Source organism: Zea mays, chromosome 2, assembly GCF_902167145.1.
Source record: "Zea mays cultivar B73 chromosome 2, Zm-B73-REFERENCE-NAM-5.0, whole genome shotgun sequence".
In the NCBI taxonomy this organism is placed as follows: Eukaryota; Viridiplantae; Streptophyta; class Magnoliopsida; order Poales; family Poaceae; genus Zea; species Zea mays.
The window spans coordinates 236,305,804-236,449,982 of record NC_050097.1 but is presented as its reverse complement, the minus strand read 5'-3'; the positions used below and the strand labels follow the sequence as shown (position 1 = coordinate 236,449,982).

The window sequence follows — 144,179 nt, the reverse complement described above, 5'->3', positions numbered from 1 at the left end:
CTGTTGTCGAGTCGGCTCGACTGATCAGAGGGAGCATGGTGGCCAGGGACCATTGCTAGAGCGTATGGATCACGATGGTGGCTGCTGCGAATACGGGGAGCCATCGTGTGGTCGGGAATTGCTCGCCGGAGCGGGCTAACCGCTGCAGAGTCGCCCTTCAACGTGAGCAGGGGCCTCTTCACCATAATCTCTGGTGAGTAACATGTAATATTTCTCTCCATAATCTTCTCTTCAATTAGCACATTTGTACGGGTGATTGGGGCACTTGACGGTTGGGTGACGGGGCTCCGACGAGGTCTCCGCCGTCTGAGCATGTACGTTGTCGTGTGCACGTCCTAGCAGCGAGATAGGGGGTAAGGAGAAGATGGCCGAGTACTATTGATATGGGGTTCAATGCTGGAGATTAGAAGTGGATCTACCGATTCGCCACATTGAATCATGGGCGTTGATCTACAATCGTGCGATCCAGGGCTAAAGTAAGGAGTGGCGGATTCTTAGCCAAAGATCTGGGATCCGAGGGTTACCGTAGTGTTCTTGTTCTGATCTAATCTTGGACATTTGATAGTGGTCCAACGATTGAGATCCGAAGACACCCCTTTGACCATGGCCTTTTTCATAAGAGACCATGCAGTTAGTTATAATGAACCTGTCGTCCATACCTAGTTCAAAATATTTTAAATTAAGTCCTAAAATTTATAAATTAGACCTTGGAGTTTTGAGGAATAGTGGCCTCAATCCTCTAGCTAACTGTTTATACAAATAAAATACACGAAATATATTTTAAGTATAAAAATAATTCTAAAAACTTAGAAAATTCATATCTAATTCATTTTAACTCCGATTTTAGTGATTCCCGAACCTACGGTCTCATAACGATGTGTACAATTTTATTACACACTTTTTCTATGTATGGTATAATGTTATTTTGACCTATTCTTTGCCCATCTATATGTATTTCTACGATAGAAGCGAGGTTGTGAGGCACTTAGATCCTAGATTGGAGAAGTACCTGGAGTTGCACCAAAAAGGCAAGTTGTGCCCTTGATCACTTTTCTTTACCCAATAGTGTTTTCGATAATCAATGTGACATGCTCAAGTTAACTTGATGGGACCTAATAGGTTAGCCTAGTTTTGTTCATCCTAGACCTTACAAACAAATGAAGTATTGGGTAATCTTGCTATTGCTCTACCTAGTTTTGGGATTAATATTATATCTGAATAATGATCATGTTCCATTATTATTGTTTGTTTAATTATTGTTCATGATAAGATTATTATGTTAATTGGAACATGGAGCGAACAACCCCGTGGCAGATGGGTATAATGGCTTGTGGGTAAAGATGTGCAAACTTTGCAAAGTGTAAAACTGGTATATCAGCCTTGCTCATGATCACGAGCGGCTCGGACCCTCACATGAGTAATTTATGGAATTAAATTTAATCTGTCATTTGCATTGCATTGTGGGATTTATTATCAATTGTGATCAAATATTTATTTGGGTTGGTATCTACTTATATTTAATAATTAATAAAATTTTGACCAACTATTAAAAGCAATGCTCAACTTTAACCATTCTTCTTGGTAAGCCTTACACTTTACATAAGCCCCCACTGTAAGTGAGCTCACGCATATTATTCCCCACAACTTATTGAGCAATGAACGTATGTGAGCTCACTCTTGCTAAACTCACACTAGGTCAAGAACAGGTATCACAAAATGAGGAGAATGAAGGATGCTATGATGAGTTCGGAGAGGTCTAGGTCGTCGTCTCTCAGTCAACTATGGTTGTGGAGGATCGTTGTCGTAAAATGATGTAATTATTTAGCTATTTTGTACAGAACCCTTATTATGTAATAAATATGTGACATTGATTTATGTAGATCTATCATGTAACCACCCACCTCCCAGCCTATATAAATATATGCCACCATAATACCTTAAGCCATCAATCATAGACTCATCTCCTCCATAGCCTCGCGGCAGCACCGCTGCCATCCAAGCCACAGCAGCCCGCCACTAGCTAGATTCGCAGCCATAAGCTGCTATGACCATCTCGTCAAAGTTTGACTCCCACCCAAACTCTAGCGACAACTCTGGCGAGGAATTTCTCTCCGCCCATTCATCTTCTGGGGCAACCCAAAACATCGTCGTGACCAGCTCAGCGAGAGCTTCGTCATCGTGCTTCCATTTCGTCGACCAGATCTTTGGTTCATCGTCAAAAAAACCGAGATGACCAACATCAACGTGTGATTAAAGGTCTTGATTGGAAGGTAACTTGATGGTAGGTTAGGGGTCTTTCCCTCTTGATAAGTTTGACGCTTCCCACCTGATAGACAACAACCACCATATACCCTTTTACATACAAGATTTGCATAAAACACAAATTTAACGATAGGTACAATCATGATAAGTTGGCAACATCTAGATCATGCATTTGTAAACAAACTTTTCCCATCTTTAACAAACTTAACTAACGAATCAGATTGCGTCATATCATCTATTTTTGTGCAACCCTACTAATTTATTAAAAATGTGATATCTTCTAGATCAAATAATTTGTTTTAATCTGTTCAAGTTGTGTTAGGTTCATACTAATTTCTGTGTGCGTAGTAATAACATTGTTTTAATTATGCCACATGTTTTAATTAATTAATTAATTATTTAATTAATGTTAATTAACTTGATAATCTAGTTAATCTAATTTATAGTTCTAACCTACTCATTTTATAAATAATTGTTAATGATTAATACCAACTCAAATGTTTTAATTTAATACCTGCTTAGTTTAAATGCAATACATGTTAGATCCCATCTATTAGATTTATTACGCTTAAAATATCGTTTTATCCATAAATTCTTTGTTTTAGCTCCGATTTTAATGGTTCTCGAACCTACGATCTCGTAGCGACGCGTAGGATATTCTTATGTTGTTTGTTCATGTGCTTTGGTGTAATGTTACCATACCCATTATTTGTTTGATTATATGTATTGCTACGCATAGAAGTGAGGTCACGAGAAATCTGAAGACTAATTTGGTGAAGTACATAGGAATCTCGAGTTTAAAGCAAGTTGTGCCTTTGATCACTTTTCTTTACCCAATAATGTTTCTGTTAATCACTGTGACATGCTCAGGTTAATCTAATGGGACCTAATAGGCCTCCCTAGACTTGTTTATCACACACCTTGTTTACCACTGAACTTTTGGGTAGCTTTGCTATTGCTCTACCTGGTTTTGAGATTAATATTACATTATGATCATGTTCCAATTCTACTACTGTTTTAATTATTGTTCATGACAAGATCATTGTGTTAATTGGAACATGGAGCTTAACTTGAGAAACACGTGCTACCACAAGGGTGAAATGGGATGCCCTTGGCTGACTAATTAGGAAAGCTAGTGGAGGACTACCTTACCTGAAAGGGGCAAGGGCAGTAGGGGAGTTGCGTATAGGGAAGTTCTTGGGTCGATCATGCTACGATGGCTTTTCGGACGAGTGATTCCTATATTGCCCTTCCTAGAATGTAGCGGGTTTTCTGAAGCTAGTGGAACTTTGTAAAGGCCTCATAGTGGATCCCTAGCCATTCACCTCAGAAGTGTCTAAGGGTATAGTTAACCCTGGCTAGACGGGATACACGACCTGTGGGTAAAGGGCGCAACCTCTGTAGAGTGTAAAACTGGTATATCGGTTGTGCTCGCGGTCATGAGCAGCTCAGGACTCTCGCATGATTAACTTATGGAATTAATCTTAATCTGTCATATGCATTGCATTGTGGGTGTTGTTATTAATCTTGATCTCTTACTTAATTGGGTTGGTATCTACTTATACTTAGTAACTGCTAATAAAATTTTGACCAACTTTAAAAGCAATGCTCAGCTTTAACCATCTCCTTTGGTAAACCTTACACTTCACATGAGCTCCCACCTTTGGTGAGTTCATGCACATTATTCCCCACAACTTGTTGAGCGATGAACGTATGTGAGCTCACCCTTGTTGTACTCACATCCCCCTAGGTCAAGAAAAGGTACCCCTGGATGAGGCGTACGAAGGATGTTGTGATGAGTTCGTGAGTGGTCTAGGCCGTCGTCTCCCAGTCAACTTTGTGTTGCTGGATCGTTGTCTTCGCATGATGTAATTATTTAATATTTTATACAGAACTCAACTATATATTAAGGATGTGACATTCATTTCTGTACCATGAGTCATCATATGTGTGAGACTTAGTCCCAGCACACATTTGGCTTTTCGCGCCCGGGTCCCTAAAACCTGGGTGTGACATCTTTCATGTGTCGAAATTAAATCCGTTCACTCCATCATATACACCATTGTGCAATGATCTGCCTCAAATGGCTGATCTTACATGGCTGGATGTCCAGCATGTGCAAATTTTGGATTGTCCTTTAGTTTGGAAGGGAAGTCGTTCAGTGGTTCAACTTCCAATTCAATCGGCTACATGGGAGGATTATGAAGTCTTGAAGCCTAGATTTCCATCAGTTCTTGATTGTGGACAATTAAGCTCAGGCAGAGGGGAAGATGTCAGTACTGAAGCACATGCAGTAGCTCCGGGTGAGGCGTGACAGCGTGGTTGGCTGTAGGAGTGGAAGAAGCGAAGTTAGCAGGAAGAGAAATTGTGTTTGAAGTGTGCGTTCATGTCACACACGGATTTAAGGGATAAAGCCGGGTGCGTCTCATATGTGCGCCAAGTAAGAACAACACATATAATAACAAAGTGCATAGAGATAAACGTCATAAATATCATAAATGTACTTATTACATAGCGGAAGTCTTACAAAATAAATGATAAATATAAAACAAACTAAATATTATTTCTCTGGTGCCACAAAGCGGACTAGGAGACACCACCTAGATCAAGTCGAACTCCTCGTTGTGCGGCTCCTCTTCGACCACATGCTCTACACCTGTGGGGGTTTATATATCGCAAGAGTGGGCTCTCAAAAGATCATAGCTCAACAAATTGTGGGGAATAATGTGCATAAACTCACCAAAGGTGGGAGTTCATGTGAAGTGTAAGGCTAATCAACAAAATAATGGTTGAAACTGAGCATTGCTTTTAGAAGTTGGTCACAATTTTATTAGCAGTTACTAAGTGTAAGTAAATACCAAACCATAATAATAGTAAATAAAAGTAGTAATAAATAATCTCAATGCGATGCAAATGACAAATTGAATTTAATTCCATAAATTAATCATGTGAGAGTCCTGAGCTGCTCATGACCATGAGCATGACTAATATACCAGTTTTACACTCTGCAGAGGTTGTACCCTGTACCCACAAGTCATGTTACCCATCTGCCAAGGGGTCATGAATCCCATACACCTCTACCAAGGAAGCAAGGCAGGGTAACACTACGAGGCCTTTACCTAGTTCCATTAGCTTCAGAAAACCCGCTACAGTTTCTAGGAAGAGCATGCAGGAATCCCCCGTCTGACCGTCATCGCAGCAAAATCAACCCGGGAACCTCCCTACACGCCTACTCCCCAACTGCCCTTGCCCCTATCGGGTAAGGTAATCCTCCACTAGCTTTTCTAGTTAGTCAGCTAAGGGCGTCCCATTCCACCCTTGTGGTGGCACGTGTTTTTCAAGTTAAGCTCCAGGTTACAATTAAAAATAATGATCTTGACATGAACAATAAATAAAATAACAGAATAATTGGAACATGGACATAATGTAATATTAATCCCAAAACCATATAGAGCAATAACAAAACTACCCAAATGATTCAGGGGTAAACAAGGTAAAAGGATAACCAGTCTAGGGTGACCTATTGGGTAAAATTAAACCTATGCATTGATAAGTGATAATGATGAACATTATTGGGTAAAAAGTGGTCAAGGGCACAACTTGCCTTCAACGAGCTCCTGCTCAGCAACTTCTACCTGCTAAACACCGGGATCCTCAGCCACTGGCTCTTCTTCTACTCGCCACAATACAAACAAGCATAGTATAAAGAGGAAATTAACATCACACCAAACATGTATACAAAATACATATTAATAATCTACATATTAAAATAAGATCATAGGAAAAAGAATCATTAAATTTGGAGTTATGGATTTTAAGTTATGAATTTCTGAAGGTTCTATGTATGTGATACAAGATTAATTAAGAGATAAATTTTAATATGGTTTTAATGTCAAAACAGAGAGATTATGCGATAAACAACATTATTACAAAATTATAGAAACTGGAATGGATTAATTTGGACTAAGTATGAATTTTCTAGGAATTAAACAAGTTCTAACCATTATTTTTACATTAAAAATCATTTTGTATTAACTTTTCCTAGATTTTCTAATCTCCTGGACTGCGTGTATAATAAACAGAAACACAGGGACCCTGGCGTAAAAATCCCTAAGACCTAGAGCGATGCGCCGTGGACTGCGGGTTGATTTATAACAAGCTCGGGGTTTATTTTGCAAAACGTACACGGCGAAAGGGTACGGTGAGCTCTGGACCGCACAATTGAAGATGGACGGCTTGGATTAGATCCAAGCCACCCGAATTGGTACACGACCCCGCTCCCGTCCGATCAGATCGGGCGGTTTGAGTCTATCCCCCGCGAATCGTTATGCGCCCTAAATCACAGTCGTCCATCTAATCAGCCACGACTCGAATCAAATCTTCTAGCATCAGGTGGCTTCCTCACCATCGCGGCTATTGCTGAGTAGATCAACGGTCCATGCGCACTGCCCGAGCGATCCCCCTTTCCCCCCTTTTCTGGAACTCGATCCGCAGCGGAGATCGGCCTCCGCGGCGGCGCCATGGCCGGAGCCCACGACCCAGCGCCATAGTTCCCCAATCTCCCTTCGACTAGTCGATTCATGACAAGTGAACGACGGCGAATCCTAAAGGAGGGTTTAATTCCGCCGAGAGGAACGAGTTCAACATCAACCACGTTGAGGCGAATTCGACGATGAAATTGAATCTCCGATGAGAAATTGGTTCAAACCCCGCCTCACAATTCCTAATCTCGTTGAACGTATTCCAATCTATAGATGTATTAGAGGACTTGGGCCACTTACCCGAGGTGAAGGTGACCGCAGAGACGATCGTCCACGGCGAGTGCGGTCCATAGCCTTTACGGAGGCCGGGGAGGATTGTGCGACGACCTGGGGACGAATTCATTCCTCGCAGTCCGCCAAGGTGCCACCAATGACCCAGACCGGCTTGTGGAACAAGACCGACGACAAGTACCGTCGTTCATGTGTGGCGGCGAGCTTTCACCCGCACTCCCTTTCCTCTCTTTCTCACTGTGGGTTCCACGGTCAAGCACTAGCGACTATGGCGGAGTCCTCGAGGCTTATAGGCTTGCGCATTCATGGAATTTAGCGAGTTGGTGCACCCTCCCACGAGCTGCGCGATTGCACGTGCTCCGCCACGATCCCGCCATAAGCGGTGTTCGTTGGAGAGGAAGGTGCCGCGAACTCAGGTCCACCCGTCAACCAAACGCGCGTGAGCTAAGCGGAGGAAAGCAGAGGCCCACACGTCAGTGAGGGGGTGAGGGCGGACACGAGGGAGAGACTGCCCGGTGGTCCCCCCATGTCGGCGCCTTCTTCCGCCCACGACCGCGTGGACACGAAGCCAAATGGGCCGAAAACAAGTTACCGGCCCAATTAGTGTTCCTTCACTTTTCTTTTTCTTTTTCTGTTTTCTGTTTTATTTCCCCTTTTTTGTTATTTCTATTTTCAAATTCATAATTTGAATTCCCATTCAAACCCAAACTTTGTGGTAAATTTGTTTTCTCATTAAATATACAACTTAAACATGGCATGGTAAATTTTATTTATTTTATTTTATTATATTTATTTTGTGATAACTAGTGCTCTCCTTCTCAGATTTTAAAATTTCAATTTAAGTCTTGATTCCAATTTGAACATTAAGGTGTTTCTATAAAATTTTATTACTAACATATGCACACATAAATAAAATCCTCAGCATGATGCACATATTGTTTTAGGTGTCATTAGTTAATTAATGACTTTTGAAGTGTTGATTCACATGTTATAATAAACAGAGGAATAAACATGTATATAAATCAACTATGTTTTCATTTTACATTTTTGGGTATTACAGTTCATAATTTTTGATGGGCCGTGTGGGCACTGTGTTGGCTATAGGCTGGAACCCTTATATTCTCCTGTGATGTAGCAGACAGAGTATGCAAAAATACAGAAAGAACTCCACCTTCTTTTGTCCACGTCTCGACTCTCGCTGTGCACAGCGATCGACGGTAGCTCACGTCGTGGCAACATCGCGCCTCCGGCTAGCGGCATCACAATGCATAGCTTCAAAAATTGTAATGTAACTTATTTTTGGAAGGGAAATAGGGTTAACCTTTTTCCTACAATTAATTTTGGTGGTTGAATGACCAACACAAATATATGGACTAACTAGTTTGCTCTAGAATACTGTTCTACATGTGCATAAGGTTCAACACAAACCAATAAATATTCAAGTTAGGGACCCAATTCAAAAGGAGCAAAAAAGGACTTGAGTGTGTTGTGGTCTGGCGCACCGGACTGTCTGGTGTGCCACCGGACAGTGTCCGGTGTGCCAGGACCGTACAGGGTCTAACCAGCTACTCTCGGGAAAGTGCGGCCGGGCTCCGCTATAATTCACCAGACTGTCCGGTGTGCCACCGTAATGTCCGGTGTGCCAGCGGGCAACAGTTATCCAGCGCGCAACGATCGACTCTGACAGGAGCTACAGTGAGCAACAGTGCCACGCAGAAGTCAGAGCAGTGAAGTTAGAGGGGCACCGGACTATCCGGTGTGGCACCGGACTATCCAATGCTGCAAGAGGACAAAGCTCCAATGGTCGCCCGAGCTCCAAACCCTAACGATTGGGTGACGTGGCGTCACATCGGATAGCCTACAGTGCCTGCCCGGTGGCGCACCGGACTGTCCGGTGCGCCCATCGCCAGGAGCCTCCCCAACGGCTACTTTGGTGGTTGAGGGCTATAAATACCCCCAACCACCACAACTCCAAGCATCCAAGTTTTCTGAACATCACATTCAATACAAGAGCTCTAGCATTCACTCCAAGACACAATACAAAAGATCAAATCCTATCTGAGTCCCAAATTCACTTAGTGGCTTGTGAGAGAGAGATTTTTGTGTTCATTTGAGTTCTTGTCACTTGGATTGGCTTTCTTCTTTTCCCATTCTTATTCTCAAGAGCTTTGTAAGCGAGGCAAGAGACACCAAGTGTGTGGTGGTCCTTGTGGGGTCTTAGTGACCCGTGAGATTAAGGAAGAAGGCTCACTCGGTCTAAGTGACCGTTTGAGAGAGGGAAAGGGTTGGAATAGACCCGGTCTTTGTGACCTCCTCAACGGGGACTAGGTTCTTTGGAACCGAACCTCGGTAAAACAAATCACCGTGTTCATCCACTTGATTTTCATTTGATTTGTTTTCCCCCTCTCTCCCGGACTTGTTATTTGTTCTAACGCTAACCTCGGCTTGTAGTGTGTGATTAAAGTTGTAAATTTCAGATTACGCCTATTCACCCCCTCTAGGCGACTTTCAATTGGTATCAGAGCTTGGTGCTTCATTAGAGTCTAACAACTTGAAGTGATGTCAGGAGAACACGCCAAGAGGGAGATCGTGACCGGCAACAAGCCCGCAAGCTCATGGAGAACCCTTTCGAGGGAGTCTGGCAACAAGCACAAGGAGGAATCATCTTCCTCCATCAAGTCGCATCTGAGAGGTGACAAGAAGAAGATGAAGAAAGTGGTCTACTACGAGACCGACTCTTTGTCACCCTCCACATCATCAAGCTCTGACTCGTCCGTCGCTTCTAAGTGCCATGAGCGCAAGAAGTATAGTAAGATGCCCCTATGTTATCCTCGCATTTCTAAACGCGTTCCATTACTTTTCGTTCCTTTAGGCAAACCACCATATTTTGATGGTGAAGATTATTGTATGTGGAGTGATAAAATGAGGCATCACCTAACCTCACTCCACGAAAACATATGGGACATAGTTGAATTTGGAGCGCATGTACCATAGGTGGGGGACAAAGATTATGACTCGGACAAAGTTGCCCAAATTAGGCACTTTAACTCCCAAGCCACGTCTATACTCCTCGCCTCCTTGTGTCGAGAGGAGTATAACAAGGTGCAAGGGTTAAAGAGCGCCAAAGAAATTTGGGACGTGCTCAAGACCACGCACGAAGGAGATGAGGTGACCAAAATCACCAAACGCGAGACAATCGAGGGCGAAATCGGTCGATTCGTCCTCAACAAAGGAGAAGAGCCGCAAGCAATGTACAACCAGCTAAAGACCATGGTCAATCAAGTGCGCAATCTCAGGAGCACCAAATGGGATGACCATGAGATGGTCAAGGTTATTCTTAGATCCCTCGTATTTCGTAATCCTACTCAAGTTCAATTAATACGTGGGGATCTTAGATATAAACTAATGTCTCCTGAGGAAGTGATTGGGAAGTTTGTGAGCTTTGAACTAATGACCAAAGACTCCAAACACATCATCAACTTGGAGCAAGGCGACACCTCCACACCCGAGGTGCAACCCGTCGCATTCAAAGCGACGGAAGAAGAGAAGAGGGAGTCTACACCAAGTAGGCTTCCAAACGACGCCTCCAAACTCGACAACGAGGAGATGGCGCTCATCATCAAGAGCTTCCGCCAAATCCTCAAGCAAAGGAGGGGGAAGGACTACAAACCCCGCTCCAAGAGGTTGTGCTACAAATGTGGTAAACCCGGTCATTTTATTGCAAAATGTCCAATGTGAAGTGAAAGTGATAGGGACGATGATAAGAAGGGGAAGAAGAAAGAAAAGATGAGGTACTACAAGAAGAAGGGTGGTGATGCTCACATATGTCGAGAATGGGACTCCGACGAGAGCTCCACCGACTCCTCCTCCGACGAGGACACCGCCAATATCGCCGTCAACAAAGGCCTCCTCTTCCCCAACGTCGGCCACAAATGTTTCATGGCTAAGGACGGCAAGAAAAAGAAGGTACACTCTAGATCCACCCCCAAATATACAACATCTAGTGATGAGGGTAGCTCTAGTGATAATGAAGATGATTTACTTAACTCTTTTTGCCAACCTTAGCTTGGAAAAAAGGAAAAATTAAATGAATTGATAGAATCTATTCATGAGAAGGATGAACTCTTGGATAGCCAAGAGGACTTCCTTATTAAAGAAAACAAAAAACATGTTAAATTGAAAAATGCTTATGCTTAGGAAGTAGAAAAATGTGAAAATTTATCTAAGGAGCTTAGCATTTGTCATGATTCAATTTCTAGCCTTAGAATTGAAAATGCTAGCTTAGCTTCTAAGGTCAAAGATTTAAATGTTTGTAATGATTCTATCTCCTGTCTTAGAGATGAAAATGCTATTTTAAATGCTAAGATAGAAAAATTAAATGCTTGCAAACCCTCTACATCTACTGTCGAGCATGTTTCCATTTGCACTAGATGTAGAGATATTAATGTTGAAGCTATTGATGATCACATTACCATGATTAAACAACAAAATGATCACATAGCTAATTTGACTGCTAAAATTAATGAGCATGAACTTGAAAATGAAAAGTTTAAATTTGCTAGAAGCATGCTCTATAATAGGAGACGCCCTAGCATTAAGGATGGCATTGGTTTCCAATAGGGAAGCAATGTCAAGCTTAATGCCCCTAAAAGATTGTCTAATTTTGTGAAAGGCAAAGCTCCCATGGTTCAGGATAGTGAGGGTTACATTTTATATCCTGCAAACTATCCCGAACATAAGATTAGGAGAATTCATGCTAGAAAACCTCACATTGTTTCTCATCATGCATATATGTATAAAATGAGGCTTCTAGCTCTAGGTAATCAACTCATGAAAAATTGCCTAAAAATAAAAATCCTACTACATCAAATGAGCACAACATTTCATTTAAGACTTTTGATGCTTCCTATGTGCTTACTAACAAATCAGGCAAAATAGTTGCCAAATATGTTGGGGGCAAACACAAGAGTCCAAAGACCTGTGTTTGGGTACCCAAGGTGCTTGTTTCTAATGTGAAAGGACCCAAGACCGTTTGGGTACCTAAGAACAAGGCCTATATTTGTTTTGTAGGTTTATGCATCCGGTGGTTCAAGTTGGATAATCGATAGCGGGTGCACAAACCACATGACAGGGGAGAAAATGATGTTCTCCTCCTATGAGAAAAATGAAGATCCCCAACGAGCTATCACATTCGGGGATGGAAATCAAGGTTTGGTCAAAGGACTTGGTAAAATTGCAATATCACCTGACCATTCTATTTCCAATGTTTTTCTTGTAGACTCTTTAGATTACAATTTGCTTTCTGTTTCTCAATTATGTAAAATGGGCTACAACTGTCTTTTTACTGATATAGGTGTTACTGTCTTTAGAAGAAGTGATGATTCAATAGCTTTTAAGGGAGTGCTAGAGGGTTAGCTATACTTAGTTGATTTTAATCAAGTTGAACTAGACACTTGCTTAATTGCTAAGACTAACATGGGTTGGCTCTGGCATCGCCGACTAGCCCATGTCGAGATGAAGAATCTTCACAAACTTCTAAAGGGAGAGCACATTTTAGGACTAACCAATGTTCATTTTGAGAAAGACAGGGTTTGTAGCGCATGTCAAGCAGGAAAGCAGGTTGGTGCTCATCATCCACACAAGAACATCATGACGACTGACAGGCCGCTCGAGCTACTCCACATGGATCTATTCGGCCTAATAGCTTACATAAGCATCAGCGGGAGTAAGTATTGTCTTATTATTGTGGATGATTATTCTCGCTTTACTTGGGTATTCTTTTTGCAGGAAAAATCTCAAACCCAAGAGACCTTAAAAGGATTCTTAAGATAGGCTCAAAACAAGTTTGGATTAAGGATAAAAAAGATAAGAAGCGACAATGGGACGGAGTTCAAAAATTCTCAAATCGAAGGCTTTCTTCAGGATGAGGGCATCAAGCATGAGTTCTCTTCTCCCTACACACCTCAACAAAATGGTGTAGTAGAGAGGAAGAATAGAACTCTATTGGACATGGCAAGGACCATGCTTGATGAGTACAAGACACCGACCGGTTTTGGGCCGAGGCGATTAACACCGCCTACTACTCCATCAATCGGCTCTACCTTCACTGAATCCTCAAGAAGACATCATATGAACTCCTCACCGGTAAAAAGCCCAATGTTTCATATTTTAGAGTCTTTGGAAGCAAATGTTTTATTCTTATTAAAAAAGGTAGAAAATCTAAATTTACTCCTAAGGCTGTAGAAGGCTTTTTACTTGGTTATGACTCAAATACAAGGGCATATAGAGTCTTCAACAAATCCACTAGATTAGTTGAGGTTTCTTCTGACATTGTGTTTGATGAGACTAACAGCTCCCAAGTGGAGCAAGTTGATCTTGATGAGCTAGATGATGAAGAGGCTCCATGCATCGCGCTAAGGAACATGTCCATTGGGGATGTGTGTCCTAAGGAATCCGAAGAGCCTCCACAAGCACAAGATCAACTGTCATCTTCCAACCAAGCATCTCCATCAACCCAAGATAAGGATCAGGCTCAAGATGATGAAGGTAATGATCAAGAGATTGAGCCACCTCAAGAGGAGGACAATGATCAAGGGGGAGATGAAGATAATGAAGACAAGGAAGATGATCAAGAAATACAGGGTCAAAGACCACCATACCAAAGAGTCCACCAAGCAATTCAAAGAGATCACCCCGTCAACTCCATCCTCGGTGACATTCATAAGGGGGTAACCACTAGATATCGAGTAGCACATTTTTGTGAGCATTACTCTTTTGTTTCCTCTATTGAGCCATACAGGGTAGAGGATGCACTAAGAGATCCGGATTGGGTGCTGCCTATGTAAGAGGAACTCAACAACTTCACGAGGAATGAGGTATGGCATTTAGTTCCACGTCCTAATCAAAATGTTGTAGGTACCAAATGGGTATTCCGCAACAAGCAAGTTGAGCATGGTGTGGTGACAAGAAACAAAGCCCGATTTGTGGCCAAGGGTTATTCACAAGTCGAAGGTTTGGACTTTGATGAAACTTAAGCACCCGTAGCTAGGCTTAAGTCAATTCGTATATTACTTGCCCATGCTACTTACCATGGCTTTAAGCTCTATCAAATGGACGTGAAAAGTGCCTTCCTCAATGGATCAATCAAGGAAGAGGTCTACGTTGAGCAACCTCCCGGCTTTGAAGATAGTGAGTACCCTAACCATGTGTACAAACTCTCAAAGGCGCTTTATGGGCTCAAACAAGCCCTAAGAGCATGGTATGAATGCCTGCGAGATTTTCTTATCACTAATGGCTTCAAAGTCAGAAAAGCCGATCCTACTCTCTTTACTAAAACTGTTGCAAAAGATTTGTTTGTATGCCAAATTTATGTTGGCGATATTATATTTGGGTCTACTAACTAAAAGGGAAATAGGGTTAACCTTTTCCCAGTATTAATTTTGGTGGTTTAAATGCCCAACACAAATATTGGACTAACTAGTTTGCTCTAGATTATATATTCTACAGGTGCATAAAGGTTCAACACAAACCAATAAAAGAACAAAGTTAGGGTTCAAAATCAAAGGAGCAAAGGAACTAAGGGTGCCCTGATCTGGCGCACCGGACAATGTCCGGTGCACCAGGACCGTACAACTCCAAACTCACCACCCTTAGGTTTTTCTGGGCGTGCTCCGCTATAATTCACTGGACCGTCCGGTGTGCCACCGGACTGTCCGGTGCACCAGCGGAGCAACGGCTACTTCGCGCAATGGTCGCCTGCAAAAGTTGAATTCCAGATGAACAGTGCGCGGCAGAGCAGAGCAGTCGCCAGAGGCGCACCGAAGAATGAACAGTATCTGTCCGATGCGGCACCGGACTGTCCGGTGCCACTAGAAGACAAAGCCTCCAACGGTCGTCTGCGCCCGAACCCTAACGGTTGGGTGACGTGGCTGGCGCACCGGACTGTCCGGTGTGCCCATCGGCAGCAGCCCCTCCCCAACGGTTGTTTGGTGGTTGAGGGCTATAAATACCCCTCAACCACCTCCACTCCAACCATCCAAGCATTCACCACACTTCATTCAATACAAGAGCAAAGTGCAACACTCCAAGACACAAATCAAAGCCACCGATCCAATCAAAGTCTCCAATTCAATTCTAGTGCTTTAGGACTTGAGAGAGGATCGTTCTTGTGTTTCTTTGTTGCTTGGTTGGCTTTCTTCTTTCTCTCATTCTTATTCTCAAAGCCTTGTAAGCGAAGCAAGAGACACCAATCGTGTGGTCGTCCTTGAGGGGTCTAAGTGACCCAAGAAATCAAGGAAGAAAGCTCATTCGGTCTAAGTGACCGTTTGGGAGAGGGAAAGGGTTGAAAGAGACCCGGTCTTTGTGACCACATCAACGGGGACTAGGTTCTTTAGAACCGAACCTCGGTAAAACAAATCACCGTGTCCATTCTTTTTATTTTTTGGTTGATTTGTTTTCCCCTCTCTCCCGGACTTGATATTTGTTCTAACGCTAACCCCAGCTTGTAGTGTGTTTAAAGTTGTAAATTTCAGTTTCCGCCTATCCACCCCCCTCTAGGCGACTTTCAATTGGTATCAGAGCCCGGTACTTCATTTAGAGTCTAACCACTCGAAGTGATGTCGGGAGGATCCGCCAAGAGGGAGATGGAAACCGGCGAGAAGGCCACAAGCCACCGGAAGGCTCCATCAAGGGAGTCCGGCGCCAAAGGAAGGGAGGAATCACCTCCCCGCGTCAAGTCGCATCGGAGTGGCGACAAGAAGAAAAAGATGAAGAAAGTGGTCTACTACGAGACCGACTCTTCGTCGCCCTTCGGCTCCGATGCGGCGTCCGTCACTTCTAGGCGCCATGAGTGCAAGAAGTTTAGTAAGATCCCCCTATGATATCCCCGCATTTCTAAACGCGCTCCTTTACTTTCCATTCCATTAGGCAAACCACCGTATTTTGATGGTGAAGATTATTGTATGTGGAGTGATAAAATGAGGCATCACCTAACCTCACTCCACGCAAGCATATGTGACATTGTTGAGTTTGGAGCGCAGGTACCCACGGTGGGAGACAAGGGCTACGACTCGGACGAGGTCGCCCAAATCTGGCACTTTAAGGTGGTAAGGGTTAAAAAGCGCCAAGGAGATTTGGGATGTCCTAAAGACCGCACACGAAGGAGATGAGGTGACCAAGATCACCAAGCGGGAGACGATCGAGGGGGAGCTCGGTCGATTCGTCCTCAACCAAGGAGAGGAGCCACAGGCGACGTACAACCGGCTCAAAACCTTGGTCAACCAAGTGCGCAACCTCGGGAGTACAAAAAGGGATGACCATGAAATGGTCAAGGTTATTCTTAGATCCCTCGTATTTCGTAATCCTACTCAAGTTCAATTAATACGTGGTGATCCTAGATATAAGATAATGTCTCTCGAGGAGGTAATTGGGAAGTTTGTGAGCTTTGAACTAATGATCAAAGGCTCCAAACAAATTGTCAACTTTGAGCAAGGCGGCACCTCCACACCCGAGGTGCGACCCGTCGCATTCAAAGCGACGGAAGAGAAGAAAGAGGAGTCTACATCAAGTAGGCTTCCCATCGACGCCTCCAAGCTCGACAACGAGGAAATGGCGCTCATCATCAAGAGCTTCTGCCAAATCCTCAAGCAAAGGAGGGGGAAGGACTACAAACCCCGCTCCAAGAGGGTGTGCTACAAATGTGGTAAGCCCGGTCATTTTATCGCTAAATTCTCTATGTCTAGTGATAGTGACAGGGACAACGACAAGAGGGGGAAGAAGAAGGAGAAGCAAAGATACTACAAGAAGAAGGGCGGTGATGCCCACGTATGTTGGGAATGGGACTCCGACGAGAGCTCCACCGACTCCTCCTCCGACGAGGACGCCGCTAACATCGCTGTCAATAAGGGCCTCCTCTTCCCCAACGTCGGCCACAAGTGCCTCATGGCAAAGGACGACAAAAAGAAAAAGGTACAATCTAAAACCACCCCAAGTATACTACATCTAGTGATGAGAGTAGTTCTAGTGATGATGAAGATGATATACTTACCCTTTTGCCAACCTTAACATGCACCAAAAGGGAAAATTAAATGAATTGATAGGTGCCATCCATGAGAAGGATGAACTCTTGGATAGCCAAGAGGAATTCCTTATTAAGGAAAATAAAAAGCATATTAAAGTGAAGAATGTGTATGCTCAGGAAGTAGAGAAAAATGAAAACTTGACTAAGGAGCTAGGCATTTGCCATGATTCAATTACCAATCTTAGAAATAAAAATGCTAGTTTAATTGTTAAGATTGATAAATTGAATGAATCAATTTCTAGCCTTAGGATCGAAAATGATAGTTTAATTTCCAAGGCTAAGGATTTAAATGTTTGCAATGATTCTATTTCCCGGCTTAGAGATGAGAATGCAATCTTAAATGCTAAGATAGAAGAAATAAAATCTTGCAAATCCTCTACATCTACTGTTGATCATGTTACTATTTGTACGAGATGTAGAGATGTTAATGTTAATGCTATTCATGATCACCTTGCTTTAATTAAACAACAAAATGGTCATATAGCTCAATTAACTACTAAAATCAATGAACATGAAATTGAAAATGAAAAATTTAAATTTGCTAGAAGCATGCTCTATAGTGGGAGACCCCCTGGCATCAAGGATGGCATTGGTTTCCAACAGGGAAGCAATGTCAAACTTAATGCCCCTAAGAAATTGTCTAACTTTGTTAAGGGCAAAGCTCCCATGGTTCAGGATAATGAGGAATATATTTTATATCATGCTAATTACCCCGAACACAAAATTAGGAGAATTCATGCTAAGAAATCTCATTTTGTTTCTCACCATGCTTTTATGTATAAGAATGAGGCTTCTAGCTCTAGGCATTCTTGTCATGTTAAAATGCCTAAAAAGAAAACCCCTACTGCATCAAATGATCACAATATTTCATTTAAGACTTTTGATGCATCATATGTTTTAACTAACAAATCAGGCAAAGTAGTTGCCAAATATGTTGGGGGCAAACACAAGGGCTCTAAGACTTGTGTTTGGTTACCCAAGGTGCTTGTTTCTAACGTGAAAGGACCTAAGACTGATTGGGTACCTAAGAACAAGGCTTAAAACTATTTTTCAGGTTTATGCATCCCGGGGCTCATGTTGGATAATTGATAGCGGATGCACAAACCACATGAGAGGGGAGAAAAGAATGTTCTTCCTCCTACGAGAAAAACGAAGATCCCTAACGAGCTATCACATTCGGGGATGGAAATCAAGGTTTGGTCAAAGGACTTTGTAAAATTGCTATATCACCTGACCATTCTATTTCCAATATTTTTCTTGTAGATTCTTTAGATTATAACTTGCTTTCAGTTTCTCAATTATGCAAAATGGGTTACAACTGTCTTTTTACGGATATAGGTGTTACTGTCTTTAGAAGAAGTGATGATTCAATAGCATTTAAGGAAGTATTAGAGGGTCAGCTATACTTAGTTCATTTTAACAAAGCTGAACTCGATACTTGCTTAATTGCTAAGACTAATATGGGTTGGCTCTGGCATCGCCGACTAGCCCATGTTGGAATGAAGAATCTTCACAAGCTTCTAAAGGGAGAACACATTTTGGGACTAACAAATGTTCATTTTGAGAAAGACAGGGTTTGTAGCGCATGTCAGGCAGGAAAGCAAGTTGGCTCCCACCATCCACACAAAAACATAATGACAACAGACAGACCACTGGAGTTACTCCACATGGATCTATTCGGCCCGATAGCTTATATAAGCATCGGCGGGAGTAAGTACTATCTAGTAATTGTGGATGATTATTCTTGCTTCACTTGGATACTCTTTTTGCAGGAAAAATCACAAACCCAAGAGACTTTAAAGGGATTCTTGAGATGGGCTCAAAATGAGTTCGGATTGAGAATCAAAAAGATTAGAAGTGATAATGGAACGGAGTTCAAGAACTCTCAAATCGAAGGCTTTCTTGAGGACGAGGGCATCAAGCATGAGTTCTCTTGTAGTGGAGAGGAAGAATAGAACTCTACTAGACATGGCAAGGACCATGCTTGATGAGTACAAGACTCCGGACCGGTTTTGGGCTAAGGCGATTAACACCGCATGCTACTCCATCAACAGGTTATATCTTCACCGAATCCTCAAGAAGACATCATATGAACTCCTCACTGGTAAAAAGCCCAATGTTTCATATTTTAGAGTCTTTGGTAGCAAATGTTTTATTCTTATTAAAAGAGGTAGAAAATCTAAATTTACTCTGAAGGCTGTAGAAGGCTTTTTACTTGGTTATGACTCAAACACAAGGGCATATATAGAGTCTTCAACAAATCCACTGGATTAGTTGAAGTTTCTTGTGACATTGTGTTTGATGAGACTAATGGCTCCCAAGTGGAGCAAGTTGATCTTGATGAATTAGATGATGAAGAGGCTCCGTGCATCGCGCTAAGGAACATGTCCATTGGGGATGTGTGTCCTAATGAATCCTAAGAGCCCACACAAGCACAAGATCAACCGTCATCTTCCATGCAAGCATCTCCACCAACTCAAGATGAGGAACAGGCTCAAGACAATGAAGATCAGGAGGATGAGCCACCTCAAGAGGAGGACAATGATCAAGGGGGAGATGAAGACAAGGAAGATGAGCAGGAGATACAGGGTCAACGACCGCCACACCCAAGAGTCCACCAAGGGATTTAAAGAGATCACCCCGTGAACTCAATTCTCGGTGACATTCATAAGGGGTAACTACTCGATCTCGAGTCGCTCATTTTTGTGAACAATACTCTTTTGTGTCCTCTATTGAGCCATACAGGGTGGAGGATGCATTAAAAGATTTGGATTGGGTGTTAGCAATGCAAGAGGAGCTCAACAACTTCACGAGGAATGAGGTATGGCATTTAGTTCCACGTCCTAATCAAAATGTTGTAGGTACCAAATGGGTATTCCGCAACAAGCAAGATGAGCATGGTGTGGTGACAAGGAACAAAGCCCGACTTGTGGCCAAGGGTTATTCACAAGTCGTAGGTTTGGATTTCGGTAAAACCTATGCACCCGTAGCTAGGCTTGAGTCAATTCGTATATTACTTGCCTATGCTACTTACCATGGCTTCAAGCTTTATCAAATGGATGTGAAAAGTGCCTTCCTCAATGGACCAATCAAGGAAGAGGTCTATGTTGAGCAACCTCCCAGCTTTGAAGATAGTGAGTACCCTAACCATGTTTATAAACTCTCAAAGGCGCTTTATGGGCTCAAGCAAGCCCCGAGAGCATGGTATGAATGCCTTCGAGATTTTCTTATCACTAATGGCTTCAAAGTCGGAAAAGCCGATCCTACACTCTTTACTAAAACTATTGCAAAAGATTTGTTTGTATGCCAAATTTATGTTGATGATATCATATTTGGGTCTACTAACAAATCTACTTGTGAAGAGTTTAGTAGGATCATGATACAGAAATTCGAGATGTCTATGATGGGGGAGTTGAAGTATTTCCTAGGATTTCAAGTCAAGCAACTCCAAGATGGCACCTTCATCAGCCAAACAAAATACATACAAGACATACTTACCAAGTTTGGAATGAAGGATGCCAAGCCCATCAAGACACCCATGGGAACAAATGGGCATCTCGACCTCGACACGAGAGGTAAATCCGTAGATCAAAATGTATATCGGTCGATGATAGGATCTTTACTCTATTTGTGTGCATCTCGACCAGATATTATGCTTTCTGTATGCATGTGTGCAAGGTTCCAAGCCGATCCTAAGGAAGTTCACCTTAGGGTCGTAAAAAGAATCATGAGATATTTAGTTTACACTCCTAAGTTTGTACTTTGGTACCCCAAGGGATCCACTTTTGATTTAATAGGGTATTCAAATGCTGATTGGGCGGGTTGTAAAATTGATAGGAAGAGCACATCAGGGACTTGTCAGTTTCTGCGAAGATCCCTGGTGTCTTGGGCTTCAAAGAAACAAAACTCCATAGCTCTTTCTACCGCCGAAGCCGAGTATATTGTCGCAGGCCATTGTTGTGCGCAATTACTTTGGATGAGGCAAACCCTCAGGGACTATGGCTACAAATTGAGCAAAGTCCCTCTCCTATGTGACAATGAGAGTGCAATTCGCATGGCGGATAATCCCGTTGAACACAACCGCACTAAGCACATAGACATTCGGTATCACTTTTTGAGGTATCACCAACAAAGGGGGATATCGATATAGCTTATGTTAGCACCAAAGAACAATTAGCTGATATCTTTACCAAGCCATTAGATGAGAAAACCTTTAGCAAACTTAGGAATGAGCTAAATTTACTTGATTCTCGGATTTTTGATTGAAACTTTGCACACATAGCTCATTGATATACCTTTGATTTGCTACGACTAATGTATTTTCAAGTATATTCTTACAATAAGTCATAGATTGAAAGGGAAATGGAGTTCTTCGGCGAAGACAAGGCTTCAACTCCACTCTACTGATATCACTTACCCTTCGCCGTCACTCCACATAACTCTCCAAATTGGTATAATCTTTCACTCGTATCTACTTGTACCAATGGGGAGAAAGTAAACAGGGCTCACAAAAGTCTCCGTTTTTGGCGATTAATGCCAAAGGGGGAGAAAGTATTAGCCCAAAAGCAAAAGGACCGCATCACCACCTTTCGAAAAATTTTAATTGATATATTTCAAATTGGTATGTTTACCTTCAATTGGTATATTTTCAAAACTAACATCTCAATATATTTCCAATTGATATCTATTAAAACTCTCTTGAAAGCTAAGAGGAGAATTTCATTAGGGGGAGTTTTGTTTAGTCAAAGGAAAAGCATTTGAAACAGGGGGAGAAATTTGAAATCTTGAAAATGCTTCTTACAATCTTATTCATATACCTTTGACTAAAAACATTTTCCAAAAGAATTTTTAAAAACGAAACAAGTGGTGCAAGTGTGGTCCAAAATGTTAAATAAAAGAAAGCAAACCATGCATATCTAGTGAAAGTATAATTTGGTTTAATTCTAAGTAACCTATGCACTCACCTTATGCAAACTAGTTCAATTCTGCACTTATATATATTTGCTTTGGGGCATTCTATTCTTAGGTCTTAATTGCTGAATGCATTCTCATTTATGGAAAATACGGCCGTGCATTTGTAGGGCCCAGAGATCACAGCATCACAACTTAAAACTGGTAAAACTGTGTATCTTAACCGTTGTTTGAAGTTTCTTTCTTCAAATTGATAATAATGTTTTTTGTGCTTCTCATCTAAAGCTATTTGTAACAGTGTTTTCTCGTGCAATTTCTAGGTTGAACATCCGGAAAGCTAAGCTTGCTCGCATTGCAAAAGAAAGGGCGGAGAATGCTGATAAACCATCTACTCCCCATCCCGGTGAGTCTTCAGAAAGTGCCGGGGAGGACAACTATCTACCCCCTGCAGGTGTGATGACTGCTCTATCCAAAGGTGGTGGCCTGTTGAGCCCGGACAGCACTGAGCAAACGTCGCAGGCAGAGCTATCCCCGAACACGACGATGATGGTACGTCCATTCACGAGATCCTTCTCGCTGGAGCCCGGTCGCCTCGTATCATTAGTCGACAACGATGGGAAGGAGGTTGGCAGGGGCAAGATCTTCCAAGCGCCAGTGAAGAGCACAACGAAGAGCTGCGTTTGCGTGGTTGATGTCACTGAGCTCAGGACCGAGAAGTGGAGGGAGCTCCCCCACCCTTCGGAGGCATTTGGGTGGACGTTCCAGGAGGCGGAGGCGAGGAATGGTGGCATCATAAGGGTCTCTTGGGACGCCGTCAGGTTGTTCCCTGTAGCGTAGCAAGGCCGATTGTATAACAAGATGAGTAGAGGGAAACTGTGGCCTAAGTAACATTATGTTAAAAGTTGTGGTTAACTGTGTTGTATTCATGAACTAATTGTTTTGAGCAATTCAGGTGGTTACTGATTTTACATTTTTACTACTGGTGTTAGTGTCACCTGCAATGTGCTGTGAGAAACCAATGCTGAGCATTCACCCATCCTTTGTATATCAATGGGTAAGTGGCCAGGATCGTAGCATGAACAGAAAGGGCATGTTTATTGTGGTGTTTATGTGTGGAGAAAGATAAATGAGTTCATAGGGTTTGGAATCTAGAAATCCGGTTTAGAATCTAGAAAGTATTACTAATTTTGCTAGTAGTGTTAGTGTCACCTGCTTTGTGCGTCAAAGGCTATCATTGAAAAAAGTGTTATATGCAAATTCTGGCGAGGGTGATATATAATACTATAATCCTAAGTCCGACAGCCTAAATAACCTGGTTCTAAGCTCCTGTTTGATCTTTTTTTTCTATACCTTTTATGCAAATCTGAACTGTTGTTTTTTATACAACTGAACACCTTTTTAATGTGAGATATTGAGCATTATAATTGTTAGTATATTAGATTAGAGTAAATTAGTTACCAAGCTAGGCAGCCCCGCTCCAGCATTTATCTCCACGGATGAAAAGGGGACGCAGCTATGTCATTACATTCTATAGATGCTGAAGCATTTATTTTCATGATTGAATTTTTTTGGCAGAGCACAGTTCTGTACTAATTTTTAATTCGCTTAACTTTTTTTTTACTAAATATATAAATAGATAGATATACATAGACGGTTACAAGCGTAATGAATAAATCAACCATGATTATAGAAGCAAATTAAACCTATCTACTAACTATAATTGTTTGGGGCGCAGCCCACAATCATTTTAATCTATAAAATATACCCTATACTAACACCTATCTAACCCATTTGGATAGCTAAAAGAGTATATTATAATCTAGAGTTGACTATGCTGTAATCACCGTTCAAAGATGCTACCAGTGTATACCATCGAGTAGACCTACAAGTATATCACCACCGTCGCGATACAGGATGCGTCTCCTCATAATGGTGCAGATGAAGCAAGCGATGTGGCTCTTCCGCCCGGCAAGGAAGGGCAACTCCGGGAAGTCCCACCGCATGCCAAGGGTGGCGGCCATGCGCCTCAGACCTAGACCACCTAAGTCCGTTCGCTCGCAGTGCTCCGCCATGTATTTGGCGTCGAACACCCGGCCGCCGCCGAGAAGAGCATGGGTCTGGGCCATGAACTCGTGCCATGTCTCCGGCAGCGGCTGGCCGCCCGTGAGAATCTTCAGCATATATGCGAAGTCGTATGCTCCACCAAACGCCGCCCAGGTGAGCTCGTTGGGCCGCGGCGTCGCCGACAGTATGGCGGCCAGCTTGGCCGCGAACGCCGCGGAGCTCACGCCGCGCGCTCGGGCCTTGTCCAAGCAGACGCCCTGTGAGCGCAGGAACGTGACGGACTCCGGGGCGTGGCGGTCGCGCCGGGGGTCGAAGTCCGAGAACGTCACCTCCCACGCGAGCTGGAACAGACGTCCTTCTCCGTCCGCTGTGAGCGGGAGGTTCCCGTACTCGTTGGAGAGCGTGATGCCGAGCATCACGATGGGCACCGCATCAACGTTTTTCTTCACGAGGGCGTACTGCTTGCTCGGGGCGATTCGCGTCGCAGCGGACGAGCGGTGCAGTGTGCCCGCGTACTCGACGTCGAAGGTGATGCAGGGGAACAACGGGAGCAAGGAGCCTATCATGTTTAGCTCCGAGTTCATGTTCTCCGCCATGACGGTCCTGATTTGGAGACCCAGCATTTTGTGGCGAACGGCTGAGAAACAGGCGGCGCAGACGGCTGAGATACACGCGACGGCGCTCGGTTCTTGGCGGGTTACTTCTAGATTTGATGGACGAGGGGGCTGTGCCTCGGCCCGCATATATAGTCTGTCGATCGAGTTCTTCGGACTTTGGACAGGAAGTCCATGGCGGACTCAAGGAGAACTGACCGGAGCCCCACAGGACAGAGATGCTAACTGATCGGCTGGGCAAGTTGGGCCGGCAGGTGCCCCACACGCTCGAGGAGATGGGGAGAGAAGCTGGGCCGCAGCCAGGGAAACGGCCCTTTCTTCTTTTCCATTTTTCAGTTTTAGGTTTCAAATCCCAATCAAATTTCAAATTCAAACAATCGAATGATTGGAGGATTTATTTACTCTGGGGCTGTTTGGAATGTAATGAAGCTCCTTTGTTGTCATTAGACTGGTAGACTTTGTCCAACTGAGCCAGCCTGTTTAGTATTTGGATTTTATCTTGTGGTTGATTTAATTTAATTTGATTTATCTTCTAGTTTATTTACTCCGAGAAGGGCCTTCAGTATTCTTACTCCTATGATTTGGGATTTTACATGCGTATGTTGCTTGGTGGTGGGTAAATTCCTGTGGCTGTTTCAATGGCATACCAACTTGTTGTTACTTCCTCCGTTTCGTTTTAGTTGTCGCTGGATAGTGCAAAATTGAACTATTCAGCGACAACTAAAAAGAAACGGAGGGAGTACTTAAGATTTCTCTGTTTTTTTCTAGAATTTATGAATGTGGGGCAGGGTGCACTTGCAGCAAATTTTACAAGTTATTCTCTGTTCACTGGTGCGCTTATGTATTTTTACCATCTCACTCAGCCTAGTATTAGGGACTGAAAGCTAAACTTATTATGTTCAAAATCTTCCACTAAACTGGGACTTTTGAGTACTGCGTGATTTATGTTTCCAACTACTCCAATGCTCTAGACTGTTATTGGCATAATAAACTTTGCCATGTTTGTCCAGGCACTTGACACAATAAAGAAACCTGCATCCAGTTTGTCCAAGGCTGATGTAAAGAGGATTGGCTTTTCAGAACTATTTTTCTTTTAGTCTACATGTGTACTGAAGCACCTGTGCTGTAGCGGACATAATATGCAAAAAAAAAGAACTCCACCCACGTCTTGACTCTCGTCGTGCACGACGATCAAAGGTAGCTCACGTCGGGGCAACATCTCACCTCCGGTTAGGGGCATCACAATGCATAGCTTCAAAAATTATAATGTAACTTATTTTTATTATGCATATAAACAATTTATCATTCTGGTAAATCATTCTATTTGTATCGTATCAGTCATGTGACCTGAAAGAAACAAAAGCAAGTGAAATGACGGAATGGAAAAGAAGCCACTTGAACTATTGTTAATGAGTACAAATATTGCAGGAATAAATGAGTCAGGGGTGTTTGTTTTTTGGGTCTAATTTTTAGTTCCACTATTTTATTCTATTTTAGTCCCTAAATTGTTAAATATGAAAACTAAAATCTATACTACTATATTAAGACTGTAAGGGGTAGCCTGCCACGCCTAGTTCTGCCTCGCGTGAATCTCGACCGTCCATGTGTACCCATCAAATTAGCACCGTCCATCGGTTGGCCCCGTGCCTCTCGCGTCGTCCTCATCCATCCGCCTGCCCCACCCGGCCGCCATCCATCCGCCTCTCTCGCGACGCCTCGCCCTCCAGTCGTCTCCACTCCGCTTCCCCAGCAGCCTATGCGCTAGCCGCTGTCGATAAGGATGGATAGTACCCCTCCGAGGCCGGTGACGCTGCTTAATGGGTCTTCGAGGCTGTGCGTCAACGTTGAAGGTGGTGGGAGCGGAGCGACCACACGCCGTGCTAGGCTGCTAGCCAACCAGCGCTTCCGTCCCCTTGCTTCCACCTGAGTCTCCACGTCATCGCTATCCCGAGTACTCTTGTTTGCGCATGAGCGAGCTTTCTTTGCACGCCAAATTCACCGCGATCGACGGTGCCCAAACCAAATCGTCTCGTGAAATTCAGCGTCGCCGCTGCTGCTTGAGATGCCAATGCCAAACTGCCAAGCCAGACGATCCGGCCGGATGTGGCATCGCTGGTGTCGGTGGACATCTACATACCGTCGAGCCACTCCCTATCGCCGACATCGCGGAGGAGCTCAGGCTCCTGCCAGAGCACTGTCATCACTACTGCAAATACAAGGCCAAGATGTTTCTCCATTTTTCGTGAGTAAGCTCTCGCCTCTCCGCAGAACTCCTTAATTGCTGCATGATCTGAAAACGTCAGATCTTGACCGAAAAAGAGAGAAAACAGTCATCAGGCGTCAGGTTTTTGGATTTCGATCAGTGATGAAAATAGACAAACTGTGCTCGTGAGGTGTTAGATTTCAGTTCAGCACGTTTCGTTCACTTTTCTTGGGGATCTACTTAAGCTGCTGTAAAACCCACTTTGTGAAGAAAGTAAAGAAAAGGATATCATAATTTGGGTTGCCATCTCATTATTATAACATGGGATTAACCCTAATCAAAAGGACAAGATATCTAATAAAAATATTTAATGCATCATGTTGGAATTTTGTTTGTTGTACATTAAGTAATGGTCATAAATATATTAATAAAAATATAATAATAACTTGAGATGTGGATTGAACCCCAAATTAAAATTTAGGTTTGAAAATAGGGAAGGAAAGAAAAGAGAAAGAATATAAAATATAAAGAAAATTTATATATCTCCAAAATTGGTACTTTTAATTTAGCAATATAATTTGGGGATAAATTTGGCACAAGATTTGAATTTAAAGTTGAATTTAAAGTGGAATTTGGGAATAGAGAAAAGAAAATAAGAAAAGAAAAAGAAAACATCACGTTGGGCTAACCACCTCCCATTTCGGCCCATCTCCATATTCCCTCCTTCACGGCCCAGTATTTCGCGGTCATGACCGGCGCCGACATGTGGCCCCGCTTGGCCAGTGAAGCCGCGTCGACCACTGGCCAGTGGGCCCCAACTCCTAACTCACTCGCGTGTGCTCGTGGACGCAGCCTGTTTCGCTGACTCGTGGGGCCGGATCGTCAGGACCTTCCTTCTCGCGCGGACTCCGTTAGAACAGAATGCAGAGCTTGCGCAACAACCCCCGTGCCGTCAGCCTCACTTTCTTCGCGCGTGCGCTTGGGCTGATCGCAAGTGTTGATCATCTATCCATGGCTGGTGGCCCCCATTGCATCAGCTGCGTCTCCTCAACTAGAACGGACTGACGGGGTACAACCTCTCCGGAGATCGCGGTGTTCATTGCAACCAAGCTTGGACCTAACACCTGGATGCTTCCCTTTACCTCCGTATAAGTATCGTAGCTGCATTCCCTCGACCATCTAGCCAATGACCAAACATGGGAGGTGGGGGAAAAAGTTAGAGTCGTTGCTGGGTGAGATATTGGCCGCCGCGTGGGTCATGGAAGCCGTTGCCGTCGACCCGGGTTTGCGTCACCGATGAGGCCTCGAATCTGGGCCTAGGAGCTTTGGAGAGTCGCACTAGTGGTGCACATGGTCGTTCCGGGCGCGATTGTGGGCAGGCGACGCCGCAATTCCTCGCCATGGTCCGACGCCGCCGCGGACCCACCCTCCTCCGTGGGCAGCAGATCCCACTGCGTGATTGTAGGTAAGGAAACCCCCTGCGTGTTCGTTTAAGTCTCCACATCATTTTCGTAGGGCTCCATGGAGTTTGATGCGCCTGCGCCGGCCATGGCGCCGCCGCACACTAGGTTGGGGGAAAGCGAAAGGACGTGCGTCGTTTGATCTTATCAGACGACTGTGATTAAGTCGTGGATACCCCTTCGCGCTAATGGATAGGAGCCGTGGATCTGCGGATGTGTGGGTGAGCGGGAGCGCTAGTGTCGTTAGATCCCGACCCTTGGATGGTAATCTGATGGTCCGTATCCGATACCAGTTCGGGTCTTATTAAGATCTAATCGCAACCGTAGCATATAGATCCAACGGCCCACAGTTGCCGATACCCCTTCGGCCGTGCGATGTTGCAGAAAGGCCCCTCGGCTTTTCCTAAACTAACCCGTCGTCCAAGTCAGGGTTAAGACCATTACCGTTTAGTCCTGGAATTTATGCAGAGCCCCCTAGAGTTTGTTAAAATTGTGTCCGCAGTCCAGAAGCATGAGGAAATTCATAATTTATTTTAGAAAATGATTTTTAATACAAAAACAATACTAGAAACTTGTGAAATTCATATTTAATTCATTTTAGCTCCAAATTGATTCATTCCAGTTGCAATAATTTTGTTTTAATATCATATATCACCTAGTATCTCTGTTTAGCCATGAAAATTAGATTAAAATTGTTCATCTGAATTAGTCTATATCAAGCATTAAATAACTCCAGAAATTCATAACTCAATAATTGTAGCTCCGTTTTGATCCATCCTAGTTGCATTAGTCTCACAATAATATTATTATCATCTGGTAACTTTCTTTGTCATGAAATATAGGTTAAAATGTTGCACTTAGTCTATTCTATACTTAACCACGTGGATCTTCAGAAAACCATAACTTCATAACCGTAACCCCGAATTTAGCGGTTCTCGATCCCACGATCTCGTAGCAACGCGTAGATTATTATTATACAGTTTATTCTTATGTTTGGTGTGATGTTAATTTTGCCTATACCATGTTTGTTTGTATTGCTACGACTAGCGCGAGGTCACGAGTCATCTGAAAAGCAAGTTGGTACCTGGAATCTCAAGTCCCAGGCAAGTTGTGCCCTTTATCACTTCTTTTTACCCAATCATGTTCTTATTAATCATAATGATCTGCATAGGTTAATTTTAATGGGACCCAATAGGTTACCCTAGTTTGACTATCTTTATACCTTGTTTACCACTGATTTTTTGGGTAGTACCTGCTATTGCTTTATGTGATTTTGGGTATAGAGATACACACTATTCATGATTATACTTTTATTATCAGTTGTTATTTACTGTTCATGTTAAGATCATTATGTTAATTGGAACATGAAGAACCACCCGAGAAAACAGTGCTACCACAAGGGTGGTATGGGACGCCCTTGGCTGATTATTTAGGAAAGCTAGTAGATGACTACCTTACCCAAAAGGGGCAAGGACAGTAGGGGAGTTGTCAGTGTAGGGAGGTCCTTGGGTTGATTTTTGCTGTGATGGCGGCAGGCGAGGGATCCCTGCATTGGAGCTTCCTAGAAACCGTAGCGGGTTTTCTAAAGCTAGTGGAATTTTGTAAAGGCCTCGTAGTGGTACCCTGCCTCGCTTCCTCGGTAGAGGTGTATGACGTCCAATCAACCCCATGGAAAATGGGTAACATGACTTGTGGGTAAAGATGCGCAACCTCTACAGAGTGTAAAACTGGTATATCAGTCGTGCTCATGGTCATGAGCAACTCGGACCCTCACATGATTAATTTATGGAACTAAATTCGATTTGTCATATGCATTGCATTGAGGGTGTTGTTATCACTTTTGTTCTACTACTTAACTGGGTTGGTATTTACTTATACTTAGTAATTGCTAATAAAATTTTGACCAACTTTAAAAGCAATGCTCATCTTCACCCATCCTCTTTGGTAAGCCTTACACTTCACATGAGCTCCCACCTTTGACGAATTCATGCACATTATTTCCCACAACTTGTTGAGCGATGAACGTATGTGAGCTCACTCTTGCTGTCACACACCCCCATAGGTCAAGAACAGGTACCGCGGGATAAGGCGCATGGAGGATGTTGTGGCGAGTTCGTGAGAAGTTTAGGCCGTCGTCTCCCAGTCAACTTTGGGTTGTTGGATCGTTGTCTCCTTGTGATGTAATTATTTATTTATTTTGTAGAGAACTCCTATTATATAGTAAAGATGTGACATTTGTTTTTGTACCATTATTCATCATATGTGTGAGGCTTGGTCCCAGCACACCTGGTGATTATTTCGCGCCCGGGTTTTGGACCCGTAAAACCCGAGTGTGACAACTGCTCAGTTGAGACTGTTTTTCCCCTCACATATGGTGGTCTGGTCATCTTTTACATAAATAGGTCGGTGGCAATTTTGGTTGTCGAAATGGACGTTCAGTATGAATTTTCAATTGTAGATTATCCACTGCTGTGTTGGGCATCTGGGTGGGTTTTGCACCTTTTGATGTAGTCAGGAGGTTTTGTTTCAATTCTGTACTTATGTGATTATAACTGTAGAGTCAGGAGGTTTTGTTTCAATTCTGTAGTATGAGGAAGTAACAATGTACTTATCTGTTACATTTCGGATGTTGTTTCATTCCTAAAAATAGAGACGCCGAAAGATTGTTCAGAACATCAGTCGTCTACTTGTGAGCCATATTATCATATTGCTGCAGGAAAACACAGATATGAGCATATTGCAGCAAGACAATGTAATGTGTAAGTATCAGCCAACCATCGCTTCCATCCCCTTGCTTCCACCCGAGTCTCCACGTCATCGCTATCAGACGAGACCAGCGCCTCCATCCCCCTCTCTCCCTTCACCCGCTCTCCACAGCCACAGAGAGAGAGAGAGAGAGAGGCGGCGCGAGTGCTATTGGCGACGTGGACACTGATCGCATCCCATGGAGGACCAGCCTCCAATGGATCCATGGCTTGAAGGTGTCATTAGCTCTCGAGGATCCAAGATGTGAGGCACCAAATTGGTGGAGAGGTCAGTGGCGCCGGATCTAGTTGTTTCCTGTCCCTCTCTCTCACACACACACACAATATGTGGCTCTTCCCCTACCCCTCTCTCTCCCGAGCTGCCTTCAGGGTGCAAGATTACTGGCAGCAAGATAAGTGGAGTGGACAGTTCTATGTGAAGTGGCACATAATTTAGGATGTACCGAACAGCCTTATGCGACACATCATTCTTGAGAACAATGACAATAAACCTGTCACAAATAGCAGTGACACCTAGGAGGTAAAATTTACATAATTCTTTTTGCTGAATGTTTAAGTAACCAATATCAATGGCACTTCTGAATAAATTCACTAACTCTTAGCATATAGGTGAATCTGGAACAGGGCCTCCAGATGCTAACAATCTTCAAGAGCCATGAGGCTGGGACAACAATCCTGGAAGATTTCGACTTCTATGAGTAGCGGGAGAAAGCTTTGCAGGAGAACAGACGTCAACAGCAGGCTGCCAGCACCGATCCTCGGAAGCTGGTGGATACCAAGCTCAAGTTCATGTGGTTGATATATCAGATGCATTTGCCAAGGCTGTTGGCCCAAATCAAACCTACTTATTAACTAACGAGAAAAAATTGTGATACTGGAAATTTTAGAGGTTGATGGTTCAGAGATGTACAATAGGATCATAATAGGTGTTAATGCACATGATGCACTAAAAGTACTAGGAGTTGAAGCTACAGGTGTGAATTGTTCTACATAGATTCAACAATAGTAAACTTGCAGGTATTGTTGCTGCCTTTTGATCACTTATTCTGTTCTGTCAAGAATATACCATTGTCTTTTGCTATATATGTGGTGCAATGCATGCTATTTTTAGAAGGATTGCAGCATCCAAGTATCATTCTAAAACCTAAAAGGACTTACCTTTTGTTTTCATTGAGTAGTCGCATTACTAACATGACATTTTCTTTTTTCATATAGTATCTCTCGCTATGTTGGATCACTGCCGGTGCGCGCAGATGTACTAGGGCGAGAAGATCTGCCTCAACATGCACTTCTAGCTGTTGTGGGTCAAGAACTGTTCGAGGTGCGGCCTCACGCACATGTTGTGCCTTGGCCTCACGCAGTGGCTGGCGTAGGAGGTCCGATTCTGGTGGACTTGGGCATGGAGAAACACAACTACACAAGGATGAAGAGGTGACTTCGACCGAGGCTTTTGCCTCTACTGCTCCTGATTTGTATGGTAAGCCAAGAACCTGCGCTTTTTGTAACCACAATCCTCGATTATACTACATGGAAAGCTAGATGAGCAACCAAATATTAAAAAAGTTGAGGCTGCAACAACCAAATATTGAAAAAGACGAGGCCGCACAAGAGATGAGGCGCCAAACAAAACTGCTAAACTGTGTGACCAAGCTGTACAGAGGATGGCCCCAAGATAAAAATGTAGTGGGAATCATTTAGCTTGTAAGGTTTAGGGTGCTATGGTTGTTAAGCTGTTTTCCTTGGAAGACTCCTGTTGAAGCATAACCTATTGTAGTCATATGGGTGTAATCAGTTCAAGTGTGGTTCTAAACTTATAATGTATGGTGTACTTTTTTTAATATAAATGGAGATCAATGTTCTTGCGTGTCATTATGTTTAAATTTTGCATCAATGTTCATTTTTGGATGTGTACAGGTGTCTGGTTTGTATCAATGTTCCTATGATGTGTACCAGATAGTGCACAGATTGTGTTCAGTCTGCCTTCAGCATTCTCGATTGTGAACTAGTGTATGTCTTCTGCATGAAAACTGCATAGTCCTTACTGTATTCATTTATTAAATGAAGTGTAGAGAGCTAATGAGCTATTGGTTTCAGTCCATTCAAAGCATTACATGCCAATTAACAGAGTAACAATTTATTATATACAGACTCTGTTATGGATGCAGCAGTTGCTATTAAGAAATCAGATGAAGTGACCAAGGGCAATTTGACTATATAATAATTATAAAATTAACAGAAGAGGTACATACGGTTTCACTTTGATTTTGAAATGCAGCAGCAACTTATGTTTCTATTGAACTCTAGAAAACAACTAGAGGAGAAAATACTCTTCCACCAAGAATAGGGTTCTCATTTGTGCTAGCAGAATCAGAGCTAATTGCATCATTAGTTCTAGGAACCTGCTGGGGTTGAACTTTACCACCCAGAAGAGGCATAACCAACTTCTTAGAAAGACAACCGCTGTTAATCTTGTCATCAATGTTTCAATATATTTCTTTTGGACAAGTCATTTATTACTATAGGAAGTGCTCCTCCTGCTGATTGGCATCTCTGTCATCCGGGTCGTGTACGGGCTCGGGTTTATGCGCTATTGATAATGTTTGTTTGACATCAGTTCAATCATTTTGGGTCGACGTATTTATAATAATATTATATATTTATATCATCAAAAATTTAATATTAGTGTTACAGTGATATTTTGCCATACGAATTTTTCATATCATAGTAATATTTGTCGGTTCATATCTATGTTTCATACTGTTTTTCACTCTCGTGGCAACGCACGGGCATGGACCTAGTAGAGTTTTAATTTCCATATTTGCAATTTATGGACTAAGGGGATGTTTGTGATGGCTTTAGGTTCCAGTTTCAGCGTGGAGCTGTAGTTTATAATATAATTTAAACATTTTTAAAGATATTTTTAGTTTAAATAATAAATGAAATGACTTATTTAAATGTTATCTAAAGGCTTATAGCTCCAGCTCCATGATTTTCTAAAGCACCTAATGACCTGCTTCAGCAACTCCACCAAATTTTCTGGAGCTGCAGTTGTCTCAAATAAGATCTAAAATAGAATAAAATGGAAGGACTAAAAATTAGTTACTAGAAACCAAACACCCTCATTTCTGAAAAGTTTTAGGCATAGACCTCGTCTCGATAGAAAAGGTAGTAGTGCAATTTTACAAAGCAGCAACAACAATGTCCGTCGTGACGCCATGACTACGAAACTAGACATGTTCAACCGTCAGGTCGGATCGTGGGCCATTTAGCATTGTCTGTACCTGAATCGTGTCTAGTGTCGGGTCGGATTGGTCTGTGCCTCCCTGTAAGATGTGTCAGGTCGGATTTTTTCGTGTTGGGACGGATTTTTATGAGTTAGGTTAGGTTTTAGATAAAACTATGGTCTATATTCAGTACGTGAATTATTATGGGTCAAAAATTATAACCCATACCCATCTTTTATTACATTAGTTGGGATAGGTTCAGTCGATTTTTTTGGACGGCTGGTTGGTTGGATCAGGTGGCCGGTCTAGACGAAACAAGCGATCGAGAGGAAGCACCTGGACGCCTCTGTCCCGACCGGAGATTGACCCGCACCCTCCACATGCCCACATCGGACTAGGAACAACCGAACAGGAACCCATTCCCAATTCCCCTCTCCGGCCTTCGCCGCCGCCAAGGCACGAAGCCAGAGCGCGACGACATAAATCGTGGGAGCGCCCGCCTTTGAATCGGTTTCCCCCACGCCACGTCCTCCCCCTGCGTCTCGCACCAACAGCAGGTCCGTCTCCGTCTCCGCGCTGCCAGCCGCCTTCCCGCCCCAGACACGGCCTCGTTCGCGCCGCCCGCGCCCCGGCAGCTTCGGATGGCGCACGCGGCGATGAGCGCCAAGGCGCCCCTCGGCGTGGCGCCGACGGAGGAGGGGGCCGGGACGCCGGGGCAGCAGGCCGTGCTGGGGTAGATGGTGGAGGATGCCGCCGTGTGGTGCGCCGTCCACGGGCTCGTCGTCGAAGATCGCGCCAACCAGGTACGCCACACGAGTCACCCCTCCCGGTCTTGGATCGACTGGCTGCTAGTGTTCGTCAGTGTGTTAGCAAAAGCTTGCATTTTGGGCGGTCTCACTTTGTCAGAGAATTTCCTCTAGCTCCATGATTGGAATTTCTAATAGTTCGTTGTTGCCTCGGCTTGGAGGATGGAATAATGGAGTACCCACCCTGCCAAATTGCAGTAATGTTGTTCGCTGTTTAAAAGGACAAATGTTCAACTTGTCTTAACAGTTGCAGTAATGTAGTTCACTGTTAAAAAAGGAACAATTTTCAACATGTCTTGACTGTTGCCACTCTGCACTCTGGCGGGTTTTGATATAACCAGAAAAGAAGAAGAAGAAGAAGCAAACAGCATGCCCCAATTTCCTGTAACTGTAAGCTATAATTACCACTGAATTATCTGATCTGCATTTATATTGTCACTTGCAGAGATCGGGAACGATCCCTGCGGTTGGCCTGGTTCACGCTCCATTCTCGCTGCTTCCAGCGCGTTTTCCGGCATCGTTCTTCAATCAAGCATGCGAGCTGGCTCCTATCTTCAATGAGCTCGTGGATCGTGTCAGCTTGGATGGGGAGTTCTTCCAAGCTGCTTTGTCTAGGCAAGTTCTGAATTCTATCCACTGGATTCTTTTGGTACCAATGTGGTATATATCTTTGTTCGGAGCATACAGTGAGTAGACGAGATTGTTAGCTGATTTTTTTTCATCACAAGATTGTCGCCTTGAATTTTGAGGAGAATATAACTCTCTGTTAGTCAGGTCATAGAAGGCAGAGCTATTTTTCACATTTTTAGCTATATAATGGTTTCAGGTTAACAGCGGATTATCATTTTCTAATTTCAGAACAAAGCAGGTTGATGAATTTACTTCAAGGCTGCTAGAAATTCATGATAAGATGATGTCTATAAATAAGAAAGAGGTGAGTAAACTGTTTTTATCGGCCTCTATGTCTCAGTTTTGACCTTTAGGAAATGCTTCTTTCAAACTTTCTCTTGTTTTTTAGCCAGCCACTGATATGTGCTTGATACACTTTTAGGATATACACTTAGGATTGCACCGGTCTGACTATATGCTGGATTCCGAAACCAATTCACTACTTCAAATTGAGCTCAACACTATCCCATCATCCTTTCCTGGCCTTGGCTCCCTTGTCAGTGAACTTCAAAGGTCAATTTACTATCCATTCTATGGCAGAATTTTCATGTTTTCTTTCAAACTTTCTCTTATTTTTTCAATTGTAGTATGACCTCATTATGAAATGTTTAAGGTTGTACAAAATGATATTCCACCAGAAAGCATGGATGCCATGCGCCCGGTGCAGCAGCACTTGCCAACACGGACAAGCACTCCAGCCTCCAAAATGAATAACCTTCCAAAGGTAAATACTTAGATGAGTGGGTCAATAAAACTTGACTGGTGATTGGGTTTGGGTCCACGGTGAATTGGATTCTAATCGGAAGCTGATGCAACAGGATGCACAGAACATGGAAGTGTCTACACCAGTACCCCCAATAAATCCGGAAGGAAATGATGAGGACGAGACTCCAAAGAACACTGTCTCTAGAAATGGTGGTTTCCTGCAGAATGCAGTTGGGCAAGACCTAGTCCATCTTGGCGTTGCAAGAACAGCAAGTGGTTGCCCTTCGGATGTCGCTTCCGGTGTTAGCACCAGACACCAGCACAACAGAATGGATCTTGATCCAGCATCCAGCAGCGTGGATAATTTCAAAACACCAGAACTTACAAAAGAAAACGGTCTCGAGGAGGATGGGAAAGGAGAGAGTAGTATGTATGATGAGAGGCAACCTAAGAGAAGGAAGCGTACCCTTATGAATAATGAGCAAATAGATGAATTAGAGAAGGCTCTAGTAGATGAGCCTGAGATGCACAAAAACCCTGTTCTATTGCAGAGTTGGTCAGAGAAGTTAAGTCTGCAGGTAATTTTTTTTCACTTTGGGGCATTCAATTCTTAGGTCTTAATTGTTGAATGCATTCTCATTTATGGAAAATATGGCCGTGCTCTTGTAGGGCCCAGAGATCACAACATCACAACTTAAAAACTGGTAAAACTGTGTATCTTAACCGTTGTTTGAAGTTTCTTCCTTCAAATTGATAATAATGTTTTTTGTGCTTCTCATCTAAAGCAATTTGTAACCGTGTTTTCTCGTGCAATTTCCAGGTTGAAAAAAAGTGTTGTATGCAAATTCTGACGAGGGTGATATATAATACTATAATCCTAAGTCTGACAGCCTAAATAACCTGGTTCTAAGCTCCTGTTTGATCTTTTTTTTCTATACCTTTTATGCAAATCTGAACAGTTGTTTTTACACAACTGAACACCTTTTTAATGTGAGATATTGAGCATTATAATTGTTAGTATATTAGGTTAGAGTAAATTAGTTACCAAGCTAGGCAGCCCCGCTCCGGTATTTATCTCCACGGATGAAAAGGGGACACAGCTATGTCATTACATTCTATAGATGCTGAAGCATTTATTTTCATGATTGAATTTTTTTGGGAGAGCATAGTTCCGTCCTAATTTTTAATTCGCTTAACTTTTTTTACTAAATATGTAAATAGATGGATAGATATACATAGACGGTTACAAGCGTAATGAATAAATCAACCATGATTATAGAAGCAAATTAAACCTATCTACTAACTATGATTGTTTGGGGCGCAGCCCAACAATCATTTTAATCTATAAAATATACCCTATACTAACACCTATCTAACCCATTTGGATAGCTAAAAGAGTTTATTATAATCTAGAGTTGACTATGCTGTAATCACCATTCAAAAATGCTACCAGTGTATACCATCGAGTAGACCTACAAGTATATCACCACCGTCGCGATACAGAATGCGTCTCCTCATAATGGTGCAGATGAAGCAAGCGATGTGGCTCTTCCGCCCGGCAAGGAAGGGCAACTCCGGGAAGTCCCACCGCATGCCAAGGGTGGCGGCCATGCGCCTCAGACCTAGACCACCTAAGTCCGTTCGCTCGCAGTGCTCCGCCATGTATTTGGCGTCGAACACCCGGCCGCCGCCGAGAAGAGCATGGGTCTGGGCCATGAACTCGTGCCATGTCTCCGGCAGCGGCTGGCCGCCCGTGAGAATCTTCAGCATATATGCGAAGTCGTATGCTCCACCAAACGCCGCCCAGGTGAGCTCGTTGGGCCGCGGCGTCGCCGACAGTATGGCGGCCAGCTTGGCCGCGAACGCCGCGGAGCTCACGCCGCGCGCTCGGGCCTTGTCCAAGCAGACGCCCTGTGAGCGCAGGAACGTGACGGACTCCGGGGCGTGGCGGTCGCGCCGGGGGTCGAAGTCCGAGAACGTCACCTCCCACGCGAGCTGGAACAGACGTCCTTCTCCGTCCGCTGTGAGCGGGAGGTTCCCGTACTCGTTGGAGAGCGTGATGCCGAGCATCACGATGGGCACCGCATCAACGTTTTTCTTCACGAGGGCGTACTGCTTGCTCGGGGCGATTCGCGTCGCAGCGGACGAGCGGTGCAGTGTGCCCGCGTACTCGACGTCGAAGGTGATGCAGGGGAACAACGGGAGCAAGGAGCCTATCATGTTTAGCTCCGAGTTCATGTTCTCCGCCATGACGGTCCTGATTTGGAGACCCAGCATTTTGTGGCGAACGGCTGAGAAACAGGCGGCGCAGACGGCTGAGATACACGCGACGGCGCTCGGTTCTTGGCGGGTTACTTCTAGATTTGATGGACGAGGGGGCTGTGCCTCGGCCCGCATATATAGTCTGTCGATCGAGTTCTTCGGACTTTGGACAGGAAGTCCATGGCGGACTCAAGGGAAACGGCCCTTTCTTCTTTTCCATTTTTCAGTTTTAGGTTTCAAATCCCAATCACATTTCAAATTCAAACTGGTAGACTTTGTTGTCATTAGACTGGTAGACTTTGTCCAACTGAGCCCAGCCTGTTTAGTATTTGGATTTTATCTTGTGGTTGATTTAATTTAATTTGATTTATCTTCTAGTTTATTTACTCCGAGAAGAGCCTTCAGTATTCTTACTCCTATGATTTGGGATTTTACATGCGTATGTTGCTTGGTGGTGGGTAAATTCCTGTGGCTGTTTCAATGGCATACCAACTTGTTGTTACTCCCTCCGTTTCGTTTTAGTTGTCGCTGGATAGTGCAAAATTGAACTATTCAGCGACAACTAAAAAGAAACGGAGGGAGTACTTAAGATTTCTCTGTTTTTTTCTACAATTTATGAATGTGGGGGCAGGGTGCACTTGCAGCAAATTTTACAAGTTATTCTTTGTTCACTGGTGCGCTTATGTATTTTACCATCTCACTCAGCCTAGTATTAAGGACTGAAAGCTAAACTTATTATGTTCAAAATCTTCCACTAAACTGGGACTTTTGAGTACTGCGTGATTTATGTTTCTAACTACTCCAATGCTCTAGACTGTTATTGGCATAATAAACTTTGCCATGTTTGTCCAGGCACTTGACACAATAAAGAAATCTGCATCCAGTTTGTCCAAGGCTGATGTAAAGAGGATTGGCGTTTCAGAACTATTTTTCTTTTAGTCTACATGTGTACTGAAGCACCTGCAGTAGCTCCAGGTGAGGCGTGACAGAGCGGTTTGTAATTGTTGGCGGGAAGAGAAATTGTGTTTGAAGTACGCGTTTGTTCGTAATTGTTGATAGGCCATGTGTTGACTATAGGCTTATATTCTGCTGTGCTGTAGCGGACATAATATGCAAAAAAAAAAGAACTCCACCTTCGTGTCGTCCACGTCTCGACTCTCGCCGATAGCCCACATCGGGGTAGCATCGCGCCTCCGGCTTAGGGCGTCACAGTGCCTAGCTTCAAAAAAAATGTAATGTAACTTATTTTCACTGTGCATATAAACAATTTATCATTCTGGTGAATCAATCTATTTATATCGTATCAGTCGTGGGAACTGAAAGAAATAAAAGCAAGTGAAAGGTGGCTGGGAGGAACAACGCTAGATCGCCAGCAACGCCAGGATAACTAGCAGGAGAGACCGGAGTTCAATACCTAAGATGTCTTTTCCAAAGTTTGGGGCGATGATCCAGTGGTGTGGTTGGATAATTGTAAGAATTATTTCAACATTTGCAATGTCCCCGAGGCGATCTAGGTCTCAGCTGCTACCATGCACTTGGATTCGAATGCGTCTAGATGGTGGCAATCGTATAAGATTCGAAATGGGTTGGGATCCTGTCAGGAGTTTTCTGCTGCTGTGCTAGCGAAATTTGGTACTGAATCTTACCCAAAGGCTTTGAGAACAATTATGAAGTTAATATAGTCATACACTTTGGAAGTGTACGTAGCAGAATTTGAACAGGCTCGTTATGTGGCCGAGGTGCATAATCCAAAGTTGGACGAAATGTTTTTTTTGTCGCCAAGTTCATTTATGGCATGAAATCAGAGATTCAGAATGTGGTTCAGCTTCAGTTGCCCAGTACCATGGATAGAGCCACTGTGCTGGCTCAACTACTGTAGGAGATACTGGATAGCAGTAGAAGTAAGGTTCAGAGACAAGGGAGCCTTCCAAGACCACCATACCTGCAGAATAAGCCAGAGAACAAAGTACTACAAGCTATACATGTCCAACGGCCGGCCCGGCACGGCTGGGCCTGGCACGAGGGGCGTCAGTCCAAGCCCGGCATGGTTTAGTGTCGTGCTGGGCCGGGCTGGCCCGCGGGCTGGCTGACGCAGCCCAGGCCCGGCACGATTATTCTTATACGGGCCGTGCCGGGCCGAAGGCACGACGGGACTGTCGTGCCGGGTCGGGCCCGGACCCGTAAACAAAAAAAACACTCTAAAATTCAGAATTTAAGGATAATATTCAAATTTAGTTTAGATTCAATTAATTATATTTATAATTTTAGATACATAATTAGACAAAGAATTTTAGATACACATATAAACACATATAACAATTCAGAATACTCTTATATAATAACATATTATCAGTATTATAGCTAAAAACAGAATGACAGTTACAAAATAAGTTCCTAAAATGGGCCGTTATCGTGCCTACTAATTAACCGTGTCGGGCCCGTGCCTGCACCGCGGGCCAGACGGCCAGCCCAAGCCCGGCACAGCTATCGGACCGGGCCGGCCCGGGCACGGTTCTAGTCGGGCCGGGTCGTGCTCGTGCCGGGCCACGACCGTGCCGGGTCACGGGTCCACTGCCGGGCCGGCCCATTTGGACATGTCTACTACAAGCCACAATGGAGTTGTCCAGGAAGAGGCAACTCAGGGAATTCAGGAAGTTGAATGGGCTTTGTTACGCTTGTGGTGAGAAAATTGAGTCGGGGCATCTTGCTAAGTGTTCAAGGAGAGGACCGGCTCAGCTTAATGTGGTGGAGAGTGAAGATACAACCATGGAGATTGAGGTTATCTGTACAGTCGTGCTCAGTAGTGCAAGTGAAAGTGTAGTGGGGATGTGATGAGGACTTCAACAATGGTGAAAGAGTTTGAATGGTGGGCTAGTGGTCATTTTTTCAAACTGATATGAGAATTTTTCCCCTGAGTGCATTTGACGTTATTGAAAGTCGCCTAGAGGGGAGTGAATAGGCGAAACCTAAAAATTATAAACTTTGAACACAAACTTCACTCGAGGTTAGCGTTAAAATGAGTAGTAATAAAATCAGAGTGCAGAAGATAGTTCTTCTTACTACGAGTTGCTCAATCAATGTGGATAACTTTGGGAGCTAACTCAAAACGATTGAAAGCAAGAAAACTTAGAGAAAGGGGAGAGGAAGAACCAAATCGTAATACAAGATTAACACAAAGACACGGACGAATTGTTTCCTAAGGTTTGCTTCCAAAGAACCACACAATTAGGTGTCTTTAAATCCTTACCCTCTCTCAAATGGTCACTTAGATCGGCTGAATGCTTCTCCTTAATCTCGTGGGTGACCCAGACCCCGCAAGGATCACCACACAATTAGGTGTCTCTTGCTACCTTTACAAGTCATTTGAGGGTTTAGAAGGAGATGAAGAAAGCACGATCAAGAAACCAAGCCAAAGAGCAACAAAAGATCAAAATGTCACACTCTCTTGGGTCTCTCCAATGCACTACTCACTAATAATTCTCGAACACAATTATAGCACTTGGAGATGGATTTGATGCTTTCAGTGTGGATGGAGTGAAGTCTTTGCTCCTTGCAATGAATGTGAGTTTGTGGAAGCTTGGGGGTACCTTGAATGGAGGTGGTTGGGGTTGTATTTATAACCCTCAACCACCACATAGTCTTTGCCAAATTTCTGCCACACGCGGACGATCCATGCCCCTAGGCCGGACGGTCCGCCCCTGCACATCAACGAATGAAATCCCAACGATCAGCAGTAATGGCTATATCAACGGCTATAAGTGCATTAAATGTTTCATCGGATGTCAGATAAAGCAGTCGCGGACGGTCTGGTCGTGCATGTAACCACTACACGACGGTTCACTTACAGCGACCTACGGTTGGTTGCTAAAGCGGCTTTTAGCGACCTACGGTTGGTCGCTAAAAACCTTTAGCGACCCATAAGGATGGTCGCTGTAGGTGCCGTCGCTAAAGGCTTTAGCGACCGACCGTCCGTTGCTAATATTGTATATTTAGCGACCAATCGTGGGTTGCTGTACTATAGATTTAGCAACCAACCGTAAGTCGTCATACTATATATTTAGCAACCAACAGAAAGTCGCCCTTGTTACAGTTGTTGTTAATAATAATATACATTTAATTAAGCACCACAAATCACAAATTTTTATACACAAATCATAAAGACATACACATTTAATCAGTATCACAGTCATAGATCCATCACATAAACACAAAAGCACCACAATTATATGATCACAAAAGCATCACAATTATAATATTATTCACAATTAGATCATTTACAAATAGCTAGATCATTCACAAAAGCTCCAGAGATGATCAGTCACAAAAGCACCACAGCGACATCACTCCAGCTTGAAGCAGTTCAAAAGCCCACAACTACATCACTAATGTTTCATATCACTCCAGCTATTGTTCAAAAGCCCACAACTACATCACTCTAGCTGCTCCAGAGCTGATCAGTCACAAAAGCACCAAACAGTCGTGTAGTGAACACCTTAAAATCCTATTTTGGGGAATCTAGTAAAACTCTCTACAGGCTTTGAAGCGAAATACCTTTTAATCATAATTTTCTTACCTTTGGAGTTACATCTCATAAAAAATGTTTCTAATAAAATATTAAATGAAAAGAACCCCCATGTCAAATAAGTCATTCCTTTATTAAAATTATATAATTATAAGTACTCTCTAAGAAATTATTTTAAATCATCTCTTAATAAAGGATATACACTAGGAATTTTTCCTTAAATAAATATTTTTGAAGTGTATGAATTATCTATTTAAGAGCATTTGCATGCATGAGAAGATTAATAAATACTTACTATAAAAAATAAATATAGTGCATTCATGCCGGAGATTTTGATTATACATTTAATTTGAATTTGAAACTCTAGCTCATATTTGAATTTATAATTTATATTAAAACTAGAAAATAAAATAATATATAAAATTAAAACAGGAAAAAAAAAGAAAAAGAGATGCTTACTTATGACATGGGCCGAATGCGCCCAGCCAGCCCATCCATGTTTCCTCCTTACCTGAACGTGCGCGCCTGTGGACCCGCTTTGTCAGCACAATAAACTATGGTGGGCTTCTTTGTCTCACTGGCGCGTGGGGTCTATTGTTAATCGGCCCACATGTCACGCCCATACACATGGGGGTGGGAATCGATCACTGCCCGATGGACCCCGAACCTAGAGCCTTCTTCTCAATCGTTTTTAGATAGGATTCGTTCCCTGAATCATAAGGAGATGCCTCCACCACGGATCCTTGTACAGTGAATCCCGCCTGGGTTCCTGCCCTGATCATGACCATAGCTATATATGAATTACCTCGTGCAGCCCTCAACACATTAGACCACCTCGACGTTGGAAGCCAGGGCCACCATGACCAAGAGCGGATGAACTACCAGAGCACCGTGAAACTCCATCGCGTGGGAACAGGGTAGCCGCATGGAAAACTCCAGTACATTGTCGTTGAGTCCTCGGATAAAGGCCAAGGAGGTTCACCGGAGGGCACCGAATGTTGTTGCAGTGCTATTGGGTAAGGAGATCGAGCGGATCGCTATGCCAAGCGGGTAGATTGTGATGCACATTGCGTCGCCGCTGTTGTCGAGTCGACTCGACTGATCAGAGGGAGCATGGTGGCCAGGGACCATTGCTAGAGCGTATGGATCACGATGGTGGCTGTTGCGAATACGGGGAGCCATCGTGTGGTCGGGAATTGCTCGCCGGAGCGGGCTAACCGCTGCAGAGTCGCCCTTCAACGTGAGCAGGGGCCTCTTCGCCATAATCTCTGGTGAGTAACATGTAATATTTCTCTCCATAATCTTCTCTTCAATTAGCACATTTGTACGGGTGATTGGGGCACTTGACGGTTGGGTGACGGGGCTCCGACGAGGTCTCCGCCGTCTGAGCATGTGCACGTCCTAGCAGCGAGATAGGGGGTAAGGAGAAGATGGCCGAGTACTGTTGATATGGGGTTCAATGCTGGAGATTAGAAGTGGATCTACCGATTCGCCACATTGAATCATGGGCGTTGATCTACAATCGTGCGATCCAGGGCTAAAGTAAGGCGTGGCGGATTCTTAGCCAAAGATCTGGGATCCGAGGGTTACCGTAGTGTTCTTGTTCTGATCTAATCTTGGACATTTGATAGTGGTCCAACGATTGAGATCCGAAGACACCCCTTTGACCATGGCCTTTTTCATAAGAGACCATGCAGTTAGTTATAATGAACCTGTCGTCCATACCTAGTTCAAAATATTTTAAATTAAGTCCTAAAATTTATAAATTAGACCTTGGAGTTTTGAGGAATAGTGGCCTCAATCCTCTAGCTAACTGTTTATACAAATAAAATACACGAAATATATTTTAAGTATAAAAATAATTCTAAAAACTTAGAAAATTCATATCTAATTCATTTTAACTCCGATTTTAGTGATTCCCGAACCTACGGTCTCATAATGATGTGTACAATTTTATTGGTATAATGTTATTTTGACCTATTCTTTGCCCATCTATATGTATTTCTACGATAGAAGCGAGGTTGTGAGGCACTTAGATCCTAGATTGGAGAAGTACCTGGAGTTGCACCAAAAAGGCAAGTTGTGCCCTTGATCACTTTTCTTTACCCAATAGTGTTTTCGATAATCAATGTGACATGCTCAAGTTAACTTGATGGGACCTAATAGGTTAGCCTAGTTTTGTTCATCCTAGACCTTACAAACAAATGAAGTATTGGGTAATCTTGCTATTGCTCTACCTAGTTTTGGGATTAATATTATATCTGAATAATGATCATGTTCCATTATTATTGTTTGTTTAATTATTGTTCATGATAAGATTATTATGTTAATTGGAACATGGAGCGAACAACGCCGTGGCAGATGGGTATAATGGCTTGTGGGTAAAGATGTGCAAACTTTGCAAAGTGTAAAACTGGTATATCAGCCTTGCTCATGATCACGAGCGGCTCGGACCCTCACATGAGTAATTTATGGAATTAAATTTAATCTGTCATTTGCATTGCATTGTGGGATTTATTATCAATTGTGATCAAATATTTATTTGGGTTGGTATCTACTTATATTTAATAATTAATAAAATTTTGACCAACTATTAAAAGCAATGCTCAACTTTAACCATTCTTCTTGGTAAGCCTTACACTTTACATAAGCCCCCACTGTAAGTGAGCTCACGCACATTATTCCCCACAACTTATTGAGCAATGAACGTATGTGAGCTCACTCTTGCTAAACTCACACTAGGTCAAGAACAGGTATCACAAAATGAGGAGAATGAAGGATGCTATGATGAGTTCGGAGAGGTCTAGGTCGTCGTCTCTCAGTCAACTATGGGTGTGGAGGATCGTTGTCGTAAAATGATGTAATTATTTAGCTATTTTGTACAGAACCCTTATTATGTAATAAATATGTGACATTGATTTATGTAGATCTATCATGTAACCACCCACCTCCCAGCCTATATAAATATATGCCACCATAACACCTTAAGCCATCAATCATAGACTCATCTCCTCCATAGCCTCGCGGCAGCACCGCTGCCATCCAAGCCACAGCAGCCCGCCACTAGCTAGACTCGCAGCCATAAGCTGCTATGACCATCTCGTCAAAGTTTGACTCCCACCCAAACTCTAGCGACAACTCTGGCGAGGAATTTCTCTCCGCCCATTCATCTTCTGGGGCAACCCAAAACATCGCCGTGACCAGCTCAGCGAGAGCTTCGTCATCGTGCTTCCATTTCGTCGACCAGATCTTTGGTTCATCGTCAAAAAAACCGAGATGACCAACATCAACGCGTGATTGAAGGTCTTGATTGGAAGGTAACTTGATGGTAGGTTAGGGGTCTTTCCCTCTTGATAAGTTTGACGCTTCCCACCTGATAGACAACAACCACCATATACCCTTTTACATGCAAGATTTGCATAAACACAAATTTAACGATAGGTACAATCATGATAAGTTGGCAACATCTAGATCATGCATTTGTAAACAAACTTTTCCCATCTTTAACAAACTTAACTAACCAATCAGATTGCGTCATATCATCTATTTTTGTGCAACCCTACTAATTTATTAAAAATGTGATATCTTCTAGATCAAATAATTTGTTTTAATCTGTTCAAGTTGTGTTAGGTTCATACTAATTTCTGTGTGCGTAGTAATAACATTGTTTTAATTATGCCACATGTTTTAATTAATTAATTATTTATTTATTTATTTAATTAATGTTAATTAACTTGATAATCTAGTTAATCTAATTTATAGTTCTAACCTACTCATTTTATAAATAATTGTTAATGATTAATACCAACTCAAATGTTTTAATTTAATACCTGCTTAGTTTAAATGCAATACATGTTAGATCCCATCTATTAGATTTATTACGCTTAAAATATCGTTTTATCCATAAATTCTTTGTTTTAGCTCCGATTTTAATGGTTCTCGAACCTACGATCTCGTAGCGACGCGTAGGATATTCTTATGTTGTTTGTTCATGTGCTTTGGTGTAATGTTACCATACCTATTATTTGTTTGATTATATGTATTGCTAAGCATAGAAGTGAGGTCACGAGAAATCTGAAGACTAATTTGGTGAAGTACATAGGAATCTCGAGTTTAAAGCAAGTTGTGCCTTTGATCACTTTTCTTTACCCAATAATGTTTCTGTTAATCACTGTGACATGCTCAGGTTAATCTAATGGGACCTAATAGGCCTCCCTAGACTTGTTTATCACACACCTTGTTTACCACTGAACTTTTGGGTAGCTTTGCTATTGCTCTACCTGGTTTTGAGATTAATATTACATTATGATCATGTTCCAATTCTACTACTGTTTTAATTATTGTTCATGACAAGATCATTGTGTTAATTGGAACATGGAGCTTAACTTGAGAAACACGTGCTACCACAAGGGTGAAATGGGATGCCCTTGGCTGACTAATTAGGAAAGCTAGTGGAGGACTACCTTACCTGAAAGGGGCAATGGCAGTAGGGGAGTTGCGTATAGGGAAGTTCTTGGGTCGATCATGCTACGATGGCTTTTCGGACGAGTGATTCCTATATTGCCCTTCCTAGAATGTAGCGGGTTTTCTGAAGCTAGTGGAACTTTGTAAAGGCCTCATAGTGGATCCCTAGCCATTCACCTCAGAAGTGTCTAAGGGTATAGTTAACCCTGGCTAGACGGGATACACGACCTGTGGGTAAAGGGCGCAACCTCTGTAGAGTGTAAAACTGGTATATCGGTTGTGCTCGCGGTCATGAGCAGCTCAGGACTCTCGCATGATTAACTTATGGAATTAATCTTAATCTGTCATATGCATTGCATTGTGGGTGTTGTTATTAATCTTGATCTCTTACTTAATTGGGATGGTATCTACTTATACTTAGTAACTGCTAATAAAATTTTGACCAACTTTAAAAGCAATGCTCAGCTTTAACCATCTCCTTTGGTAAACCTTACACTTCACATGAGCTCCCACCTTTGGTGAGTTTATGCACATTATTCCCCACAACTTGTTGAGCGATGAACGTATGTGAGCTCACCCTTGTTGTACTCACATCCCCCTAGGTCAAGAAAAGGTACCCCTGGATGAGGCGTACGAAGGATGTTGTGATGAGTTCGTGAGTGGTCTAGGCCGTCGTCTCCCAGTCAACTTTGTGTTGCTGGATCGTTGTCTTCGCATGATGTAATTATTTAATATTTTATACAGAACTCAACTATATATTAAGGATGTGACATTCGTTTCTGTACCATGAGTCATCATATGTGTGAGACTTAGTCCCAGCACACATTTGGCTTTTCGCGCCCGGGTCCCTAAAACCTGGGTGTGACATCTTTCATGTGTCGAAATTAAATCCGTTCACTCCATCATATACACCATTGTGCAATGATCTGCCTCAAATGGCTGATCTTACATGGCTGGATGTCCAGCCTGTGCAAATTTTGGATTGTCCTTTAGTTTGGAAGGGAAGTCGTTCAGTGGTTCAACTTCCAATTCAATCGGCTACATGGGAGGATTATGAAGTCTTGAAGCCTAGATTTCCATCAGTTCTTGATTGTGGACAATTAAGCTCAGGCAGAGGGGAAGATGTCAGTACTGAAGCACATGCAGTAGCTCCGGGTGAGGCGTGACAGCGTGGTTGGCTGTAGGAGTGGAAGAAGCGAAGTTAGCAGGAAGAGAAATTGTGTTTGAAGTGTGCGTTCATGTCACACACGGATTTAAGGGATAAAGCCGGGTGCGTCTCATATGTGCGCCAAGTAAGAACAACACATATAATAACAGAGTGCATAGAGATAAACGTCATAAATATCATAAATGTACTTATTACATAGCGGAAGTCTTACAAAATAAATGATAAATATAAAACAAACTAAATATTATTTCTCTGGTGCCACAAAGCGGACTAGGAGACACCACCTAGATCAAGTCGAACTCCTCGTTGTGCGGCTCCTCTTCGACCACATGCTCTACACCTGTGGGGGTTTATATATCGCAAGAGTGGGCTCTCAAAAGATCATAGCTCAACAAGTTGTGGGGAATAATGTGCATAAACTCACCAAAGGTGGGAGTTCATGTGAAGTGTAAGGCTAATCAACAAAATAATGGTTGAAACTGAGCATTGCTTTTAGAAGTTGGTCACAATTTTATTAGCAGTTACTAAGTGTAAGTAAATACCAAACCATAATAATAGTAAATAAAAGTAGTAATAAATAATCTCAATGCGATGCAAATGACAAATTGAATTTAATTCCATAAATTAATCATGTGAGAGTCCTGAGCTGCTCATGACCATGAGCATGACTAATATACCAGTTTTACACTCTGCAGAGGTTGTACCATGTACCCACAAGTCATGTTACCCATCTGCCAAGGGGTCATGAATCCCATACACCTCTACCAAGGAAGCAAGACATGGTAACACTACGAGGCCTTTACCTAGTTCCATTAGCTTCAGAAAACCCGCTACAGTTTCTAGGAAGAGCATGCAGGAATCCCCCGTCTGACCGTCATCGCAGCAAAATCAACCCGGGAACCTCCCTACACGCCTACTCCCCAACTGCCCTTGCCCCTATCGGGTAAGGTAATCCTCCACTAGCTTTTCTAGTTAGTCAGCTAAGGGCGTCCCATTCCACCCTTGTGGTGGCACGTGTTTTTCAAGTTAAGCTCCAGGTTACAATTAAAAATAATGATCTTGACATGAACAATAAATAAAATAACAGAATAATTGGAACATGGACATAATGTAATATTAATCCCAAAACCATATAGAGCAATAACAAAACTACCCAAACGATTCAGGGGTAAACAAGGTAAAAGGATAACCAGTCTAGGGTGACCTATTGGGTAAAATTAAACCTATGCATTGATAAGTGATAATAATGAACATTATTGGGTAAAAAGTGGTCAAGGGCACAACTTGCCTTCAACGAGCTCCTGCTCAGCAACTTCTACCTGCTAAACACCGGGATCCTCAGCCACTGGCTCTTCTTCTACTCGCCACAATACAAACAAGCATAGTATAAAGAGGAAATTAACATCACACCAAACATGTATACAAAATACATATTAATAATCTACATATTAAAATAAGATCATAGAAAAAAGAATCATTAAATTTGGAGTTATGGATTTTAAGTTATGAATTTCTGAAGGTTCTATGTATGTGATACAAGATTAATTAAGAGATAAATTTTAATATGGTTTTAATGTCAAAACAGAGAGATTATGCGATAAACAACATTATTACAAAATTATAGAAACTGGAATGGATTAATTTGGACTAAGTATGAATTTTCTAGGAATTAAACAAGTTCTAACCATTATTTTTACATTAAAAATCATTTTCTATTAACTTTTCCTAGATTTTCTAATCTCCTGGACTGCGTGTATAATAAACAGAAACAAAGGGACCCTGGCGTAAAAATCCCTAAGACCTAGAGCGCTGCGCCGTGGACTGCGGGTTGATTTATAACAAGCTCGGGGTTTATTTTGCAAAACGTACACGACGAAAGGGTACGGTGAGCTCTGGACCGCACAATTGAAGATGGACGGCTTGGATTAGATCTAAGCCACCCGAATTGGTACACGACCCCGCTCCCGTCCGATCAGATCGGGCGGTTCGAGTCTATCCCCCGCAAATCGTTATGCGCCCTAAATCACAGTCGTCCATCTAATCAGCCACGACTCGAATCAAATCTTCTAGCATCAGGTGGCTTCCTCACCATCGCGGTTATTGCTGAGTAGATCAACGGTCCATGCGCACTGCCCGAGCGATCCCCCTTTCCCCCTTTTCTGGAACTCGATCCGCAGCGGAGATCGGCCTCCGCGGCGGCGCCATGGCCGGAGCCCACGACCCAGCGCCATAGTTCCCCAATCTCCCTTCGACTAGTCGATTCATGACAAGTGAACGACGGCGAATCCTAAAGGAGGGTTTAATTCCGCCGAGAGGAACGAGTTCAACATCAACCACGTTGAGGCAAATTCGACGATGAAATTGAATCTCCGATGAGAAATTGGTTCAAACCCCGCCTCACAATTCCTAATCTCGTTGAACGTATTCCAATCCGTAGATGTATTAGAGGACTTGGGCCACTTACCCGAGGTGAAGGTGACCGCAGAGACGATCGTCCACGGCGAGTGCGGTCCATAGCCTTTACGGAGGCCGGGGAGGATTGTGCGACGACCTGGGGACGAATTCATTCCTCGCAGTCCGCCAAGGTGCCACCAATGACCCAGACCGGCTTGTGGAACAAGACCGACGACAAGTACCGTCGTTCATGTGTGGCGGCGAGCTTTCCCCCGCACTCCCTTTCCTCTCTTTCTCACTGTGGGTTCCACGGTCAAGCACTAGCGACTATGGCGGAGTCCTCGAGGCTTATAGGCTTGCGCATTCATGGAATTCAGCGAGTTGGTGCACCCTCCCACGAGCTGCGCGATTGCACGTGCTCCGCCACGATCCCGCCATAAGCGGTGTTCGTTGGAGAGGAAGGTGCCGCCAACTCAGGTCCACCCGTCAACCAAACGCGCGTGAGCTAAGCGGAGGAAAGCAGAGGCCCACACGTCAGTGAGGGGGTGAGGGCGGACACGAGGGAGAGACTGCCCGGTGGTCCCCCCATGTCGGCGCCTTCTACCGCCCAGGACCGCGTGGACACGAAGCCAAATGGGCCGAAAACAAGTTACCGGCCCAATTAGTGTTCCTTCACTTTTCTTTTTCTTTTTCTGATTTCTGTTTTATTTCCCCTTTTTTGTTATTTCTATTTTCAAATTCATAATTTGAATTCCCATTCAAACCCAAACTTCGTGGTAAATTTGTTTTCTCATTAAATATACAACTTAAACATGGCATGGTAAATTTTATTTATTTTATTTTATTATATTTATTTTGTGATAACTAGTGCTCTCCTTCTCAAATTTTAAAATTTCAATTTAAGTCTTGATTCCAATTTGAACATTAAGGTGTTTCTATAAAATTTTATTACTAACATATGCACACATAAATAAAATCCTCAGCATGATGCACATATTGTTTTAGGTGTCATTAGTTAATTAATGACTTTTGAAGTGTTGATTCACATGTTATAATAAACAGAGGAATAAACATGTATATAAATCAACTATGTTTTCATTTTACATTTTTGGGTATTACAGTTCATAATTGTTGATGGGCTGTGTGGGCACTGTGTTGGCTATAGGCTGGAACCCTTATATTCTCCTGTGATGTAGCAGACAGAGTATGCAAAAATACAGAAAGAACTCCACCTTCTTTTGTCCACGTCTCGACTCTCGCCGTGCACAGCGATCGACGGTAGCTCACGTCGTGGCAACATCGCGCCTCCGGCTAGCGGCATCACAATGCATAGCTTCAAAAATTGTAATGTAACTTATTTTTGGAAGGGAAATAGGGTTAACCTTTTTCCTACAATTAATTTTGGTGGTTGAATGACCAACACAAATATATGGACTAACTAGTTTGCTCTAGAATACATGTTCTACATGTGCATAAGGTTCAACACAAACCAATAAATATTCAAGTTAGGGACCCAATTCAAAAGGAGCAAAAAAAGGACTTGAGTGTGTTGTGGTCTGGCGCACCGGACTGTCTGGTGTGCCACCGGACAGTGTCCGGTGTGCCAGGACAGTACAGGGTCTAACCAGCTACTCTCGGGAAAGTGCGGCCGGGCTCCGCTATAATTCACCAGACTGTCCGGTGTGCCACCGTACTGTCCGGTGTGCCAGCGGGCAACAGTTATCCAGCGCGCAACGATCGACTCTGACAGGAGCTACAGTGAGCAACAGTGCCACGCAGAAGTCAGAGCAGTGAAGTTAGAGGGGCACCGGACTATCCGGTGTGGCACCGGACTGTCCGGTGTGGCACCGGACTGTCCGGTGTGGCACCAGACTGTCCAATGCTGCAAGAGGACAAAGCTCCAATGGTCGCCCGAGCTCCAAACCCTAACGATTGGGTGACGTGGCGTCACACCGGATAGCCTACAGTGCCTGCCCGGTGGCGCACCGGACTGTCCGGTGCGCCCATCGCCAGGAGCCTCCCCAACGGCTACTTTGGTGGTTGAGGGCTATAAATACCCCCAACCACCACAACTCCAAGCATCCAAGTTTTCTGAACATCACATTCAATACAAGAGCTCTAGAATTCACTCCAAGACACAATACAAAAGATCAAATCCTATCTGAGTCCCAAATTCACTTAGTGGCTTGTGAGAGAGAGATTTTTGTGTTCATTTGAGTTCTTGTCACTTGGATTGGCTTTCTTCTTTTCCCATTCTTATTCTCAAGAGCTTTGTAAGCGAGGCAAGAGACACCAAGTGTGTGGTGGTCCTTGTGGGGTCTTAGTGACCCGTGAGATTAAGGAAGAAGGCTCACTCGGTCTAAGTGACCGTTTGAGAGAGGGAAAGGGTTGGAATAGACCCGGTCTTTGTGACCTCCTCAACGGGGACTAGGTTCTTTGGAACCGAACCTCGGTAAAACAAATCACCGTGTTCATCCACTTGATTTTCAATTGATTTGTTTTCCCCCTCTCTCCCGGACTTGTTATTTGTTCTAACGCTAACCTCGGCTTGTAGTGTGTGATTAAAGTTGTAAATTTCAGATTACGCCTATTCACCCCCTCTAGGCGACTTTCAATTGGTATCAGAGCTTGGTGCTTCATTAGAGTCTAACAACTCGAAGTGATGTCAGGAGAACACGCCAAGAGGGAGATCGTGACCGGCGACAAGCCCGCAAGCTCATGGAGAACCCTTTCGAGGGAGTCTGGCAACAAGCACAAGGAGGAATCATCTTCCTCCATCAAGTCGCATCTGAGAGGTGACAAGAAGAAGATGAAGAAAGTGGTCTACTACGAGACCGACTCTTTGTCACCCTCCACATCATCAAGCTCTGACTCGTCCGTCGCTTCTAAGTGCCATGAGCGCAAGAAGTATAGTAAGATGCCCCTATGTTATCCTCGCATTTCTAAACGCGTTCCATTACTTTTCGTTCCTTTAGGCAAACCACCATATTTTGCTGGTGAAGATTATTGTATGTGGAGTGATAAAATGAGGCATCACCTAACCTCACTCCACGAAAACATATGGGACATAGTTGAATTTGGAGCGCATGTACCATAGGTGGGGGACAAAGATTATGACTCGGACGAAGTTGCCCAAATTAGGCACTTTAACTCCCAAGCCACGTCTATACTCCTCGCCTCCTTGTGTCGAGAGGAGTATAACAAGGTGCAAGGGTTAAAGAGCGCCAAAGAAATTTGGGACGTGCTCAAGACCACACACGAAGGAGATGAGGTGACCAAAATCACCAAACGCGAGACAATCGAGGGCGAAATCGGTCGATTTGTCCTCAACAAAGGAGAAGAGCCGCAAGCAATGTACAACCAGCTAAAGACCATGGTCAATCAAGTGCGCAACCTCAGGAGCACCAAATGGGATGACCATGAGATGGTCAAGGTTATTCTTAGATCCCTCGTATTTCGTAATCCTACTCAAGTTCAATTAATACGTGGGGATCTTAGATATAAACTAATGTCTCCTGAGGAAGTGATTGGGAAGTTTGTGAGCTTTGAACTAATGACCAAAGACTCCAAACACATCATCAACTTGGAGCAAGGCGACACCTCCACACCCGAGGTGCAACCCGTCGCATTCAAAGCGACGGAAGAAGAGAAGAGGGAGTCTACACCAAGTAGGCTTCCAAACGACGCCTCCAAACTCGACAACGAGGAGATGGCGCTCATCATCAAGAGCTTCCACCAAATCCTCAAGCAAAGGAGGGGGAGGGACTACAAACCCCGCTCCAAGAGGTTGTGCTACAAATGTGGTAAACCCGGTCATTTTATTGCAAAATGTCCAATGTGAAGTGAAAGTGATAGGGACGATGATAAGAAGGGGAAGAAGAAAGAAAAGATGAGGTACTACAAGAAGAAGGGTGGTGATGCTCACATATGTCGGGAATGGGACTCCGACGAGAGCTCCACCGACTCCTCCTCCGACGAGGACACCGCCAATATCGCCGTCAACAAAGGCCTCCTCTTCCCCAACGTCGGCCACAAATGTTTCATGGCTAAGGACGGCAAGAAAAAGAAGGTACACTCTAGATCCACCCCCAAATATACAACATCTAGTGATGAGGGTAGCTCTAGTGAAAATGAAGATGATTTACTTAACTCTTTTTGCCAACCTTAGCTTGGAAAAAAGGAAAAATTAAATGAATTGATAGAATCTATTCATGAGAAGGATGAACTCTTGGATAGCCAAGAGGACTTCCTTATTAAAGAAAACAAAAAACATGTTAAATTGAAAAATGCTTATGCTTAGGAAGTAGAAAAATGTGAAAATTTATCTAAGGAGCTTAGCATTTGTCATGATTCAATTTCTAGCCTTAGAATTGAAAATGCTAGCTTAGCTTCTAAGGTCAAAGATTTAAATGTTTGTAATGATTCTATCTCCTGTCTTAGAGATGAAAATGCTATTTTAAATGCTAAGATAGAAAAATTAAATGCTTGCAAACTGTCACACCCGGTTTTTAGAAGGCAAAGCGAATGCGAACCATGTACGTGACAGGATCAGTTATTCACGTACACAGCAGTTACATAACATGGACATCATCACACAATGCTCAAAATAGTATTAATAAGGGAAATAGTAATCGATTACATCATACGTCTGAGACGTCCATATAGTCCTTACAATAAATCAAAGTGCGGAAAAGAAACGTAGATAATCGCGGCCTTCACAGGCAGCCGACTGGGGGTTGCCGCTAACCCACATCTAGAACTCGTCGTAGTCTTGGAACTCCTAGAAGTCTCCTTCCACGGCTTCATCTTCGCCTGAGCAGTGGTTGCAATGCTGACAACCTGGGGATGGGGGGGGGTTGGTGTGTAGAGCAAGGGTGAGTACACATCAACATACTCAGCAAGTATCCTGTTTGGCTGTAGTGGACTAGCTTTATGTGGGGGATAAGTCAAGCAGTTGCTTTTAGTTGGTCAGATTATTACTTACTAGTAGAAAGCCAAGTTTTAGCATTAACCCAAGTTATTAACCCAAACGTACTCCTTTCCAAACGGAAAGAGTACCACTTACCAGCACCATAAGCATAATCATAACCATCCTCATCATCATCTGTAAACCAACCATCTCTGATCAAGTTTCACTAATCACTGGAGCTCCCTTGGCCGCTCATAACCGCGAGCACGGCTGATATATCAGTTTTCAAACACTCTGCAGAGGTTGTGCACTTTACCCACAAGTCGTGATTCCCATTCTGCCCGGAGATCATGACTCTCCATTGATCACTACCAAGGTGACCCAGCAGGGCATCACTACGTAGCCTTTACAAAGATTCCCCGGGGCTGTAGCCACCCGTTAGGTTTCCTAAATGCACCGCACTCCTCCCCAAGGGGCGAACCCAAACTTGGCAGAGCGAGCCGCATACACCGAGCCCCATTGACGGCACGACAGCTAAGTGATCTACACCCCGGATCCTCTAATTATTCAGCTAAGGGCATCCCATTCCACCCTCATGGTTGCACTGTTTTCCCGGGCGGTCATCCATAGAACAGGTCCTTACGGAGAGGCACTCGAGAAACCGCTCGAGCCCCCTTGATGACCACAAGTACAACATCATAATAAGAGAAGGGAAAACAGTGTATCATAGATAATCTCATCATGTTCATTGATTAGAGTTTGAGCAATAGCATAAAGCTAAACAATAATAATCCAACCCAAATAGGTGAACAAGGACATGGATCACAAAAGCTAGTCAATCCTTAGGCATAAATGTGTAAAGCGGGAGGTGAATTAAATAATGAATAGGACAGAGATAGGTCAAGGGACACTTGCCTCCACCAACCGACTGCTGCTCAGGGGCTTCTCCTGCGAGTTCCTCGGGCTCTTCAACCGGATCGTTCTCTATGCAAGCGCAAACATACATACATCCACACATTTAATACAAAAGAACAGTACACCATACAATAGAATGCAATAAGTAAACAGACGTTCCACACGGGCTCGCGAGTACGGTTAAGAGAGAAAGAGGAAAAGACAGTCGAGAAACGATCACGTTACATGATTATAAATTAACCACTCGCTTAATGGAAGGAAATTTAATGTAGATACTATGTTTAGCGTAAAGTAAAGTCATGTTTCATGTCTAATTATTATGAGCAGGTGGAGATAAATAAAAAGGATGGTCGCGCGGCGAGACGCGCGACAAAGCTCTCTAAAACAAATTAAGAAGTTAACGACTCGTCGCGCGACCGAGCACGCAACGAGACACTTCGCCTTAGTTAAGAGGAGACGTTAAGCGTCGCGCGACGAAGCGCACGACGGCATACGTCGACTAAACTGAGTCCAAAGTGGAACGTCGCGTGAATACACACGCGGCGTTACACCTTAAACAACCTGAAACAAAAATGGATCGTCGCGCGACGAAGCGCACGACGCAACACAAGATAGAATCTGAATTTAGACAAATCCGTCGCGCGGCGAAGCGCGCGACGCAACACGCTAATTAACAAATAATCACCGCGAGCGCGGGCGAGCGAAGATACGGTCGGGCGAGGCCGGGACGGGGGAACGGGCGGCCGAGCCGGGGCCGGGGCGGTTGAACCGGCCAGGGGCGGCCGAGCGGGGGGCGGGGGCGCGCGGGCGAGCGGGGAGAGGGAGGGCGCGCGCGGGGGGGAGAAGAGGAGGGAGAGGGAGAGAGAGAGAGGAGAAGGGGAGGGGAGCTCACCTCGGGGTCCAAAATCCGGTGATCGCCGTCTCCAAATCCTAGGGCACCACGGGGAGAGAGAGGTGGAAGAAGGAGAGGAGAGGTTGTTTGCGCGGGAGATCCAAATGAGAGAGGGAGGAGAGGAGGGGGGCGCATGGGGGGGGGTTGGGCGCCAGGGGCGCGCAAGCCGGGGCGGGCCGGGCCGGCTGGGCTGGCCTAGGTTGGGACGTGCCACTTCGCGGATCGAAAACCCACGACGTGCACGACCACTAAACGGAAATTAAATCGCGAACCGAAATCCGGAACGGAACGAGATGAACTTTCAACATCAGACAAAGAAATGTGCTTCGGCATGATGCAACACCCATGGCACTTAGGTTTTGGTTTATACATGACACGGACACCTGCCGCTATACTGGTTTGAAATTGGGAAGAAGGAGTAAACGGGGAAAGAGAAAAGAGAGTAACGCCCGAATTTGGTGAGAGAAAAGAAGAAAAAATTCTACCCCCAAATTCAGGGCGTTACAAACCTATCCCCCTTAAAAGAATCTCGCCCTCGAGATTCAGGGTTGGCTAGCAAAGAGCTCAGGGTATTTAGCCATCAGATCATCTTCACGCTCCCAGGTTGCTTCCTCCTCAGAGTGATGATTCCATCTGACTTTGCACATTCTGATGGTCTTCCTTCGGGTGACTCTGTCTGCAACCTCAAGGATTTGCACTCGCTTCTCAACGTAGGTCAAGTCCTCTTGGACTTCAAGACCTTCCACTGGCAACTGCTCTTCTGGCACACGCAAGCACTTCTTCAACTGAGACACATGAAAGACATCATGCACAGCAGACAAATTCTCTGGCAAACTGAGCTGATAGGCCACTTCTCCACGTCTTGCAAGAATCTGATACAGACCAATGTAGCGGGGTGCTAGCTTGCCTTTCACTCCGAATCTTCTGACTCCTCTGATCGGTGACACTTTCAGATAGACAAAGTCTCCGACTTCGAAACTCAGCTCTCTTCTTCTTGTGTCTGCATAGCTTCGCTGCCTCGATTGCGCTATCTTCAGATTTTCTCGGACCATCTTGATGTTCTCTTCGGCTTCAAGCAAAATGTCTGGCCCAAACACTTGCTTTTCTCCAGGCTGATCCCATTGCAACGGAGTTCTGCAACTCCTTCCATAAAGCGCCTGAAATGGTGACATCTTCAAACTGGCCTGGTAACTGTTGTTATAGGAAAACTTTGCATAAGGCAATCTCTTATCCCATCCGGACTGATCTTGCAACGCACAGGCTCTCAACATATCTTCAAGAATTTGATTGGTTCTTTCGGTCTGACCATCTGTCTGCGGATGATAAGCTGAACTGAAATTCAGATGCGTGCCCAAAGCTTCATGCAACTGCTGCCAGAAATGAGAGGTGAACTGCGTTCCTCTATCTGATACTATCTTCTTTGGCACACCATGAAGACAAACGATCCGAGACATATACAACTCTGCCAATACTGCACTGTTGTAGTTGGTCTTGACAGGTATGAAGTGGGCTGACTTGGTCAAGTGGTCCACCACTACCCAAATGGAATCGTAGCCGGCTCGAGTGCGAGGCAATCCGACTATGAAATCCATACCAATTTCATCCCATTTCCACTTAGGGATCTGCAACGGTTGCAACAATCCAGCAGGTCTCTGGTGCTCTGCCTTAATTCTTCGGCAACTATCGCACATAGCCACATGCTCTGCGATTTCCCTCTTCATTCCGTACCACCAGAATTTCTTCTTCAGATCCTGATACATCTTCTCACTGCCAGGGTGAATCGAATAGGCTGTCTCATGAGCTTCCTTGAGAATCAACTCCCGAATAGACTGGACATTGGGAACACATAAGCGGTCTTTGAACCATATCACGCCTTCTGCATCTTCTCGAAAATCTTTGCCTTTGCCTTCTAGAATCAGTCGCCGGATCTCACTGATCTTCTCATCATTCTTCTGCGCTTCTTTGATTTCGCGCTCCAAGGTAGGTTCCAATTCAACTGTGACTCCTCGCGAATTGTTCAGAAATCCGAGACTCAACCTGTCAAACTCTTTGGCCAACTCATAAGGCATCGGACGAGCGACCATCAGATTGACTTGACCCTTTCTGCTCAAAGCATCTGCCACTACGTTTGCTTTGCCTGGATGGTAATGGATCTCCAACTCATAGTCTTTGATCAACTCTAACCATCTTCGTTGCCTCATGTTCAACTCTGACTGAGTGAATATGTACTTCAGACACTTGTGGTATGTGTAAACATCGCATTTCTGTCCATACAGATAGTGCCTCCATGTCTTCAGTGCGTGAACCACTGCTGCCTACTCTAGATCATGGATTGGGTAATTCTTCTCATGAACCTTCAGCTGTCGGGACGAGTAAGCCACAACTCTTCCCTCTTGCATCAACACGCATCCCAAACCTGTGTAACAAGCATCACAATACACCGAGAAGGGCTTGTGCACATCAGGCAAGACTAGGACGGGCGCTGTAGTCAACTTCTCTTTCAGCGCTTCAAAGGCCTCTTGACATTTCTGGGTCCACTTGAACTCAACTTTGTTGCCTAGCAACGCTGTCATTGGTTTCGCAACCTTCGAAAACCCTTCAATGAATCGCCGATAATATCCGGCCATTCCAATGAAGCTCTTGATTCCTCTAGCATCTGTTGGCGCTTTCTAGTTCAAAATGTCTGCCACTTTCTTCGGATCCACAGCCAATCCTTCTTTGTTGATTATGTGACCCAAGAACAGGACTTCATTGATCCAGAACTCACACTTGCTCAACTTTGCATACAACTGGTGCTCTCGCAATCTCTGCAATACCATCCTCAAATGATCTGCATGTTCTTCTTCGCTTTGAGAATAAACCAGAATGTCATCAATGAAGACCACCACAAACTTATCAAGGTAATCCATGAACACACTGTTCATCAAGTTCATGAAGAACGCTGGCGCATTGGTCAAACCAAAAGACATCACTGTGAACTCATACAAACCATACTTGGAAATGAATGCCGTCTTCGGAATGTCCGAAGGTCGGATCCTGAGCTGATGATAACCTGACCTCAGATCAATCTTGGAGAACACACTGGCTCCTCTCAACTGGTCGAACAGATCTTCAATTCTGGGCAAGGGATACTTGTTCTTGATCGTGACCTCATTCAAAGCTCGATAATCGATACACATCCTTTTGGTGCCATCTTTCTTCTCCACAAATAGGACAGGGGCGGCCCAAGGCGAGGTGCTTGGCCGAATGTAACCTTTCTCTGACAGCTCATCAATTTGCTTCTTAAGTTCAACCAACTCTGGTCCGGATATTCTGTAAGCTCTCTTAAAGATGGGGGCAGTTCCGGGAAGAAGCTCTATGGCAAACTCAACTTTCCGCTCTGGTGGCATACCCGGTAAGTCCTTTGGAAACACATCTAGGAACTCGGACAGAACCTTGATCCTCTCAATCGGGTCTGCTTCACTGCTGTCCACAGCTATCTGATAACAACTTCCTTTCTTTGGCTCAGGCGGGACTAACTCGGTCACCACTTCCTCTCCTAGTAGGGACACCAACTTGATGGTCCTTTTATCACAACTGATAACTGCCTGATACTTATCTAGCCAATTCATCCCTAGGATGACATCTATTCCCTGAGTACCCATTACTATAAGGTTGGCGGGAAACGCTATCCCCCTTATTTCCACACTTATATTCAAACAAATGCTATCGGCTCGAATTCTACCACCGGCTGAGTCAATTTGAATGGGGGTTGACATGGTAGTAATTGGAAGATTATGTGCTTCTACCCATGATGCAGGAATGAAGGAATGTGTTGCTCCAGTATCAAATAACACTTCTGTAATATGGGAGTCGACTGGGAACATACCTACTATCATGCCGGGGGTCTCCTGAACTGCTTCAGCCTCCAAGTGGTTCAGCCTTCCATGATTATAGCGCGGCTGAGAGTGGTTGCCTGCTCCAGGCTGAGGCACATTCTGCTTTGCTGGGGCACTGGGGCCTGACTGCTGCTGGGCTGCCTTCTTCGGACATTGCATCACCCAGTGGCCTTGCTCTCCACAGTGGAAACATGCCCTGTTTCCAAACTGAGCTGGTGCTGCCTGACTGTTCTGCTGGGTTGCTGGGGCAGGAAGACGAGGTGCTTGCTGATTCTGCCTCTGAAACTGACCTCCTGACTGATTGCTCTGACGGTTCTGGTACTGGTGCTGAGGATACTGCCTTTGGAACTGTTGATGCTGCTGAGGTGGACGCTGGTTCTGCCTGAACTGCTGAGGTTGATTGCCTGAGAAACGAGGACGATTGCTGCTTCCAGGCTGGGGTCCACTGATCTTGCGCTTACGATCTTCCATCTCTTTACGCTTCCTCTCTGTCATGATTGCTCTGTCAATCAGGTGCTGGAATGTCGGGAAGGTGTGATTCATCAGTTGGTACTGCAGAGGGTCAACCAAGCCTCTCAGGAAACGGTACTGTCGCTTGGCGTCGGTGTTGACATCTTCAGGAGCATAGCGAGACAACTGCAGAAACCTGTCTCAGTACTCACTGACAGACGATGGCCCTTGCTTGAGGGCCAGGAACTCCTCCTTCTTCACTGTCATCAGACCTGCAGGAACATGGTACTGACGAAAGCTTCCTCTGAACTCTTCCCAGGTGATGGCGTCAGGGTGGGCATGGGTGGCGAGGTAAGACTCCCACCATGATTGGGCTGCTCCTCTCAACAGACGGGGACCATACAGGACTTTCTCCCTGTCATCGCACTGAGCGGTATGCAACTCCCGCTCCACAGTGCGCAGCCAGTCTTCAGCATCCATGGGGTCAGAAGAATGAGCGAACGTTGGTGGATGACCTCTCATGAATTCAGCACGCTTGTCTCTAGGCATCTGAGGCATCTGAGGCTGAGGTGGGGCCTACTGCTGTTGCTGCTGCTGCTGCTGAATGGCGGCCAAAGTCTGACCGATGGCTTGAACCGCCTGAGTCTGCATCAGAAACATCTGCTCGATCGACATCGGGGGCGGGGGCGGCAGGTGCTGCTGCTGGGGCACCTCCTCCTGTTGAGCGGCTCGCTCCTGCTGAGCACGCCTTCCTCCTCTGCGCCTGTTCTCTGACATCTGCAGAATGCAACCACACATCATAACTGATCTGGCAAATCTTGCAGCATAAGAAAAGAGTATAGAATCCTTCAACAGCACTGAACAGATGAGCATCTTCACTGATCTCCAACACAGACCACACAGCTTCTCAGATAAAGAGGAAAGTGGAATGAGAAGGTTTCCCAACTATATAACTAACTCCTTTAACATAATAGGTAAACCAAAATGCAGGGGATACCCACACTGGTGACAGTCATTACAAAGATCCAAATCAAACATAGTTCATCATGACAAACATAAATGCACAGGATATAGCAAACTACCCTGTCTAACTAAGACTAACTAAGACCGAGACCAACGCTAAGACTGAAGCTTCTATGTATATATATTTCATATTAATTACAAGATCCAACTCTGACGATCTATGGTTCTAGAGTTATCTTGGTCTTGCAGTCGGGATTGCCATAAGACTGGTGTCCATGCTGAGGTGAGCGGTACGGGTGCTGAGTCCCGACGGGAGCGGGGGAACCACCATCCAGGTGACGACGTTCCGCGCGCTCAGCCCACAGCAGGGCGATCTCAGCACGAGCCCTACTCAGCTCATCTAATGCATGGTCCAGCTCCGTGTTTAGCACGGCGGTTAGGTTGACTGTGCTGCTCAACCTAGGATTGCCCTCACCGACAGGTGAGACAATCACGCCTCCTGTGCTGCCAGATGGACGGCGGGGGTAATACTTCAGGTCAAGACCGTCAGCTGCCCCACCGAAAACCGAGCAGTAGTGCGAAAGCGCACGCCGTGCAGCATCTTGCATGGCTGCCTCAGCTGAGTCCCGCTCAGAGATAGAATAGTGCTCTGAGCAGGCCTCTGCACCCTGGAGACTGTTCTCCGGACAGCGCACCAAGCAGGTTGCCTCCCAGCGGTCCGGGTAGACCCCGCGACTGTGCTGGTAGACCACACAGCGATACTCGATGGACCAAGTATGCCGGTTAAATACCCGACGTAGCAGGGTGTCGAGCGCATCGTGGAAGTGACACCCGCGAGCAGCGTCGCGAGTGATGGGTCGAGCAACCCATCCTTCCGGCTCAAGGTTAGCAGAGAAGTCGGTGTCGTGGCTCGAGCTGTCGTCGCCACCTCCGTCGTCTGGGTCTCCTCCAGCAGCTACTCCAGAAGCTGGGGCGCCCATTGGTGGTGCAGGGGGCACCTCCAGAGGAAGCACAGGGGAGCAGCTCCTCACAGACTCTATCTCCTGTTGGAGCGAGAAAGAAGAGCCCTGCTGCTCCTGTCGTCGACGTTCCTGCTCCTCATGCAGGCGGTGGTGCAGTCTCTCCAAGTGGCTGGACTGTCCGGCCACGGGACGGCGAAGCGGACGCTCAGCAAGGCGGGAGGGTAAGAAGGGGATGACTGACTTTCGTGCAGTGTGTCTAAGTCGAGCCATCTATAAAAGACATCGCAAGCAAAAGGGTGAGAACAGAATCAATATGACCAGCAAGTAATAGACCATAAATAAATGAAGGATTAGGATAAAACATGATTTTCAGCAAGGTATAATATATAGTAGAACATAGGTTTGGTAGGTATGACCAACTTTTCAAGGGATATCAAAGTCAAGGCAGAGACAGAGGTCTATAGTCCTTAGAACGACCATTCTACTCTAGGTTAGCGGTCCTACAGTCAGCACGGGCTTCGATACCACTTATGTCACACCCGGTTTTTAGAAGGCAAACCGAATGCGAACCATGTACGTGCCAGGATCAGTTATTCACGTACACAGCAGTTACATAACATGGACATCATCACACAGTGCTCAAAATAGTATTAATAAGGGAAATAGTAGTCGATTACATCATACGTCTGAGACGTCCATATAGTCCTTACAATAAATCAAAGTGCGGAAAAGAAACGTAGATAACCGTGGCCTTCACAGGCAGCCGACTGGGGGTTGCCGCTAACCCACACCTAGAACTCGTCGTAGTCTTGGAACTCCTGGAAGTCTCCTTCCACGGCTTCATCTTCGCCTGAGCAGTGGTTGCAATGCTGACAACCTGGGGATGGGGGGGTTTGGTGTGTAGAGCAAGGGTGAGTACACATCAACATACTCAGCAAGTATCCTGTTTGGCTGTAGTGGACTAGCTTTATGTGGGGGATAAGTCAAGCAGTTGCTTTTAGTTGGTCAGATTATTACTTACTAGTAGAAAGCCAAGTTTTAGCATTAACCCAAGTTATTAACCCAAACGTACTCCTTTCCAAACGGAAAGAGTACCACTTACAAGCACCATAAGCATAATCATAACCATCCTCATCATCATCTGTAAACCAACCATCTCTGATCAAGTTTCACTAATCACTGGAGCTCCCTTGGCCGCTCATAACCGCGAGCACGGCTGATATATCAGTTTTCAAACACTCTGCAGAGGTTGTGCACTTTACCCACAAGCCGTGATTCCCATTCTGCCCGGAGATCATGACTCTCCATTGATCACTACCAAGGTGACCCAGCAGGGCATCACTACGTAGCCTTTACAAAGATTCCCCGGGGCTGTAGCCACCCGTTAGGTTTCCTAAATGCACCGCACTCCTCCCCAAGGGGCGAACCCAAACTTGGCAGAGCGAGCCGCATACACCGAGCCCCATTGACGGCACGACGGCTAAGTGATCTACACCCCGGATCCTCTAATTATTCAGCTAAGGGCATCCCATTCCACCCTCATGGTTGCACTGTTTTCCCGGGCGGTCATCCATAGAACAGGTCCTTACGGAGAGGCACTCGAGAAACCGCTCGAGCCCCCTTGATGACCACAAGTACAACATCATAATAAGAGAAGGGAAAACAGCGTATCATAGATAATCTCATCATGTTCATTGATTAGAGTTTGAGCAATAGCATAAAGCTAAACAATAATAATCCAACCCAAATAGGTGAACAAGGACATGGATCACAAAAGCTAGTCAATCCTTAGGCATAAATGTGTAAAGAGGGAGGTGAATTAAATAATGAATAGGACAGAGATAGGTCAAGGGACACTTGCCTCCACCAACCGACTGCTGCTCAGGGGCTTCTCCTGCGAGTTCCTCGGGCTCTTCAACCGGATCGTTCTCTATGCGAGCGCAAACATACATACATCCACACATTTAATACAAAAGAACAGTACACCATACAATAGAATGCAATAAGTAAACAGACGTTCCACACGGGCTCGCGAGTACGGTTAAGAGAGAAAGAGGAAAAGACAGTCGAGAAACGATCACGTTACATGATTATAAATTAACCACTCGCTTAATGGAAGGAAATTTAATGTAGATACTATGTTTAGCGTAAAGTAAAGTCATGTTTCATGTCTAATTATTATAAGCAGGTGGAGATAAATAAAAAGGATGGTCGCGCGGCGAGACGCGCGACAAAGCTCTCTAAAACAAATTAAGAAGTTAACGACTCGTCGCGCGACCGAGCACGCAATGAGACACTTCGCCTTAGTTAAGAGGAGACGTTAAGCGTCGCGCGACGAAGCGCACGACGGCATACGTCGACTAAACTGAGTCCAAAGTGGAACGTCGCATGAATACACACGCGGCGTTACACCTTAAACAACCTGAAACAAAAATGGATCGTCGCGCGACGAAGCGCACGACGCAACACAAGATAGAATCTGAATTTAGACAAATCCGTCGCGCGGCGAAGCGCGCGACGCAACACGCTAATTAACAAATAATCACCGCGAGCGCGGGCGAGCGAAGATACGGTCGGGCGAGGCCGGGACGGGGGAACGGGCGGCCGAGCCGGGGCCGGGGCGGTTGAACCGGCCAGGGGGGCGGTTGAACCGGCCAGGGGCGGCCGAGCGGGGGGCGGGGGCGCGCGGGCGAGCGGGGAGAGGGAGGGCGCGCGCGGGGGGGGGGGGGGGGGAGAAGAGGAGGGAGAGGTTGAGAGAGAGGAGAAGGGGAGGGGAGCTCACCTCGGGGTCCAAAATCCGGTGATCGTCGTCTCCAAATCCTAGGGCACCACGGGGAGAGAGAGGTGGAAGAAGGAGAGGAGAGGTTGTTTGCGCGGGAGATCCAAATGAGAGAGGGAGGAGAGGAGGGGGCGCATGGGGGGGTTGGCCTAGGTTGGGCCGAGCCACTTCGCGGATCGAAAACCCACGACGTGCACGACCACTAAACGGAAATTAAATCGCGAACCGAAATCCGGAACGGAACGAGACGAACTTTCAACATCAGACAAAGAAATGTGCTTCGGCATGATGCAACACCCATGGCACTTAGGTTTTGGTTTATACATGACACGGACACCTGCCGCTATACTGGTTTGGAATTGGGAAGAAGGAGTAAACGGGGAAAGAGAAAAGAGAGTAACGCCCGAATTTGGTGAGAGAAAAGAAGAAAAAATTCTACCCCCAAATTCAGGGTGTTACACAAACCCTCTACATCTACTGTCGAGCATGTTTCCATTTGCACTAGATGTAGAGATATTAATGTTGAAGCTATTGACGATCACATTAACATGATTAAACAACAAAATGATCACATAGCTAATTTGACTGCTAAAATTAATGAGCATGAACTTGAAAATGAAAAGTTTAAATTTGCTAGAAGCATGCTCTATAATAGGAGACGCCCTAGCATTAAGGATGGCATTGGTTTCCAATAGGGAAGCAATGTCAAGCTTAATGCCCCTAAAAGATTGTCTAATTTTGTGAAAGGCAAAGCTCCCATGGTTCAGGATAGTGAGGGTTACATTTTATATCCTGCAAACTATCCCAAACATAAGATTAGGAGAATTCATGCTAGAAAACCTCACATTGTTTCTCATCATGCATATATGTATAAAATGAGGCTTCTAGCTCTAGGTAATCAACTCATGAAAAATTGCCTAAAAATAAAAATCCTACTACATCAAATGAGCACAACATTTCATTTAAGACTTTTAATGCTTCCTATGTGCTTACTAACAAATCAGGCAAAATAGTTGCCAAATATGTTGGGGGCAAACACAAGAGTCCAAAGACCTGTGTTTGGGTACCCAAGGTGCTTGTTTCTAATGTGAAAGGACCCAAGACCGTTTGGGTACCTAAGAACAAGGCCTATATTTGTTTTGTAGGTTTATGCATCCGGTGGTTCAAGTTGGATAATCGATAGCGGGTGCACAAACCACATGACAGGGGAGAAAATGATGTTCTCCTCCTATGAGAAAAATGAAGATCCCCAACGAGCTATCACATTCGGGGATGGAAATCAAGGTTTGGTCAAAGGACTTGGTAAAATTGCAATATCACCTGACCATTCTATTTCCAATGTTTTTCTTGTAGACTCTTTAGATTACAATTTGCTTTCTGTTTCTCAATTATGTAAAATGGGCTACAACTGTCTTTTTACTGATATAGGTGTTACTGTCTTTAGAAGAAGTGATGATTCAATAGCTTTTAAGGGAGTGCTAGAGGGTTAGCTATACTTAGTTGATTTTAATCAAGTTGAACTAGACACTTGCTTAATTGCTAAGACTAACATGGGTTGGCTCTGGCATCGCCGACTAGCCCATGTCGAGATGAAGAATCTTCACAAACTTCTAAAGGGAGAGCACATTTTAGGACTAACCAATGTTCATTTTGAGAAAGACAGGGTTTGTAGCGCATGTCAAGCAGGAAAGCAGGTTGGTGCTCATCATCCACACAAGAACATCATGACGACTGACAGGTCGCTCGAGCTACTCCACATGGATCTATTCGGCCTGATAGCTTACATAAGCATCGGCGGGAGTAAGTATTGTCTTATTATTGTGGATGATTATTCTCGCTTTACTTGGGTATTCTTTTTGCAGGAAAAATCTCAAACCCAAGAGACCTTAAAAGGATTCTTAAGATAGGCTCAAAACAAGTTTGGATTAAGGATAAAAAAGATAAGAAGCGACAATGGGACGGAGTTCAAAAATTCTCAAATCGAAGGCTTTCTTCAGGATGAGGGCATCAAGCATGAGTTCTCTTCTCCCTACACACCTCAACAAAATGGTGTAGTAGAGAGGAAGAATAGAACTCTATTGGACATGGCAAGGACCATGCTTGATGAGTACAAGACACCGACCGGTTTTGGGCCGAGGCGATTAACACCGCCTACTATTCCATCAATCGGCTCTACCTTCACTGAATCCTCAAGAAGACATCATATGAACTCCTCACCGGTAAAAAGCCCAATGTTTCATATTTTAGAGTCTTTGGAAGCAAATGTTTTATTCTTATTAAAAGAGGTAGAAAATCTAAATTTACTCCTAAGGCTGTAGAAGGCTTTTTACTTGGTTATGACTCAAATACAAGGGCATATAGAGTCTTCAACAAATCCACTAGATTAGTTGAGGTTTCTTCTGACATTGTGTTTGATGAGACTAACGGCTCCCAAGTGGAGCAAGTTGATCTTGATGAGCTAGATGATGAAGAGGCTCCATGCATCGCGCTAAGGAACATGTCCATTGGGGATGTGTGTCCTAAGGAATCCGAAGAGCCTCCACAAGCACAAGATCAACTGTCATCTTCCAACCAAGCATCTCCATCAACCCAAGATAAGGATCAGGCTCAAGATGATGAAGGTAATGATCAAGAGATTGAGCCACCTCAAGAGGAGGACAATGATCAAGGGGGAGATGAAGATAATGAAGACAAGGAAGATGATCAAGAAATACAGGGTCAAAGACCACCATACCAAAGAGTCCACCAAGCAATTCAAAGAGATCACCCCGTCAACTCCATCCTCGGTGACATTCATAAGGGGGTAACCACTAGATATCGAGTAGCACATTTCTGTGAGCATTACTCTTTTGTTTCCTCTATTGAGCCATACAGGGTAGAGGATGCACTAAGAGATCCGGATTGGGTGCTGCCTATGTAAGAGGAACTCAACAACTTCACGAGGAATGAGGTATGGCATTTAGTTCCACGTCCTAATCAAAATGTTGTAGGTACCAAATGGGTATTCCGCAACAAGCAAGTTGAGCATGGTGTGGTGACAAGAAACAAAGCCCGATTTGTGGCCAAGGGTTATTCACAAGTCGAAGGTTTGGACTTTGATGAAACTTAAGCACCCGTAGCTAGGCTTAAGTCAATTCGTATATTACTTGCCTATGCTACTTACCATGGCTTTAAGCTCTATCAAATGGACGTGAAAAGTGCCTTCCTCAATGGATCAATCAAGGAAGAGGTCTACGTTGAGCAACCTCCCGGCTTTGAAGATAGTGAGTACCCTAACCATGTGTACAAACTCTCAAAGGCGCTTTATGGGCTCAAACAAGCCCTAAGAGCATGGTATGAATGCCTGCGAGATTTTCTTATCACTAATGGCTTCAAAGTCAGAAAAGCCGATCCTACTCTCTTTACTAAAACTGTTGCAAAAGATTTGTTTGTATGCCAAATTTATGTTGGCGATATTATATTTGGGTCTACTAACTGAAAGGGAAATAGGGTTAACCTTTTCCCAGTATTAATTTTGGTGGTTTAAATGCCTAACATAAATATTGGACTAACTAGTTTGCTCTAGATTATATATTCTACAGGTGCATAAAGTTTCAACACAAACCAATAAAAGAACAAAGTTAGTGTTCAAAATCAAAGGAGCAAAGGAACTAAGGGTGCCCTGATCTGGCGCACCGGACAATGTCCGGTGCACCAGGACCGTACAACTCCAAACTCACCACCCTTAGGTTTTTCTGGGCGTGCTCCGCTATAATTCACTGGACCGTCCGGTGTGCCACCGGACTGTCCGGTGCACCAGCGGAGCAACGGCTACTTCGCGCAATGGTCGCCTGCAAAAGTTGAATTCCAGATGAACAGTGCGCGGCAGAGCAGAGCAGTCGCCAGAGGCGCACCGAAGAATGAACAGTATATGTTCGATGCGGCACCGGACTGTCTGGTGCCACTAGAAGACAAAGCCTCCAACGGTCGTCTGCGCCCGAACCCTAACGGTTGGGTGACGTGGCTGGCGCACCGGACTGTCCGGTGCGCCCATCGGCAGCAGCCCCTCCCCAACGGTTGTTTGGTGGTTGAGGGCTATAAATACCCCTCAACCACCTCCACTCCAACCATCCAAGCATTCACCACACTTCATTCAATACAAGAGCAAAGTGCAACACTCCAAGACACAAATCAAAGCCACCGATCCAATCAAAGTCTCCAATTCAATTCTAGTGCTTTAGGACTTGAGAGAGGATCGTTCTTGTGTTTCTTTGTTGCTTGGTTGGCTTTCTTCTTTCTCTCATTCTTATTCTCAAAGCCTTGTAAGCGAAGCAAGAGACACCAATCGTGTGGTCGTCCTTGAGGGGTCTAAGTGACCCGAGAAATCAAGGAAGAAAGCTCATTCGGTCTAAGTGACCGTTTGGGAGAGGGAAAGGGTTGAAAGAGACCCGGTCTTTGTGACCACCTCAACGGGGACTAGGTTCTTTAGAACCGAACCTCGGTAAAACAAATCACCGTGTCCATTCTTTTTATTTTTTGGTTGATTTGTTTTCCCCTCTCTCCCGGACTTGATATTTGTTCTAACGCTAACCCCAGCTTGTAGTGTGTTTAAAGTTGTAAATTTCAGTTTCCGCCTATCCACCCCCCTCTAGGCGACTTTCAATTGGTATCAGAGCCCGGTACTTCATTTAGAGTCTAACCACTCGAAGTGATGTCGGGAGGATCCGCCAAGAGGGAGATGGAAACCGGCGAGAAGGCCACAAGCCACCGGAAGGCTCCATCAAGGGAGTCCGACGCCAAAGGAAGGGAGGAATCACCTCCCCGCTTCAAGTCGCATCGGAGTGGCGACAAGAAGAAAAAGATGAAGAAAGTGGTCTACTACGAGACCGACTCTTCGTCGCCCTCCGGCTCCGATGCGGCGTCCGTCACTTCTAGGCGCCATGAGTGCAAGAAGTTTAGTAAGATCCCCCTATGATATCCCCGCATTTCTAAACGCGCTCCTTTACTTTCCATTCCATTAGGCAAACCACTGTATTTTGATGGTGAAGATTATTGTATGTGGAGTGATAAAATGAGGCATCACCTAACCTCACTCCACGCAAGCATATGTGACATTGTTGAGTTTGGAGCGCATGTACCCACGGTGGGAGACAAGGGCTACGACTCGGACGAGGTCGCCCAAATCTGGCACTTTAAGGTGGTAAGGGTTAAAAAGCGCCAAGGAGATTTGGGATGTCCTAAAGACCGCACACGAAGGAGATGAGGTGACCAAGATCACCAAGCGGGAGACGATCGAGGGGGAGCTCGGTCGATTCGTCCTCAACCAAGGAGAGGAGCCACAGGCGACGTACAACCGGCTCAAAACCTTGGTCAACCAAGTGCGCAACCTCGGGAGTACAAAAAGGGATGACCATGAAATGGTCAAGGTTATTCTTAGATCCCTCGTATTTCGTAATCCTACTCAAGTTCAATTAATACGTGGTGATCCTAGATATAAGATAATGTCTCTCGAGGAGGTAATTGGGAAGTTTGTGAGCTTTGAACTAATGATCAAAGGCTCCAAACAAATTGTCAACTTTGAGCAAGGCGGCACCTCCACACCCGAGGTGCGACCCGTCGCATTCAAAGCGACGGAAGAGAAGAAAGAGGAGTATACATCAAGTAGGCTTCCCATCGACGCCTCCAAGCTCGACAACGAGGAAATGGCGCTCATCATCAAGAGCTTCTGCCAAATCCTCAAGCAAAGGAGGGGGAAGGACTACAAACCCCGCTCCAAGAGGGTGTGCTACAAATGTGGTAAGCCCGGTCATTTTATCGCTAAATTCCCTATGTCTAGTGATAGTGACAGGGACAACGACAAGAGGGGGAAGAAGAAGGAGAAGCAAAGATACTACAAGAAGAAGGGCGGTGATGCCCACGTATGTTGGGAATGGGACTCCGACGAGAGCTCCACCGACTCCTCCTCCGACGAGGACGCCGCTAACATCGCTGTCAACAAGGGCCTCCTCTTCCCCAACGTCGGCCACAAGTGCCTCATGGCAAAGGACGACAAAAAGAAAAAGGTACAATCTAAAACCACCCCAAGTATACTACATCTAGTGATGAGAGTAGTTCTAGTGATGATGAAGATGATATACTTACCCTTTTGCCAACCTTAACATGCACCAAAAGGGAAAATTAAATGAATTGATAGGTGCCATCCATGAGAAGGATGAACTCTTGGATAGCCAAGAGGAATTCCTTATTAAGGAAAATAAAAAGCATATTAAAGTGAAGAATGTGTATGCTCAGGAAGTAGAGAAAAATGAAAACTTGACTAAGGAGCTAGGCATTTGCCATGATTCAATTACCAATCTTAGAAATAAAAATGCTAGTTTAATTGTTAAGATTTATAAATTGAATGAATCAATTTCTAGCCTTAGGATCAAAAATGATAGTTTAATTTCCAAGGCTAAGGATTTAAATGTTTGCAATGATTCTATTTCCCGGCTTAGAGATGAGAATGCAATCTTAAATGCTAAGATAGAAGAAATAAAATCTTGCAAATCCTCTACATCTACTGTTGATCATGTTACTATTTGTACGAGATGTAGAGATGTTAATGTTAATGCTATTCATGATCACCTTGCTTTAATTAAACAACAAAATGGTCATATAGCTCAATTAACTACTAAAATCAATGAACATGAAATTGAAAATGAAAAATTTAAATTTGCTAGAAGCATGCTCTATAGTGGGAGACCCCCTGGCATCAAGGATGGCATTGGTTTCCAACAGGGAAGCAATGTCAAACTTAATGCCCCTAAGAAATTGTCTAACTTTGTTAAGGGCAAAGCTCCCATGGTTCAGGATAATGAGGAATATATTTTATATCATGCTAATTACCCTGAACACAAAATTAGGAGAATTCATGCTAAGAAATCTCATTTTGTTGCTCACCATGCTTTTATGTATAAGAATGAGGCTTCTAGCTCTAGGCATTCTTCTCATGTTAAAATGCCTAAAAAGAAAACCCCTACTGCATCAAATGATCACAATATTTCATTTAAGACTTTTGATGCATCATATGTTTTAACTAACAAATCAGGCAAAGTAGTTGCCAAATATGTTGGGGGCAAACACAAGGGCTCTAAGACTTGTGTTTGGTTACCCAAGGTGCTTGTTTCTAACGTGAAAGGACCTAAGACTGATTGGGTACCTAAGAACAAGGCTTAAAACTATTTTTCAGGTTTATGCATCCCGGGGCTCATGTTGGATAATTGATAGCGGATGCACAAACCACATGAGAGGGGAGAAAAGAATGTTCTTCCTCCTATGAGAAAAACGAAGATCCCTAACGAGCTATCACATTCGGGGATGGAAATCAAGGTTTGGTCAAAGGACTTTGTAAAATTGCTATATCACCTGACCATTCTATTTCCAATATTTTTCTTGTAGATTCTTTAGATTATAACTTGCTTTCAGTTTCTCAATTATGCAAAATGGGTTACAACTGTCTTTTTACGGATATAGGTGTTACTGTCTTTAGAAGAAGTGATGATTCAATAGCATTTAAGGAAGTATTAGAGGGTCAGCTATACTTAGTTCATTTTAACAAAGCTAAACTCGATACTTGCTTAATTGCTAAGACTAATATGGGTTGGCTCTGGCATCGCCGACTAGCCCATGTTGGAATGAAGAATCTTCACAAGCTTCTAAAGGGAGAACACATTTTGGGACTAACAAATGTTCATTTTGAGAAAGACAGGGTTTGTAGCGCATGTCAGGCAGGAAAGCAAGTTGGCTCCCACCATCCACACAAAAACATAATGACAACAGACAGACCACTGGAGTTACTCCACATGGATCTATTCGGCCCGATAGCTTATATAAGCATCGGCGGGAGTAAGTACTATCTAGTAATTGTGGATGATTATTCTCGCTTCACTTGGATACTCTTTTTGCAGGAAAAATCACAAACCCAAGAGACTTTAAAGGGATTCTTGAGATGGGCTCAAAATGAGTTCGGATTGAGAATCAAAAAGATTAGAAGTGATAATGGAACGGAGTTCAAGAACTCTCAAATCGAAGGCTTTCTTGAGGACGAGGGCATCAAGCATGAGTTCTCTTGTAGTGGAGAGGAAGAATAGAACTCTACTAGACATGGCAAGGACCATGCTTGATGAGTACAAGACTCCGGACCGGTTTTGGGCTAAGGCGATTAACACCGCCTGCTACTCCATCAACAGGTTATATCTTCACCGAATCCTCAAGAAGACATCATATGAACTCCTCACTGGTAAAAAGCCCAATGTTTCATATTTTAGAGTCTTTGGTAGCAAATGTTTTATTCTTATTAAAAGAGGTAGAAAATCTAAATTTACTCTGAAGGCTGTAGAAGGCTTTTTACTTGGTTATGACTCAAACACAAGGGCATATATAGAGTCTTCAACAAATCCACTGGATTAGTTGAAGTTTCTTGTGACATTGTGTTTGATGAGACTAATGGCTCCCAAGTGGAGCAAGTTGATCTTGATGAATTAGATGATGAAGAGGCTCCGTGCATCGCGCTAAGGAACATGTCCATTGGGGATGTGTGTCCTAAGGAATCCGAAGAGCCCACACAAGCACAAGATCAACCGTCATCTTCCATGCAAGCATCTCCACCAACTCAAGATGAGGAACAGGCTCAAGACAATGAAGATCAGGAGGATGAGCCACCTCAAGAGGAGGACAATGATCAAGGGGGGAGATGAAGACAAGGAAGATGAGCAGGAGATACAGGGTCAACGACCGCCACACCCAAGAGTCCACCAAGGGATTTAAAGAGATCACCCCGTGAACTCAATTCTCGGTGACATTCATAAGGGGTAACTACTCGATCTCGAGTTGCTCATTTTTGTGAACAATACTCTTTTGTGTCCTCTATTGAGCCATACAGGGTGGAGGATGCATTAAAAGATTTGGATTGGGTGTTAGCAATGCAAGAGGAGCTCAACAAATTCACGAGGAATGAGGTATGGCATTTAGTTCCACGTCCTAATCAAAATGTTGTAGGTACCAAATGGGTATTCCGCAACAAGCAAGATGAGCATGGTGTGGTGACAAGGAACAAAGCCCGACTTGTGGCCAAGGGTTATTCACAAGTCGTAGGTTTGGATTTCGGTAAAACCTATGCACCCGTAGCTAGGCTTGAGTCAATTCGTATATTACTTGCCTATGCTACTTACCATGGCTTCAAGCTTTATCAAATGGATGTGAAAAGTGCCTTCCTCAATGGACCAATCAAGGAAGAGGTCTATGTTGAGCAACCTCCCAGCTTTGAAGATAGTGAGTACCCTAACCATGTTTATAAACTCTCAAAGGCGCTTTATGGGCTCAAGCAAGCCCCGAGAGCATGGTATGAATGCCTTCGAGATTTTCTTATCACTAATGGCTTCAAAGTCGGAAAAGCCGATCCTACACTCTTTACTAAAACTATTGCAAAAGATTTGTTTGTATGCCAAATTTATGTTGATGATATCATATTTGGGTCTACTAACAAATCTACTTGTGAAGAGTTTAGTAGGATCATGATACAGAAATTCGAGATGTCTATGATGGGGGAGTTGAAGTATTTCCTAGGATTTCAAGTCAAGCAACTCCAAGATGGCACCTTCATCAGCCAAACAAAATACATACAAGACATACTTACCAAGTTTGGAATGAAGGATGCCAAGCCCATCAAGACACCCATGGGAACAAATGGGCATCTCGACCTCGACACGAGAGGTAAATCCGTAGATCAAAATGTATATCGGTCGATGATAGGATCTTTACTCTATTTGTGTGCATCTCGACCAGATATTATGCTTTCTGTATGCATGTGTGCAAGGTTCCAAGCCGATCCTAAGGAAGTTCACCTTAGGGTCGTAAAAAGAATCATGAGATATTTAGTTTACACTCCTAAGTTTGTACTTTGGTACCCCAAGGGATCCACTTTTGATTTAATAGGATATTCAAATGCTGATTGGGCGGGTTGTAAAATTGATAGGAAGAGCACATCAGGGACTTGTCAGTTTCTGCGAAGATCCCTGGTGTCTTGGGCTTCAAAGAAACAAAACTCCATAGCTCTTTCTACCGCCGAAGCCGAGTCTATTGTCGCAGGCCATTGTTGTGCGCAATTACTTTAGATGAGGCAAACCCTCAGGGACTATGGCTACAAATTGAGCAAAGTCCCTCTCCTATGTGACAATGAGAGTGCAATTCGCATGGCGGATAATCCCGTTGAACACAGCCGCACTAAGCACATAGACATTCGGTGTCACTTTTTGAGGTATCACCAACAAAGGGGGATATCGAGATAGCTTATGTTAGCACCAAAGAACAATTAGCTGATATCTTTACCAAGCCATTAGATGAGAAAACCTTTAGCAAACTTAGGAATGAGCTAAATATACTTGATTCTCGGATTTTTGATTGAAACTTTGCACACATAGCTCATTGATATACCTTTGATTTGCTACGACTAATGTATTTTCAAGTATATTCTTATAATAAGTCATAGATTGAAAGGGAAATGGAGTTCTTCGGCGAAGACAAGGCTTCAACTCCACTCTACTGATATCACTTACCCTTCGCCGTCACTCCACATAACTCTCCAAATTGGTATAATCTTTCACTCGTATCTACTTGTACCAATGGGGAGAAAGTAAACAGGGCTCACAAAAGTCTCCGTTTTTGGCGATTAATGCCAAAGGGGGAGAAAGTATTAGCCCAAAAGCAAAAGGACCGCATCACCACCTTTCGAAAAATTTTAATTGATATATTTCAAATTGGTATGTTTACCTTCAATTGGTATATTTTCAAAACTAACATCTCAATATATTTCCAATTGATATCTATTAAAACTCTCTTGAAAGCTAAGAGGAGAATTTCATTAGGGGGAGTTTTGTTTAGTCAAAGGAAAAGCATTTGAAACAGGGGGAGAAATTTGAAATCTTGAAAATGCTTCTTACAATCTTATTCATATACCTTTGACTAAAAACATTTTCCAAAAGAATTTTCAAAAACGAAACAAGTGGTGCAAGTGTGGTCCAAAATGTTAAATAAAAGAAAGCAAACCATGCATATCTAGTGAAAGTATAATTTGGTTTAATTCTAAGTAACCTATGCACTCACCTTATGCAAACTAGTTCAATTCTGCACTTATATATATTTGCTTTAGTTTGTGTTGGCATCAATCACCAAAAAGGGGGAGATTGAAAGGGAAATAGGGTTAACCTTTTCCTAGTATTAATTTTGGTGGTTGAAATGCCCAACACAAATATTGGACTAACTAGTTTGCTCTAGATTATATATTCTACAGGTGCATAAAGGTTGAACACAAACCAATAAAAGAACAAAGTTAGAGTTCAAAATTAAAGGAGCAAAGGAACCAAGGGTGCCCTGGTGCACCAGGACCGTACAACTCCAAACTCGCCACCCTCGGGTTTTTCTGGGCGTGCTCCGCTATAATTCACCGGACTGTCCGGTGCACCAGCGGAGCAACGGCTACTTCGCGGAACGGTCGCCTGCAAAAGCTGAATTCAAGATGAACAGTGCGCAAACAGTGCGCGGCAGAGCAGAGCAGCCGTCAGAGGCGCACCGGACAATGAACAGTACCTGTCCGGTGCCACTAGAAGACAAAGCCTCCAACGGTCGTCTGCGCCCGAACCCTAACGGTTAGTTGGGTGACGTGGCTAGCGCACCCGACAGTGTCTGGTGGCGCACCGGACTGTCCGGTGCGCCCATCGACAGCAGCCCCTCCCCAACGGTTGTTTGGTGGTTGAGGGCTATAAATACCCATCAACTACCTCCACTCCAACCATCCAAGCATTCACCACACTTCATTCAATACAAGAGCAAAGTGCAACACTCCAAGACACAAATCAAAGCCACCGATCCAATCAAAGTCTCCAATTCAATTCTAGTGCTTTAGGACTTAAGAGAGGATCGTTCTTGTGTTTCTTTGTTGCTCTTGTTGCTTGGTTGGCTTTCTTCTTTCTCTCATTCTTATTCTCAAAGCCTTGTAAGCGAAGCAAGAGACACCAATCGTGTGGTGGTCCTTGCGGGGTCTAAGTGACCCGAGAAATCAAGGAAGAAAGCTCACTCAGTCTAAGTGACCGTTTGAGATAGGGAAAGGGTTGAAAGAGACCCGGTCTTTGTGACCACCTCAACGGGTACTAGGTTCTTTAGAATCAAACCTCGGTAAAACAAATCACCGTGTCCATCCGTTTTATTTCTTAGTTGATTTGTTTTCCCCTCTCTCCTGGACTTGATATTTGTTCTAACGCTAACCCCGGCTTTTAGTGTGTTTAAAGTTATAAATTTCAGTTTCTGCCTATCCACCCCCCTCTAGGTGACTTTCACTAACAAATCAACTTGTGAAGAGTTTAGTAGGATCATGATACAAAAATTTGAGATGTCTATGATGGGGGAGTTGAAGTATTTCCTTGGATTTCAAATCAAGCAACTCCAAGAGGGCACCTTCATCAGCCAAACAAAGTACATTCAAGACATGCTTAAGAAGTTTGGGATGAAGGATGGCAAACCCATCAAGACACCCATGGGAACCAATGGGCATCTCAACCTCGACACGAGAGGTAAATCCGTAGATCAAAAGGTATACTGGTCGATGATATGATCTTTACTCTATTTATGTGCATCTCGACCAGATATTATGCTTTCCGTATGCATGTGTGCAAGATTTTAGGCCGATCCTAAGGAACTTCACCTTAGGGTCGTGAAAAGAATCATGAGATACTTAGTTTACACTCCTAAGTTTGGGCTTTGGTACCCCAAGGGATCCACCTTTGATTTAATAGGATATTCCGGTGCCGATTGGGCAGGGTGTAAGATTCATAGGAAGAGCACATCAGGGACTTGTCAGTTTCTAGGGAGATCCCTGGTGTCATGGGCTTCAAAGAAACAAAACTCAGTAGCTCTTTCCACCACCGAGGCTGAGTATATTGCCACAGGCCATTGTTGTGCGCAATTACTTTAGATAAGGCAAACCCTCAGGGACTATGGCTACAATTGAGCAAAGTCCCTCTCCTATGTGATAATGAGAGTGCAATCCGCATGGCGGATAATCCCGTTGAACACAGCCGCACTAAGCACATAGACATTCGGTATCACTTTCTGAGGGATCACCAACAAAGGGGGATATCAAAATAGCTTATGTAAACACCAAGAATCAATTAGCTGATATCTTTACCAAACCATTAGATGAGAAAACCTTTAGCAAACTTTGGAATGAGCTAAATATACTTGATTCTCGGAATTTTGAATGAAACATTGCACACATAGCTCATTTATATACCTTTGATCATGTCTCTTTCATTTAGTACAAATGCATATTTCTTATTATTTATGTACCAAGGCTACGACTAATGTGTTTTCAAGTATATTTCTATACTAAGTCGTAGATTGAAAGGGAAATGGAGTATTTGGCGAAGACAAGGCTTCCACTCTAACGGTATCATTAATCCTTCGTCGCTACTCCGCACACTGCAAATTTGTATAATCCTTTACTCTTATTTACTTGTACCAATGGGGAGAAAATATTAAAAGGCTCTCAACATCTCCGTTTTTGGCGATTAATACCAAACGGGGAGAAATATTAAGCCCAAAGCAAAAGGACCGCACCACCATGATTTCAAAATTTTCAAAATAAAGCTTTAATTGATATTTGGCAATTTCTCAATTGGTATCCATGCTTCACTTATCTTGAGAAAGCAAAATTTCAATTGGTATAAAGTTTTAAATTGGTATTTTTCACATTGGTATCTATGATGAAAACCCCTTCAATTGGTATCTTTAGAAGTTCATCTTTAAATTGGTATCTATTTTAAAACCCTCTTGAAAGCTAAGAGGAGAATTTCATTCAGGGGAGTTTTGTTTAGTCAAAGGAAAAGCATTTGAAATAGGGGAGAAATTTCAAATCTTGAAAATGCTTCTTGCAATCTTATTCATATACCTTTGACTATTTGCAAAAAGACTTTGAAAAGATTTTCCAAAAGAATTTGCAAAAACAAAACAGGTGGTGCAAATGTGGTCCAAAATGTTAAAGAAAAGAAAAGCAATTCATTCATATCTAGTAAGATTATCAATTGGTTTAATTCCAAGTAACCTATGCACTTACCTTATGCAAACTAGTTCATTTCTGCACTTTATCTATTTGCTTTGGTTTGTGTTGGCATCAATCACCAAAAAGGGGGAGATTGAAAGGGAAATAGGGTTAACCTTTTCCTACAATTAATTTTGGTGGTTGAATGTCCAACACAAATATATGGACTAACTAGTTTTCTCTAGAATACATGTTCTACAGGTGCATAAGGTTCAACACAAACCAATAAATATTCAAGTTAGGGACCCAATCCAAAAGGAGCAAAAAAGGACTTGAGTGTGCTGTGGTCTGGCGCACAGGACTGTCTGGTGTGCCACCGAACAGTGTACGGTGCACCAGGACCGTACAGGGTCTAACCAGCTACTCTCAGAAAAACGCGGGCGCGCTCCCCTATAAGTCACCGGACTGTCTGGTGTGCCACCGGGAAACGACTATCCAGCACGCAACAGTCGACTCTGACAAGAGCTACAATGAGCAACAGTGTCACACCGAAGTCAGAGCAGCGAAGTTAGAGGGGCACCGGACTGTCCCGTGTGGCACCGGACTGTCCGGTGCCGCAAGAGGACAAAGCTCCAACGGTCGCCCGAGCTCCGAACCCTAACGGTTGGGTGACGTGGCGGCGCACCGGACAGCCTACAGTGCTTGTCCGGTGGCGCACCGGACTGTCCGGTGTGCCCATCGCCAGCAGCCTCCCCAATAGCTACGTTGGTCGTTGAGGGTTATAAATACCCCCAACCACCACAACTCCAAGCATCCAAGTTGTCTGAACATCACATTCAATACAAGAGCTCTAGCATTCACTCCAAGACACAATACAAAATGTCAAATCCTCTTCGAGTCCCAAATTCACTGCAAACACTTGGTGGCTTGTGTGACAGAGATTTTTGTGTTCATTTGAGTTCTTGTCGCTTGGATTGGCTTTCTTCTTTTCCCATTCTTATTCTCAAGAGCTTTGTAAGCGAGGCAAGAGACACCAAGTGTGTGGTGGTCCTTGCGGGGTCTTAGTGACCCGTGAGATTAAGGAAGAAGGCTCACTCGGTCTAAGTGACCGTTTGAGAGAGGAAAGGGTTGGAATAGACCCGGTCTTTGTGACCTCCTCAATGGGGACTAGGTTCTTTGGAACCAAACCTCGGTAAAACAAATCATTGTGTTCATCCGCTTGATTTTCATTTGATTTGCTTTCCCCCTCTCTCTCCCGGACTTGTTATTTGTTCTAACACTAACCCTGGCTTGTAGTGTGTGATTAAAGTTGTAAATTTCAGATTACGCCTATTCACCCCCCCCCCCTCTAGGCGACTTTCAATTTTCACTATGCATATAAACAATTTATCATTATGGTCAATCAATCTATTTGTATCGTATTAGTCATATGAACTGAAAGAAAGAAAAGCAAGTGAAATGACGGAATGGAAATGAAGCCACTTGAACTATTCTTAATGAGTACAAACATTGCAGGAATAAATGAGTCGGGGTGTTTGGTTTCTAGGGACTAATTTTTAGTCCCACTATTTTATTTTATTTTAGTCACTAAATTGCCAAAGTTTCCATATTTGCAATTTATGGAATAAGGGGATGTTTGGGATGGCTTCAGGTTCCAGCTCCAGCGTGGAGTTGTAGTTTATAATATAATTTAAATAGTTTTAAAGATATTTTTAGTCTAAATAATAAATAAAATGGCTTACCTAACTATCATTTAAAGGCTTCTAGTCGGTTACCCGTGCGTTGCGACGGCTCACAACAATACCCACATAAATTATCCACCAAAAAGATCTCAAGATTTTTTATTGATTATCTCCGCTCTTCATATAATATTTTTTATGAACGCACGGGTACCATAGGTAGCAAATCAGAGACCCCCATCCCTCGCCTCCCCACTTGCAAGGTTTCGTAGAGCAGGAGGGGAAGGGAAGAGGCAGACATACCTGAGGGGAAGGGAAGAGGCAGACATACCTGTTCGTTGCTAGAGAAAGACACGACGAAGACATGGGCATTTGGATGCGACATAGGTAGTACACCGCTAGATATATAGGGAGAGAGCACGCAAGCGGAGAAAGAAGCCCAGCCGGAGCAGCTCCAAACCGAGAGGCACCCGCACTAGGCGTCAATCCGAAAAGGGCGAGAGAATGCGAGTGTCTTTCCAGCCCTGGACCCACCGAAGCGACACAACAACACCACCAACTATGTAGCATATGCTGACTGCTGCCACGCTACGGGCCTTGGTTGTCCAATATCTCAGACCTGGACTCCTCATCGCCAAGATAACCTAAGCGTGGCAGGCGCCACTATGTCCTCCTTGACGGCACGCACAGAGAAAGGCCAGAAGCATGACTGACTCGCCCCGTACCTGCGTCGGCGAGCGTCGGTCGGCTCGCGGCTACGACCGTGGGCGAGGGCAGCAGGTTGGGGAAGAAGAACCGGGCGAAGTCCAGGAAGATGAACGGGATGTCCGACGACGACGAAAACGATATGATGGTGCGCGCATGATGTGAAACGTCCTCGTGGACGTGCAATAGCCACTGCGCGAGTCGGTGTCGAGGCTAGTGTCGGACGAATACGGGTAGGAGGCGCATGCTCCTACGCCCTCTGCCGAGAATGGGGTGGCGCAGAGGTGGAGGCATGAGGGGAGAGAGAAATTAAGTAGAATGGCGAATGAGGTGGTGACAACTGAGGCGAGGACCATCATTATCGTGTGGAGGTATAGATGGCCAACTGGGTTGTGTCTGGCGAGCCGGCCCGAGGCACGACCCATTTAATAGTGCCTGGGCCAACTCGGCGCGAGCGCCGTGCTGTGCTTGGGTTGTAGCCTCGGCCCGACACGATTATTTTTTTATTACAAAAAATCATATATACATATGTACAATTTATATTCAATATTATAAATACCTAAGCATGATGTTTTACTGGTTAGACAGCTTCGTCCAGTGTCTCACACCATTCTTCCATCAAGGTGTGGGTTCAAACACCACCTCCTACATCCCTTTTTAACATAACCCACCTCCCGCACCGCTTTTTGACATTTTACGCTGAGTTAATTTAGAAGAAATGTAGAGACTTTTTTGTAAAAAGTTGACGCAGGACGACCGTTGAAACTGTTGCTTTAAGTATAGTAGAGATAACTCGATCTCCATGATTTTCTAAAGCACCTAATGACCTGCTCCAGGAACTCCACTAAATTTTCTAGAGCTGCAGTTATCCAAACAAGACCTAAAATAGAACAAAATGGAGGGACTAAAAATTAGTTACTAAACCAAACACCCCTTAGTTCTGAGAAGTTTTAGGTGTAGGTCTCGTTTTGATAGAAAAGGTAGTAGTACAATTTTACAAAGCAGCAACAATGTCTGTCCTAACGCCGCGACTACAAAACTAAACATGTTCAACCGTCGGATCGAGTTAAGGTTGGATCATGGGTCATTTAACATGGCCCGTATTCGACCCGTGTCTAGTATCGGGTCAAGTTGGTTCGTGTCTTCTTGTTTGACGTGCCAAGTCGAGTTTTTCTATGTTGGGTCAGATTTTAAGTAATAACCATGGCCTATACCCAGCCGTAAATTATTGTTGGTGAAGAATTATTACCCGTGATCATTTATTATATTAGTTTGGATCAGATGCAGCCAAGTTTTTTTCGAATCGGTTGAGTCTGGTTGGTTGGATCATGTGGCCAGGTCTAGCCGAAACAAGCCGGAGATTGATCCGCCACATGCCCACATCGGACTAGGACCAGCCGAACAACCATTCCCAATTTCTCCGCCGCCAAGGCACGAAGCCGGAGCACGATGGCAGCCACCACGAATCGGTTTCCCCCACGCCATGTCCTCCCCCTGCATCTCGCACCAGTGCACCACCAGCAGGTCCGTCTCCGTCTCCGAGCTGCCGGACGCCTTCCCGCCCCAGACACGGCCTCGTTCTGAATTATATCCACTGGATTCTTTTGGTACCAATGTGGTATATATCTTTGTTCAGAGCATACAGTGAGTAGATGAGATTGTCAGCTGATTTTTATCATCACAAGATTGTCGCCTTGAATTTTGAGGAGAATATAACTCTCTGTTAGTCAGGTCATCGAAGGCCGAGCTATTTTTCACATTCTCAGTTATATAATAGTTTCAGGTTAATAGCGGATTATCATTTTCTAATTTCAGAACAAAGCAGTTTGATGAATTTACCTCAAGGCTGCTAGAAATTCATGATAAGATGATGTCTATAAATACGAAAGAGGTGAGTAAACTGTTTCTTATCGGCCTCTGTGTCTCAGTTTTGACCTTTAGTAAATGCTTCTTTCAAACTTTCTCTTGTTTTTAGCCAGCCACTAATATGTGCTTGATACACTTTTAGGATATACACTTAGGATTGCACCGGTCTGACTATATGCTGGATTCTTAAACCAATTCACTACTTCAAATTGAGCTCAACACTATCCCATCATCCTTTCCTGGCCTTGGCTCCTTTGTCAGTGAACTTCAAAGGTCAATTTAATATCCATTCTATGGCAGAATTTTCATGTTTTCATGTTTTCTTTCAAATTTTCTCTTATTTTTTCAATTGTTGTATGGCGTCATTATGAAATGTTTCAGGTTGTACAAAATGATATTCCACCAGAAAGCATGGAGGCCATGCGCCCGGTGCAGTAGCTCCTACCAACACGGACAAGCACTCCAGCGTCCAAAATGAATAATCTTTCAAAGGTGAATACTTAGATGAGTGGGTCAATGAAACATGACTGGTGATTGGGTTTGGGTCCACAGTGAATTGTATTCTAATCGAAAGCTGATGCAATAGGATGCACATAACATGGAAGTGTCTACACCAGTACCCACAATAAATCCGGAAGGAAATGATGAGGACGAGACTCCAAAGAACACTGTCTCTAGAAATGGTGGTTTCCTGCAGAATGCAGTTGGCCAAGACCTAGTCCATCTTGGCGTTGCAAGAACAGCAAGTGGTGGCCCTTCGGCTGTCGCTTCCGGTGTTAGGACTGGACACCAGCACAACAGAATGGATCTTGATTCAGCATCCAGCAACGTGGATAATTTCAAAACATCAGAATTTACAAAAGAAAACGATCTCCAGGAGTAGGGGAAAGGAGAGAGTAGTATGTATGATGAGAGGCAACCTAAGAGAAGGAAGCGGCCCCTTATGAATAATGAGAAAATAGATGAATTAGAGAAGGCTCTAGTAGATGAGCCTGAGATGCACAAAAACCCTGTTCTATTGCAGAGTTGGTCAGAGAAGTTAAGTTTGTCGGTAATTTTTTCACTTTGGGGCATTCTATTCTTAGGTCTTAATTGCTGAATGCATTCTCATTTATGGAAAATACGGCCGTGCTTTTGTAGGGCCCAGAGATCACAGCATCACAACTTAAAACTGGTAAAACTGTGTATCTTAACCGTTGTTTGAAGTTTCTTTCTTCAAATTGATAATAATGTTTTTTGTGCTTCTCATCTAAAGCTATTTGTAACAGTGTTTTCGCGTGCAATTTCTAGGTTGAACATCCGGAAAGCTAAGCTTGCTCGCATTGCAAAAGAAAGGGCGGAGAATGCTGATAAACCATCTACTCCCCATCTCGGTGAGTCTTCAGAAAGTGCCGGGGAGGACAACTATCTACCCCCTGCAGGTGTGATGACTGCTCTATCCAAAGGTGGTAGCCTGTTGAGCCCGGACAGCACTGAGCAAACGTCGCAGACAGAGCTATCCCCGAACACGACGATGATGGTACGTCCATTCACGAGATCCTTCTCGCTGGAGCCCGGCCGCCTCGTATCATTAGTCGACAACGATGGGAAGGAGGTTGGCAGGGGCAAGATCTTCCAAGCGCCAGGGAAGAGCACAACGAAGAGCTGCGTTTGCGTGGTTGATGTCACTGAGCTCAGGACCGAGAAGTGGAGGGAGCTCCCCCACCCTTCGGAGGCATTTGGGTGGACGTTCCAGGAGGCGGAGGCGAGGAATGGTGGCATCATAAGGGTCTCTTGGGACGCCGTCAGGTTGTTCCCTGTAGCGTAGCAAGGCCGATTGTATAACAAGATGAGTAGAGGGAAACTGTGGCCTAAGTAACATTATGTTAAAAGTTGTGGTTAACTGTGTTGTATTCATGAACTAATTGTTTTGAGCAATTCAGGTGGTTACTGATTTTACATTTTTACTACTGGTGTTAGTGTCACCTGCAATGTGCTGTGAGAAACCAATGCTGAGCATTCACCCATCCTTTGTATATCAATGGGTAAGTGGCCAGGATCGTAGCATGAACAGAAAGGGCATGTTTATTGTGGTGTTTATGTGTGGAGAAAGATAAATGAGTTCATAGGGTTTGGAATCTAGAAATCCGGTTTAGAATCTAGAAAGTATTACTAATTTTGCTAGTAGTGTTAGTGTCACCTGCTTTGTGCGTCAAAGGCTATCATTGAAAAAAGTGTTATATGCAAATTCTGGCGAGGGTGATATATAATACTATAATCCTAAGTCCGACAGCCTAAATAACCTGGTTCTAAGCTCCTGTTTGATCTTTTTTTTCTATACCTTTTATGCAAATCTGAACTGTTGTTTTTTATACAACTGAACACCTTTTTAATGTGAGATATTGAGCATTATAATTGTTAGTATATTAGATTAGAGTAAATTAGTTACCAAGCTAGGCAGCCCCGCTCCAGCATTTATCTCCACGGATGAAAAGGGGACGCAGCTATGTCATTACATTCTATAGATGCTGAAGCATTTATTTTCATGATTGAATTTTTTTGGCAGAGCACAGTTCTGTACTAATTTTTAATTCGCTTAACTTTTTTTTACTAAATATATAAATAGATAGATATACATAGACGGTTACAAGCGTAATGAATAAATCAACCATGATTATAGAAGCAAATTAAACCTATCTACTAACTATAATTGTTTGGGGCGCAGCCCACAATCATTTTAATCTATAAAATATACCCTATACTAACACCTATCTAACCCATTTGGATAGCTAAAAGAGTATATTATAATCTAGAGTTGACTATGCTGTAATCACCGTTCAAAGATGCTACCAGTGTATACCATCGAGTAGACCTACAAGTATATCACCACCGTCGCGATACAGGATGCGTCTCCTCATAATGGTGCAGATGAAGCAAGCGATGTGGCTCTTCCGCCCGGCAAGGAAGGGCAACTCCGGGAAGTCCCACCGCATGCCAAGGGTGGCGGCCATGCGCCTCAGACCTAGACCACCTAAGTCCGTTCGCTCGCAGTGCTCCGCCATGTATTTGGCGTCGAACACCCGGCCGCCGCCGAGAAGAGCATGGGTCTGGGCCATGAACTCGTGCCATGTCTCCGGCAGCGGCTGGCCGCCCGTGAGAATCTTCAGCATATATGCGAAGTCGTATGCTCCACCAAACGCCGCCCAGGTGAGCTCGTTGGGCCGCGGCGTCGCCGACAGTATGGCGGCCAGCTTGGCCGCGAACGCCGCGGAGCTCACGCCGCGCGCTCGGGCCTTGTCCAAGCAGACGCCCTGTGAGCGCAGGAACGTGACGGACTCCGGGGCGTGGCGGTCGCGCCGGGGGTCGAAGTCCGAGAACGTCACCTCCCACGCGAGCTGGAACAGACGTCCTTCTCCGTCCGCTGTGAGCGGGAGGTTCCCGTACTCGTTGGAGAGCGTGATGCCGAGCATCACGATGGGCACCGCATCAACGTTTTTCTTCACGAGGGCGTACTGCTTGCTCGGGGCGATTCGCGTCGCAGCGGACGAGCGGTGCAGTGTGCCCGCGTACTCGACGTCGAAGGTGATGCAGGGGAACAACGGGAGCAAGGAGCCTATCATGTTTAGCTCCGAGTTCATGTTCTCCGCCATGACGGTCCTGATTTGGAGACCCAGCATTTTGTGGCGAACGGCTGAGAAACAGGCGGCGCAGACGGCTGAGATACACGCGACGGCGCTCGGTTCTTGGCGGGTTACTTCTAGATTTGATGGACGAGGGGGCTGTGCCTCGCCCCGCATATATAGTCTGTCGATCGAGTTCTTCGGACTTTGGACAGGAAGTCCATGGCGGACTCAAGGAGAACTGACCGGAGCCCCACAGGACAGAGATGCTAACTGATCGGCTGGGCAAGTTGGGCCGGCAGGTGCCCCACACGCTCGAGGAGATGGGGAGAGAAGCTGGGCCGCAGCCAGGGAAACGGCCCTTTCTTCTTTTCCATTTTTCAGTTTTAGGTTTCAAATCCCAATCAAATTTCAAATTCAAACAATCGAATGATTGGAGGATTTATTTACTCTGGGGCTGTTTGGAATGTAATGAAGCTCCTTCTACCTCGTGTGAATCTCGACCGTCCATATGTACCGATCAAATTAGCACCGTCCGTCGATGCGCCCCGCGCCTCTCGCGTCGTCCTCATCCATCCGCCTGCCCCACTCGGCCGCCATCCATCCGCCTCTCTCGCGACGCCTCGCCCTCCAGTCGTCTCCACTCCGCTTCCCCAGCAGCCTCTGCGCTAGCCGCTGTCGATAAGGATGGATAGTACCCCTCCTCGGCCGGTGACGCTGCTCAATGGGTCTACGAGGTTGTGCGTCAACGTTGAAGGTGGTGGTGGGTAAATTCCTGTGGCTGTTTCAATGGCATACCAACTTGTTGTTACTCCATCCGTTTCATTTTAGTTGTCGCTGGATAGTGCAAAATTGAACTATTCAGCGACAACTAAAAAGAAACGGAGGGAGTACTTAAGATTTCTCTGTTTTTTTCTAGAATTTATGAATGTGGGGGCAGGGTGCACTTGCAGCAAATTTTACAAGTTATTCTCTGTTCACTGGTGCGCTTATGTATTTTTACCATCTCACTCAGCCTAGTATTAGGGACTGAAAGCTAAACTTATTATGTTCAAAATCTTCCACTAAACTGGGACTTTTGAGTACTGCGTGATTTATGTTTCCAACTACTCCAATGCTCTAGACTGTTATTGGCATAATAAACTTTGCCATGTTTGTCCAGGCACTTGACACAATAAAGAAACCTGCATCCAGTTTGTCCAAGGCTGATGTAAAGAGGATTGGCTTTTCAGAACTATTTTTCTTTTAGTCTACATGTGTACTGAAGCACCTGTGCTGTAGCGGACATAATATGCAAAAAAAAGAACTCCACCCACGTCTTGACTCTCGTCGTGCACGACGATCAAAGGTAGCTCACGTCGGGGCAACATCTCACCTCCGGTTAGGGGCATCACAATGCATAGCTTCAAAAATTATAATGTAACTTATTTTTATTATGCATATAAACAATTTATCATTCTGGTAAATCATTCTATTTGTATCGTATCAGTCATGTGACCTGAAAGAAACAAAAGCAAGTGAAATGACGGAATGGAAAAGAAGCCACTTGAACTATTGTTAATGAGTACAAATATTGCAGGAATAAATGAGTCAGGGGTGTTTGTTTTTAGGGACTAATTTTTAGTTCCACTATTTTATTCTATTTTAGTCCCTAAATTGTTAAATATGAAAACTAAAATCTATACTACTATATTAAGACTGTAAGGGGTAGCCTGCCACGCCTAGTTCTGCCTCGCGTGAATCTCGACCGTCCATGTGTACCCATCAAATTAGCACCGTCCATCGGTTGGCCCCGTGCCTCTCGCGTCGTCCTCATCCATCCGCCTGCCCCACCCGGCCGCCATCCATCCGCCTCTCTCGCGACGCCTCGCCCTCCAGTCGTCTCCACTCCGCTTCCCCAGCAGCCTATGCGCTAGCCGCTGTCGATAAGGATGGATAGTACCCCTCCGAGGCCGGTGACGCTGCTTAATGGGTCTTCGAGGCTGTGCGTCAACGTTGAAGGTGGTGGGAGCGGAGCGACCACACGCCGTGCTAGGCTGCTAGCCAACCAGCGCTTCCGTCCCCTTGCTTCCACCTGAGTCTCCACGTCATCGCTATCCCGAGTACTCTTGTTTGCGCATGAGCGAGCTTTCTTTGCGCGCCAAATTCACCGCGATCGACGGTGCCCAAACCAAATCGTCTCGTGAAATTCAGCGTCGCCGCTGCTGCTTGAGATGCCGATGCCAAACTGCCAAGCCAGACGATCCGGCCGGATGTGGCATCGCTGGTGTCGGCGGACATCTACATACCGTCGAGCCACTCCCTATCGCCGACATCGCGGAGGAGCTCAGGCTCCTGCCAGAGCACTGTCATCACTACTGCAAATACAAGGCCAAGATGTTTCTCCATTTTCGTGAGTAAGCTCTCGCCTCTCCGCAGAACTCCTTAATTGCTGCATGATCTGAAAACGTCAGATCTTGACCGAAAAAGAGAGAAAACAGTCATCAGGCGTCAGGTTTTTGGATTTCGATCAGTGATGAAAATAGACAACTGTGATCGTGAGGTGTTAGATTTCAGTTCAGCACGTTTCGTTCACTTTTCTTGGGGATCTACTTAAGCTGCTATAATACCCACTTTGTGAATAAAGTAAATAAAAGGATATCATCATTTGGGTTGCCATCTCATTATTATAACATGGGATTGACCCTAATTAAAAGGACAAGATATCTAATAAAAATATTTAATGCATCATGTTGGAATTTTGTTTGTTGTACATTAAGTAATGTTCATAAATATATTAATAAAAATATAATAATAACTTGAGATGTGGATTGAACCCCAAATTAAATTTTAGGTTTGAAAATAGAGAAGGAAAGAAAAGACAAAGAGAAAGAATATAAAATATAAAGAAAATTTATATATCTCCAAAGTTGGTACTTTTAATTTAGCAATATAATTTGGGGATAAATTTGGCACAAGATTTGAATTTAAAAGATTTGAATTTAAAGTGGAATTTGGGAATAGAGAAAAGAAAATAAGAAAAGAAAAAGAAAACATCACGTTAGGCTAACCACCTCCCATTTCGGCCCATCTCCATACTCCCTCCTTCACGGCCCAGTATTCCGCAGTCATGACCGACGCCGACATGTGGCCCCACTTGGCCAGTCAAGCCACGTCGACCACTGGCTAGTGGGCCCCAACTCCTAACTCACTCGCGTGTGCTCGTGGACGCAGCCTGTTTCGCTGACTCGTGGGGCCGGATCGTCAGGACCTTCCTTCTCGCGCGGACTCCGTTAGAACAGAATGCGGAGCTTGCGCAACAACCCCCGTGTCGTCAGCCTCACTTTCTTCGCACGTGCGCAGGGGCTGATCGCAGGTGTTGACCATCTATCCTTGGCTGGTGGCCCCCATTGCATCAGCTGCGTCTCCTCGACCAGAACGGACTCACGGGCAACAACCTCTCCGGAGATCGCGGCGTTCGTTGCAACCAAGCTTGGGACCTAACACCTGGATGCTTCCCTTTACCTGCGTATAAGTATCGTAGCCGCATTCCCTCGACCATCTAGCCAATGACCAAACATGGGAGGTGGGGGGGAGTTAGCGTCGTTGTTGGGCGAGATACTGGCCGCCGCGCGGGTCATGGAAGCAGTTGCCGTCGACCCGGGTTTGCGTCACCGATGAGGCCTCGGATCTGGGCCTAGGAGCTTTGGGGAGTCGCACTGGTGGTGCACATGGTCGTTCCGGGCGCGATTGTGGGCAGGCGACGCCGCAATTCCTCGCCGTGGTCCGCTGTCGCCGCGGACCCGCCCTCCTCCGTGGGCAGCAGATCCCACTGCGGGATTGTAGGTAAGGAAACACCCTGCGTGTTCGTTAAGTCTCCACATCATTTTCTTGGCTTCCACGGAGTTTGATGCGCCTGCGTGCCGAATCATGGTGCGCCGGCCATGGTGCCGCCGCTCGGCCTGGGGGCGACGCCGCCGCACACTGGGTTGGGGGGAAGAGAAAGGACGTGCGTCGTTTGATCTTATCAGACGACTGTGAGTAAGTCGTGGATACCCCTTCGCGCTAATGGATAGGAGTCGTGGATCTACGGATGTGTGAGTGAGCGGGAGCGCTAGTGTCGTTAGATCCCGACCCTTGGATGGTAATCTGATGGTCCGTATCCGATACCGGTTCGGGTCTTATTAAGATCTAACCGCAACCATAGCATATAGATCCAACGGCCCACAGTTGTCGATACCCTTCGGCCGTGCGATGTTGCAAAAGGCCCTCAGCTTTTCCTAAACTAACCCGTCGTCCAAGTTAGGGTTAAGACCATTACCGTTTAGTCCTAGAATTTATGCAAAGCCCCCTAGGCTTTGTTACAATTGTGTCCGCAGTCCAGAAGCATGAGGAAATTCATAATTTATTTTATAAAATGATTTTTAATACAAAAACAATACTAGAAACTTGTGAAATTCATATTTAATTCATTTTAGCTCCAAATTGATTCATTCCAATTGCAATAATTTTTGTTTTAATATTATATATCACCTAGTATCTCTTTTTAGCCTTGAAACTTAGATTAAAATTGTTCATTTGAATTAATCTATACCAAGCATTAAATAACTCCAGAAATTCATAACTCAATAACCATAACTCCGTTTTGATCCATTCTAGTTGCATTAGTCTCACAATAATATTTATTATCATCTGGTAACTTTGTTTTGTCATGAAATATAGGTTAAATGTTGCACTTAGTCTATTCTATACTTAACCATGTGGATCTTCGGAAAACCAAAACTTCATAACTGTAACCCCGAATTTAGCGGTTCTCGATCCCACGATCTCGTAGCGACGCGTAGATTATTACTACGTAGTTTAATCTTATGTTTGGTGTGATATTAATTTTGCCTATACCATGTTTGTTTGTATTGCTACGACTAGCGCGAGGTCATGAGTCATCTGAAAAGCAAGTTGGTACCTGGAATCTCAAGTCCCAGGCAAGTTGTGCCCTTGGTCACTTATTTTTACCCAATCATGTTCTTATTAATCATAATGATCTGCAAAGATTGTTCAGAACATCAGTCATCTACTTGTGAGCCATAGTATCATATTGCTGCAGGAAAACACAGATATGAGCATATTGCAGCAAGACAATGTAATGTGTAAGTATCAGCCAACCAGCGCTTCCGTCCCCTTGCTTCCACCTGAGTCTCCATGTCATCGCTATCAGATGAGACCAGCGCCTCCATCCCCCTCTCTCCCTTCACCCGCTCTCCACAGCCGCAGAGAGAGAGGCGACGCGGGTGCTATTGGCGACGTGGACACCGATCGCATCCCATGGAGGACTAGCCTCCAATGGTTCCATGGCTTGAAGGTGTCATTAGCTCTCGAGGATCCAAGATGTGAGGCACCAAATCGGTGGGGAGGTCAGTGGCGTCGAATCTAGTTGTTTCCTGCCTCTCCTTTGTCTTTCACACACACACAATCTGTGGCTCTTCCCTTACCCCTCTCTCTCCCGAGCTACCTTCAGGGTGCAAGATTACTGGCAGCAGGATAAGTGGAATGGGCAGTTCTATGCGAAGTGGCACATAATTTAGGATGTACTGAACAGCCTTATGCGACACATCATTCTTGAGAACAATGACAATAAACCTGTCACAAATAGCAGTGACACCCAGAAGGTAAAATTTACATAATTCTTTTTGCTAAATTTTAAGTAACCAATATCAATGGCACTTCTGAATAAATTCACTAACTCTTAGCATATAGGTGAATCTGGAACAGGGCCTCCAGATGTTAACAATCTTCAAGAGCCATGAGGCTGGGACAACAATCCTGGAAGATTTCGACTTCTATGAGCAGCGGGAGAAAGCTTTGCAGGAGAACAGACATCAACAGCAGGCTGCCAGCACCGATCCTCGGAAGCTGGTGGATACCAAGCTCAAGTTCATGTGGCTGATATATCAGATGCATTTGCCAAGGCTGTTGGACCAAATCAAACCTACTTATTAACTGACGAGAAAAAAATTGTGATACTAGAAATTTTAGAAGTTGATGGTTCAGAGATGTACAATAGGATCATAATAGGTGTTAATGCACATGATGCGCTAAAAGTACTAGGAGCTGAAGCTACACGTGTGAATTGTTCTACATAGATTCAACAATAGTAAACTTGGAGGTACTGCTGCTGCCTTTTGATCGCTTATTCTATTCTGTCAAGAATATACCATTGTCTTTTGCTATATATGTGGTGCAATGGATGCTATTTTTAGAAGGATTGCAGCATCCAAGTATCATTACTTACCTTTTGTTTTCATTGAGTAGTCGCATTACTAACATGACATTTTCTTTTTTCATATAGTATCTCTCGCTATGCTGGATCACTCCTGGTGCGTGCAGATGTACCAGGGTGAGAAGATCGGCCTCAACATGCACTTCTAGCTGTTGTGGGTCAAGAACTGTCCGAGGTGTGGCCTCACGCACACGTTGTGCCTTGCCCTCACACAGTGGCTGGCGTAGGAGGTCCGATTCTGGTGGACTTGGGCATGGAGAAACACAAATGCACAAGGATGAAGAGGTGGCTCCGACCGAGGCTTCTGCCTCTACTACTCCTGATTTGTATGGTAAACCAAGAACCTGCACTTTTTGCAACCACAATCCTCGATTATACTACATGGAAAGCTAGATGAGCGACCAAATACTGAAAAAGTTGAGGCTGCAACGACCAAATATTGAAAAAGACGAGGCCGCACAAGAGATGAGGCGCCAAACAAAACTGCTAAATTGTGTGACTAAGCTGTACAGAGGATGGCCCCAAGATAAAAAATGTAGTGGATATCATTTAGCTTGTAAGGTTTAGGGTGTTATGGTTGTTAAGCTATTTTCCTTGGAAGACTCCTGTTGAAGCGTAACCTATTGTAGTCATATGGGTGTAATCAGTACAAGTGTGCTTCTAAACTTATAATGTATGGTGTACTTTTTTTAGTATAAATGGAGATCAGTGTTCTTGCGTGTCATTATGTTTAAATTTTGCATCAATGTTCATTTTTGGATGTGTACCAGTGTCTGGTTTGCATCAATGTTCCTATGATGTGTACCAGATAGTGCACAAATTGTGTCCAGTCTGCCTTCTGCATTCTCGATTGTGAACCAGTGTATGTCTTCTGCATGAAAACTGCATAGTCCTTACTGTATTCATTTATTAAATGAAGTGTAGAGAGCTAATGAGCTATTGGTTTCAGTCTGTTCAAAGCATTACATGCCAATTAATAGAGTAACAATTTATTATCTGTGGACCATGTTATGGATGCAGCAGTTGCTATTAAGAGATCAGATGAAGTGACCAAGGGCAATTTGACTATATAATAATAATAAAATTAACAGAAGAGATACATACAGTTTCACTTTGATTTTGAAATGCAACAGCAGCTTGATGTCTCTATTGAACCCTAGAAACAACTGTAGGAGAAAATACTCTTCCACCAAGAATAGGGTTCTCATTTGTGCTAGCAGAATCAGAGCTAATTGCATCATTAGTTCTAGGAACCTGTTGGGGGTTGAACTTTACCACCCAGAAGAGACATAACCAACTTCTTAGAAAGACAACCGCTGTTAATCTTGTCATCAATGTTTCAATATATTTCTTTTGGACAAGTCATTTATTATTATAGGAAGTGCTCCCCCTGCTGATGGTCTCTGTCATCCGGGTCGTGTATGGGCTCAGGTTTATGCGCTATTGATAATGTTTGTTTGACATCAGTTTAATCATTTTGGGTCAACATATTTATAATAATATTATATATTTATATCATCAAAAAATTAATATTAGTGTTACAGTGATATTTTGTCATGCGAATTTTGTATATCATAGTAATATTTGTCGGTTCATATCTATGTTTCATACTGTTTTTCACTCCCGTGGCAACGCACGAGCATGGACCTAGTAGAGTTTTAATTTCCATATTTGCAATTTATGGACTAAGGGGATGTTTGCAATGGCTTCAGGTTCCAGCTCCAGCGTGAAGCTGTAGTTTATAATATAATTTAAACAGTTTAAATATATTTTTAGTTTAAATAATAAATGAAATGACTTATTTAAATGTTATCTAAAGGCTTATAGCTCCAGCTCCATGATTTTCTAAAGCACCTAATGACCTGCTTTAGCAACTCCACCAAATTTTCTGGAGCTACAGTTGTCTCAAATAAGATCTAAAATAAAATAAAATGGAGAGACTAAAAATTAGTTACTAGAAACCAAACACCCTCAATTCTGAGAAGTTTTAGGCATAGACCTCGTCTCGATAGAAAAGGTAGTAGTACAATTTTACAAAGCAGCAACAACAATGTCCGTCCTGACGCCATGACTACGAAACTAGACATGTTCAACCGTCAGGTCGAGTCAAAGTCGGGTCGTGGGCCATTTAGCATGGCCTGTACCTAACCCGTGTCTAGTGTCGAGTCGGATTGGTCCGTGCCTCCCTGTTAGATGTGTCAGGTCGGATTTTTTCGTGTTAGATCGGATTTTTACGAATTAGGTAGGGTTTTAGATAAAACTATGGTCTATATTTAGTCCGTGAATTATTATGGATAAAAAATTATAACCCATATCCATCGATTATTACATTAGTTTGGATAGGTTCAGTAAATTTTTTTTGGACGGCTGGTTGGTGGCCGGTCTAGACGAAGCAAGCGATCGGGAGGAAGCACCTGGACGCCTCTGTCCCGGCTGGAGATTGACCCGCCACATGCCCACATCGGACTAGGAACAACCGAACAGGAACCCATTCCCAATTCCCCTCTCCGGCCTTCGCCGCCGCCAAGGCACGAAGCCAGAGCGCGACGGCATAAATCGCGGGAGCGCCCGCCTTCGAATCGGTTTCCCCCACGCCATGTCCTCCCCCTGCGTCTCGCACCAACAGCAGGTCCGTCTCCGTCTCCGCGCTGCCAGCCGCCTTCCCGCCCCAGACACGGCCTCGTTCGCGCCGCCCGCGCCCCGGCGGCTTCGGGTGGCGCACGCGGCGATGAGCGCCAAGGCGCCCCTCGGCGTGGCGCCGGCGGAGGAGGGGGCCGGGACGCCGGGGCAGCAGGCCGTGCTGGGGCAGATGGTGGAGGATGCCGCCGTGTGGTGCGCCGTCCACGGGCTCGTCGTCGGAGATCGCGCCAACCAGGTACGCCACACGAGTCACCCCTCCCGGTCTTGGATCGACTGGCTGCTAGTGTTCGTCAGTGTGTTAGCAAAAGCTTGCATTTTGGGCGGTCTCACTTTGTCAGAGAATTTCCTCTAGCTCCATGATTGGAATTTCTAATAGTTCGTTGTTGCCTCGGCTTGGAGGATGGAATAATGGAGTACCCACCCTGCCAAATTGCAGTAATGCAGTTCACTGTTTAAAAGGACAAATGTTCAACTTGTCTTAACAGTTGCAGTAATGCAGTTCACTGTTAAAAAAGGAACAATTTTCAACATGTCTTGACCGTTGCCACTCTGCACTCTGGCGGGTTTTGATATGACCAGAAAAGAAGAAGAAGCAAACAGCATGCCCCAATTTCCTGTAACTGTAAGCTATAATTACCGCTGAATTATCTGATCAGCATTTATATTGGCACTTGCAGAGATCAGGAACGGTTCCTGGGGTTGGCCTGGTTCACGCTCCATTCTCGCTGCTTCCAGCGCGTTTTCCGGCATCGTTCTTCAATCAAGCATGCGAGCTGGCTCCTATCTTCAATGAGCTCGTGGATCGTGTCAGCTTGGATGGGGAGTTCTTGCAAGCTGCTTTGTCTAGGCAAGTTCTGAATTCTATCCACTGGATTCTTTTGGTATGTGGTATATATCTTTGTTCAGAGCATACAGTGAGTAGATGAGATTGTCAGCTGATTTTTTTCATCACAAGATAGTCGCCTTGAATTTTGAGGAGAATATAAGTCTCTGTTAGTCAGTTCATAGAAGGCCGGGCTATTTTTCACATTCTCAGCTATATAATGGTTTCAGGTTAACAGCGGATTATCATTTTCCAATTTCAGAACAAAGCAGGTTGATGAATTTACTTCAAGGCTGCTAGAAATTCATGATAAGATGATGTCTATAAATAAGAAAGAGGTGAGTAAACTGTTTCTTATTGGCCTCTGTGTCTCAGTTTTGATCTTTAGGAAATGCTTCTTTCAAACTTTCTCTTGTTTTTTAGCCAGCCACTGATATGTGCTTGATACACTTTTAGGATATACGCTTAGGATTGCACCGGTCTGACTATATGCTGGATTCTGAAACCAATTCACTACTTCAAATTGAGCTCAATACTATCGCATCATCCTTTCCTGGCCTTGGCTCCCTTGTCAGTGAACTTCACAGGTCAATTTACTATTCATTCTATGGCAGAATTTTTGTGTTTTCTTTACTTCTGAGTTTTTATTTTCTGGCAATCTCTTTTGACCATAATAGGTGTACTCACTATGATGAATGTCGAGATATTTTAAAGTGACAAGTGTAGATTTTTTTATGGTGATACAGTTATAGATGAAAAACTTGCTGTTCTCCCTTGAGCATATAAGAAAATCTGTGATGAATACCTTTACTTAGTCAAACGTCGTGATTAACAGAACTTTTGCATTGACATAAACGTTGCCTATATTTGACTTCCAGAGTTGGTTTTTTGGAAGCTTCAGCTTATCCTTACAACCATGAACCATGAGTATTTTTTTTTTCATATTTGAGTTTCAAACTCTAACTGTAACCTGTGATGGTGTCATGGGGTGGTAGCCCAGGGCATGTAGGCCCATAGGGATAGGCTCAAGATTAGTGGATAAATATTAGATTAGATAAGATTGTGTTAGTTACTTGGGATTAGATTATATTAGATAAGGTTGAGTTAGTTACTTGGGGGCCAAGTCTTCCTATCTATATAAGGATGAGTTGTACCTCCTTAAGGGGGAATCAATGAATGAAGAATAATTAGTCCCAAATCTCTCTAAGGGCTGATTTGGTGACCCGGGATCCCGGGAGGATTGGAGAGGATTGAGGGGGAAATTAGTTTATTTCCCCCTCAATCCCCTCCAATCCTCCCGGGATCCCTTTGTCACCAAATCAATCCTAATAGTATAGCCCCTCCCCCCCCCAGCCAACTGTGCCACACATGCCGTGAGGAGCTCGCTCATGCCAGGGCAGATCTGGAGAAGGCCCGGCAGCGGCGTAGCGCAAGCTGTTTGCCGTCTTCAAGCTGCGGCACGCAGCTTCCTGGCGTGGCTTGCCGTCTTCAGGCTACGACACGTGGCTACCTAGAGCGGCGGCGCGGCTGCAGGTTGTGGTCCGCCGTTGCCTAGCACGACGACTTGCATCAATATTGCTTGTTGAACAGCATGCGGCACATGGGGCGACAATGCCTTCATCAAGGTTGGCCGATCCTCCACTCTAGTTCACCGTCCTGATCCATAGCCATGTGGACAGCAAGAACACGTCTGGTTGGGTGGCACTGTCTCCACTGGAACTCGCGGCAGCTCAGGCCGTAGGACTGGTGAGCTGCCATGTCTTGGCCTTTGCAGCCTGGACGAGGTTGTTCCCATGGGATCCAGGGGGACCAATCTTGGCATATGTTAGGTTCTTTATTTTATTTGCAAATAAATTAAAGCCGAGATGTAAAAGGCTTCTAGTTAGGGTTGCACTTTCACGTGCATATCAAGTTAGACAACAAGGTTGTTGCCATGCACACCATTACAGCTCGAGGACGAGCTGTCTTCAAAGAGTGGGGAATGTCATGGGGCGGCAACCCAGCTGCCTAGGGCATGGAGGCCCATAGGGATAGGCTCAGGATTAGGATTAGTGGATAAAGATTAGATTAGATAAGATTGAGTTACTTGGGGTTAGATTAGATAAGATTGAGTTAGTTACTTGGGGGCCAAGTCTTCCTATCTATATAAGGATGAGTTGTACCTACTTAACGGGGAATCAATGAATGAAGAAGAATTAGTCCCAGATCTCTCTAATAGTCTAGTCCCCCCCAAGCCGACTCCGCCCGGCTATCTTCCCGACGCTGTTTATCCCCCTATGAACTAGGATCCATAACAGATGGTGTGTCACTTCAAAAATAGTCAGATGTGATGATTAATGAGATAATGCTGCTTGCCCCATGAGAGTGGAAACAAAATTAGTGAGCGACACATTCATAATTTACCATTTTGTAGTATTGACCGGAGACCGGATTTCCTTGTTTTGGTATTATTTATGTTTAAACTGACAGGTAATATTAGTTTGATACTGCAGGACCTTACTCAAACAGTATGGAAAAGTATTAGGCCTAGATCCTAAAAGGATTCCACAGAATTGGGCAGCCACTCAATTTGCTGAAGCATTGGGCAGAGCATGGGCCGAGTATAACAATGACAGGTCAGCGCTTTTCTATGCAGCATGAGTTGTATTATTCAGAATTTCTAGAAAATGTAAGTGTCAATTAACATGTTTTGTTCTCTTTTGTCGCTCAGTGCTGTTGTTTTGATGGTTGTCCAACCTGAAGAAAGAAATATGTACGACCAGTACTGTCTTGTCAATCATCTGAAGGAATCATATCCTTTTTTATGTTTGCTTTCTTTTCAGTTTTCACTCCTATTGTCAGATTTTCAATATCTGGGTTGTGAAAAACTTCATTTAGTTATTGACTCATTCCTATCGTGATAGTGTTTCCTTATCTGTGGTTTGGCGGCTCGTCTCCACAACAAACTAATAAGATGTTGATTTCTTGTATGTACACTGCTGTATTATTCTTTCAACATATTGCCTGCCTGATATAACTTCAGAGAACCATTAAAGTGTGCGGCAAGCATCTGCTTTTTTTTTGGGTCTGGTATTAAGAGCATCCAACAGCATGAAAAATGTGGCTTTCCTTAACTAGCCATCACATATGGTGTGGCAACTATAAGGAAAACATTGGCACAAGTAGAGGCTCAAGGGCAGGTTCTTACAGATGGAACACTTGTGGTGTAAGTATCTTATATAGACATGGAAAAAGGCTTATTATTACTATCAGAATTTAGTATGTAAATTTATGAATTGCAGAGATGGTCGGACAGTGGCTGTTGTGTATTTCAGAGCCGGGTATGCACCAACTGATTACCCTTCGGAAGCGGTATGCAATCAAATATCTATTAATTCAAAATCTTTATATAGAATAGAAGTAAATTCTGTTTTTTGAGTGAAAGAAACTGTTCCTGTAATTGTTTTAAAAAAATCATATGTCTGGTGCAATGCCGCTTAGTCTCATTTTCCTGAAACAGTCATCTTCTTTTGTGCATGCATTTCTGTCTCTGTTGGAAAGCAATCCTTAGCCAAATGGTTTTATTGCTTTGGTTGAGGATGTGTAGTAATTCATTTTGTTATGATTATGATATGGCACCACTGTTCCACCTTGACATAACGCTATCATATTCCAGGAGTGGAGAGCGAGGCTTCTGATGGAACAATCATCTGCAGTGAAGTGCCCTTCGATAGCCTACCATTTGGTAGGAACAAAAAAGATCCAGCAAGAACTAGCAAAACCTAATGTTCTTGAAAGGTGATTGAGTTTTCTCAGTACTAATGGGTGATTAGCATTAGCTGGTTGATATTCCTATGTGTCACAGTTGCACTGGTTTTTCCACATCACAAATTACAACATTACTGATCAAGTGGCCATTTTTCTAGCTTGTTGTGACGTAGCCGATACTTCAAATGTGTTGACTGGCTCTGAGTTTTATTGTTCGTGATCTGAATTAGAGCATAAGCAGAGCTTAAACCTGTCCCTGATCTATCTACAGATTTCTTGACAACAAGGACGACATTGCCAAACTACGCAAGAGTTTCGCAGGGTTGTGGAGCTTGGATAATGAAGAGATTGTGAGATCTGCAATACAGAAACCTAACCTGTTTGTCCTGAAGCCTCAGCGAGAAGGCGGAGGTATCTTTCGTTAGCACTTCGAGGGATCCTGCTTGGTGGTAAATGCCCTGGCTCCTGAGGATTCTGAATTCCTTATTGTTTACTCCAGGGAACAACATATATGGTCAGGATTTGCAGGACACACTGATCAAACTCCAGAAGGAACAGGGGGAGGCGCTTGCGGCGTACATACTGATGCAGAGGATTTTTCCAAAAGCATCTCTTACTCCTCTAGTCAGGGGCGGTGATTGCTTTGAGGACCTTACAATCTCGGAGCTGGGAATATACGGAGCCTACCTGCGGTAATTAAATCAGTGAAGTTTCAAACGCTTGTGCCCCATATGACTGCAGATGTGCATGTTTGGTGAAATGATTCTGCCACTCTTGTTTGATCTATCTCAGGAACAGAGACAAGGTGATCTTGAATAACCAGTCTGGCTACTTGATGCGCACCAAAGTTTCTTCTTCAAACGAGGGCGGCGTTGCTGCAGGGTTTGCCGTTTTGGACAGCGTTCTCCTGACTGATGAGGTTGTTACCGTTTCTGAACCTAGATTGTTGTGATGGTTACCCAATAAATCACATAGCCTCTTCTGACACAACCTAATAAAAGAAATTCTACCCCATGTTATTTTGCAGCCATTTTGTAGTGCTATTCAATCATCTGACAGTTGTAACTAGTTCACCTTCAACTGTCATCAATTTTTTTTATTTTGTTCATTAGTCTTGGAAGTTGGAATGTTTTAGCAGCACCTAATTTTCTCATCTCTCCCAAATACCATCTGGGAAATTTCAATTAAGCCCACTTTTCTTTTTCATGTTGTTGTTTTTCCAGTGAGACAGCAGCGAGGTGGCAGAGCTATGGGTGACACCTGACCTGCATTAGTGACAGTGCCCACAGTCAACTCAAACGATGACAATATCAACTGCAATCGTAGGGGAAACTATGAAATTGCTTACAGAATTGCGGACAGTCGGAGAAGATGGCAGTGTTACGTTATGATATAGTTTCATGTTTGTATGCTGGTTGAAAATGTAGGGAAACTCTTGTTTTCACTAGAAAGGAACCCCTGGAGGGGGGAGTAACGGTGTAGAAGGTTTATGTTGTCACAGTTGGCATGCATTCATCATATAGGAATAGCTAGGAGATGGCACCGTTATGCCAACACAGTTATAACAAATATCAATTGTAAATTTTATGATTGGTTATCGACTAAGCAAAACAATTTTATAAGAAATTGTTGTGCGGCAATATCGTTTGACTAAATCTTAGTCAGATGCTCGAATATTGCTATGGTTTGTAAATATAATATATCATATTTATAGATTTTGTTGTAATAAAACATAAAAATATGTGTTCTATTAGTTATGTGGGTGTGGAAGTAGGGTTAACAGCTAAGATTAGTCTGCATTTGGAGGATTGTGTAAAGTAGGAGGCATAGAACTGTAGATAATATATTTTTTATATATTAATTGAAATATGATGTGATATAAGATATAAAGTGAGATAGAGAGTGTGTCTGACACGTTGACTAAATCTTAGTCAGCTGTTCACCGTCACATCTATCTTCGACAAACAGCTATCTAGCACGTTTCAACCCGGCCGTATGCAGCCCCCAATGCAGGCCCATGATGGCGGCGAACATGTAGTCGGAGCTGGACAGCATCGGCTCCTTGCTCCCGTTGTTCCCCTACATCACGATCGACTCAGAGTACGCGGGCACGGTGCATTGCCCATCCGCGGCGTAGCGTGAGCGGTACGTTCAACTCAAGAAGAACGTTGATGTGGTGCCTATCGTGCAGCTCGGCATCACGCTGTGCGATGAGTACGGGAATCTCCCGCTCATTGTCGACGGCGAAGGACGTCTGTTCGGGCTTGCGTGGGAGGTGACGTTCTCGGACTTTGACATCCGACGCGACCGCCATGTCCCGGGGTCCGTCACGTTCCTCCGGTCACATCACAGGGCGTCTGCTTCGAACAGGCCTGGGCGTGCGCCGTCAGCTCCACGGCGTTCGCGGCCAAGCTGGCAGCCATGCTATCGGCGACGCCGCAGACCGACAAGCTCACTTGGGCGGCGTTCGGCGGCGCGTACGATTTCGGGTATATGGTCAAGGAGACATGGGCACACATGTCACGAGTTCATGGCCCAGACCCACGCTCTTCTCGGCGGCGGCCGAGTGTTCGACGCTAAATACATGACAGAGCACTGTGAACGAGCAGATTTGTAAGTGGTCTAGGTTTGAGGTGCATGGCCGCCACCCCATATAGTGGGACTTTCCGAAGTTGCCATTCCTCGCCGGACGAAAGAGCCACATCGCTTGCTTCATCTGCACCATAATGAGGAGACGTATCTTATATCGCGACGGTGGTTGCGGACTAGAAGGGCTACTCGATGGCTTGAACTAGTAGCGAACGGAGATTACAGCATAGTCAAGTCTAGATTATTAGCATAGGGTATATTTTATAGATTAACTTTTAGTATACGGTATATTTTATAGGTTAAAATCATGGTTGGGTTGCGCCCCTACAATCATGGTTGGTTGGTAGGCTTTTCTACTAGAATCATTCATAGTTGATTTATTCATTACGTTTGTAACCTTCTATATATAATATATATATACAAATATAACCAAATGTTCTCAATTAGGAGTTGAAAACTCTGTACAACTAAAAAGCAGTAAAAAATTTTGTGCACCGGCTTCGTCTGTCTGCCCACACTATCGGAAGATTGTCCAGCCGTCTTCGACCTGTTCCTTCCGGCTCTCGCTCATCGCCGTGTGCGCCACCCGAAGCCGCCGGAGCGCGGGCGGCACGAACGAGGCCGTGGTTGGGGCGGGAAGGCCCCTGCGGCGCGGAGACGTACCTGCCGGTGAAGATGGGAATGCATTCCTGTTCCTTGTCCGATGTGGCGAGTCAATCTTCGGTCGAGCTCAGGCGTCCAGGTGTTTCCTCCCGATCGTTTGTTTGGTCGTCCCGGCGTCAGGGCGGGGGTTGGTGCTGAAAGCCCAAAGCACGAGGACGTTATTTTTTTGCCGGTCCGTGCTGACACAAATAAATGGGTCGGGCCTAGACAGTAAACTAACAAGTCATACCATATTAAATTACATGTACCATGATCAAAAGTTTAAGCTGACAATAAGAGAGACAATTGACTTATATCCTAACAAGTCTAAAGAAGGGAGACGTGGCGTGTGTTTGTATGGTCTTGTAAACAAGTATTTATACATGGGATGGCCAATTCGTGTCAAGGAGGACGGGAAACTGCTGGATGGATAGAGGCCGACACTAGAAGTAGAACTGAGACACAAGGATGACTAGAGCAGGATGAATCGATAGATGACCGGGCGCAGGCGGGCAGGAGGGAAATCTGTACAAGCACAAGCATCTAATCCGAACACCCTCATCAACCATAGAAAAGAGGTATTGATGAAGGAATTTGAGCGTCTCCAACTTTTATGAGCTTTCAACCTTCAAAATCAGAGTTGAAACCTGAATTGTTGTAGTTCTTATTTTAGGACGCGAAACTCTGGATGTGATACAACAACTCAAGACCGCACAAGAATCGAGGGAGCTATCTTCCGAAGAAATACTATTGCGTACCAAACTTAAGAAACACGTCATGGCGTTGGCCATCATTGAAAGAACAATAAAAGCGTACGGGAGAAGAAGAAGAAATAATTTTATCCAACGCTTACACTTCAAGGGAGGTTGGACAACGTCGCACGAGGGTAAGGCCAACATTGCTAAATCTCTTTTTAGCACATTGGTGGGGAAGACAGAAATGAGGCAAAATGATCCAAACTAGGATGCCTTGAACCTGCAAAGTTTCGACCTCGTCAATCTGGACACACCATTTACTTGAGTATGAAATTCTGCAGGCTATTGGGCAAACACCCACAGATAAGGCACCAGGGCCTAATGGTTTCGTGGGTGTTTTTTATAAATCTTGCAGGCCCATCATCAAGAATGACCTAACAGCGGTCATGCACATTCTACATGCTCAGAGATTTCAAAACTTTGACATACTCAATGAGGCTAACATCATCTTGTTTCCAAAGAAGGAGGGTATTGAAAAAAATGAGGACTTTAAACCCATTAGCCTAATAAATAGTGTCACTAAGATTTTTATGAAGCTACCATCACTTAGGCTGGCCCCAGTAATGGCGAACATCATATCCAACTGCCAAAGCGCCTTCATCAAGGGTAGAAACATCCATGATAACTTCCTATACGTTCACAGTATGGCAAGAAAATTCCATCAAAACATATCTCCAATGCTTCTTATCAAGCTAGATATCTCAAAAGCTTTCGACTCTATCAGATGGAACTACCTTTTAACTCGATTTGGCTTCCCTACCAGGTGGAGAAACTGGATCGCTTCAGTGCTAGACACATCCTCGTCTCCAGTGTTACTCAATGGGATCCAGGACAATCATTCTAATATGGAAGGGGGCTGAGGCAAGGTGACCCCTCATCGCCACTGCTCTTTGTCTTAGCAATGGAGTCATTGTAAAAACTGCTCAGCTTAGCGACTCAAGCCAAAATTCTATCATAGATCTCCAACAACACATCACGGCATTGTATCTCAATGTACGTAGATGACACAGTCATCTTCATCAAACCCAGCAAATGTGAGTTAGATGCCCTGACCTACATTCTATGGGGCTTCGAACATGCGTTTGGTGTACGAATGAATATCTAGAAATCGTCCCTCCTGGTAATTAGATGCGATCACGAGAACCTCAATGAAACTATTGCAGCTTTCCTATGGCTAGAGCGCACTTCCCAATCAAATACCTCGGCATCCCCTTGATCGTATCTAGATTGCCAAAAGTGGATTTCAATACTTACTAGACAAGGTGCAAAGCAGGATGGCAACATGGAAAGGGTGCAACATCACTCATGCTAGAAGGATTATACTAACTAAGGTGGTTTTGTCCTTGTAGCTAACTAACACACTTACCAAATAATGTGCTAAAGGACATAGACAAGATAAGAAGAATGTTCCTTTGGGTCAGACGAGAAAACTTAACGGGAGGGAAATGCAGAGTCAACTGGCCAACAGTGACACATCCAATTAACCTTGGTGTCCTAGGAGTGCAAGATTCTAAAAGCTTTGCTAGAGCATTGTGGTTACGTTGGTTTTGGCTAGAATGGGCAAAGCCAGACGCTTCATGGGCTGGGCTACAAACACCTTGCGCCGAGACTGACTGACTACTGTTTGCAGAATAAAAATAATAAAAAATGGTGATGGAGCAAAAACTTCCTTATGGTAGATCGCATGGGCCCACGGTCGACGCCCAAAAGACATAGCGCCCAACGTCTTCACGGCATCCGGCAAACTAAAACTGTCGATCAAGGAAGCACTAGTTTACCATGGATGTGGGTGAGAAGTATAAACTTGCAAGAGATCTCCATAGTCAACCACTTGAGTTAATTCGTCGAGCTATGGACAATCGTACAATTAGTGGACCTTATGCACAACAAGGAAGATGCGATAACATGGGCCTTCACTTAAGCAGAATCCTACTCAACAACATCAGCCTATAGAGCACAGTTCATGGGACACTCTGGAATACACTTCAAGGCGCTTATCTAGAAACATTGGGCACCTTCGAAATGCATGCTCTTTGCCTGGCTAATCATTTGAAACTAGGTCTGGACATCAGGTAGACTGCAAACCCACGGGTGGGCGCACAATCCCTGTTGTGCCCTATACGGGCTAGTTCAGTTATTTTCAATCCATATGGATCGGGGGGATTGATACGGATTGGAGGAGATTTTGACTTACTAGGGATTAAAACCCATCAATCTCCCTCAATCCATATATATTGGGGTAGAACCGAACAAGCCCTACAGGAGTATGACAGAGACCGCCCAACACCTCATTGTCCTTTCCATTTTTTATGTTGTGTTCTACGAACATAAAAAATGTTTATCCGGATGCAGTGCTCGCGCCGTCCTTTCCATTTGGTTCGGGTGAAAGACCGAGGAAGGCGAGAGCAAGAAGATCGTGATGACAACCTGGTCCCACATGACCGTGGCCAAGCGCTAGTGTACGTGAGGCCCACATGGAGGTGGCAGCAACACTCGAGCGTGGGCCCACATGGAAGTTGGGCCGAGTCCGAACTCCGAAGTAGGATACGTCTGCTCCTGGACTTTAAAAAGGAGAGGTGGTCGGCCTTCCGTTCGTCATCCTGTCGCGCGCCGCACGTAGTTAGCGAGGATTTCGACCTGTCGTCAAGTCCAGTCGCAAGCATTCAGTCAACACCAATGGCTGAGAAGAAGATGCTTACGCTGAGGACCTCCGACTGCGAGGAGTTCGAGGTGGAGCAGGCGGTGTTGATGAAGTCAGAGATCATTCGCTTCATGATCGAGGACGACTGCGCCGACAACGTCATCCCGCTCCCCAACGTGAATTCCAAGACTCTCGCCCTGGTCATCGAGTACTGCAACAAGCACGTCCACGCCGACGCCGCGGAGACCACCAGCGCCTCATCAGCTGGGGGCGGCGGCGAGGTCGACCTCAAGAAGTGGGACGCGGAGTTCGTCAAGGTCGCGCCGGCGACGCTCTTCGACCTCATCATGGCTGCCAACTATCTCGACATCAAGGGGTTGCAGGGCCTGACCTGCCGGGCGGTGGTCGACATGATCCAGGGCAAGTCACCGGAGGAGATCCGCAAGACCTTCAACATCAAGAACGACTTAACCAAAGAGGAGGAGGAGGCGATCCGCAGTGAGAACTCCTGGGCCTTCGACCCGCTCCCCGTCCGTAGTAGTAGACCGCGGTGGTTACTGTTAGCTTTGATCTCGATTGCTAGTTTGCTCGTCTGCAGTTATCTTCTGATCTGATAATACATTAATAAGTAGTTCTGCTGATATATATTCATTACGTTTGGTAGGCTTTTCTACTAGAATCATTCATAGTTGATTTATTCATTACGTTTGTAACCTTCTATATATAATATATATATATATATATATATATATATATATATATATATATATATATATATATATATATATATATATATATATATATATATATATATATATATATACACAAATATAACCAAATGCTCCCAATTAGGAGTTGAAAACTCTGTACAACTAAAAAGCAGTAAAAAATTTTGTGCACCGGCTTCGTCTGTCTGCCCACACTACCGGAAGATTGTCCAGCCGTCTTCGACCTGTTCCTTCTGGAGTCTGATCAGCATGTCCCGCAGATCCTGACCGCAATGTTGTTCCCTTAAGTACTTCATAATGAATTCAGAATCCTCAGGAGCCAGGACGTTTTTACCACCAAGCAGGATCTAGATTTCATAATCTCTTCCTAATAAACATGACTGCAAGATCACATTAGAATCGATATAACAGCATTATGTCAACAAAAGAAATCAATATCTTATTAGCTTGTTGTGGAGATGAGCCACCAAACCACAGATAAGGAATTACTGTCAAGAACATGAATGAGTTAGTAACTAAATGAAGTTTTTCTCAACCCAGAGATTGGAAATCTGAAAATAAGACATACATATGTTTTTTCTTCTGGTTGGACAACCATCAAAACAATAGCACTGAGCGACAAAGAGGAAAACAAAACATGTTAATTGACACCTACACTTTCTAGAAATTCTAAATAATATAGCTCATGCTGCATAGAAAAGCCCTGACCTGTCATTGTTATACTCAGCCCATGCTCTGCCCAGTGCTTCAGGAAATTGAGTGGCTGCCCAATTCTATGGAATCCTTTTAGGATTTAGGCCTAATACTTTTCCATACTGGTTGAGTAATGTCCTGCAGTACCAAAGTAATATTACATATCAGTTTAAACATACATAATACCGAAACAAGGAAATCCGACTAGTACTACAAAATAGTAAATTGTGAATGTGTCCCTGACTAATTTTGTTTCCACAATCATGGGACAAGCAACATGAACTCATTAATCATCACATCTGTGTATTTCTAAAATGCCACACCATTACATGTTACAGTTAGAGACCCTGAAACTCTAATATGAAAAAAAAAAACTCATGGTTCATGGTTGTAAGGATAAGCTGAAGCTTCCGAAAAACCAAAGTCTGGACTCTGGAACTCAAATATAGGTAATGTTTACGTAAACACAATAGTTCTGTTAATCACGAAGTCTGACTCAGTAAAGGTATTCATCACATATTTTCTTATAAGCTCTAGGGAGAACTAAACTATTCAGCAAGTCTTTCATTTACAACTGTATCACCATAAAAAATGCACAATTGTTTCTTTAAAATATCTTGTCATTCATCATAGTGAGCAGACCTGTTATGGTCAAAAGAGATTACCAGAAAATAAAAAACTCATCAGAAGTAAAGGAACATGAAAATTCTGCCATGAGAGGAAGAATTGATAGTAAATTGACCTGTGAAGTTTTTTTTTTGAAAATGTACTGCTGTGGTAGATATTTGACCTGTGAAGTTCACTGACAAGGGAGCCAAGGCCAGGAAATGATGATGAGGTAGTCAATTTGAAGTACTGAACTGGTTTCAGAATCTAGCATATACTCCGATCGGTTCAATCCTAAGCGTATATCCTAAAAGTGTATCAAGCAAATATCAGTGGATGGCAAAATAACAAGATAAGTCTACCTCCATGTTTTGAAAGATGCATTCCTAGAGGTCAAAACTGAAACACAGAGGCTGATAAACAATTTACTCACCTCATTCTTATTTGTCGACGTCATCTTATCATGAATTTCTAGCAGCGTTGTGGTAAATTCATCAACCTGCATTGTTCTGAAATTAGAAAATGGTAAGTCAATGTTAACCAGAAACTATTATATAGCTAGAAAAGTGAAAAATAGTTCGGCCTTCAATGACCTGACTAACAAAGAGTTATATTCTCCTCAAAACTCAAGGCAACAATCTTGTGATGGAAAAAATCAGTTGGCCATCTCATCTACTCGCTCTGTACTTTGAACAAAGATATATACCACATTGGTACCAAAAGAATCCAGTGGATAGAATTCAGAACTTGCCTAGATAAAGCAGCTTGCAATAACTCCCCATCGAAGCTGACAAGATCCACGAGCTCATTGAAGATAGGAGCCAGCTCGCATGCGCTTGAAGAACGATGACTGAACACACGGTGGAAGCAGCGAGAATGGAGCGTGAACCAGGCCAACCCCAGGGACTGTTCCTGATCTCTGCAAGTGGCAATATAAATGCTGATCAGCTAATTCAGCGGTAATTATAGCTTACAGAAAATTGGGACAAGTTGTTTACTTGTTTTTTTGTCATATCAAAACCCGACAAGAGGAGAGTGGCAACGGTTAAGACATGTTGAAAAATTGTTACTTTTTAACATTGAACTGCATTACGACAACTTGGCAGGGTGAGTAGTCTATTTTACCATCTCCAAGCTGATGCACCAACGAACTATTACAAATTCGAAACATGGAGGTAGAGTAAACTCTCGGAGAAAGTGGGACCGCCCAAAATACAAAACTTTTGCTAACACACTGACGAACACCAGCAGCCATTCCATCCAAGACTAGGATGGGTGACTCGCGAGGCGTACCTGGTTGGCGCGATCTCCGACGACGAGCCCGTTGATGGTGCACCACACGGCGACTCTTCCACCATCTACCCCAGCATGGCCTGCTGACACTGAGGGGCGCCTTGGTGCTCATCGCCGCATGCGCCACCCGAAGCCGCCGGAGCGCGGGCGGCGCGAACGAGGCCGTGACTGGGGCGGGAAGGCGCCGTCGGCGCGGAGACGTACCTGCCGGTGGAGATGGAAATGGATTCCTGTTCCTTGTCCGATGTGGCGAGTCAATCTTCGGTCGAGCTCAGGCGTCCATGTGTTTTGTCCCGATCGTTTGTTTGGTCGTCGCGGCATCAGGACAGGCGTTGGTGCTGCTGAAAGCCCAAAGCACGAGCACGTTTTTTTTTGCCCGGGCCGGCCTAACACAAATAAGTGGTCTAGGTCCATAGAGGAAACTAAGCCTGGCGGGTTAGCCGCCTGTTAACCCACTTTTTACACTAAACCGTACTTAACAGTCCTCTTTTTCAGTGCTTATCAGGCCAGCCAGGCCTGTTTAGTCCCGCAGCGGGCCGAGCTCGGATAGCGAAACGAACTCGCATGCTTTGGAAGGTCCACCATGGTTATCTAACCGTGCTTGCATTGTAGAATTGTACTACCAACTAAATAAGCCTACTTTTTGCACTAAACCGTACTTAACAACCCTCTTTTTCCATGCTTATCGGGCCAAGCTTGGATAGGGAAACGAACCCCAGGCTTGGAAGGCCTGGCCCGGTTTTCTAACCGTGCTTTCCGGACGGGACCAAACCGGGTCAGGTTTCAACAAGTCCGAGTTGGGCAGCCCGTTTGACCATCTCTATTGCTGCGTTGTAGAATTGTACCACCAACGTTTAAACATATCTAGCAGGTTAGGTCATTCAAAACACTATTTTGCACTATTCGTATATTGAAGGTGAAGGATAAGGTAAGAGATGGGTAAGTTATTAGAGGACGAGGCCTACGAGCTACCACCTGAAACTTCTTCGAAGTATCAACTTGAGTTATTTATTCATGCAACGTTTATACTCATTAAGGTCGCTTAAATCAACTCAACCTACTTATTTGGATCAAGATCCAAATAAATCAAGTAGAAAGGCGATCTTCCAAACTCAAATGGCAATTTGCTAATCTGTGCAAGTAATGGTTAACATTGGTTCACAATCATGTATCTTAAATAAGAAAAATAGCATTTCTAGTGTTTTCTTAGACTATCTAAACCTATTTCTCAGACAGTTCCATGGAACATGGTAGACCCCACTTGACCGGTTACCATGGCAGAATCAATTACCATGACATGAAGTGTCAAGCATGCATTGGATGAGTGCTCTCTTATACACACCCATAGGCCCCACCAGTTAGCCCGAGTTAGCATCTTCAAATCACTTTGTCTCTCCCCACACCTCTCACTCTCTCACTCTCATCACTTCCTCATTCTCTTTGAAAAACGAAGAACAAGAAGTGAGTTATGGAGAAGAGGGAAGTGGAGCTAAAATCAAGGACAAGATCAAGCTTAGTTGAAGAAAAAGATGAAGTGAATCTCCATTTCCACTCTCTCACACAAGTGTAAGATCAAGAATCTCACCCTTGTCATTCTCATGAACAAAGTCCCCAATTTAACTATTGATTTGATCTTGCATGTGAGAAGATGAAGCTTTCCGGTGCCAAATCAATCTCAATTGTAATCTCTAGTCATTTCCTGGATTCTATTCTCATGGGAAGATGATGGTGAGTACGTGATCTTCTACGTATGCCTACTTTCTGGGGTCCACTTCCCACTTTTTCGTTTCTCTCGTGGCATTCTTGAATACTATGGGCTCAATCCTGTGTATCTCACGCCCAAAGCCATCCTAGCTTTCTCAGCCTTTACCTACCTCTATGAAGCTTTTTCATTGATGTAGTGGCTTTGGCCCCCTCGTTCCTCCACTTCTTTGTCGCTTGTACCTATACTGGTGTGAAGCCCTTTGGGAAGGTATACTTCTAACTATGCACCAGGCCTCAGAGTTGTTCCCACTATATTGCCCCATATTTTTATGGAAAGTGGGAACACCCGCGGACGTCTTGAATGAACCTGCAATAGAGAGAATACAGAATATGTCTAGATGAGTTTTTCTTTGCTTTCCCTTAGAGGTCAAACATATAGATGTCGAGGATGGGTAACGTGTTTCGAAGAAGAGGTGAGATGATAAAAGAAACAGAGATTAGGGAGGGGTGTAATTCTAATATTTGGAGTACCGGAGACGTGGTCGATGGAGATGACTCATTGGACTTGAGGAGGGCAACAAAGAGAGTGGGAGACTGAGGTGGAGCGAGTGGAAGAGCATAGAGCAAGAGCGAGGCACAAAGACATAGGGCGGGGAATAGACTAAGATTAAGGTAAGGCTATTATTATGCCCCGTTTGGTTCCTTTAGTCGAGGGACTAAAGTTTAGTTAGGAGACTAAAGTTTAGTCCATATCCTATTTGGTTCTAGGGACTAAAACTATTCAAAACATATTAAATGAATTATAAGAGCACTAAAATACTACTTAGCACTCTCCCTCCATTAGTGCAACTGAAATAAAGAAGGACCAAAAAGTGAAATTTATATGGTTAGACTAAAACAGTTTAGTCTCTGTTTTAGTTCCACTGTTTGACAATTTAGGAACTAAATGAGACTAAAATGGATGGACTAATCTTTAGTCAATCAAACCAAACGGGCCTTAATAGGTATTTTATCACATTGTTTTCAAGGTTGCCATATCAATATTTTATTTATTTAGAAAATAGTCTATCAAGAGTTTCATCCTCGTAAAACAATTTAATTTTTCATAAAACTCTCTTATATATTTTTTTTATTAAATTGTATGTCGTCATATCATCCCGTTTGCTTGAGTGATTCACTGCAGTCCATCCCTATCGAATCCGTTGCGGCCGCCATGCATATAATAGGCAACCAGCAAAAGGGAAGACGGGTCGCCGCCATGGCGCCGCCACCCCTGAAAGGCGGAAACCAACGGTTCTGTCTGTTTGGGAGACCCAAGCTGATGCAAGAGCACGGCATCGCAGTCCAAGAGAAAAAAGGTCGCTGATGTGAGCCTCTGCCCGATTCTCTGTTTCCTTTTTTCCTTTTCGCGACATGGTCTCACCCCGCCGCCGGGACCGGGACCGTCGTCGGGCGACGACGGACCACCGGTGCAACTGCCTGTGCCCCGAGCATTATTTGTTGGCTGCGGCTAGCTCCGCGCCAGCTTTTGTTAACTTTACAGGAACTGTACTAGCTAGCTACCATCTGTAGCAGCAGCCAGCACCCAGCAGGCAAGGATGTGTGCAAAAATGGCAGAATTTTAATCACGAGGCAAGGCAATGGTTAAGCACGCGCACGCACGGGCGCACGGCGGCTAAATAATCCCTATCCATAACGCTATCGTCTCCCTCTCTCCCTCCAATGCAGCTTTGCAAGATCATCGCCATTGCAGATGAAAAATAGAATGGAAAACAAATCAAACGAACCAACGAACGAAAATGGCTCTCGCTGACGAACACGACTCTCTCTCTCTCGACCATCGGCAACGACAGCAATCTGCTGCCGGCCGGCGTCTCGTTGTCACTCGATCGGGCGGCCCTCCTTCAGATAGCCCCCATCATGACCGCGCCGACCTGCACGCCCCTCCGGCCGGCGGCCACCTGACAAAGCTCCCCGCCTCCACCGCCGGCGCCGCCACCACCACCTGCCGCCTCGGGGCCGTCGCCGTCGTTGGCGAAGCGCAGGCGGAGGCGTCCGCCGTCGCGCTCGGCGCGGAACACAACGCGGCGCTCACGCTCGTCGGCGCGCACCTCGGTGAGGATGAGGCGGCCGCCGCGGCGCTCCGCGCGCAGGAACAGCGGCCCCGACGCGCGCGGCATCGGCGGGGGGAAGCCCCCGCGCCGCCTTTTCCCTGCCGCCGCCGCCGCCGCCAGGTCCGGAATGCAGGGCTCTGCGCCGGCGTCGTCCGGGCCGCCAGCAGCCGGCGCCGGCGGGAAGAACTGGTCGATCTCGGCGGCGTCGCAGCCGACGTCGCCACTCTCGGAGCCGAGGCTCTCGGTGCAGGCGCCCGCCTCGCCGCCCCGCCCGCGGTGCCCGGCGCCCACCCACGGCGCTGGCCGGATCATCGAGAGAGCGCTCCTCCGCCGTCCACTCCACGGTGTGCACCGGCTGAGTGGATGAATGGAACAAGCTAGGCCACTGCCGGCCCGAGGAGGACGAGAGGAGGCGCTTTTATATACCCCCGCCGATGCCTATCTCTCCGTCTGACGTGCGGGGCCCTGGGCTGACGTGTACCACCCCGCCGTCAGTTTCCGAACCGGCGAGCCGGCCGTTTCGGACGGAGCCCGGCGCGTGGCGCCTCCGAGCTGGCGGGAGGGAGAAGCTAAGCTGTAGGCGACGGCGGACGAGGACGCCACGCACCCACGCCTATCGGGTCCGGGGTCACTGGCGTGCGGGGCAGCGAGCGGGTGGGGCCCGCGCTGCCCGGTATGGGAGAGGCGGCGCTGGCGGCGGCGCACGCCTGAGCTGCTGAGCTGGAGCGCAACTGGGGAGAGCGAGCGGGAGGGAGCCGGGCACGGGCCTCCAGGCAGGCTCTCCAGGAATTCAAGGCTGGGCTGGCCGCGGCGAAAAGCCGCTGGCAGCTTGTGCACAAGTGGCACCCATAGCCCAGCTGCACAACGCGTGCATTGGAGTAGTAGCTCGTGCCCAGCCCAGCACGAATAACCCAAGCTGGTTTAAAACAGTGTCAGAACAAGTGAAATTGTACTCATCTGTAGATGATGAATCTGGTGGACAAAATTTGATGTCAACATGTTAGCAATTTAATCTTTTTTACACTAGACATGTTGTCTATGTGTGTGTCAAATATGTCTAATTATTTGCCCTCGGTGTATATGAGAGTAGCGGGTGCGACGTGCGAGTGCCTAAATATATTGTACTCGTCACGGGGTAATAGATGTGAGTGCGGGTTTAGTGAGTACCGGTTTCTAACCCGTGTACCACAAGTTTCATACCAATTGTCATCCCCTAATAGGGAACTAGCACACTGACAATTTTAAAGAGGTTCAGGCCATAGCGTGCATATAATATCTTATGTCCTATTGTTACTTATCGATAGGTGAACACAAAAGTAAAGAAGATTGCGAGCTCAAGATTTAATTGAGTGCCATGACATCCTACCTCCTCCTTTCCAATCAATTATGATAGGAGTTCTAGCATATTAGTCCTAATTCACCTTTATGCCTAACCTTAGATATTGTGAACGAGAGTCTCTAACCAAGAATAAAAAATCCCTTATGAGTGAAAGCTTATGGAATTCCAAATCAAATCTCTCGAACATTACTGTGCTCTCCTCTTTTATAGACCAAGGGAGGAGAGAGGCTACATCAGTTGGATCTTGGATCTCACCAACTAAGACCCAACCACTTCAATATTATCTTGTTTGTGAAGTCATATTTCAAAGCAATGCTGTTGGGGACCTTCGGCATCCGAAGGTCCTCAAAAACAGGATTTAACAGTATTTCTGGAGTATAATGTGTGAACAGGTATCTTCGGACTCAAGTCGGCACCACAGTAGACCAGAATAATACGAAGGTTGATACAGCGCCGAAGGTGTGAGCAGGGAAGCTTCGGCGTGACAGCAGAAAGTGAAACCGACTTAAAGATGAAAAGGCTATTTAGACCTCGACAGATTACTATAGAATTATTATCAACTGTAAAGGGCATGAATGTAATTTTGTATGGGTTGTGTCCCGCGCCTATAAATAGGTGAACAGTACTCCCGTACTGTTCACGCTGACTTGGCATTCGCTTTTTACGTCACGCTTGTAATATCATCTCCTTCCAGTTGAAGGTACACTTGTAATTCAATGATATTCCTGTTTATACCTAATAATAATAAATAATTGTTTATGCTGTCTTTTATATTCCTTACATTTCATCCTTCGTCACTGTATGATGAATTTATGGAAATACGTCATTTATAACCTTCGTCCAGGAACCATTATATCCTAAAGGAAATAATGCTTCGAAGGACGAAGGGCTTTAACGATTAACATTTTCTATGTTGCCTTGTTCTTAACTCATAGCATTTGAGAACAAGTCCCCAACAAATGCCTTCCGTCGTAGCCTAGTGTTAGAGATGTCCTTCTTTAATGGCTGCCATAATTAATTGTTGCAGGCCAAGTATGTTATATCTCTTCTATGAACATTAGGAACAATGTCGTTGGGTACGACATATTTGTTTTGCCGGTGTAGAATTTTGTACTTGATAATACTTTATGGTACATTGAAATGTGCATGTGTGGCTACAAGATCAATGCACATACCAAAAGTGGTCTCAAGTACCCAACTACCTAAATCATGGCGATAATGCGCCTATCAGGCTATAATGCCATACATCACATAATGTTGCACAAGAGACTTATTTGATATGTCGGTGTTATGGACCTGTTAGTAGGCCCTAAACATAGGGTCCTTGCTTTGGGGCATTAGTGCGCTCGGTGGAACAGGAAACATCCCTGTCTTGTGGAGAAGATTACACCTAGCCATAACAAGTACCTTGTTCCCACAAGAGGCCTTGGGCCTCAGGGGATCAAGGCCCCACCATTCATTTTACGTGAGGTCAAGGACCTTAGGTACTTGAGGCCCAGTAGAGGGCCTCAAGCGGTTAAGTGTATTTCATTAAGTTCCTCGAGGGGATGGTATGCCTTTGCCATCTGAATCTTTCATTAGTGCCCTAGGGCATGAGTGTCCCATGACTTAAATTGTTCTAGTAAGAGACATTCCAAATGGTTCTTAAGAGGACTTGGTGGTATATATGACATTCAGTCAAAATGATCTGAGATCATGTTGCCCAAAGTGTCAAGCCCTAATCTTTCCCAAAGCCAGGATAAGCCCCTTGAACATGGTGCCCCAGGAGCAGTGGCCCCAGTAGCTGGCCCCCATAGAAACTTCCTTAAATCGAGATCTTGGTGGTAGTGAAGGTATGACCTTCTTTGGGCATTAATAGGGTTGAACTTATCCTATTAGAAAACAACTCCAAAATATGATCTCTAGGGTTGCCACATCAAAAGTCGATTTATAAACGAAGCACTTTAGAATATGCCAGAAGTCAGCCTAACCGACTTTGGTTTCACATACGGGGAACGATTATTATCACTATAGTACAAACAAATCTCTATGCATGCGCTGAGGTATAATTTTTACAAGCGATTTTGATTATCGAGCGCCAGTGTAAATAAATTGGTTGTGTCGACTCAAGAACTGTTAGTGAAAACACTTATTCACTGGTGGTTTTCTTAAGAAAACACTAGTAGAAATCGTGCATTTTCTATAGGCGGGTTTCTTAATAAAACCGCCAGTAGAAATCATATTTGTACTGACAGTTCCTTAAGAAAATTGCCAATATAAATCGTGTATTTCTAGTGACAGTTTTTAAGGAACCGCATGTAGAAATCATTTGAAATCAAGTTTTTGAGTTTTTTTCAAATGACCACGTATGAAAACACCACCAAAATAAAATTTATAGATTTCTAAAAGTTACGAAACTTTGTAGTTGATAACTTTTTCATTTAAAGTCATTTGGGCTATCAAAATTGCATCTAAATTGGATAAATTTTAAAATACAAATTTTACAAACAACCTCGAATGAAAAAGTACCAAATAAGTTGTAGAACTTAAAAAATTATTAAATTTTGTAGTTGATAACCTTCTGAATTTGTTTACAACCTGAAACAATCAATTTATACTCGGTATGTTCTAATATGTGCACAACAAAACTGTAATTTAGAGACAAGTAAGCGATGTGTGGAGTTGTAGACGAGGTTATGCACAACGGTGAGGTTGTTGCGGATTCGAGAGCCATGGGCTGCGTAGTGCATGAATTTTGCGCGAAAAATACCATGGCTTATGGCTTTTACGGAGCTGCGTAGCACACGAATTCGGCTTTGACGAAGACGGGCGAGTGGAGCCTCTCCAAATAAAAATATTTTTGCTGTTTTTAAAAACCCACTTTTTGCTGTTTTTAAAACCCAATTTATACTAGAAAAGATTTGCACATGTGGTTTTCTTAAGTCTACCGCTAGTGAAAATCGATTTGTACCGGTGATTGTTTTAACTGAGCCGCCAGTGCAAATCAATTTTCACTGACGCTTCTTAATTAACCGCCTATAAAAAGAAATATTTTTACTGATCCCTACATCTGGTGGTTCTAAAAAAACGTCTATATAAAGTGATTGACTTTGGAGAGGCGGCCTGGACAACTTTGGAGACAACACTTAGCTCTATTCAGTGGTCGTTCTGTCCGACTCTGGCTTATATTACATAATAATTTTGTGACGGTCATTTTTGCTCGAGCGACACATTCTATTTTTAGATGCAAGCTACGGACTGTGTTCGTGTGCCTATTGGCTAGTTTGCGACTCTGTCTTCATAGGAATGTCTATCTAAAATTAGATGTTGTTTCAGAGTTTATGGCCGTTTGATATTAGCCAAGATTTGGTGGTATGTCAGCATGAGCATGGAAAGAAGGTGGAGACAAGACTGATGTTCTTTGATTTGGTGGAACATATGGGTGTTGGGCTCGTCGACTTTGGAGTGAAATCTCTAGGCCTAATCTTAGTTGGTTATGCCGGGCATCGACCTTGATGAAGGCATTGTCTGAAGTACCGAGGGTCATTTTCTCTTAGGTGAAAACCTTTGATCTGGCCTTTGTTGGTTGGGTCATCGCAATGGCGACGCTCTTATATGCCGTGTTCTTCCTGAAGACGTTGCTTATGGAGTGCCTCAATCTTGAATCTAGCTTTGTCTGGTTATTGGTTGCCGTGAAGACTGTTGTGTGTGATAGCTCGCTTTAGGACAAGTTTGTTTCTCTTTTTGTTTCTTTTCTTTTTTTTCTTTCCTCTCTTTTGTTTGGCTATGTACACTTAGTGTGTAGAGACTAGGAGTAATCTTAGTTCTATTGTATCATCTTGATGTAACTGTTTAAGATTAATAAAGCTTCCTTTATCAAAAAGGAGATGGACGCTTATATGTTACCAATGGTCCTGATTAAGTTTGAGTTTGGCTCTAGTTCTCGGAAAACTCAAGGCCATGGATGCCTACCATTGTGACTAACCAGCCACAGGAGTATATCATATATGGACATGCATGGTATCGGTTTGCATTTTGGCGGCAAGTTGCCAAAGTGACAGCTAGCTTTGCATTGGCCGTGGTTGGCTGGTTCTCCGGCCGACGACCCTATACCATGCTGCAGTGCTGGCTGCTGGAGATCTCCCATTCTCTTATCTCGCGACCACATCCCAATGTATCGTTTCCGTTCCGATAGATAGATGGAAACGGCCACTCCACTCATGCATGTCTATCCTCCGGAACCAGGCATGCATAACCTGGGCTGCTGATAAATGTTTATCCCCAATGTCTACTTTGGGTAACAATAATGGACCCGATTTCTGATTTCACGCGAGAAATTCTTCTAGCTATTAGGGAATGAGGATGGAGGTAATTTAATCCCCACAGGATCAAAACAAGGAAAGTTAGTCCGTGACGAGTTCTTGGAGACAGGGATAGAGAACTATTCATGTCCCCTGGTTCCACACATACTCAGTCTCACGAACTTCCGTTGATCTAAATTATAGTTCCTTGACATGCTAAAACTCTACTAAAAACCTCAATACTAGCCTAATATAAATAGCAAAGTAAAGCTTAAAGTAGCTATATCTTGTAATTTTAAGTTTTATTTGTTTGATATCTATACTATACTTAAAGCACCAGTTTCAACGGTCGTCCCACATCATTTTTTTACAAATAACCTCTCAGTTATTTCAAATTAACCCGCTCCACATCTATAGATGGCTAAACGGTGGCCCAACACGGGCCAGACGCTCGTGGGCCACAACTCTGGCCCAGGTACGTCATGCCGGTCTGTTAATTGTGTCGGGCCAGCCCGTCGGCCCATTTGATTAAATCAGTGCAGGAGGTGGGGTTCGAAACCATGTCCTGATGGAAGAAGGGCGAGAGACACTGGGTGAAGCTGTCTAATCAGTAGAACATCGTACTCAAATGTTTTTAATATTGAATATAAATTTTATATATGTATATACGTTTTTCGTAAAAATATATATATAATCATGTTGGGACGGATCAACACTGCGAGCCGAGGCTACAACCCAAGCATGACACGACTTTCTTGGCTCTTGCAAGCATTAGGTCGTTTCTAAGACCACATTGACGCAGTAGACTAAATGGTGTTTGAGGTTGCTGCATTGGATGGAGCAACAATGATTTGTCACACTAACAGTAAAATGAAAGGTTATTTGTTGATTTTAAACGTTAGTAATTGCTACGAAGTAGCATAATTTATATCGAGCACATCCAGATTTTATTGATGTCTTATTTTAGCAATCACTCCATATTTTGATCTATCTTTTTTATAAGTTTGAGTTCATATGACTTATTTTAGAAACTTGAGCTCACAAACTTTGTCTTATTTGGTCTCTGTATGGTGGAATTATACCATTTTATAATTTCTATTCGTTCAGTCAGTCGTTGTGAACTCTCTTCTAATCGCTCACTTCATTGATCGTGTTGTACCAATACATATTGGATGGAGTAAACAATAACATTAGTTAGCCAAATCGAAAAAATATTATACGGAGAGCGGAGACAATCAATAAAAAATCTTGATTTTTTGTGGATAGTTTACATGTGTATTGTTGTAAGCCGTTGCAATGTACGAGCAACCGACTAGTAGTTAATTTACATTTGTCTCTAAATATTGATTGCCCGGCATGTTTAATGATGCGAGGAAAATGCTTTCTCATAAATGTTAGTGGAGACAAACATATAAAGATTTTTTCTCTCCGCGTGGACGAGAATGAAGATGCATCCCTCAACGAAGAATCCACCTGTGTTATTCAGAGCGTGCTGTTAGCCTAGCCCATAAAATGTTTCCACCAATTAGGCCCACCCAAAAGGAGAAGCTCAAAATAGGCCCATGAGAACCAGCCTACTTCCATGGAGTAAGTAATGTATTGTATTTTTTTCCTGAAAATTTGATTTCATTCATGGTAGGGCACACTAGTAGAAAAAGGCTCAAAGCCTGCGGAGCGATATATTTGTACAGATGGATTCGGTTACCAACCGTCTGTGTTATTTTTAGTGCCGATTCCTTAAGAAAACCGCCACTAGAGATCTACAGTCGGTTCCTTAAAAAAACCTGGTTTCTTAAGGACATGCCACTAAAATCATTTTTATCCTTAATTTTTCGAGTTTTTCAAACGACCTCCTATGACAAAACCACTAAAATAAAAGTTATAGATCTCTAAAAGTTATGGAACTTTGTAGTTGACAATTTTTTTATTTGAACTCATTTCGGTTCTCAAAAATTGAATCTAAGTATATCAAATTCAAAATTTAAATTTTGTAAACTACCTCGGTAAAAAAAAGTGTCAAAATGAAAGTTCTACATACAAAGCAATGCTTATCTTCCGAAATCCTTTCCGTTTAGCGCCTGTACCAAATTGCTTTTTCATTGTTTATAAGCAGAAGCAAGATGAAACAAAATTCCATGGTTTTCAACTTATCTGCTTTGATTCAGCCGATTGATAATTTGTCAGAGCTTGAACACCCTTTCTCTTGTCTTGAGATTGATCAAATCATTGCTTGTCTGCCATCAAATAAATCGCCAGGTCCAGATGGCTTTAATACAGACTTTGTTAAAAGATGCTGGCCGGTGATTGCCCCTGATTTCTATGATCTTTTCAACAATTTTTTTGAAGGATCTCTCTGCATGCATAGCATTAATGGGTCATATGTGACTCTCATTCCCAAAAATAGCTCTCCGGATTCAGTTGGTGATTATAGACCCATCTCCCTCCTTAACACGAGTGTCAAAGTACTAACAAAAATCTTAGCCAATCATTTACAACCAGTGATCACAAAGCTAGTTCATCAGAATCAATATGGTTTCATCAAGGATAGATCGATCCAGGATTGCTTAGCATGGGCTTTTGAATATATTTCCCTTTGCCACAAATCCAGAAAGGAAATGGTCATTTTAAAGCTTGATTTTGAAAAGACATTTGATAAATTGGAGCATGCAGCTCTTATGGAGATCTTGAGGCACAAGGGGTTCGGTGATAAGTGGATCCACTGGGTTTTTATGATTCTTGGCTCCGGTTCTTCACAAGTTCTTTTGAATGGAGTCCCTAGGAAAAGATTTCACTGCAGACACGGTGTTAGACAAGGTGATCCTTTGTCACCGCTTCTTTTTGTTCTTGCAGCTGATCTTCTGCAGTCTATTGTCAACAAAGCTTGTGAAGGTGGCATTCTTCGTCTTCCCTTACCAAACAATTGTGGTCCGGATTTCCCTATCATCCAATATGCCGACGATACTATTCTCATAATGGAAGTCTGCCCTAGACAACTTTTCTTCTTAAAAGCAATGCTCAATTCTTTTGCTGACTCCACTGGGCTTCATGTGAATTACCATAAATCCAGCATTTATCCCATCAATGTCACGGACCAGAAAATGGAGATCCTTGCAAATACATTTCATTGCAAAATTGGATCAATGCCTTTACTTACTTAGGGCTTCCCTTGGGTCTTCAGAGACCCAACTTGGGTGCTTTTCTCCCCCTTATCCAGAAAATTGAAAAAAGACTGGCGTCAACCTCCATCTTCTTATCACAGGCTGGAAGGCTCCAAATGGTTAATGCAGCCTTCTCCTCTCTTCCAACATACTACATGTGCACCCTTAAGCTCCCCAAAACGGTGATCAAGCATAATGACAGACTCAGAAGGCATTGCCTTTGGAGAGGTGTTGATTTAAATGCTAAGAAACCCCCTCTAGTTGCTTGGAATTCGGTTTGCAAGCCAAAATTTTAGGGGGGATTGGGTGTAATTAATTTGGCTTTACAAAATAGAGCCCTACTCATGAAAAATCTTCATAAATTCTTCAATAGAGCTGACATCCCATGGGTCAATATTGTATGGACCAATCATTACAGTCACTCTCTGCCCTCGGATAAACCAGTTGGTTTTTTGGTGGCGAGATGTCCTTAAAACGCTTGAACCATTTAAGAGAATTGCTAGGGTGGAAATTGGAGATGGAAGATCAACACTCCTTTGGCATGATAACTGGGATGGTATTTCCAAATCAACACAGTATCCAGAACTTTGGTCCTTCGCTGCATGCAAAGACATCACCGTCCTACAAGCACGATTGGTTGATGCCCAAGAAATGTTCCATGCACCGTTGTCCGTTGAAGCCTTTTTTATACTTCAAGAGTTGAATGATTGCTTGGATAATCTCCCACATAATAATCAGAGAGACAAATGGAGCTGCTCTACTTCTTCTAGCTTATTTTCCTCGCAAAAGATTTATTCTCATTTGATGGGCAACCAGTGGACACATCTCATCTTCACTTGGCTATGGAAATCCAAATGTCAACCCAAGCACAAGGTGTTTTTTTGGCTGCTACTTAAGGACAGATTTAATACCAGAGCTTTTCTAAGGCAGCGAGCTATGTTACTGGATTCATACTCCTGTGACAATTGTATTCTCCAAGTTGAAGAGACGGCCACTCATCTTTTTTTCAGATGCAATTTTGCTAGGAGATGTTGGTCCTTGGTAGGAATCTCTCCATCACGTTCTGCTGACTTATTCACAACCATTTTGAGAATCAGAAGACGTTGGCAAGTCCCCTGGAAACTTGAAGCTATAATCTTATTGACCTGGGGCATCTGAAAATGCAGAAATAATTGGGTGTTCATTGAGATTCCGCCCACGGTGGAAGGTTGTCGAGATATGTTCAAATCAGAAATGAACCTTCTATGTCATCGAGTTAAGCCAGTAATAGGAGATAAAATTAAAACCTGGCTTCAGCTTTCTGTGCTGTAACTTTCATTTTCCTTTCTGTACTTACCCTTCTGTATCTATACCCCTTTTTTTCCTTAAGCAATAAAATACTGTAGCCCCCCTACAGTAACTTTTATTTCAAAAAAAAATTACTTCTAGAATATATATGGACTCTTTTAGGAGCACATGAAGATTACAAAAAAGGCATCTGAGTTGGGCCGTTCTGCTCTGGCCAGGTAGATCAGTCAGGGTAGATTGTGGTATTCTTATTGTCATCTTTATTTATTTTCTGATGCCAACTATTGAGTATACTTTCTGTGTTTTTTTAGTATTACATGGATGAAGGGCTACCTCTGTTCTCCGCACCACGCATTTTGTCTATGTTTTTCCTTCTCTAATGGCATTAAATTTCTGAATTGAGTAAATTGCTCTACATGATAGCACTTGAATTGGGCTATTTTTTATGAGCAGTTCTGATAATATATATGCCAATTTTTCTTTTTTACATTAACCAAGGCTCTTCTAGTAAAAGCACTTGTACTCTGTTTCCGTCCTGGAGAGTTGTAGGTAGCAATTCTTTTCTAACTCAGTAACTTCACGTTTTTTTGGTGATCCATGTTATCTGATAGCCACATATGACCAATGTGCAAAAAAGCACACTTCATTGACAGTTGCCTCGAAATAAAATTGATAGATCGTTACCAAATTGGAGCAGTGATCCCCTGATTGTCTAATTGCAGATGACTTTTCATGAGTGGACATATCTCATCAAGTAGACCACACTAATACTGCAAGGTAGAGTCTTTGTGATTTCGTATGCTTATGATGGGTTTGGTTTGTAGAGTCACTCTATGCTTCATTAGGTGATGTATCATAAGTTCATTCCATCAATTTTGGTGGAATCAACCCACTCCTCATATATATACTAATTATTAGCTAATGAGGAATGGAGTGATGATGAATCAACCCATTCTATTCAACAAACCAAATAAAAAAGTGAGGAGTGAGAAGAAGATTGATCACTTCATTCCTCAAACCAAACACACTCTTAATCTCTCTATCAGATCACTTTTCAATGACTTCACTGTTTATCTAGGCCTCTTGTTTGGGGCTTTGTCAAAGGTAAAACACATCCCCAAAAACTTCAAAGCTAACAGACATTACATGTATTTTAGCACTCATTCTCAGAATAAGGCACCTACATGAGAAGCATTGTCAACACCTTCATACGAAGCTTTGTCCATACCTTCATGTGGAGCCTCCTCGACACCTTCATGCAAAGTCTTATCGTCGCCTTCATTCGAAGCTTCGTCAATAGCATCAACACACAAAGCTCAGCTCATTCACGAAGTCTACATGGAGAGAAGCTTCTTTAAGTGAAGACACCAAGTTAACTCGAAGTGTAGGTTAAGAGCTTATATATATATATATATATATATATATATATATATATATATATATATATATATATATATATATATATATATATATATATATATATATATATATATATATATATATATATATATATATATATATATATATATATATATAGGGAGGAACTAATGGAAGCCCAGGGCTTCCATTAGTACCAGGAAGCCCCAGCCAGGTACAACCACGCGCTGTGTCAGCACACGTCCAATCGTGCACTAGTTCTGGTTTGGGTGGATTTTTGCGTAAACCGTGAACCAAAACAGCGTAAATGAGTACAAATTTTAGCATAAATCGTAGACCTGTTTCGTAACGGCGAATGGGTCCCGAAAATTACGTCGTGAAAATCGCGAGCGTCCGATCGTGCGCGGGTTCTGGCTCAGACAGATTTCGGCGTAAAACATGAACCAAAACAGCGTAAATGAGTGAATTTTAGCGTAAATCGTAGACCTATTTTGTAATGGCGAATGGGTCCCGAACATTACGCCGTGAAAATCGCGAGCGTCCGATCGTGCGTGGGTTCTGGCTAAGACAGATTTCGGCGTAAAACATGAACCAAAACAGCGTAAATGAGTGTGAATTTTAGCGTAAATCGTAGACCTGTTTCGTAATGGCGAATGGGTCTCGAAAATTACGCCGTGAAAATCGCGAGCGTCCGATCGTGCGCGGGTTCTGGCTCAGACAGATTTCGACGTAAAACATGAACCAAAATAGCGTAAATGAGTATGAATTTAGCGTAAATCGTCGATCTGTTTCGTAACGGCAAACGGAGCCTGAATTATTGCGTGAAAATCGGAAGCGTCCATTCGCACATGCATTTTGTACATCGTGTGGATTTCGACGTAAAACGTGAACTAAAACTACGTAAATGATTAAAAAATTTAGCGTAAATCGTCAATCTTTTTCGTAACGGAGAATGAGGGCCGAATTACGATGTGAAAATCACTTGCGTCCAAGCATGCACAAGTTCTGTCTCAGAACGGATTTCAACATAAAACGAGAACTAAAACAACGTAAATGAGTACAAATTTTAGCGTAAATCATCGATCTCTATTTTGACTTTCATAAAAACTCTACATTTTTGTCATTGATTTTCTATGCGTTAACAAAATAAGTATTTCTATGCTTTACAGAAAAACATAATACTCGTTAAACTATAGAAGGATCGTGATAGTTACGTCTAATTGCTGCATGTTGTGTCCTAAGATTGGATAGTCTTCACCAGAATTGTTAGTTGCATGAAATGACCTCAGACACCGTCCTTCACAGCTGCAAGAAAGAACCAGAAAAAATCATGAATCAGAAACAATGTATCAGCGATTACTTGGAAGAAAGATGAATCCTAGAATCATAAAAACTGTGATATGTACACGTGTGCACTGCTGTAATCCAAGAATCATAAAAACTCAAACTTGATTATTGTAAACAAGTGCTTGGATGAGCATAATTATTTGTGTGCATAAGAATAAATGGATCAGCGATGTTAATTTTATGATAGTGAGGCACCTTTTCCCTGGAGCACTGAATATATTGTAAAGAACATTGCAAAACAATAAAAGATTTGATTGAACCATGAATATAGAACCAAAAACTATAAAAAAACAAATGCATGTATCATGTAACCGTGTACCAGTGAGAATAACTAAATGTCTAAATGCCATTTTGTTGTGTAAAAAATTATGTAGAAAAGTATAACTAGGATTGAACTTCATATTTTCTAAATGTTTTATAACAACTGCATATATAATATCCATGAGAGCATAAAAACATTAAGCCCTAATAATAAAAAGTTTGAAATTTGAATGTCACCTATACGTCAGTGATTTTAACTATTGTGCTCGTATAAACGAGCATAAATACATGCCTTTTAAAGTGTGGGCTAGTCCTTTCACACCACCTTTGCTAATAATCTCAAGCACCTGTTTTTATTTCACAAAACAATAAATTAAAATTTCTGTAAAATTATGAAGGAAATATGAGGCATAGAAACACATAAACAAACCTAACCTGCTTAACATAGATGAAGGTTGGTGCCATTAGAGCTTCACCAACCGTAGTTGTTATGCCATCATTTCTTGGGAGCTGATCATCCAAAGAAAGTCCACTTTTCTCCAGTACTCTTTAAAATTGAAGATTTTCAACCATCATTAACCAGATACAATGATGTTCAACAAATAGGAAGAGATAATAAATAAATAAATTCATCAATCAAATGATATATCATAATACCTTCTAACAAGAGAGAACCCGTTAGAATGAACACCACTGGAAGGAAGACCTATAAGCACATCTCCCTTAACAATGTTTTTTCCATCAATGATTTTATCCTTCTTCACAACACCCACAGCAAAACCACTTAGATCATATTCACCCTCTACATAGAAACCAGGCATTTCTGCTGTCTGTAATGATCAATTGTTCAATAATCAGTTTAAGTGTTTTTGGATTTTCATAAAAGTAATGTACATGTAATGATTCAGGAAGATTCATTTGCATCTGTATGGAATTAAAGGCATAAAAAGAAAAAAATCAGAATATTTTGTTATACTGATATTATCAATCAAGTAGTACGCTTCAAACATAAACATTAAAATCCCTGCTTCTTAGTAAAGGGAGTCTGGCAGATAAACAATGCAACAATGGTGGACAGTATGGCAGTTTAAGACATTTGATCCATTCATATGCAACTACTAAACTTACAAGGGTAATACTGCATGGTTGAATTGTCGAGTCCTAGTAATTCAATTCCAAAAACATCTTACCTCCCCTCCTAGGAGAGCACAATCTGATTGTTCGCAGCCATCCCTAATCACCTTGATAACCTACAAAATTTACATAGTACTTATGGGAAAATTGAGCAAATGACTAGCTAAATAAGTATGAGTAGGGCAAAAATTATTTTGTTTAAGTGAGAAAATAAAGTGGGACTACCTTCTCTGCAAGATCAACATCAAGCTTGCTCGTTGCATAGTAATCTAGGAAGAACAATGGTTTTGCACCTAGAGTTACAATGTCATTGACGCTCATTGCCACCTGCCACAATAACCTAAATCCATTCAGACAATTTTCGACAACGATAAGGAAAACAGCGTTGTGGTTAATCTTACCAGGTCAATGCCGATTGTATCTTGAATACCAGTTTCGAAAGCAAGCTTCAGCTTTGTCCCCACCCCATCGGTGCTAGCAACAAGATAATCGTCATCTGTTCAAATAAACCAACAGGTAAGCACCAAGAATGTTAAATTTGCCCCTTTCACCAGCTAAAATTGATGATTAGTTTATAATTAATCGACACTCATTATTAAACCAACTTATTTTTTTCTCACTCCCTTATTGAACTGCAAATCGCGGAACAACGTATAACAATCCTCACCAAAGGCTGGTTTTTTTTTTAAAAAATAGATAAGTTAGCAAAGATAAAAGCGATGCCGACGCATTACTGTTGGGTCAGGGGCCGTTGGGCATATCTGTGGTGGCGACGACGTGAGGATGAGGGCTGATCTATGAATTGCATCTATCGACCCACTACGTGTAGAAGACAAAAAAACATAATCATTGTACCTTAACAGCGGATGGGACCGAAGGTGGCCGCACTCCTTGCGGAAGTCAGTGGAGATCATATGGGTCAGCAACGATTGGAGTAGTAGCGCGAACATGGCATTGGAGACCGATGACGAGCTAGACACACCCGCCAGGTGAGTGGCCATTGTACGCCTCGAGACAATAGTCATCTGGCCGAGGATGGGGTCAAGGTGCTGCTTGTGCCTGGCTGGTTTCTAGGGTCACAAAGCAAACATGCTTCTATGTGGCTGGTTAAATACTTATTTGTTTCACATATTATCCATGATACTAAGTGTTCTTAAAAAATATTGAACAATCAACCTAGTTTCCTCTCTGAAGTTCTGTGATCCCAATATAATTCATTGATTTCTCCTTTTCCAGCAGACAACATCATTGGCTATCTATGCAATGGTGCTTACTCACATTACCCAAGCCCATAATAACTAATGACTTTGATTACTTTAGATAAAAGGAGTGGCAAACTTACGTTAATGATTTCCCATGAAATACAATTGGTGGAGCTATGGCAGCAATTATGCAAAAACAAATGTGGATCTGCACCATTCTTCAGCGCCTCTTCCCTCCTCTTGATATCCTACAGCCACAAAACAGAAGGCATGAGAACACCACCGATCAAGCACAACCACCTAAAAGCTTGTTAATGAACTGAAGGATCATAAGCAACTGATGGTAAAAACTATGAGTACGTGGCATAAAAACATACATTATAAGAATAAAAGATTCTAAACATTGTGAAAGCTCAATTATAAAAAACATTCTAAACATATTGTATGTCAAATAGTAGTGGAGCAGTGAAGCTTCATCATATAAGCCCCATGTGTATAAAAAGATTCTAAACATTGTGATTTGTGAAAGCCGAACTATGCTAAACAACCAAGTTCATCAAGGCTTGTCTTAACAGATCTCAAATATATGTGAAAATCAACTTCACCCAAACAAATTTTACTTATGAAAATGAACACAATATTCCGGAATATTACACAGTCCTTTCAAGGCATTAGTACGTAACCCCAACAAATGCAATTAGGCATTAATTTAAGGGAAACTTGACGGCCAGTAAAACAGTACATGAATCTTTTGTACAGTACAACCACCTAATCTCTTATCCATCATTAAAGTAGTAGTAGTTATATTATGAAATGAAAACACCTGAGCAAATGCCTGAAACTCACGGAGACTTCAGCAGCAACAGCTAGACGGGCTAGACGGCGATGTCCAGTTGCATCCTATATAGCAGGCATATCACTCAATGCTCGTGCGGCTGCTGATCTGATCCTCCACCCCTCCCCTGACCCGGCGCTCCCAACACAAAGTCGACAGCCTTGGAATTGGACAGATTGGTTGGGTAGGGTTTTGAGAACGGCATGAGTGGGGTTGCTTGGCGACGCCGGATTTAGGAGGCAGAACGGATCAAGGGGTGAGTGGTGGCGGAGGAAGGGAGGAAGCGAAAGATGGGGCCGCCACCTGCGCGCCGAGCGCAAGGAACGGAAGGAGCGGATAGGGCGCCGGCGCTGCGAGGTAGATGAGGATGGCCAGGTTTGAGAAAAACGGCGGCGACTGCGTTGGAGCGGTGAAAATGTTAGGGTAAAGAAACGTGAATTAATGGGCTTCTAAATGAGAAACGAAATAAAGGTCCATTACGGTTTGGTTGGGAATGATTAGGATGGTTCGGCTCGATCGTTAGACCAGGGCTTCCTCTAGTTATATAGAGCCCAGGACTCTTAATAGATATACTATATATATATAGTTTATGTATTAGGAGCCCTGGGCTCTCTTTAGTTGGAGAAAGCCCTGACTGCTCACTCGTCTCCCAATATTGTCAGTAAACCTTTTACGCTTTGTTGTAAATAAGTTTATGCTTATTTCGTCCTAACATCATTGTATAAAACCGTCTATTCTATCCAACCTTCCCCGACGGCTGCTGTGTGCGAGATAACTAGGGTTTCAGTGACGGCGGTTGCACGACCCTGCCCAGATCCACCCAGCTCAGCGCAGCCGCGGCTACCAGATCTCACAACAGAATATTGGTCTCCGAGGGTGCGGCGCCGCCGCTAGAGTCCGACTCGTGCGTTCTCCGGGAGCCCGCGATTACCTTTCCTCTTCTTCCCATTACCCCTAGCGTGCGTTCTCTCCTCTCTTAGCGACGACTCGGCATCGGCGCTGTCACCCCACGTTTGGTGCCCAGGTCTTCCTGGGACCCTTCGCCGGCGAAGAGCATCACCAGGTACTTGTCTCCCCTTACCGTTGTGCGAAACTGAGCACACAAACCCTAACTTACTCTCATGCTCGGATCTGATCTCCGCCATGTTCCAGCGAGAAGGTGCCCAACCATTTTACGATATTTCTTGATGTATTTTATGACAACCTTGTGCGCAGAGATATATATTCGATCTACATTCGTTATTATGAAACAGATTAATGATTTACGCTAAAATTTGTACTCATTTATGTTGTTTTGGTTCACGTTTTACGCATAAATCCGTTCGAGCCAGAACCCGCGTACGACCGGTGACGCACGATTTTCGCGCCATAAATTTCGGCTCCATTTGCCATTACGAAACAAATATATGATTTACGCTAACATTCGTACTAATTTACGATGTTTCGGTTCACATTTACGCTAAAATCCATTCGAGCCAGATAAATTTTCACGCCATAATCTCGGGGCCCATTTGCTGTTACGAAACAGATAAATGATTTACGCTAAATTTCATACTCATTTACGCTGTTTTAGTTCACGATTTACGCTGAACTCTATTTGAGCCAGAACCCGCGCACGATCGGCTGCACGCAATTTTCACGCTGTAATTTTGGGCCCCATTTCCTATTACAAGACAGATATAGGATTTACGCTAAATTTCGTACTCATTTACGCTGTTTTAGATCACGTTTTACGCTGGAATCCGCCCGAGCTAGAACCAGCGCACGATCGGATGCGCACGATTTTCACGCTGTAATTTTGGGCCCCGTTTGCTTTACGCTAAATTCCGTACTCATTTACGTTGTTTTAGATCACGTTTTACGCTGGAATCCGACCGAGCCAGAACCAGTACACGATCGGGCGCGTGTGGGTATACCTGACTGGGGCTTCCCATACTAATGGAAGCCCATGGCTTCCATTACCTCCTCCCTATATATATATACTACTAATTACATGTCTATTGTAGGCGTCACACCCCCGATGGCGCACGGTTCTGCCCCGCGACACCACCCACGCCCGTCTCTCCGAAGCCGCCCCCGTCTCCACCCGAGACCTCGACCCACCCCCGCCTCCCCCGCCACCGCGCTCGCGCTCCCCCGCGACAGCCACCATGCGCCCTATCTCCGTCGTGCCTGTGCCACCTCCCCCGCCCGCCCGAGACCCGCCAAGTTTCCCTTCCTTACACGGCGAGGTCCACCATCGTCGCCCCTTCCCTGGCGAGCCACAGCCGTCCACGTTCCTGGCCACCGGCGACCTCCCTTCTCTAGCCCTTGGCGGCGAGCCAACACCTCCTCCCCATGGCTGCCCCCCCAGACCCCAGTCCCGTCTGCGCATCCGCTCCCCCGTCAGCGACACACCTATTCTCCCCGACGTCGCCCATGGCGTGGACGGCGAGCTCCCTCACCCTGCAACTCTGCACGTGTAAGGGCCATGTTGCCCGCCTCCTTTCCCCACGCCGGCGCTGCCCCCTGTCGCCGCGGCCCCTTCCCCAAACAGCACGGCACCATGTGCTCCCCTTGCCGCGCCCGCACTCTCCTTCCCCAAACAGCACGACCCCACATCGCTAGTTGCCTCGCCTCGCCGGGGACCCAGCACGACGGTCAGGGAGTTGGTGGGTGGTGGAGACAGGGAGGAGCGGAGGAGGAGGTCAAGCTCAACAAGGACATTGTGTTCGTGACGCTGCCTTCCCCACCGACACCGATGACTCACTCCACAACCCAGATCTGGGGCCCTTCCTCCTCAAGCCATGGTATTGGGCGAGGGTGGCGCCGCGTCGCGTGCTTGAGTTCGCCGAGCGCGCCGCCAGGGTGCTCGAGCGAAGAGGTGAGGGCACCGAGCTCGAGCTCGCCATGAATCTCCACATCGTTACTGGCATCCACTGCGGACTCAACCACCAAGCCCGCCCTCCCTCGTCGAGACATTGCTGTCACCCTGCGCGCCTGCCCATCCCCGCATCACACCCGGGAGGCACACAGCGCCAAGGATCCCCACCCTCCTCCCCACGCCGATCTGTCCCTTCCTCCTCTCCGTCCGCTGTGCGCGCCGCGTCACTCTCGCCCTCGCCCCGTCTGTCTCGCTGTGTCCGCTCTCCGTCCACCTTCGCCCCGTGTCCGCTCCATCCATGGCAGAACCGCAAGCCATGCCTAGCCGCGTCCGCTCTCCGTCTGCGTGCAGATCCACGCGCATAACCGCCCAACTTCGCCCCGCTTCCGCGCCATCCATGGTAGCCACCTCGGATCAGGGCGCCCCAGCCTCCATGGAAGCCCTCAGCGCGCAGAACCTTCCAACTGCGCCCCACGTCCGCGCCGTCCATGGAAGCCGCCCCTGATCTATGCGCCCCACCTTGCAACTGCGCGCAGATCCCTCCATGGAAGCCGCGCTAACCTTGACCCAACTGCGCCTACACTCCGTACATGGAAGTCGTCGCTAACCTCGACCCAACTGCCAAATACGGTGTCTCCCACCCGGATCTGCGCGCCCCAAATTATGGTACAGCGTAGACAAAGGCTAACCTTCCATTGGCAGCGCGTAGATCATCCGAGGTGGACCTATAAGATGTCAAGTGTGTACGCCCCAACAACCCACAGATGCGGCTCGACACTCTCCATCGTCTGGTATACCAGGTACGCACGGATCTCATCTGTGTGTTGTTTTCTGTAATAGCATGTTTGTTGTGTCATCTGTAGTATTGTTAGTCTTCATCAGTACTCACATCAACTTTTTTCTTTGCTTTTCACCACACACAACTAAAATCTTCAAATGTTGTTTAGCATTTCTCCTGTATGGTGTATGATCTAGGCAATATGATAAGCTATTGAGTGGAATATCTCATTCTATATTGGTAGATATTAGGTGAACAACCCTTTCTGAACATGCACTCTTACTACAGACACATTACATAAATACAAAACCCAAATGACACTACACTGGGAGTATGAGTATTCATCTTAATTAGACTATCATCAGCACTGTCCAACCTTCTATCTCACCTCTTATTCAGCTTCACTTTGTAAATAGTAGTATTGTTTATACTGTAAAATAGTATTTTCGATGGCGGAGCAATGCCACTGTGTTAACATGTCTGCTGCTATTCCTTTTCAAATAAATAGGGGGAAAACATGGCTGCTATCATTGGCTAGAACTGAAGAGACCATACACCATACAGGAGAAATGCTAAACAATATTTGAAGATAATAGGTGAACAACCCTTTCAGAACATGCACTCTTACTATAGACACATTACATAAATACAAAACCCAAATACCACTACATTGGTAGTATGAGTATTCATCTTAATTAGGCTATCATCAGCACTATCCAACCTTCTATCTCACCTCTTATTCAGCTTCACTTTGTAAATAGTAGTATTGTTTATAGTGTAAAATAGTATTTTTGATGGCAGAGCAATGCTACTGTGTTAACATGTCTGCTGCTATTCCTTTTCAAATAAATAGGGAAAAAACATGGCTGCTATCATTGGCAGAACCGAAGAGACGGTATGTTCCATGGCTAGGTAGAACTTTCCTTTTTTCCATCACTCGGGCGTAATACTAGCCGGTTATCTTATCTTAAACATTTGTCAGCTGCCTATTATTCATGCAGAAAACGTACAAGCACTGCCAAAAGTGCCAAAAGTATGGTAGCCATGATTAATTGACTAAGACCATTGAAAAATAGACTCGTATTAGTATTTTTTTTCTTGACTGACAGTTAAATGACGATATAGTCCTATATCTCTACATTGAAATGCATGACAGCATGACTGTTAGGCTTATTGCCTTTATTTTCTCCTTTCTCCTTCATGACTTATCTATACAGAGTGCTTCTGCTTCTACAGATTCACAATTAAACATGTAATGGTCTGTAGTAAGAGTGCATGATCCTAGGCTACGCAAGGGTTGTTCAGAAATCTTCTCTGCCTTTTCTTTTTAGAGAACTAGACTATTAAGGAACAAAACTATTATAATCAGATTGTGTGACCCGCCTGAAAACTATGTTCTGTTATCAGTGTTTTGGGCCATCGCAATTCAGTTAGCAGCATGCATGTTCAATTGTTGGTGTCTTTGTTAAGTTTGAGTAGAAAAGCTCAATCTAGCATGCTCTGCGCTCTGTTTTGCTTTCCATGATTCGTTGATTATCTATGCAGTTTCTGCACGATTACTATGAGTACGTGCTTTCATATATTGTTTACTCGATAACTTGAATAGTCCACTTACAGATGTAGCCCCATCACATGCCAGTAAACAACGAATCATGGAAAGCAAATTGCATGGTCTCATTCTCATTCTCATTGATGGATGCTTTTTTTATTGATGGATGCTTTTTTATTTTAATTGTTCTTGCAATACAATAAGCCTTGGATGCAACAACTATTGTTAGTCCTATCTTTTGCTGTCAAGATGGACTCATTATCAATTTTTAAATGTCATGTAACAGTTGGGACTCATGACTCATCCATTGATGTGTTGCACTAAAAAAGATGGGGATGGCGTTCAACAGCCTAGAGATTAAGATGATGCAAGCTTGGCACAAATGATGGGTCGTGAACCAGGAGATAATTTCCAAGGTTTGCTCTCCTCGTGATTTTATAGTGTGTGATATATGCTTATACAAGATCATGCCAACTAATGGAATGTTCATTTAAACATTAGACTTGATAAAAGAGTATGGCGTGTACTGAAGGGTCCATTCAACTACACGACTCGTGATGAAGTTGGTATACCCCGAGAATGGTAACTTCTGACCAGCATGGCATAAGTCTGTTTCTATATCGACGGTATCACTTCTCGGACAGAATTGCGGCCTCGATCCGCGCTCTCCAGGTTCCCCCAGATTGACGCGTCCGCGCCGCGCTTGCCCAGATCGATGGAATCTGCGGTCTCCAGATGCGAGTCCGGGGCTCGCTATCTGTGGAAGGCGAGGAGAGACGAAGTGACCTCGTCCATGCCTCCACCGTTGGACGAGAATATCTTCTCCGATCTCACCCTCTTCGCTCCACCGCAGGAGCCGCTCTCGCTAGAGAAGAAGTTGTGCCTCGTCATGGGCCTCCACGACGGATCAACCAAGGTGGGCGCCCCTCTTTCCCCTCCCTATATTTGAGTCGAATCTAACCCAATTATGTCGGTCTCGGGTGCGATTTGGCTAATTTGGGCGCCATGGCCTAGGTCAGCGTACAGATCTGGTTAGAAACTCTTTGTACTGTAACCATACAACGCAGATCCTTATGTTTCAATACATTGTTCACATTGACACATGGTCAGTTGATGTTGTTATGTAGTGCTTATATCCTGCTTTGGAATATAGTTCCAAGAAGAACGCCAAGGGGAACAAACCTAGAAAAGAAAGAAACATAATTTTTGAAGCTTTCAGAACGCCTAGAGAAGCTATTGAAGGTCAGTATTTCTTTTCTTGTCCAACCAATTAGTAGTAGGTTCTGTTATCATATTAGTCCATATGAATTTATGAAAAAATCCACAACATACATGTGCAGCTGTTTGTCACTATCTATATTAGTTACATCGTTGTGATTAAGAATAAGGACCACATGGTTTCTAGACTGAATAAAAATATAGACAAGTTGCTGTGATATGTTTGTTGTGTGCATATATTGTAAAATAGTTATGAAACTCTGCACATATTTACAGCACACATACAGAACAGATCTGTTTTGGAATGATAAAACTACTTCAATTACTTCTAAGGCTGTTTAGTTCAAACTGAAGATTATTGTTTTCCCCTTTCCTCTCTGCAACATGGCCATTTTATTACTCCATTTGTCATTCTATTTGATCTAAAGAAAGGAGGTCAGTGCAAGATACATATGTGTTTCAAACTTGCTTCTGAAACTATGTTCATTTCTTCATTTAGTCATTTTTAGAAATTGTATACATTTTTCATTCTAATTTACAAAGCTTAGACATATCTTCAATGAATTCTGTATTTTTTCTGTGCATGTATTACCTACACCTTGTGTTGTTTGTGACCAGCAAGCACAATTGTTGGTCACTTAATGACCAAACAATAACAATGTAGTGTGTTCCCTGTTGTGGAATATTAAATAAAGTGGAATTAATTTGTATTCACCTCACATATTGTAATGTTATTTTCCTTTTAATTCCTAGCTTCTGCCATCTATTTTTATGTAATGTATATTGAGATCTTATTTTTTTCCTACAATATTATATGGACCTTCACTCTGCACCAGTGTTTACACTTTTACTCAAACTTTTTCTCCATTCACAATTATTCACTCTCATATTCCTTTTGTGTATGAAGCTTTTACTCTGTGACTCCCTTCAATTACTACATTGATTATAGTAAATAAGAGCCTGGAGGATTTGAGTGGGGATTTGATAACAAAAGAGCGTGAAAGTAATAATGAGTCACAACAAGCCTAGAATTAATAATGGTATTGCCCATTTTCTCTACTATAGTTTATGATTAGTAATTACCATGAGTCTAACAAATTATCAATCAGTTGATGTTCATAGTATGATTTTGATTGGTTAAATGATTTTCACAATGATCAAATGGGCTGACAACTATTGTGATCAAAAGAATGGAGGAACTCGATGAAAATCCTTTCCTAAATGCATGTAGGAGAAAATATGAGAACAACGAATACCAAGTTAAGGTAGAGCTGGTCACAAATTGGAAGAGGAGCTGAAGGATCCATCTTGGCATCCTTTTAAGATGATTCAGGCTATCAGATAAGGTACTTGCTTAGTACCATGCAGCCATGCATTGTCTTTAATGTTTATAGAAACAGAACAACAAGAATAAAACCTTTAAAAATAAAAAATACAAAATAGGGTATTAGAAATATGCAAAAGGTACTGGTTCAAGAACTGGGAATAAATAGGGGGCGCTAAGGCATTGATACTAAAAAAATATTAAATAGTCATTTTCATTTAAGGCACTGAATTTTGTCAATTTATTCAGTACAGATGACAGCCTAACAGAGAAAGTGTGGAACATCTTGTTTTGGTGTTTGTATGAAATAACAAATTAGAGACATGAACAATGTATTCTACGTAATAAGAATGCCACTAGATGTGGAACAGTGATTGAAACAAGACAAGACATCTTTTGAATAGCAGAGTATGCACTTTATGTCAACTTACCTTGAAGCCTCTGAATTCATACATATCTGCAGATCGAGATACTGAAAATCAACTTTCATGAGAGGAAGAAGAACGCTTGGGAAGATTCAAGCTCAGATGACATTTCTGGTGTTATCACACGCTTTGATGGTGTTGACCTTCAGGTTTATGAAACCCTCACTCAGTCACTCTCTATTATCTCTATATATGAAACAGACAATTTGGTGCTCAGTCCCAGTGATGGTTAGGCTTCCTGTGCATGTCCAATGATAAGGCAGTGTCCAGTAGTTTCACTGTTGACTACACTATTTATAGAGTGAAAGTTTGAATATGAGTATGGTGATGTGTAAGCTACTGTAGATAGCCTAATAATTGATTTCTTGGTTGCTCACATAGCATTATTAAAGAACATTTCAAGATGTAAAATCATGCCTATGGAAAGATAGGTTTTAAGAGCAAGATGTTGAGGATGCGGAGACCTTGGACGAATACCCTTCCAGATTTGGAGTGTAAGCAAGTTTAGTTCATGCGCTGATGCTGCAATTATTGGTCCGGTGACACCTCCCTTACTAGAACTTTAGGTGACTTTATCATATCATGATTCTCTTAAAAGCTACCTTGTTAGAACTCATCAGTATTCGATTGTTGTTAGATATAACTATTGAATAAACTTATTATTATGCCTTGACCATTTGGTTTTATCATACTCTTAAAAGCTACCTTTAGTGGATGTTTTTTGAAGCCACAATTATATTGAATTCATCTGTTTCTATATTGTTTGGCAGTCAAGTCAATGCCACAATTATGAGATATTGAAATCGATGGTAATATATGTTTTTATCGACTAATTTATGTGTCTAACCGCACGCACCACTTCTACGGTCGGCCTTATGGCTTCTCCATTGGGAAGAATGTGTGCCTTCAAAGGAAGGTGAACTTAAGAGTAAAAGCAGCTAATGAGTTATAGTTTAACAAGGATAGCTCAGCTATCAAAAAGCTCCAGGTGAGCTCCACATTTTTTTTATTTATGATGATACAATGATGTGTTGTTGACCCTCAACCAGTCGCTAATCGTTTCTTTTTCCCTACATTTTAGACTGGAGTCAATAAGCTTGTTACTGCAGTTATAGGGTGATTAGTTTCACGTCTGCTACTTCCTAACTGGTGCATAGATAATTTAACGCCGCTTGTGCGGCAACCTCCATCTATATGTGACCTGCAAAAGATAAATCCTTAAATAGTAGGTCAATTGCGAAGATTTGTTAGTGATGATCCGATGATCAAGAACCGGAGCACCTTCAAGGTACAGTTTCCTTTATTTGCTAAACTGTGTTAATTGTTTTGTTTTATAAAAATAGTGTAGTCATGGCATATGTATGCATGCGTTGTATTAGGAAACCATGACTACGAAACAATTATGGTTAAGTCCATATAACTTTTCTATGTGCTTGTTATCTGTTTTCTTATAGTGATCTTCTAAACTTTTTGTCGAACTTTACTGTAGAGAAAATAGAACTTCGATGTAAGTTACAAATAGGTGAACTAGACAAACCATTCTGCTGTAGTTGACAATCATGATATTTGAAAAACGAGCTCACAACTATATTTCACACAATTGATGCTCCAAATTATTTTTCTGTAATTGAAACCTAATGTAGGAATGTGTAGGATATTTGCTTTGCCTATTAGAGAAAGATTTGATAGGATGTTTGCTTTGCTTGGTTGGGAAATATTTGATAGGATGTTTGCTTTAACTGATAGGAAAATACCAACATTCTCATCTTCTTATGGCCCTGTGCTTTTACTTTATGTGCTATCTAAATATAGAGTACAATGTAAAGCTATTTTTGCAGATTGGAACTGCAGGGTGGTCGGGTTCTCAGATGTAAGCTGCACAACATTATGCTATTCTCCCCATCGATATTGCACACTTTAACTTGTTACCATATTTAGTTCTTTTGTATGCCTTTATAGTGGCTTGTTAATTTACACTGCTGGTTCCTGCAACCTTTTACAAATTGGTAAAAAATGAAAATTGACAGAGGAAAATTTGTGCTGAAGCTTTATTCGTTCTTTGGTTAAGTGATTAATGAATGAAAACAAATTTGTAAATAGTAATAAGGTTTTTGTTCTATCAAACACAATCAAGATTTGTTAGCTTGCTTGCTGCTGCTTAGATCAATATTGGTTTCTCACATCAACTATGCTAATGTTGAGGTGATAATCAGTCCTTCACTAGCATAAGGATGTATATACAGACTAATTTTTGTCTCCGTTGCATGGCATTTGTGTTGTTGTATACCGCTCAAGTACTGCTTATGAGATTGCTTGAACTTTATCCTGGAACCTCAAGGGTTGTCGTTGGCCAAAGCTACATCTATCTTTCTTTCAGTGTTTTGCTGGAACTGATAACGTTTTGAGTCTGCAGAAGAATGAATCATAGAAAGTTAATGTGTGCATCCATGGTTGTGGTCTTGACACGGCGGAGCGGACCTCGCTCGGGAAGCTGCTGCAGCCGGTAGACTATTGATTGGAACTTTTAGGTACATAAGTTCTCCACATGTAGATGAGTGTTATCGTCATAGATATGGGGTTAGTCATCAATCTTTGTTTATAAACATCCTATTAGTTATTATTTTTTATGTGCATTGTAATAATATGCTTGGAACTTATTACTTGTTTCTTTTATTTATTTATTTATTTATTATAGGTCAATCCCTGTTTTGTTCCCATGGTTGAAAGTGATGGTCTTCATTTTGTTGGTTGTGACAAAAGTCAAAACCGGATGGAGGTACTAAGCAAACAACATATGTTATTCTTGGGTTTTGAATTTCTTTTCCAAAAGAACCTGCTTGCACATATTAGCTGATTGTGGAGCTACAAGATCCCTTTTATGTACGTGTTTAGTTGTGGAGCAGATTGTGGAGCAGATTGCGGGTTTTGAATTTCTTTTCCAAATGTCGTCTTCGCGCCCACCGCGGAGGGGTGGTGACCGAAGAGATAGTGGCAGAGGCGTCCCTTGTGGGCTCTGCTCCTATCTCGCGGTATGAAGCCTTTAACTTATGAGATGAGATAGGAGTCTGTGTTCTTATCCCAGTATAAGGTCTACAATGGCACAATGCTTGTACCATCTGTTTTTGGGGTAACTTATTTTTATCATGCAGTGCATGTGACTTGAAACTTTGTGTTAGCCTTTATTGCTTTCTACCTTATGGCACCTGTAGTAGTGAACTGATGATATTCTTGTGGACTCTGAAGCTTTGTTTGCCCAGAATGGTAATTTTGTTGTATTCTATTTCACACGATAAAACCGAGTTGAGCAATTGCCGTTCATCTTAGTGCTAATTTATGGGTTTCTACTTTTTCGGAAAACCAGTTAAACGTCTTGCATGGAGTATATTGCTACTTAAAAATAACATTTAGTTATTGTTGTATGAAACCAGTACTTCATGGTAACATATAGTATATTGCTACTTAAAAAATGATTGCCAGTTTTCCACAACACCCATTTAAACAAGATCGACATATGTGATATATAGAAACCATAGCAACACACATATATGGCTGCAATGTAGCGGTTTCGTTGCAACGCACGGGCA

The 144,179-nt window shown here is 43.8% G+C and overlaps 4 protein-coding genes and 2 long non-coding RNA genes across 13 annotated transcripts; 5 read left to right on the top strand and 1 right to left on the bottom strand.

The window, feature by feature from the left end:
* Window positions 1–35,075: 35,075 nt before the first annotated feature.
* On the top strand, window positions 35,076–104,192 carry LOC100273590 (Glutathione synthetase chloroplastic). 3 transcript variants are annotated; one of them, XM_035964633.1, is made up of 13 exons: window positions 35,076–35,156; window positions 98,561–98,730; window positions 98,969–99,044; window positions 99,163–99,293; window positions 101,199–101,321; window positions 101,417–101,497; window positions 101,831–101,911; window positions 101,988–102,057; window positions 102,362–102,483; window positions 102,725–102,864; window positions 102,953–103,145; window positions 103,246–103,372; window positions 103,677–104,192. In XM_035964633.1, the coding sequence occupies exons 1-13, from the start codon at window positions 35,091–35,093 to the stop codon at window positions 103,677–103,679; spliced, it is 1,383 nt and encodes a 460-aa protein (XP_035820526.1). In that variant the 5' UTR covers window positions 35,076–35,090; the 3' UTR covers window positions 103,680–104,192. The 3 variants fall into 3 exon arrangements, with proteins under 3 accessions (XP_035820526.1, XP_008667531.1, NP_001141479.1); XM_008669309.3 differs by lacking the exon at window positions 35,076–35,156 and adding an exon at window positions 97,694–98,118; NM_001148007.1 differs by lacking the exon at window positions 35,076–35,156 and adding an exon at window positions 97,842–98,118 and having other exon boundaries at window positions 98,561–98,764; window positions 98,937–99,044; window positions 103,677–104,091.
* LOC103648179 (nodulin homeobox) lies at window positions 36,006–37,561 on the top strand. Of its 3 annotated transcripts, none has more exons than XM_020548718.1 (6): window positions 36,006–36,093; window positions 36,211–36,341; window positions 36,467–36,552; window positions 36,647–37,111; window positions 37,203–37,237; window positions 37,354–37,561. In XM_020548718.1, exons 3-6 carry the CDS (start codon window positions 36,472–36,474, stop codon window positions 37,382–37,384), a joined length of 612 nt encoding a protein of 203 aa, XP_020404307.1. In that variant the 5' UTR covers window positions 36,006–36,093; window positions 36,211–36,341; window positions 36,467–36,471; the 3' UTR covers window positions 37,385–37,561. The 3 variants fall into 3 exon arrangements, with proteins under 3 accessions (XP_020404307.1, XP_020404306.1, XP_020404305.1); XM_020548717.1 differs by having other exon boundaries at window positions 36,442–36,552; XM_020548716.1 differs by having other exon boundaries at window positions 36,211–36,552.
* Window positions 77,440–85,880, top strand: LOC118476442 (uncharacterized). 2 transcript variants are annotated; one of them, XR_004856543.1, is made up of 4 exons: window positions 84,854–85,046; window positions 85,338–85,413; window positions 85,531–85,661; window positions 85,770–85,880. It is a non-coding gene; the product is annotated as an uncharacterized lncRNA (long non-coding RNA). The 2 variants fall into 2 exon arrangements; XR_004856542.1 differs by having other exon boundaries at window positions 77,440–85,413.
* A 4,834-nt stretch (window positions 104,193–109,026) lies between the features above and the next one.
* LOC103648178 (SKP1-like protein 1) lies at window positions 109,027–109,774 on the top strand. The gene has a single exon (XM_008672664.3). It carries the CDS (start codon window positions 109,116–109,118, stop codon window positions 109,692–109,694), a length of 579 nt encoding a protein of 192 aa, XP_008670886.1. The 5' UTR covers window positions 109,027–109,115; the 3' UTR covers window positions 109,695–109,774.
* Window positions 109,775–128,760: 18,986 nt separating this feature from the next.
* On the bottom strand, window positions 128,761–133,387 carry LOC103649453 (phosphoribosylformylglycinamidine cyclo-ligase, chloroplastic). The gene is made up of 9 exons (XM_020549218.1): window positions 133,370–133,387; window positions 132,742–132,834; window positions 131,818–131,851; window positions 130,803–130,897; window positions 130,627–130,728; window positions 130,458–130,517; window positions 129,925–130,097; window positions 129,703–129,814; window positions 128,761–129,614 (listed from the first exon to the last, which is right to left on the bottom strand). The coding sequence occupies exons 1-9, from the start codon at window positions 133,385–133,387 to the stop codon at window positions 129,525–129,527; spliced, it is 777 nt and encodes a 258-aa protein (XP_020404807.1). The 3' UTR covers window positions 128,761–129,524.
* A 1,211-nt stretch (window positions 133,388–134,598) lies between these two features.
* On the top strand, window positions 134,599–143,854 carry LOC103648175 (uncharacterized). Of its 3 annotated transcripts, XR_563304.3 has the most exons (8): window positions 134,599–136,101; window positions 136,588–136,675; window positions 137,915–138,044; window positions 138,130–138,544; window positions 138,782–138,870; window positions 140,078–140,192; window positions 140,634–143,172; window positions 143,291–143,854. It is a non-coding gene; the product is annotated as an uncharacterized lncRNA (long non-coding RNA). The 3 variants fall into 3 exon arrangements; XR_563309.3 differs by lacking the exon at window positions 140,078–140,192; XR_563307.4 differs by lacking the exon at window positions 136,588–136,675 and having other exon boundaries at window positions 134,600–136,101.
* Window positions 143,855–144,179: the final 325 nt, after the last annotated feature.

What these genes read in the sequence shown, in the direction of transcription:
- LOC103648179 (XM_020548716.1), top strand. Translation starts at nt 36,433, where the DNA reads ATGTTTAAGGTTGTACAAAATGATATTCCACCAGAAAGCATGGATGCC. An exon ending in AAATGAATAACCTTCCAAAG is followed by an intron (nt 36,553 to 36,646) that starts GTAAATACTTAG and finishes CTGATGCAACAG; the next exon opens with GATGCACAGAACATGGAAGT. An exon ending in CAGAGAAGTTAAGTCTGCAG is followed by an intron (nt 37,112 to 37,202) that starts GTAATTTTTTTT and finishes GTGCTCTTGTAG; the next exon opens with GGCCCAGAGATCACAACATC.
- LOC100273590 (XM_008669309.3), top strand. Translation starts at nt 97,840, where the DNA reads ATGTCCTCCCCCTGCGTCTCGCACCAACAGCAGGTCCGTCTCCGTCTC. An exon ending in CTGATTACCCTTCGGAAGCG is followed by an intron (nt 102,058 to 102,361) that starts GTATGCAATCAA and finishes ATCATATTCCAG; the next exon opens with GAGTGGAGAGCGAGGCTTCT. An exon ending in AAACCTAATGTTCTTGAAAG is followed by an intron (nt 102,484 to 102,724) that starts GTGATTGAGTTT and finishes ATCTATCTACAG; the next exon opens with ATTTCTTGACAACAAGGACG.
- LOC103648178 (XM_008672664.3), top strand. Translation starts at nt 109,116, where the DNA reads ATGGCTGAGAAGAAGATGCTTACGCTGAGGACCTCCGACTGCGAGGAG.
- LOC103649453 (XM_020549218.1), bottom strand. An exon ending in TCCTTGCGCTCGGCGCGCAG is followed by an intron (nt 131,852 to 132,741) that starts GTGGCGGCCCCA and finishes TTGTGGCTGTAG; the next exon opens with GATATCAAGAGGAGGGAAGA. An exon ending in GTGCTCTCCTAGGAGGGGAG is followed by an intron (nt 130,098 to 130,457) that starts GTAAGATGTTTT and finishes TGATCATTACAG; the next exon opens with ACAGCAGAAATGCCTGGTTT.